Raw genomic sequence first — 144,179 nt, 5'->3', positions numbered from 1 at the left:
ATTAAATACAAAAATTAAAAGAAACAAAAAAAAGAAAATTAAACGTCAAATTTTTACCCTAAATAGCAGCGAATCCCACCACCTTTTTCCCTTCTCTTCACATTTTCCAACAACTATACATACATGCACTGTTGCAGATACTGAGATTTAGATCGAGAAACAAGAAAGCTTCAGAGAAAAGAAAAGAACAAGATTTTCAGTAGAAAAAAGGAAAGTTTCTTTACTGGTAAGTCAGAATATTTCATGCATAGAAAATTCATTATCTATTCTCAGTATAGTTTAAGGATTTTTCTTCCATTTTATTAGACTTTTGGGATGGGGTAAAAATATTAGGGTTTTTGAAATGGCTTTAGAACGGTTTAAGAAAAGCGAGAGAAGGGGGTCCTGTTTCTTATGTTTCACACACTCACATATATATAAAATAGGAAGCTTTGGTATTAGCTACCCAACAAAAGAAAAAAAAAATATTCTTTAACTTATTATATATGTACATATTAGTCTCTTGTAGTTGTATGTTGGTTGGTAATCTTTTTCTGTTGAATTTGCATATTCTAATTCTGCAACGGATGATGTTTGTAGCATTTTCTAATAAGCAAATATAGAGCTACTGTGTGTGTATACGAACTTTCAATAGGAGAAACAGAAACGCTCAAAATGAGGAAAAGAATTACATTTCCACTATATATGGATATAAGTTTTGTACACTGAGATGTGGGTGTATTATGCATATAACTCAAATATTTGTAGTGTTTCCTTTAAAAAGAATTAGATTTCTATACTATTCATTTCCTACTTCTTTTTGTTTTAGTTCTTCTACTATATCGGATTGTTCAGAATTTTTCTTTGGTCAACTTTTGTGCGTTTTCCTATAATATTCTCCTGCAACTTAGTTTTCATGTGTGAATTTGATTGTTAATAACATTAGTATATTTGAAAATATAGGAAGCTTAGACTTTCTAGTGTAGTACCTTCACAGTCAAAAAAGGTACATTTTGCTTTTAGAAACTGTCCAAAGAATCTCTGTATAGACAGCGTGAAGAAGCGTTCCAAAACAATCTAACAAAAATTGAATGTCAGACACTTCAGTGACTCTATATTAAAATTGGATAAATAAGTAAACCATGTGCTAACCTAAGTACTGTGGAGTTAGAATATAATTTTTATGGAAATAAATTTATATACACCAAGGGGTCGTTTGCTAAGATGGATAAGTAAAAATAATTATGGGATAAAAATTTAGTGTCATCTTATATCTCTTGTATTGTTATTAATCTTGGGAATATGTTATACTAGAATTAAAAATAGTATCATGATAACTTATGTCTATAAGAGGGTGGAACAATAATCATAGAATAAAATAGTAAAATTAAAAATCTCATAATTGATACAATATACTAAACAGTTAATAAGAAATAATACTAGGATAACTATATCCCAGTATAACTATATCTCAGCATAATTAATCCAGTATAACTGTATCAAATTGCGTTATTTATTATGGATAGTTACATGTAGGGGTGAATGATTGTGTGAAAAAATATTTATGATGTTAGTGCATATAAAAGTTGAACATAATTATATTTCCCCAATTAAGATTTTAAAAAGTTATTTTCTCGAAGATATTTCTTACTTTATTTATAATTAATGACTTTCCTAAGATTGCATGGGCAGTGTTTTGCAGATAACCTGACCAAAATAGTCTATAGCAGGTCAGCTTTTCATCTGGATATTAGAAATATTATATATAGTTGCTTAATTAACCATATGCTTAACTTAGTTTAATGAAGGGTTAAATTAAACTGTGATGTGGTTAATTATAAATGATACTCTTTGAAATTCTGTTTATTTGACTGAGATTTTAGCCTGTGAGTGGAAGACAAAAAGCACAGAAACAAAGAGACTTCTGTACAGCAGTATAATCTTCTAGTTTGCAGTCGACATGCACTGCAAACACAAATATTTAAATAATTAATTACTAATAAAAGAACAATAAAATATGAAATAACATTTTAATTTATGTTTTTTAATCTTTTGACGAGTGCGATTTCCAATTAGACGGTCAACAGAATTCTACTTGGAAACCCAATCAAAGATCGTTTCATCTCTCTCCAATTAATAGGTTTTCTATTATACTTGTTTAAATTTATTAATAGAGTAAAATTTACTCAATCGCAGTACTTTTATTATTTAATATGTCGGATATTTTCACATTAAGTATTTAATTATCCGTACACATTGCACTAGGGCTTCTATTTCTACTCGGGGATCCACTCCACTGACTGGTTATTTCATGGCTACACATTTAAAGAGAACTCCTATACTATAGTACTATGTTTAGCATAGCATTTAATTGTGCATTTATAAAAATCATATGATATCAAATTTTGCAGCTTGTCATTAAAAATCAATTGAATTTACATTGTTCTATTTCTCCCTAAATCGTATTTGGTTTAATTTCTAAGAATTAACATCCATCCCATTTTGCCCTTCAAAATAGCTTGCTAGTGCAATGTGAAGATCATTCGGTACTTATTGAGCTATGTTTTTGTGACAATATAGTGATATATGTTACACAACTACTGCTATGATGTAACGTGTAGTCATCCCAAAGTAGCAAAATATATGGTATATTGCCCCCTATTTTATCTCCCTTAAAGTCGTCTTTTATGAATTTTGAGTTCAAAATATAGCAGTGGCTTATTTGACACTGTTTCACTGTTCATTCTTGGGCATAACTGTTTTACACTTGACATAGAATGGATTTTGAAATTGAAATATAGATTTATGTATGCGTGCGCGTAGAAGCAGAGCTAGATGGATGGAAGGGTGTTTAGCCGGACTTCCTTCACCAAAAATTATACTATCTATATAAAGTTAATTTTTATATATATATATATATATATATATATTAGATGTTGAATATATTTCTTTAAATTTTTCGTGTTTTTTTTTTTTAATCCCCTTAGTAAAAATTTTAGTTTTACTAAAGTTGATAATAGGTGGAGTCTAATGTCAATTGCTTTCTTGGCTAAGAAAAGAATATGTTTGACTGGTGTGGATGAATATACAAGTGGTTGCACGAGTGAAAGGGAAGAGATCAGAGATGGGTAATTAACTTTATGTAAAACTGTCAAAATTTAGTCTAAAGGAGATGATTTGTGTAGTGTGGGAATGCTGGCCTTTGGGGTGTCATGTTTTACACTCCACGAGGTATTTAAGAGAGTTCCAATAAACCCAACTTGGAAATATTGCTTCAATTAATATTCTGTGTAGGGTTACCCTTTGGTAAAAAAGAATGGATTTTTCCATTTGGAATTGTAGGTTTGTCTTAGTTCAAAGACTGAAAGGACCACCAGCTTTTGTTATAGTAAGACACTCGTGGCCTTTTATTATAAGGTTTTATTTTGTATGTACTTATATTGAAAAGATTTTTACTTTTGATCTTATAGTCGACTCATTTGTTCGAAATTGATACTTAATTATTATTGTAGTCGTTTTATCATATTAGACTTACCATGAATCTATATGTTTGTTGTAGGTAACGTAACCTGATTGTGTAAAATAAATATACATGATCGATACAATAATTATAAATAGATGATTTTGTGTAATACACCTGTGTGTAAATAATATAGACGTTTAAGTTTTTTATTAGATAATTAATAAATCTCTATCATAAATATTACTCTAGTTGATACTTTGATAACCGAGGGTCTATCGGAAATAATCTCTGTGCTCATTGGGGTAGGGGTAAGATCTGCGTAAACTTTATCCTCCTCAAACCTCACTTGTGAGATTTTACTGGATTTATTATTGTTGATATTTTGATAAAATTATAATTATTACATAGTATTAAACTATACTAAAGATGTTTGCATTGTAAATTAAATGTGAATGTCTTAACTCCTGAATTAAATTAAAGCAAACCCACTTCCCCTCTCCAACAATATTCTTAAGTGTTGGAATGTGGTGAACACAGTCAGCTTCATTTGAAAAAATTGACCATTCTTTACAATGGGGTTTGGCAGGAAAAAAAAATCAGTCATTTAAATACCCCATTCTTTCTCAATATTTATTTCTCTTTCCACCTATTCATTCCTTTCTCTCTCTCTCCTCTCTCTCCCTCTACTAAAACCTCATACTTGAGTGAAACAATGAAATAAACCAAAGAGAGGCAAAGGGGGAGAAAGTGAGAGAAAGAGAGAGAGAAAGAGAGTCTCTTCATATACTTTTTAGGGTAATTCATTCTTTTGTCAGTTTCATGCTTCTATTGTATATATGTATGATTATATATGTTACTAATAATGTATTTATGATTTGTTGTTCTTCTGTTTTATTCATTTCTTTTCCCTTTTGAACATGTGCAGGAATTGATCCATTGGTCCAAACACATTAGATTCAAGAAATTATCAAGAAAATCTTTGGCTCAAATGAATTCAAACAACTGGCTATCTTTTCCACTATCTCCCACTCATTCATCTTTACCTCCACATCTACAAACAACTCAATCTCATCACTTTACTTTAGGGTTAGTGAATGAGACCATTGACAATCCCTTCCAAAACCAAGGTATACTATTTTTTTTTTCGTATTTTCTGCATGTTAAAATGTGTGATTAATCTCATCAGTAATTCATAATTTTTTGTAGAATGGAACTTAATGAACACACAAGGAAGCAATGAAGTTCCAAAGGTGGCTGATTTTCTTGGAGTGAACAAATCTGATGAAAACCAATCTGAATTAGTCCATTACAACGAAATCCAATCGAACGATTCAGATTATCTTTTTCAAAACAATAGCCTTATGCCAATGCAAAATGCTTTAGCTCCAACAGGCAACTATGAACTTCAAGAAAATGCTTGTAATATTCAATCTTTGACATTATCAATGGGAAGTGGAAAAGGTTCAACTAGTGAAACAAGTGCTAGTCCAAGTGTTGCCACTACTACAGCAAATGCAAGTGAAAATAGTAATACTAGTATTGTTGAAGCTGTACCTAGAAGGACTTTGGATACTTTTGGCCAAAGAACATCAATTTATAGAGGTGTAACTAGGTAAAGTTTTCTTATCAACTTAGGGTTTGCTTCTCTTATTCTTGTTGATTTCTCATCATTTTATGAGTGGTTATGTTTGTTTTGGACTTGGTCGTGTTTTTTAGGCTGGTCAGACTCGTGCGATGCCTAAATACTTACAAATTTCTTTCTTTTATTCTTGTTGATTTCTCATCATGTTATTCCTATGCCTAAATTAAATTTATAATGGTGGTACTCGTTCTGGACTTGGTCGTGCCTTTTAGGCTGGACAGGCTTATGCGAGCCAGCATATTATGAAATTCCTAGGCCAAAGGAGAAAAAGTTTTGTTTTTATGTATGCTTTTCTTGTTTTGGGAAATGTAGACATAGATGGACAGGAAGATATGAAGCACATCTATGGGATAATAGCTGTAGAAGGGAAGGGCAATCAAGAAAGGGTCGTCAAGGTGAAATTTCAATCTGAATAATATTTTAAAGTTATTTCTTTTTTAAATCAATCTCCTTTTTTCTCCAATTAATTACTGCTAACTATTTTTTTTCTTCATTTTGGGGTGGCTGCTAATTTTTATCACTTGCAGTGTACTTGGGTAAGTAAATTATCAGATTATGAGTTCAACTTCCATGTGTTTAATTTTATTTTTACATAAAATGTTAATCTTCTTTAATTCTTTTTTATTTTTTCGAGCAGGAGGGTATGATAAGGAGGAAAAGGCAGCTAGGGCTTATGATCTTGCTGCATTGAAATACTGGGGAACATCTACCACTACTAATTTCCCAGTAATTAGCCTTACTTAAAACATTAAAATATAAATTATAGAATAGATGAAGTATTAAATAAAAATGCTTGCATTGGTTCTGACATGTTTATTAATTCATTATTTAATGAGAACAGATTAGCAACTATGAGAAGGAACTGGAAGATATGAAGCACATGACAAGGCAAGAATTTGTTGCTGCAATTAGAAGGTCAGAACCTTTTATAATTGTTGTTATTATTCCATCTATTATATTTTTAATTTTCTTTGCTCTAGAAATTCTATTTTAATAGGAAATTAATAGTCTGAGTAAACTAGTATTCTTTTTATTGTAACCAATTATTGGCACCATATATAATAGAACCAGAAAAGCTTGGCAGTGACTGACCATAGCTTCTTTCCACTGACAACTCCTTTTAACCCCTTCATACTCATTTGTATTTACAATTTTGTTTGTTTTTTCTTTTATATTTCTAAAGTTTTGATTTCTATAATCTATAAAAGATTATTTATACTGTCAAATCAACCGAAAGGTAATTACCATAAAAACTGGAATTAGTAACTTAAAAATACATAGTAATGGCTATAATTAACACGTCAAAATACACTGATAATAAAGAAGATCACTGCACTGTAGTAGGTATAAGTTAAATTTGTTTCTTTAAACCCTAATCATTGGATTAATTACTTGAAATTTTTCTTGCTATAATTCCAGGAAGAGTAGTGGGTTCTCCAGGGGTGCATCAATGTATCGTGGTGTAACAAGGTATTCCTAGTCTTGTTTTTTAATTCCCAATTAAAACTTCATATAGATAAAAGGAAAAAATGAAATTTCCTATCTTTATTCTCATCCTTCAATTTTCTTTTTCTGTCTGACATATCTGGGAGCAGGCACCACCAGCATGGAAGATGGCAAGCAAGGATTGGAAGAGTTGCTGGAAACAAAGATCTCTACTTGGGAACTTTCAGTAAGAAATAGTATAAATAATTTTTACAGTATCAGTATAAGTAACTTACTGCATGTAGAAGATGGTTTGCCTTATTTATCATGTTACTATAAATTTCATTTAATATGAACTGCTACATATAGTTATATTTTAGGTGATCATAATAGTGTAAATATTATTTACACGTGTCATGCCAGTGTATAGAAGTATTTAAACTCAGAATAATATTGTACTTAACTCCCTCCGTTTCAAGTTAGATGAGATAGTTTGATTCGGCACAAAGTTTAAGAAAAAAGAACAAGGCTTTTGAAACTTGTGGTCTTAAAAGCTTACAGGCAGGGGCGGATGTAAGGTAAAAGAACCGGGTTCAATTGAAACTATAACTTTTGACGCGGGGTATAAATTTATATGCAAAAATCCTATAAAGTTGGAATAAATAGTAAATCTGAACCCATAACTTTAAAAATATAATGGGTTCAATACTAAAAATCTTAAAGTTGAACCCATAAACTTTGAATCTTGGATCCGCCTCTGCTTACAGGGTAAACGCTTTGCGGAGCCATGACATTTGTGTGATTATAAAAGTTTCTCATTAAGGGTAAAAAATGGGTAAAATGAAGAGTTTAAAGTTAAATTATTTTCAAATTTAGAAATGGGTCATTTATTTTGGAACATATTAAAAAGGGAAGTATCTCATCTAATTTGAACGGAGGGAGTAATAGCTTTTCTTTTTCTTCTTCAATAGGCCGATAGTGTAGAGTAGGAGTAATTTTTATATCCTGCGGTTAGCTCTAAAACAAGTGAGATTAGCAACCTATAAAATAAGGCACGTTAACTTCTCTACAATAACTTATAATATACTGATAGTGTTAAAAAAATTACAGTGTCAATCTATATAAGTAAGTTATATCCCTAGTTCAAAGCAAAAATGGCCATTCTAATTTCTAGTGAATGTTCCATGCAGCTACTGAGGAAGAAGCAGCAGAAGCATATGACATAGCAGCAATAAAATTCAGAGGCTTAAATGCAGTGACAAATTTCGACATGAATCGTTATGATGTGAAAGCTATACTCGAAAGCAACACTCTTCCTATAGGAGGAGGAGCAGCAAAAAGGCTAAAAGAAGCACAAGCTCTTGAATCCTCAAGAAAAAGAGATCAAGAAATGATAGCTCTAAACTCAAGTTTCCAATATGGTAACTCAAGTAATTCTTCAAATAACCCTTTACACGCCTATCCTTTATTGCAACAACAGCCCTTTAGTATTGAATCTCATCAACCCTTAATGACTCTCCAAAATCAAGAATCATCACTTTTTCACCAGAGTTATCTCCAAACACAACTTCAACTTCACCCCGCATCGCAGAATACTCATTACGATTCTACTCATCAATTCTACAACAATTATCTTCAGAGTAATCCGGTTTTCTTGCATGGGTTGATGGAGAATGGTGGAGGAAGTTCGAGTACTGGAAGTTACAGTACTGGAGGATATTTTGGTAATTCAACTGGACTCGGCGGAATAAGTTCAAATTCAACATCAGGTAATGGAGTAGGAGGAGGAAATGGAGAGGAAGTTGCACTTGTGAAAGTTGATTATGATAATATGCCAGTTACTGGAAGTAATTACAATGGTTGGTCAGGAGATTCATCAGTTCAAGGATCAAATCCTGGTGTTTTCTCAATGTGGAATGATTGAGAAATATTAACAAGAGGTGGGTGATATAATTGTTACGTGCATGGTAACGTGAATTTTCTTGAAAATGGCTGACGAAATGTTTTGTGGGATTATGTTTAACATAGATTTATATGCAATGCTAGCAATTAAGTTTAAGTTCGTTTTTGTTTCATGTTTTTATTTTTATGAGAGTTTTGCTCGGACCAACTGACGAATGGATTCTAGTTTCTTCCAATATTTCTCTTCTCTTTTTTTTTTCTTTTTTTTTTCTCTACTGTTTTTTTTTTTTTTGTCTCTTTAAATTTGGTTAAATCTATATTCGCGGCTATTATATTAATTTGCTATTTTCATGCAATTTGAAATTGTTTGTATCAAATCTCCACCTTTTACGCCATTTTGTTTTCCTTCTCATACCTAGTTTTCTTTTAGAGTAGTTTTAGCAGTGTACTTACACGGAAGTATCAGAGGCGGATTCAGGATTAAAACTTTATGGATTTAACTTTTAAGGTTTTTAATATTGAACTCATTCTACTTTTAGAGTTATGAGTTTATATGTACTATTTGTTGCAATTTTAATCGATATTTACATTTAAATTTATACTAGGCCTCGAAAGTTATGACTTCAATTTAACCCGGTACTATTATGTTGTATCCGCCCCTGCCATGTATGCCAAACAAGTCTAATTACGTACTATAGAAGTTCAAAAATAGCCAGATTTACAAGTGGTCATTCAAAAATAGCCACACTTTCAAAGTAATCGAAATTTAGCTATTTTACATATAAAGATAAATCTGAACGAAAACACTGTTCAAAATTTGAAAAATAATTCAAGTTCCAGCATATTATACCGGAGTTCCAGCATAAGTATACTGGAACTCCAGCATAATATAATGGAGTTCTAGCATAAGTATACTTGAACTCCAACATAATATATTGGAGTTCCAGCAAAGTATACCGGTACAGTATAATATGCTGGAAGTTCATACACAGGTGCTCGAATCTCCAGTATATTATGCTGGAACTTTCCGCGTGTTGGAGTTCCAGCCTAATATGCTGGAAGTTCATACACAGGTGCACCGAACCCCAGTATATTATGCTGGACCGGTCTCTATTGCAGCAAAATAGTGGCTATTTTTCAATGACTTGGCAAACGCTGACTATTTTTGAATGACCAGTCCGAAAACTAGCTAGCCCTTGCTATTTTTACCATAGAATAGTCCAATTCTTAACCAAAGTCGAACCCCAAAATTTATACTATAATCACAATATATGTCATAGATTTATATATTATTTTAGTCTCTTGCATCTGATATTGCGCAAACCGTTCTTGTCTGCACGAAGTACGTCAGGTGAATCAAGATTAGCTAACAGTAACAAAGTCAGGATTTTTATTAAAGAAAATCAAAATATAAAGAGGTAAATATGAATTTACGGGGTTGGGTTTAGCATATACATTAAAAAAAAAATTGTACCTAGCTACATAGGTGCAACTTTCGTCCATTCGGGTTATCTAGTTCAACTGAGATTCCTACAATTTTTAGCCGAATCGAACTTAATTATTCCAAATCAAGCCTTGTGTTTTGCTATCATGTCTAATTTTGAGTCAATTCTTTAATGTTCGTTTAAATTGATTGTGTTAAGAAAAATGTAAAAGAATTAAGAGCTGATCAAATTATAGTATTTGAATTCATATGTGTTTACCCGAAAAACGGATAGATCTAGTTGAATTTATACGTAGTTCTAAGGATACGTGGTATAACTTGACACAAATCGAAAAGTAAATAGAAATATATTGAGTATTGACTGTATAAAGTGTGAAATACAAACCAAACTGAGTGAAAAATATTTTATGAACAAATAAGATGAATCAATATACTAAGCCCAAAAAGGGATAATCTTTATATGAATATCAGTATGTTTTTCTCTGTGAATATCAATAATATGAAAGTGTATGAATGCCTTGATGTCCCCCCTCTACAGAAATAATATCTATCCCTCTTATAGTGGAGGGATCCTACTTTGGCTCGATATTGGTCGGTCTCTGGCTCTTAAGCTCGATAACACCGCCTCACATCATAGTTCGATTTGAAATCGAGCTCAGTATTGACTTCGAGCTCGGAACTTAATTGGTCCCCGAAACTCGAGCTTGGTAACCTGGCTTCAGATCTCATTTCGATATTATGAAGACGACATTCAGTCCATTACATTCTAATCTTAACTAATCATTCGAAGGTCGAAAATCGATTTTGACCATATACAAATAGTTCCCTCATTTATCGGGAAGGATATGGCGAGAAACGACACTATTTTCCAATAGCATGACTAGATATACACTGACGTTTGCATCGAACTCGACCATGACGTATGTGATAGTTGTCCCGTCGGTCCAGTTACCAAGGTATTAAATGTGTGTCAGAAGATGATCGGCTGCTGCTAATATTGAACCGTCATTACCAATTCTGTATATAGCTCCTCTCTTCACCATTTTTTACTTTCAGATCCCCAATCACCAAATCTACTAAGTTCTTATTGTATCTTCTGAGTTCTTCATCTGTAAATTTATGATTTTCACTGCAAAACCCCTCTTTAGAACACCAAATCTTGTCATCTTCCTCTATCTTCAATCTTCAAATCCCAGTGGTGAAAACGTCAAAAACCGTTTTTCAAAAAGAAAAAGCTTCTCCTTCGCTGGCGACAAAACACCGGTGGAGCCACGACCTGAGGAGTGTGTTCCCGGGGTGTGTGTTCTGACCTCCGATTTTAAGATCGACAAAGATTCGCCGGTTCCCGGTCGATGCGAGCCAGTATCGAGGTATATGTACTCGAAAACCGAGAGCCATCTTAAACAGTTAAGGAAAGATTGCAATTAGGAGGACAAAGAAGTGATAATTCCGGCTCCCAAAGAAGATATTACTACCCATGTGAAAGGGTTTTTAAGTGTGTATACTTACCCTTTCACATTGGGCCCCCTCGACCCTGTTGTCATCAATTTTTGCCGCCAATACCAAGTAACCCTAGGCCAAATCCATCCTTCTTTTTGGTGGATCGTTATTTTGATCCGCTTCTTCGTGAACAAAGTCGAGGGGATGCCTTTCACCCTCAACCACCTCATTAGGTTGTTCAGCCCCCATCTCTATCGAGATGGGTTAATAAAACTCCAGCGTCGGTCTACCAAAGTGATGTTCTCGAGCATAGACAAGGACAAGGATCGGGGCTGGATGGGTAGGTTCGTTCGAGTGAAGACTTCGAACCTAATCCCGGCCGAGAAGATGCCATTTCCCGAGGAATGGAACATGAAGCATAAGTATAATTCTACTGTTTTCTCCTTTGTTTCTTACCGATATCCTTCTTCATGATGTAGCGGTTGCTTGGATGCCCGGTGCTATTCCTAACCTTAAGAGCTGGGTACGGGACCTGGCTTCGTCCTCCACATATGCCGAGCGCTCGTGGCGCGACTTATCAAAGGGCCGATGGGAGGCTAAAAATCATGGTAAGCCTCTTCCCCATGCCTTCGATGATTCGAACGAAATGACTTTCTTATACTTAAATAATTCTCTTGTGTGTAGACCTGGGCAAAGATGCGGTCATGAGGCCCTCGTCTGGAGAGGAAGAGACTTCGGCCCCGGTTCCAAAACCGGTGAAGGATATAAAAAAAAAGGGCCTCTACCTCCAAGGATCCAACACTTAAAACAAAGACGGCTCGTAAGCCGAGGAAGAAAACCATCCCTTTGACTGAAGAATCAGTTTGATGTCTAAGGGATGAAGACAAAGAGGAAGAAGAAAACAACGGGACCATACTGGTGGCCCGAGTGAAGAATACTATCGATGTCCCAAAGGCAGCGGGGTCGATGGCGTTTGATGAGGCTCCATCTCGAACTGAGGGGATGTCAAAGAAAGACTCGGCCAAAGTCCCCAAGTCGTTGGAGATCGAGGATGCCTCCCACCGAAGTCAACAAACGGTGGGTATATCTGAAGGGGCCAGCCCTGAAGCTCTTCGAACTGAGGAGAATGCCCCAAGCGACTCGCTTGGGGCAATAGTAATCGGAGACTCGCCTACTCTCCCTGATTTTTCCGAAGGGGCGATTCAAGAAGCCCGAGCTTTGGGGACCCTCGAGGTAGACGGGGCCCATGAGGGAGAGGACCCCTTTCGCGATTTGTTTACTAGTATTGAGGATGCTGCCGGCCCGAGTGATGCATCGGGTCTTTTCTTCGAGGTTCAACGAATCCTGAATCATGTAAGTCTTGATTCCCTTTGTTGATGTCATAGTTTTCCATTTTCTACCTAACTTTTTTTCTTTTTCGTATAGGCTTTAGCTCTTCATCAAGAGGATTTTTTCAAGTCTCGAAAGGAACTGAGCCGACATGAGGCCGACTTCCGAGGGCTTTCGGAAGAGACAAATTCCCTCAAACTTCTTAATGAGCAGAAAGAGGAAGAGATCAAAGATCTTCGAGCCGAGTTGGCCAAGGCATACCAAGATCAGACCGACCTGATCGAGCAGGTAATGATAATCTTAAAAACTCATGGGCTTGATTCAGGGAAGGTGGCTAATATTTCGATCTCACAGCTGCAGCAGAAGCTTGAGGTGATTGGGCTGCTTCGCGAGGAGGTTGATACGATAAGGGCGGAGACCTTGGGGTGGAAAGAAGTCATGGACCGCCTCGCTGCAGAAAAAGAGACTGCTCGAGCCCAATTATCATCGGCCGAAAGTCAACTTCAGGGCATGAAGGAGAAGATCTCGGTTCAAGCAAGAAAAATAGAGGAGCTCGAGGCTCGGTTGGCTTCCGAACTTGCCAAGGCCAAATCTGAAGCCAAAAAGCAAAGGCCGAGGCGGATGTATTCTTGGCCGTCTATCATGCCGATGCTGAAGCTGCTCAAGTACAAGCAAAAAAGGCAGCCGAGACCGCTCAAACTCAAGCATATTGGGTTGCTGAACTCGCCAAATGTCAATCTCGGAGGGAAACCCTCGAGGAGATCCATGCTCGAGGTTTTGATCTTACCGAAGAGGTAAAAAAGGCTAAAGAGCTTGAAGCCGATACCGGAGCCTTGGCTTCTAATGATGATGATGATGATGGGAGCAAGAGTGGGTATGAGAGCGGGGAGGAGCCCGATGGAGAAGAGACTTCCCCCGGAGATATCCAGGAAAATTAGGGTTTTTTCCATTTTGATTTTTTGTATAGGGTCGTGATCGGATGTTGTAAATACTCTTATATATATTTAAATATATTTTCCTTTCCTGACTTGTCTCTATTATATTCTCTGCCTTGTGAAGATTTTTTTTCATTCATGCCTTATGAAAGTTTTCATAAGTTCGAGGCCTTAGGCAATTTGATCGAAGTCGGACCTTGTAGCCTTTATAACCGAGCGAACGTTTGCTCGAACTTGAATTAAAAATAGCCCTTAGTCTTAATAGTCAAGTGAGCATTTTCTCGGACTCGATGTAATACAGCCCGTAGGCTTTATGGTCGAGTGAGTGATTGCTCGATCTTGGAATAAGATTAGCCCTTAGGCTTAGTAGTCGAGTGAGTGATTGCTCGAACTCGAAGTGTTGTAGCCCGTAGGCTTTATGGTCGAGTGAGTGATTGTTCAAACTCCAAATAAGATTATCCCTAAGGCTTAGTAGTCGAGTGAGTGATTGCTCGAACTCGAAGTGATGTAGCCCATAGGCTTAATAGTCGAGTGAGCGTTTGCTCGGACTCGAAGTAATGTAGCCCGTAGGCTTAGTAGTCGAGTGAGTGATTGTTCGAACTCAAAATAAGATTATCCTTTAGGCTTAGTAGTCGAGTGAGTGATTGTTCGAACTCGAAATAAGATTAGCCCTTAGGCTTAGTAGTCGAGTGAGTGATTGTTCGAACTCAAAATAAGATTAGCCCTTAGGCTTAGTAGTCGAGTGAGTGATTGCTCGAAATCGAAGTGATGTAGCCCGTAGGCTTAAGTGGGGCTTGATCTTATTGAATTTTCGGTTGGCAGTCCCCAATTTATGGGGTAATGATCGGTCCTTGAGCCTGTTTGCATAATAGATCACGAAATAGAGGATGGATTCTTAGATATGAGATATCGGTAAAGGAGAAATTTCTCTTTATGTCAGTATACATGTGTTCCTGTTTTGTGCCAGGTATCGAGCAAACTACGCGAGCATGGTTCGTTTTGACCATTTGGCTCTTACAATTTTTCCTATCGAAACCCTGTTGTCACGAAGTAACTTTTTTGCATCGAACTTGACAATCGAACTTGATATATTCGATGGTAATGCCCCCCAGTATTCGAGGTTGATTGTAAAGAGGCCTTGGATACTGTTGAATTGTTCTAAGTTAGCACGATCAATGGTTGCCTCATTAAAAACCTTGCCGAAAAACCCATTTGGGATAAAATCGGTCTAAGAGAAAAAGAGTGCAACGCGTGCTTTCAGGCCTAAAGGCTTCGGGTTGGATAATCCATCCTTGTCCCTGGTCGAACTCCTGCAAGGGTTAGTTTCGAAATATAGATGAACATGGGAGGGTTGTACCTTAGCAGTAGTATTGTTTTAGGTGCGACACATTCCGATTGCTTGGTAGTTGTTTGCCGTTTATCACACCAAGCTTGTAAGATCCTTTACCGACGATTTCGAGAACCTGATACGGTCCTTCCCGGTTAGGACCCAGTTTTCCTTCATTTGGATTTCGGGTGTTGAAGGTGACTTTCCTTAGCACTAAGTCCCCTATTTTAAAATATCGAAGATTGGTTCTTCGATTATAATACCTTTCGATCCGCTGTTTTTGAGCGCCTAATCGTACGAGAGCTGCTTCTCATTTTTCGTCCAATAATTCTAGGCTCATATTCATCGTCTTGTTGTTCGACTTGCATATCGAAATCTGATGCTAGGTTCTCCGACCTCAACCAGGATAAGAGTTTCGACTCCATAAACCAACGAGAATGGTGTCACTCCGGTACTAGATTTCGATGTTATGTGGTATGCCCATAGGACTTCGGGTAGTATTTCTCTCCATTTTCTTTTAGCGTTGGTTAATCTTTTCTTAAGATTTTGGATGATGGTTTTGTTGGTCGATTCGGCATGTCCGTTCCCGCTGGGATGATAAGGTATTGATAGGATCCTTTTGATTTTGTGGTCTTTAAAAAATTTGGTTACTTTGCTTTCGATGAATTATTTTCCGTTGTCACATACAATCTCGGATGTCATCCCGAACCGACATATGATGTGGTCCCAAATGAAGTTTATCGCCTCCTTTTCTCTGACTTTCTCAAAAACATGCGCTTCAACCAATTTAGAGAAATAATCATTCATAAACAAAATAAACTGAGCCTTACCTGAGGCCGATGGGAGGGGGCCGACGATGTCCATTCCCCATTTCATGAAAGTCCAAGGAGCTAGGACCGAGTGAAGAAGTTCCCCGGGTTGATGAATCATGGGCGTATGTCTCTGACATTTATCGCATTTTCGAATGAGCTCCCTTGCATCTTTGTCCATATCAATCCAATAATATCCTGCTTTGATTGTTTTGTGGACCAATGAATCGGCAGCAAAATGATTCCCATAAGTGCCCTCGTGAATTTCATGTAGGATGCAATCGGTGTCTCCCGGTCCCAAATATATTGCCAGTGGACTATCGAACGTCCTCCTAAATAGCGTTCCGTCTTCGGACAAGGTGAACCGCGCTGCCTTTGTGCGCAGAGCCCTTGATTCTTTTGGGTCTGATGGCAGCTTCCCGTTCTTGAAGTACTCTATATATTTGTTTCTCCAATCTCAGGTTAGACTTGTGGAGTTTATCTCGGCATGACCTTCTTCGATTACCGATTTCATGAGTTGTATGACAGTCCCCGAGTTGAGTTCGTCATCTTCGACCGACGAACCTAAGTTTGCCAGAGCATCGGCCTCACTGTTCTGCTCCCGAAGTATATGTTGCAAAGTTCATTCCTTAAATCGATGTATCCAAGTACCTCTGCATTCGATCTTCTCGGACTTCAAAAGTCTCGTTGACTTAATTTACCATGAGGAGGGAATCACATTTAGCCTCCACGACCTCGACTCCCAAACTTCTGTCTAGTTCGAGACCTGCAATCACGGCCTCATACTCGGCCTCATTGTTAGTCAATTTTATAGTTTTAATAGACTGTCTAACTACATCACATGTGGGCGATTTTAGTACGATGCCTAGTCTGGACCCCTTTACGTTCGAGGCACCGCCCGTAAAGAGGGTCCAGACTCCCGAAGAGATACCCGATTTTATCAGTAATTCTTTTTCTATCTCGGGTACGAAGGCCGGCGTAAAGTCAGCCACGAAGTTCGCTAAGATTTGAGATTTGATGACGGTTCGAGGTCGATACTCGATGTCGTACCCGCCAATCTCTATGGCCCATTTGGCCAATCGACCTGAAAGCTCAGGATTGTATAAAATATTTCGTAGAGGATAAGTTGTTACAACATGTATTGGATGGCACTGGAAATATGGTCTTAGTTTTCTAGAGGCACTTATTAAAGCAAGCGCTAATTTTTCTAAGTGTGGATATCTAATTTCGGCCTCGCCTAAATTTGACTGACATAATAAATAGGGAATTGCGTACCTCGTTCTTCTCGAATTAGGACTCCACTCATCGCTATCTCTGAGACATCTAGATACAGATAAAGTTGTTCGTCTGCCTTCAGGGTATGAAGCAACGGAGGGCTCGATAGACACCTTTTTAGCTCTTCTAAAGCATGCTGACATTCCGGAGTCCATGCAAAATTGCTTTTCTTTTTAAGCAGAGAGAAAAATTGGTGGCTCCTATCCGAGGATCTCGAAATGAATCGTCCGAGGGCGGCTATCCGTCCCATTAGCCTTTGTACGACCTTTATATTATCTACCACTGTGATGTCCTCGATTGCTTTGATTTTATCGGGGTTAATCTCGATTCCTCGATTGGACACAATGAAACCGAGAAACTTGCCCGAGCCAACCCCGAATGCACATTTTTCGGGATTGAGCTTCATATTGTATTTCCTTAGTATGTCAAAAATTTCTTGCAAATATTTTAAATGGTCCTCTGCTCGCAGGGATTTAACTAACATGTCATCAATATAAACCTCCATTGATTTTCCTATTTGCTTTTCGAACATTCGGTTTACTAGGCGTTGATAAGTTGCACCAATATTTTTTAGACCGAAAGGCATTACATTATGACAATAAGTCCCGTACTTAGTGATGAACGAGGTTTTTTCCTGATCCTCCGTGTTCATCTGTATTTGGTTGTACCCAGAATAGGCATCGAGAAAACTGAGAGTCTCGTGGCCGGTCGTGGCATCGATCATGTTACATCCCGTACTTTTCTATGTTGGATTTGTCATGAGATAATTGACATAAGTTCAATGACAAGACTATTTTTGAGGTTATAAATGCTTATAATATTTATATCAAGTGATAAGTAAGTGTTATCAAGGTCAAGGGTAAACGAATCGAAGAAAGCGAGTTTCGTTGATGTTTGATATTTTGGGATAAAATATGGTCCAAGCTATAATACTCCGTATTTATGGACTAGTTCCATACAAGGTACCACACGATCATGATAGTAAGGTATATAAAGTATATTAGTATTTAAGTGAATCGAGACCTAGAAATTATTGTGTGAATAATTGGTTAATTGTTAGTATAAAGTCATGGAATATGGAATTAGTTATAAGTGGATAAGAGTCATTCGTATAAATCCACGTGGAATCATGAGGATAAGGAGGACTCATGACTAATCAACTTTATAAGGATTAAGGTAGCAGCAAGTAGGGAATTCAATATTGACTAGGCAAGTCTTGGAGCTAGGTGGCAAGATTAGGGAGTTTTGGTGGCTTAGTCATCAAATTATTGGGGTAGATAAGTAATTAAATTTTTTGGATAGGCTTGACTTGACAAGCCTCCCAACGTGGCAGCCAAGAAAAGCCCAATAAATGACTCTTAAGTCATAGAGCAAGATGGCACATTTAGGAAAATTAAAGGTTGTAGTGTAAGACTAGAAATTTATTAGGACTATTGAATAAGTGGTACGTGGACATAATCCATGTGGGATGTGGACAAGTAGAAGTAAGTGTTATATATCCATACATGCAAAATATGTGGTATCGTCATGTAATGAAAGGTTGACCAAGGGATGACACATGTAAAGAGGAACTTTAATGGGCTGCCACATGGCATTAATTTGGCCAAGGGTAGCACTAAGTGTGCATATATGAGTCATAGCACTTAAAGTGTATGGTTTACACGTGTAAAGTCTGGTGATGAGTCATTAGGTGTGTACCTAGAGGATTACACGTGTAGAATGGAAAGGGGGTCTCTAGTGTATGTATTAATTTTATATGGTACCATAATTTATTATTTTAATAGTAGTACTTTTGGATAAGGGGAAGATACTTGGTAAAGGTGCCATATACGTGTATGTATATTAGTATCACTTCCTATGAATCATCCACTCTAAAGAGTTATTAAATTAAGTAGATAAGGATGGTTAAGGGGCTACCACATGGCATTAAGTTAGGCCAAGGGTGGGACCAATGTGCACATGAGTCATAGCACTTGATGTGCTTTGCTTACACGTGAAAGGCAAGCCTTAAGCTTTCATGTTATTCTTTGGCAATTTGAGAGATAGAAAGAAGATTGCAATATTTCCTTCCATTGTTGGAGTGGATAAGCATTTACGTGGCAGCTTTTGCCTTGGAAACATTGTGACTCTTACATTCATTAAAATAGATGGCATGAATCAAAATAAGACTTTGAGAAGGGATAGTTGGCGGTGGCAGTATTTAAAGGAAGGGAACATAGGAGTTAATTCCAATCCCTTCCATTCACTTTAAATTTGAGGAACATCTTTTGAAGAAGGGAGATATTGTATTTTCTTGGGTGATCCACAAAAACTAAGAGCACACTCGTATCTATCTGCGGATTTCAACAACAGCGAGCCATAAATATTGAGATACTATTCGTGATGACGGAGCTAGTAGCTGACGAGTACGTATGAGTATTCAAGGTTAGATGTTTATCAAAAGGATTTACTAGTCATAGTCATCAAAAGAGAGAATTAAGGTATGTTAACGTTATCCCTTCTTTCCTTTTGGCATGATCCCTATGATGAAACGAGCAAACGCACAACTTTCATAAACGACTCTATTCATAAAAGTACTAGGGTTGCCTATGTTCTTAATTCCCCATATGTCCTACTATTATATCGTTTGTTCATGGGTCTCATGACATTCCAAGAGATAGTGTTAACTTAATTCATTATGCATTGTATTCATTTATACATATGCATTTACCCATAACCATATGGCGTTATATATGTGTATATTATATGTATATGGGGTATGAAAAAAGGTTATGATATTATATACGCACCACCACCTGATCAGCTGATATACGATGATGATTTTGCCCACAGTGGCCGAGATGATATGATGAGATGCCCTCAGAGGCTTGATGATGTTATGTACGTACAGACCTATGCATTATATGACATTTATACGTATATGCATGACATTATAAATATTTCATAATTTACAAAGCTATCCAGACTTACAGGTTGGGTCCTTTATTCCATATTTCTTCCATGTCCTTTATATACTGATTTATATGCCTTACATACTCAGTACATTATTCGTACTGACGTCCTATTTCTCGGGGCCTGCGTTTCATGCTCGCAGGTGCAGGTAGACAAGCTGACGGTCCCCCTTCTTAGGATCCTTGATCAGCGAGAGTTGGCGTGCTCCATTTGATCCGGAGCTGCTTTTGATTTTGGTAAGATATGCTTGTATACATATATGGGTATGACGTGGCGCAGTCCCGTCCTTGTACAGTTGTATATTCTAATAGAGGTCTGTAGACAGTATGTATAGTTGGATAGTATGTGGCCTTGCCGGCTTCCAGTTTTGGATATATAGTTGTCTATAGCGGCCTTGTCGGCTCGCCCTACGTATTCTGCACGTAAATGTACATATGTCTTTTGGGCAGATTTCCCTCATGTATGTTATTTTCGTAATTTCAGCAGATGTTATCCATGTTTACATCTTATATGCATGCTCAGAGGTGTTTGACAGGCAGGACTCGGGCACCCGTCGCGGCCCATCGGTTTGGGTCGTGACAAGAGTGGTATTAGAGCAGTTGTATCCTAGGAAGTCTACAAAGCCGTTCCTAGTAGAGTCTCACTTATGGGTGTGTTGCGCGTCACATTTATAATTGAGAGGCTATAGGGTATTTAGGAAATATTACCCTTTTTTGTTTCCAGATCGTGCCATAGATCTAAGTCGTAAGAAGTTAGTATGAAGCTTCCACCGGATTTTATATGCACCAGAGGTGCAGGTATCATAGTAGAGCTTTAAGGCGTAGATGTAATTTCTACCTAAGTGGAAAGGAGGTTATGAAAGTGACAGAAGATACGATGCGAGATTGAAAGGTAAGTAAGGTAAAGGTGAAGAAGATATGACATACTCATGTACAAAAGGTTGTGAATAGTCCAGACTTCAGATAGAGATTGTGTTTTAGATTAGTTTACAGAGGAGACCTTAGCAATAATTTTGTAAATCTCTAAGAGTTAACATTCGAGGACGAATGTTTCTAAAGGGGGGAAGGATGTTACATCCCGTACTTTTCTACGTTGGATTTGTCATGAGATAATTGACATAAGTTCAATGACAAGACTATTTTTGAGGTTATAAGTGCTTATGATATTTATATCAAGTGATAAGTAAGTGTTATCAAGGTCAGGGGGTAAACGAATCGAAGAAAGCGAGTTTCGTTGATGTTTGATATTTTGGGGTAAAATATGGTCCAAGCTATAATACTCTGTATTTATGGACTAGTGCCATACAAGGTACCACACGATCATGATAGTAAGGTATATGAACTATATTAGTATTTAAGTGAATCGAGACCTAGAAATTATTGTGTGAATAATTGGTTAATTGTTGGTATAAAGTCATGGAATATGGAATTAGTTATAAGTGGATAAGAGTCATTCGTATAAATCCACGTGGAATCATGAGGATAAGGAGGACTCATGACTAATCAACTTTATAAGGATTAAGGTAGCAGTAAGTAGGGAATTCAATATTGACTAGGCAAGTCTTGGAGCTAGGTGGCAAGATTAGGGAGTTTTGGTGGCTTAGTCATCAAATTATTGGGGTAGATAAGTAATTAAATTTTTTGGATAGGCTTGACTTGACAAGCCTCCCAACGTGGCAGCCAAGAAAAGCCCAATAAATGACTCTTAAGTAATAGAGCAAGATGGCACATTTAGGAAAATTAAAGGTTGTAGTGTAAGACTAGAAATTTATTAGGACTATTGAATAAGTGGTACGTGGACATAATCCATGTGGGATGTGGACAAGTGGAAGTAAGTGTTATATATCCATACATGCAAAATATGTGGTGTCGTCATGTAATGAAAGGTTGACCAAGGGATGACACATGTAAAGAGGAACTTTAATGGGCTGCCACATGGCATTAATTTGGCCAAGGGTAGCACTAAGTGTGCATATATGAGTCATAGCACTTAAAGTGTATGGTTTACACGTGTAAAGTCTGGTGATGAGTCATTAGGTGTGTACCTAGAGGATTACACGTGTAGAATGGAAAGGGGGTCTCTAGTGTATGTATTAATTTTATATAGTACCATGATTTATTATTTTAATAGTAGTACTTTTGGATAAGGGGAAGATACTTGGTAAAGGTGCCATATACGTGTATGTATATTAGTATCACTTCCTATGAATCATCCACTCAAAAGGGTTATTAAATTAAGTGGATAAGGATGGTTAAGAGGCTGCCACATGGCATTAAGTTAGGCCAAGGGTGGGACCAATGTGCACATGAGTCATAGCACTTGATGTGCTTTGCTTACACGTGAAAGGCAAGCCTTAAGCTTTCATGCTATTCTTTGGCAATTTGAGAGATAGAAAGGAGATTGCAATCTTTCCTTCCATTGTTGGAGTGGATAAGCATTCACGTGGCAGCTTTTGCCTTGGAAACATTGTGACTCTTCTATTCATTAAAATAGGTGGCATGAATCAAAATGAGACTTTGAGAAGGGATAATTGGCGGTGGCAGTATTTAAAGGAAGGGAACATAGGAGTTAATTCCAATCCCTTCCATTCACTTTAAATTTGAGGAACATCTTTTGAAGAAGGGAGATATTGTATTTTCTTGGGTGATCCACAAAAACTAAGAGCAGACTCGTATCTATCTGCGGATTTCAACAATAGTGAGCCATAAATATTGAGATACTATTCGTGATGACGGAGCTAGTAGCTGACAAGTTCGTCTGAGCATTCAAGGTTAGATGTTTATCAAAAGGATTTACTAGTCATAGTCATCAAAAGAGAGAATTAAGGTATGTTAAGGTTATCCCTTCTTTTCTTTTGGCATGATCCCTATGATGAAACGAGCAAACACGCAACTTTCATAAATGACTCTATTCATAGAAGTACTAGGGTTGCCTATGTTCTTAATTCCCTATATGTCCTACTATTATATCGTCTGTTCATGGGTCTCATGACATTCCAAGTGATCTTATTGACTTACTTCATTATGCATTGCATTCATTTATACATATGCATTTACCCACGACCGGATGGCATTATATACGCATATATTATATGTATATGGGGTATGAAAAATGGTTACGGCGTTATATACGCATCACCACCTGATCAGCTGGTATACGATGATGATTTTGCCCACAGTGGCCGAGATGATATGATGGGATGCCCTCAGAGGCTTGATGATGTTATGTACATACAGACTTATGTATTATATGACATTTATACGCATATGCATGACATTATAAATATTTCATAATTTACAAAGCTATCTAGACTTATAGGTTGAGTCCTTTATTCCATGTTTCTTCCATGTCCTTTATATACTGATTTACATGCTTTACATACTCAGTACATTATTCGTACTGACGTCCTTTTGTTGTGGACAATGCACTCGTGCCTGCAGTTATATATAATTAGTTTGACGAGTCCTCATAGTAGACGAGGTTAACATCCAGCGTAGGATCGGTAAGACTCCACTTCATTCGGAGTGCAGCCGAGTCTATAAGTCATCATGTCAGAGTTTTGCTATAGACTTATGGGTAGGTCGGGTCTCTGTCCCGACCATGTTTTGATGTCGAATAATATTAGAAGCTTTGTAGACACACAGAGATTCATTTTGTACAGTATGTCAGAGTCCTTGACAGCCTATATGTATTTACGTCATTGATACAACGTTTGCCCACTTATAGTTATACATTATGAGTCATAGCCATGTTGGCCCATGATAGTTGCAGAAGAAAAAGAAATGAGTTACAGAGTGGTTCGCTCGGGCCAGTATAGCACCGCGTGCTAGCCACCCCTCCCCAGGTTTGGGGCATAACAGATCATACGATCGATATTAGGCAAAGGAAAAGAATTCTTAAGGAATGCTTTATTCAGGTCTTTATAATCTATATATATTCTAAGCTTGTTCCCCTTTTTAGGGACTACCACTACATTTGCTAGCCATTCGGGGCACTTTACTTCCCGAATGGACCCTATTTTAAGAAGTTTTGTTACCTCATCTTTGATGAAGGCGTGTTTGACCTCGGACTAGGGTCTTCTTTTTTTGTTTTATCGGGTGAAATCTTGGGTCCAAGCTTAGCTTATGAGTGGTGATTCCCGATGGGATCCCTATCATGTCAAGATGGGACCAAGCAAAACAGTCTATGTTAGCTATAAGAAATTGAATAAGCTTTTTTCTGAGCTCGGGATCTAACCCCGTGCCCAGGTATACCTTTCGTTCTGGCAGATATTTGATTAGTATGACTTGTTCCAGTTCTTCGATTGTTGATTGGGTGGCGTCGGAATCATCAGGAGCCATGAAAGATCGAGGGATCCCGTGCTCATCATCTTCGTCAGCATTCTAATTCTCTAATTGGGTCGAAGCTGACGTTTTTGGTATTTCGTTCCTCCTTCGAATCCGATCCTTTTCCTGATGATGATATCGGAATTACTTCATCGATGGCAAACATTTCTTTTGCAGCCGGTTGCTCCCTGTAGACCGTTTTGATTCCCTGTGATATTGGGAACTTCAAAACCTAGTGGAGGGTCAAGGGTACAACCCTCATATTGTGGATCCACGGCCTTCCAAACAGGGCATTGTATCTCATATCGCCTTCAATTATGTGGAACTTCGTGTCTTGGATGGTTCCGGACACATTAACTGGTAGGATTATTTTGCCCTTAGTAGTTTCACATGCCATATTGAATCCGTTTAGTACCAAGGTTGCGGGCACGACCTGGTCCTGTAGACTGAGTTGCTCTACGACTCTCGACCGAATGATGTTGGCCGAACTACCTGGATCAATTAACACACGTTTAACTTGAGTTCTATTCATAAGTACAGATATTACTAGTGCATCGTTATGTGGTTGCATGATTACTTTCGCGTCTTCGTTATTAAAGGACAAGGTTCCTTCAGGGGTGTAATCCTGAGTCTGGGATCGCTTTTCTCTTACAATCGACATCTTAGTGCATTTAAGCACCAGTCCCTGGGGGGTATCGATCCCACCTATGATCATGTGGATGATGTGTTTTGGCTCTTCTTGTTCGTTTTGTCTACCAAAATCCCTGTTTTTGAAATGATTTTTGGCCCTGTCACTTAAAAATTCTCGATGATGCCCTTTATTGAATAACCGGGCTACCTCCTCTCTTAGTTGCCTGCAATCTTCCGTTCTGTGACCATGAGTGCCATGATATTCGCACATTTGATTGGGATTCCTCTGGGCAGGATCGATCTGCATAGGTCGAGGCCATTTAGTATCTTTGATGCGTTCGATAGCTGACACGATAGCGGATGCATCGATGTTGAAGTTATACTCCAATAACTGAGGTGCTTCCTTGGGTCCAGTATGCCTGTCAAACCCATTTCTGTTCACCAGCCCCTGAGACCCTTGGCCTCGATCATTTCTCTTTTCACCTCGTACGGGGTTGCGTAAAGGTTCGCTACCCCTAGGATCTCCGTTATATAGCCGATATCGATCCTTGTTTGACCTTGGTTCTCGACTTCGACTTTGTTATACAGCCGATATCGTCTTTGACTCTTATTTTGGATTGATACCAATTGTGCACATCGGCCCAGGTAATATCTGGGTACTCAATCAGGTTATGCTTCAGCTGCTGTGAAGCCATCGAGCTTCGTTCGTTTAGACCTTGAGAGAAAGGTTGAACAACCCAATCGTCTGTGACTGGTGGTAGATCCATTCGTTACATTTGGAAACGAGATACGAATTCTCTTAGCATCTCATTATCCTTTTGTCTTACCTTGAATAGGTCAGACTTCCTGGTCTCAACCTTTATGGCTCCAGCATGTGCTTTTACGAAGAATCTGCAAGCATAGCAAAAGAATCTATATATATAAACAGTAAATTATGATACCATATCATTGCTCCCTTTGACAGGGTTTCACCGATTTTTTTCAATAATACATATTCGATCTCATCGTCCTCTAGATCGTTTCCTTTGATGGCACATGTGTAAGAGGTGACGTTTTCATTGGGATCGATCGTTCCATTATATTTAGGAATCTCAGGCATGCGAAACTTCTTTGGGATTGGTTTAGGAGCCGCGTTGTTACACCCTGTGCGTTCCAAGGTGACCTATAATGAGTATGAGACTTGTTAATCATGATTTGAATGATTTTAAAGTCATATCATGACTATATATAATGTTTGGATAAAACATATAAAGTTTGGAAAAAATCGGATTAAAGTTGCGAAAATATCAACCAAGGATTTGCCCTGTAACAGAGCTTTTTGAGAAATACATTTCGTGTGTTATATGAGATCTTTTTGGGACATATTGTATACCAAATTGAATTTCTTAGAATATAATTTCCAACTCTCTTAACTGTTTTTTAATACTACATCCGGATAAAACGATATAAGCGTCGGAAGATGGGCGAATGAGAGGGTGCCAAGCTAGCACCTCTTTGACTTTTCAAAAGTTGATATATATGTTTTAACTCGTCTCTCTCCCTTCATTTTTACATAGAATCTGACCATAGGACACCATAAAAATGGTCCTTGAGCTTTAAATAATACTAACATCCCGGGTACAAAATCGAGAAGCGATAACATCATAACGATCCCTATGACGTAAGTATCGAAATGTCACTTCTCTTTTTTTTGTAGTTTGAGTTTTGGAATGTATTTAAAAGTTAATAAAATTTCTAATTTCTGTATTTAAGCTTTAAAATATCAAGAAAAGTTGATAAATTCGTTTCCTAATAGTTAGACCTCACGGGACGGTGATCGGAAGCCGTGAGTTCGAGTTATTTGACTGGTAGTGGACTGTTTTGTGGGCTGTTTCGTGTTGCTTTTGGGCTGTCTATTGTGCTGCTGATTTATGGAGTTTGGAAGGATAAAAAGGGCATGGATAAATGCCACATGTGGTAGGGTAGTAGATTGGTCACTCATCATTGTAGTTATAGGCTAATTGATAACTTGTTGATTGGGTGTATTATGGTATATTTGGGGATTTTGTTGTATTGAAGGTCCCGAATTGTAATTAGGTTGGTTTTGAGTTGCTTATTGTATTATGTTTGTATCTCGCCTATAATATGCTTGAGGGAGCAGTAAAATCAGGGGAAATACTGCCCGTTTTATTTTAGAATCGAGTTATCATTTGATATACGTAATATACTACCTCCATCTAAATTGTACACGTATTTATTTGTTATAGGGTTGGCGCGCTAGTTTCCATAAGCTTTTTGTTGATTTGCATTGACAACTTGAGGTATGTTAAGGCTATTCCTTCTTTCCTTTTGGCATGATACATACGATACAAACGAAACGAGTAAACGCACAACTTTCATAAATGACTCTATTCATAGAAATACTAGAGATGCTTATGTTCTTGATTTTCTATGTGAATTATTATTATATTTTCTGTTTATGGGTCTCAGAAAAATACGTAGTTAATAAAGTTTATCCGAAGGACATATTGATTTTATAACATTCCGAGAAATCTTATTAACGTATTTCTTATGCATTTCATTCATTTAGTACATTGACTCATGACTAGATGGCATTATATACGCGTATATTATATGTATATAGGATATGGAAAAAGGTTACGGCGTTATATACGCACCACCACCTGATCAGCTGGTATATGTTAATGATTTTGCCCACAATGGCCGAGATGATATAATGGGATGCCCTTAGAGGCTTGATGATGTTATGTACACATATACCTATGCATGATACGATATTTACATGCACGTGCATGACATTATAAATGTTTCAGGATTCACAAAGTTTTTTAGACTCACGGGTGGAGTTCTTTACCTCATGTTTCATCTATGTCTTTTATGTACTGATTTTCATGCCTTACATACTCAGTACATTATTCATACTGACGTCCCTTTTTCTAGGGGACACTGTGTTTCATGCCCGCAGGTGCAGGTAGACAGGCTGACGGTCCCCCTTCTTAGGATCCTTGATCAACGAGAGTTGGTGTGCTCTATTTGATCTGGAGCTGCTTTGAGTTTCGGTACGATGTGTTTGCATACATATATGGGTACGATGGGGCCCAGTCCCGTCCTTTATATAGTTGTACAGTCTAATAGAGGTTTGTAGAAAGTCATGTATAGTTAGATAGTATGTGGCCTTGTCGGCTCGCCCTACCGTATTCTGTATATATATATATATATATATATATATATATATATATATATCTTTTGGGCATGTTTTCCCACATAGGTTGTTCTTATGAATTAATAGTTTATTTTCAGATGTTATGCATGACCTACACTTATTTCATGTTTATATCTTAGACGAATTCTTAGGGGTGTTCCAAGCTAGCACCTCTTTGACTTTTCAAATAGAATATGTTTTAACTCGTCTCTCTCCCTTTGATATATATGTTTTAACTCGTCTCTCTCCCTTCATTTTTACATAGAATCTGACCAGAGGACACAATAAAAACGGTCTGTGAGCTCTCTAATAGTGCTTCAAATAATACTAACATCCCGGGTACAAAATCGAGAAGCGATAACATCATAACGATCCCTACGACGTAAGTATCGCTATATCACCTCTCTTTTTCTTTGTAGTTTGAGTTTTGGAATGTACTTAATAGTTAATACAATTCCTAATTTCTGTATTTTAAGCTTTAAAATATCAAGAAAAGTTGATAAATTCGTTTCCTAATAGTTAGACCTCACGGGACGGTGATCGAAAGCCGTGAGTTCGAGTTATTTAACTTGTAGTGGACTGTTTTGTGGGCTATTTCGTGTTGTTTTGGGGCTGTTTATTGTGCTGCTGATTTATGGGGTTTGGAAGGATAAAAATGGTGTGGAGAAATACCATATGTGGTAGGGTAGTAGGTTAGTCACTCGTCGTTGTAATTACAGGCTAATTGATAACTTGTTGATTGGGTGTATTATGGTATATTTGGGGGTTTTGTTGTATTGAAGGTCCCGAATTGTAATTAGAATGGTTTTGAGTAGCTGATTGTATTATGTTTGTATCTCGCCTATAGTAGGCTTGAGGGAGCAGTAAAATTAGGGGAAATGCTGCCCGTTTTATTTTAGAATCGAGTTATCGTTTGAGATACGTAATATACTACTGCCATCTAAATTGTACACGTATTTCTTTGTTATAGGGTTGGCGCGCTAGTTGTCATAAGCTTGTTGTTGAGTTGCATTGACGACTTAAGGTATGTTAAGGTTATCCCTTCTTTTTTTTTTGGCATAATACATACGATACAAACGAAATGAGTAAACACACAACTTTCATAAATGACTCTATTCATAGAAATACTAGAGATGCTTATGTTCTTGATTCCCTATGTGAATTATTATTATATCTTCTGTTCATGGGTCTCAGAAAAATACGTAGTTGATAAAGTTTATCCGAAGGGCATATTGATCTTATAATATTCCGAGAAATCTTATTAACGTATTTCTTATGCATTTTATTCATTTATACATGTATATTGACCCATGACCAGATGGCGTTATATACGCATATATTATATGTATATGGGATATGGGAAAATATTACGACGTTATATATGCACCACCACCTGATCAGCTGGTATATGTTGATGATTTTGCCCACAGTGGCCGAGATGTTATGATAGGATGCCCTCAGAGGCTTGATGATGTTATGTACACCTATACCTATGCATGATACGACATTTATACGCAAATGCATGACATTATAAATGTTTCAGGATTCACAAAGTTATTTAGACTCACAGATGAAATTATTTACCCCATGTTTCATCTATGTCTTTTATGTACTAATTTTCATTTCTTACATACTCAGTACATTATTCGTACTGACGTCCCTTTTGCCTGGGGACGCTGCGTTTCATGCCCGTAGGTGCAGGTAGACAGGCTGACGGTCCCCCTTCTTAGAGTTAGTGTGCTCCATTTGATCCGGAGCTGCTTTGAGTTTTGGTACGATGTGTTTGCATACATATATGGGTACGACGGGGCCCAGTCCCGTCCTTTATACAGTTGTACACTCTAATATAGGTCTGTAGACAGTCATGTATAGTTAGATAGTATGTGGCCTTGTCGGCTCGCCCTACCGTATTCTGTGTGTATATATATATATATATATATATATATATATATATATCTTCTGGGCATGTTTTCCCACATAGGTTGTTCTTATGAATTAATAGTTTATTTTCAGATGTTATGCATGACCTATACTTATTTCATGTTTATATCTTAGACGAATTCTTAGGGGTGTTCTATAGGTAGAACTCGAGCACTCGTCACGGCCTATCGGTTTGGGTCGTGACAAAAGTGGTATCAAATCAGTTCTATCCTAGGGTTGTCTACAGACCGTGTCTAGTAGAGTCTTGTTTATGGGTGTGTTGTGCACCACACTTATAGACAGGAGGCTACAAGATATTTAGGATGGTTACTTTTCTTTCTTATCTTAGATCATGCGATATAAGAATTCATTTTCCTAACGATATGTTATGTTTTCAGCGATGCCCAAGAAGGCTATAACCACCCAGAAGGGCAAGTCCGTGGATGATGAGACTACAAGTAGAGCGCCACGAGTTACCAGGTCTCGGGGAGAATCGCATAGTGAGACTCCATCTCAGACATCACATACCCTGCCCTCTCCAGAGGAGATCTGAGGGGCACCAACTCCAGCACCCGCTCCAGTACCCCCAGCTCTTCATCTAGATGCATCGGGTCAGGAGATGAGAGATGTTATTCAGCTATTGACTCGATTAGTGGTCGCACAGGCTCGGTGCCAGGAGGTAGGTATTGGTCATGCAGATAGGGATATTAGTGCGAGGGTTCGTGATTTCATTAATTTGGACCCTACGATATTCACTGGAGCAGATCCAAACAAGGACCCTCAGGTATTTATCGATAGGATGCAGAGGAATTTGAGGGTAATGAAGGCCACTACGATTTAGTCAGTTGAGCTAGCTTCCTATAGACTTCGGTATATTGCAATTAATTGGTACGAGTCGTGGGAGTTATCCAGAGGTGAGGATGCCCTTCCAGCAATATGGCAGGATTTTACAAAGGCTTTTCTTCATCATTATTTGCCACCAAAGCTTAGACGGGCCAGAGTTGATAGGTTCTTGACCCTTCGACAGGGTAATATGAGTATTCGGGAGTATAGCCTTCAGTTTGATTCTTTGGCTAGGTATGCTCCCACTATTGTAGCTAAGATAGAGGATCGGGTTCACCGGTTCGTGATGGGGTTGGAGCCGCACCTGCTCAATGACTGTATGTCGGTCTCACTTCATCCAAGCATTGATATTTCTCATATTCAGGCATACGCTCAGGGTGTAGAGGAGCGTAAGCAGAAGTAGAGGGCCGATCGTGAGCATGATAGGAGCCAGAGTAAGAGAGTGAGATCTTCAGGTCCTTCTGGTGAGTTTCGAGGTGGTCAGAGATAGCAGTACCCGAGGTATTCAGCTCAGCCATCGGCTAGTACACCCCATCAGTTTTTCGGTAGGAGATTTGATCGTTCCATATATTCAGCGCCCAGTCAGAGTTCCAGGGCCTCTCGTTCTCAGTATAGGGGTGAGTCAAGTCAGATGAGGCCATCTTTGCCATGATATGCTCAGTGTGGTAAGCATCATGTCAGGCAGTGCCTTGTGGGGTTGGGTGTTTGTTATACTTGTGGTTATCCATGCCACGTTATGAGAGATTGTCCGATGAGAGGTGGTGCAGGTATAGTTCAGCCAGCGGGATCTATAGCTAGTTTGTCATCATTAGTACGCCCCCCTAGGCAAGGATCACAAGCACCAGTCGGCTGTGGTAGAGGCAGTTCTTAGTCGTTCTACAGTAGCAGACCTGATTGAGCTAGATATGGTAGAATTTGATGTTATAATGGGTATGGATTGGTTGGCTTCTTGTTATGCTAACGTTGATTATAGATCAAAGATGGTTCGGTTCCAGTGTCCAGGGGAGCCAGTTCTAGAGTGGAAAGGTAATACTGCATCGCCAAGAGGTAGGTTTATTTCCTATCTCAAGGCAAAGGAGATGATCAAAAAGGGCTATATTTATCACTTAGTTTGGGTACAGGATGTGAAAGCAGAGTCACCAACCCTTCAATCTATCCCAGTGGTTAATGAGTTTCCCGATGTTTTTCTCGATGAGCTTCCAGGCCTTCCGCAAGAGCGGGAGATTGAGTTTGCTATTGACACATTACCATATACTCAGCTGATATTTATTCCTCCTTATATAGTGGCACCTGCAGATCTGAGAAAGTTGAAAGAACAATTGAGGGATTTGCTTGAAAAAGGCTTTATTAGACCCAGTACATCACCGTGGGGAGCACCTGCGTTATTTGTGAGAAAGAAAGATGGTTCCTTGCGGATGTGTATTGATTATACACAGTTGAATAAGGCGACGATCAAGAATAAGTACCCGCTCCCGAGGATTGATGATTTATTTGATCAGTTACAGTGTGCCAGGTGTTTCTCAAAGATAGACTTGAGGTCGGGGTACCTCAGGTAAGGGTTAGAGAGAAGGATATTCCAAAGACAGCATTCAGGGCCAGATACAGGCACTTTGAGTTTGGTGTTATGTCGTTCGTTTTGACCAATGCCCCAACGATATTCATGGACTTGATGAACCGTGTGTTTAGACCCCTTTCTAGATCTGTTCATGATTGTATTTATAGATGATATTTTGGTTTATTCTTGTTCAGAGGCTGAGCATGCAGATCATTTGCGTATTGTGCTCAGAGATCTACAAGAAAGGAAGTTGTATGCAAAATTCTCTAAATGCGAATTCTGGTTGAATTCTGTAGCTTTCCTTGGTCATATTATTTCGGGTGAGGGTATCCGGGTCGATACACAAAAGATTGAGAAAGTGAAGACTTGGCCTAGACCTACGACACCGACAGAGGTTCATAGCTTCCTGAGTTTAGCAGGTTATTACAAGAGATTTGTAGAGGGGTTTTCTTCCCTCTCAGCATAATTGACAAAGTTGACTCAGAAGGCAACTAAATTTCAGTGGACTGATGCTTGTGAGTAGAGTTTCCAAGCATTGAAGGATAGATTGACGTCAGCACCGGTTCTGACACTTCCAGAAGGGACCGATGGTTATGTTATCTATTGTGACACTTCAGGCATTGGATTGGGTTGTATACTGATGCAGCATGGTAAGGTTGTAGCTTATGCTTCTAGACAACTAAGAAACCACGAGAAGAATTACCCGACCCACGATTTAGAGTTAGCCACGGTGATTCATGCACTAAAGATGTGGAGGCACTATTTGTATGGCATTCATGTTGATATCTATACAGACCATAAGAGCCTTCAGTATATATTCAAGCAAAAGGAATTGAATTTACGATAGAGGCGATGGTTGGAGCTACTAAAAGACTATGATGTTGATATTTTATACCATCCAGGAAAGGCTAATGTAGTAGTCGATGCCCTCAGCCGTAGATCTAGGGGTAGCTTATCATATTTATAGCCAGAGAAGAGTGAGATAGCTTGTGATATTCATCAGCTAGCTAATCTTGGAGTTTGATTACTAGATTCAGGTGGTACCGGAGTTACTATTCAGGACACGGCAACATCCTCTCTAATAACTGAAGTGAAGGAATGTCAGTATGAAGATCTTGTGCCAACTCACTACAGAGATACAACCCCTCAAAAGGAGAAGACATCATTGGATATTACAAGAGATGGAGTCCTCAGATATCGAGGTCGATTATGTGTTCCTAATGTAGCAGGGTTGCGCCAACAGGTTATGGGAGAAGCTCACTATTCTCGTTATTCCATTCATCCAGGAGCGACGAAGATGTATCATGATATCAGGGGAATATACTGGTGGGACGGAATGAAGAAGGATATAGCAGAGTTTGTTGCTCAGTGCCCTAATTGTCAGCAGGTTAAGATTGAGCATCAGAAACCTGGTAGATTATTGCAGGCTATAGAGATTCCGACTTGGAAATGGGAAGTGATTAACATGGATTTCATCATAGGCTTACCTCGTACCCAGCGTAAGTTCGATTCTGTTTGGGTTATTATTGATAGACTTACAAAATCAGCCCATTTTCTGCTTGTCAGGACTACATATTCAGCAGAGAATTATGCAAGGATTTACATTAAGGAGATAGTACGACTTCATGGTGTCCCTATATCTATTATCTCAGATAGAGGTGCTCAGTTTACAGCTAATTTTTGGAGGTCTTTCCAAAAAGGATTGGGGACTCAAGTAATTCTTAGTACAATATTTCATCAACAAACAAACGGTCAGGCTGAGCGTACTATTCAGACACTGGAGGATATGCTACAGGCTTGTGTGATGGACTTCAGGGGTAACTGGGATGATCATCTTCCACTTATTGAGTTCGCATATAATAATAGTTATCATTCCAGTATTCAGATAGCTTCATACGAAGCTCTTTACGGACAGAAGTGTAGGTCACCTATTAGTTGGTTCGAGGTTGGGGAAACTAAGTTAGTAGGACCAGAGTTGGTACAACAGGCAGTTGAGAAGATTAAGCTTATACGGGAAAGGCTATTAGCAGCTCAGAGTCATCAGAAGTCATATGCAGATAATCGACGACGAGACTTGGAGTTTCAGGTAGATGACTAGGTATTCCTAAAGGTATCACCGATGAAAGGCATTATGAGATTCGGTAAGAAAGTAAATCTTATCCCTCGGTACATTGGACCTTATAAGATCATATGCAGAGTAGGCCAGGTAGCATATGAGTTAGACTTGTCTTCCAACTTGGAGTCAGCACATCCAGTTTTTCACGTGTCTATGCTCCGCAAGTGTATTGGAGATATTTCTAGAGTCGTTCCAGTTGATGGTGTTCAGGTCACAGAGCATCTAATCATATGAGGAAGCTCCCATTGCTATACTAGATTAACAGGTTCGGAGATTGAGAACTAAAGACGTATCTTCGGTAAAAGTACTTTGGAGGCACAATAATGTGGAGGAGATGACTTGGGAAGCTGAAGAAGACATGAAGTCTAGGTATCCTCACTTGTTTCCACTTCCGGAGGAGGATCAGACTAAGACATCACAACCTTAGGTACGTATATGGTATTGATTCTTATGTTAGTTATTGTCATTGGTCGTGTGAGACCATTGGTGTTATTGATGATTGTGGCTCTGTGTGGCTTTGTATTGTTGGGTTTTCTGTCTGACAGGTTGATAGTTGTACCATTATAGAGGAGACTCTCCCAAAATTTCTATAAATATCTGGGAGTTTAACATTCGAGGACGAATGTTTCTAAGGAGGGAAGATTGCTACACCCCGTGCGTCCCAAGGTGACGTATAATGAGCATGAGACTTGTTAATCATGATTTAAATGAGTTTAAAGTCATAACATTACTATATATGATTTTTGGATAAAACATATAAAGTTTGGAAAAAATCGGATTAAAGTTGCGGAAAAACCAACTAAGGATTTGCCCTGTAACAGAGGTTTTTGAGAAATAAATTTCATGTGCTATATGAGGTCTTTTGGGACATATTATATACAAAATTGAAGGTATTGGAATGTAGTTTCCAACGCTCTTAATCGTTCGTTCATATGATATCCGGATAAAAAGATATAAGCATCTGAAGATGGGTGAATGAGAGGGTGCCAAGCTAGCACCTCTTTGACTTTTCAAATAGAATATGTTTTAACTCGTCTCTCTCCCTTTGATATATATGTTTTAACTCGTCTATCTCCCTTCATTTTTACATAGAATCTGACCAGAGGACACCATAAAAATGGTCCTTGAGCTCTTTAATGTGCTTTAAATAATACTAACATCCCGGGTACAAAATCGAGAAGCGATAACATCAGAACGATCCCTATGACGTAAGTATTGCTATGTCGCTTCTCTTTTTTTTTTTGTAGTTTGAGTTTTGGAATGTATTTAAAAGTTAATAAAATTTCTAATGTCTGTATTTAAGCTTTAAAATATCAAGAAAAATTGATAAAGTCATTTCCTAATAATTAGACCTCACGGGACGGTGATCGGAAGCCGTGAGTTCGAGTTATTTGACTGGTAGTGGACTGTTTTGTGGGTTGTTTCGTGTTGCTTTTGGGCTGTCTATTGTGCTGCTGATTTATGGAGTTTGGAAGGATAAAAAGGGCGTGGATAAATGCCACATGTGGTAGGGTAGTAGGTTGGTCACTCATCATTGTAGGTACATGCTAATTGATAACTTGTTGATTGGGTGTATTATGGTATATTTGGGGGTTTTGTTGTATTGAAGGTCCCGAATTGTAATTAGGTTGGTTTTGAGTTGCTTATTGTATTATGTTTGTATCTCGCCTATAATAAGCTTGAGGGAGCAGTAAAATCAGGGGAAATGCTGCTCGTTTTATTTTAGAATCGAGTTATCATTTGATATACGTAATATACTACCTCCATCTAAATTGTACACATATTTATTTGTTATAGGGTTGGCGCGCTAGTTGCCATAAGCTTGTTGTTGATTTGCATTGACGATTTGAGGTATGATAAGGCTATTCCTTCTTTCCTTTTGGCATGATACATACGATACAAACGAAACGAGTAAACGCACAACTTTCATAAATGACTCTATTTATAGAAATACTAGAGATGCTTATGTTCTTGATTTCCTATGTGAATTATTATTATATTTTCTGTTTATGGGTCTCAGAAAAATACGTAGTTAATAAAGTTTATCCGAAGGGCATATTGATTTTATAACATTCCGAGAAATCTTATTAACGTATTTCTTATGCATTTCATTCATTTAGTACATTGACCCATGACCAGATGGCGTTATATACGCGTATATTATATGTATATAGGATATGGGAAAAGGTTACGGCGTTATATACGCACCACCACCTGATCAGCTGGTATATGTTGATAATTTTGCCCACAATGGCCGAGATGATATAATGGGATGCCCTTAGAGGCTTGATGAAGTTATGTACACATATACCTATGCATGATACAACATTTACACGCACGTGCATGACATTATAAATGTTTCAGGATTTACAAAGTTTTTTAGACTCACGAGTGAAGTTCTTTACCTCATGTTTCATCTATGTCTTTTATGTACTGATTTTCATGCCTTACATACTCAGTACATTATTCATACTAACGTCCCTTTGCTTGGGGACGCTGTGTTTCATGCCCGCAGGTGCAGGTAGACAGGCTGACGGTCCCCCTTCTTAGGATCCTTGATCAACGAGAGTTGGTGTGCTCTATTTGATCTCGAGCTGCTTTGAGTTTCGGTACGATGTGTTTGCATACATATATGGGTACGATGGGGCCCAGTCCCGTCCTTTATACAGTTGTACACTCTAATAGAGGTCTGTAGAAAGTCATGTATATTTTTCCACGTAGGTTGTTCATATGAATTAAGAGTTTATTTCCAGACGTAATGCATGACCTACACTTATTTCATGTTTATATCCCAGACGAATGCTTATGGGTGTTCGATAGGTAGAACTCGGGCACTCGTCACGACCTATCGGTTTGGGTCGTGACACACGCTTGGGGGGAAAGGCTTTTGTATGAATTTTTTGGAATCTAGACCGTCAGCAGGTAGATAGGCTGACGGTCCCCCTTCTTAGGATCCTTGATCAACGAGAGTTGGTGTGCTCTATTTGATCCGGAGCTGCTTTGAGTTTTGGTACGATGTGTTTGCATACATATATGGGTACGATGGCCCAGTCCCGTCCTTTATACAGTTGTACACTTTAATAGAGGTCTGTAGAAAGTCATGTATATTTAGATAGTATGTGGCCTTGTCGGCTCGCCCTACTATATTCCGTATATATATGTGTGTGTGTATATATATATGTGTGTGTGTGTGTGTGTATATGTGTGTGTGTGTATATATATATATATATATATATATATATATATATATATGTCTTTTGGGCATGTTAACCCGCGAAGGTTTTTCATATGAATTAAGAGTTTATTTCCAAACGTAATGCATGACCTACACTTATTTCATGTTTATATCCCAGACGAATGCTTATGAGTGTTCGATAGGCAAAACTCGGGCACTCGTCACGGCCTATCGGTTTGGGTCATGATACACGCTCAGGGGGAAAGGCTTTTGTATGAATTTTTTGAAATCTAATCCCTTCAATATCGGTGGTGCCCCCGGGATCTGATCAACCCTGGAGTTATATGTTTCCATTTTTTTGTCGTTTGCCTCGATCCTCCTTTCTCCTAACTCTATTCGTTTTGTCAGTTCTTCGAGCATCTTAATAATTTTGGGATTAGTCCCCGATTCTTGCTCATTTGACCTTACTATAGCTGGACCCGTTTTGTGGGTGACTTCTCGGGATGAACTAGGCTCGAGTCTGGTCGGTGCTTGGGTTTGGCTCTACAACTGGGCTATTGCTACTTGTTGAGCTTGCAACATCTCAAAGATCATACGCAAACTGATTCCGTTTTCCTCAGCATTTTGGGTATTTCGAGCTGCAGACCGAGTTCCACCATGAATGCTATTTTTAGGGTCGGAACGTTTGTTCGCCTCGATGGCTGCATGTGAATTGACGTCTATTGGCTCTTCGACCCGAGCTCCAACAGGATAGACGAGTGGCCTTCCACCCCCGGGGGTTAAGTTGTTGTTCTCATCTTGAAGGCCAGCTTCGTTGTCGATAGGTAGGGCCATTAATTGAGAATTCGTCGTTTTCAACCTAAAATCAAATATACTCCCAAGAGCAAGTATAAAATTGTGTATTTTGTAGAGATTCGTACCAAACAGCCACTGTTATCCTTAACCCCACGGTGGGCGCCAAACTGTTTACCCGAAAAATGGATAGAGTTAAATTTATACGTAGTTCTAAGGATACGTGGTATAACTTGGCACAAATCGGAAAGTAAATAGAAATATATTGAGTATTGACTATATAAAGAATGAAATACAAACAAAACTGAGTGAAAAATATTTTATAAACAAGCAAGATGAATCAATATACTAAGCCCCAAAAGGGATAATCTCTATATAAATAACAGTATGTTTTTCTCTGTGCATATCAATAATATGAGAGTATATGAATGCCTTGATGTCCCCCCTCTACAGAAATAATAACTATCCCTCTTATAGTGGAGGGATCCTGCTTTAGATATAATTAAAAATACATAGTGGAGATCCCATGATAGATTAGCTTTTCTCTAATTTTCGTCGAGATTCTCTCCCTTAGTGCGGCTGTAACGGCTCTTGTCTCTTGGCTCGATCTTGATCGGACTTGGTATTGATCGATTTCCAAGTTTAGAGCTCGATATTGGCTCGAGTTCGATATTGGCTCGGGGCCCGGTATTGACTTTGGCTCGATATTGGTCGGTCTCTGGTTCTTAAGCTCGATAACACCGCCTCACATCATAGTTCGATTTGGAATCGAGCTCGGTATTGACTTCGAGCTCGGTACTTAATTGGTCCCCGAAACTTGAGCTTGGTAACCTGCCTACGGATCTCATTTCTATATTATGAAGACGACCTTCGGTCCATTACGTTCCAACCATGACTAATCATTCGAAGGTCGAAAATCGGTTTTGACTGTATACAATATGTGATTGATTTATATAAATGAATTAAAACTTAAATTTGGATATGATTAAACATCAACTATAAAATAGAGTTGAACTTAATAAAGTCAAGGTTTTTAACTAAGATCAGACTAAGCAGATATAAATAAAAATACAAAAGGTTCACCTTATTATAAGCTAGCGTTTGGCCATAGATTCCCAAATTTGTTTTGAAAAATCTGATTTGGGTGAAGTTTGGTTTGAAGATGAAAATGTGTCTGGACATTAGTTTTCAAAACATATTTCCCAAATTTATTTTGGAAAAACATGAAACATGACTTATACCTACAAGTTCTAAAAACTATCACAAATACCCAACAGTAACATTATCAATAACATTCATTATATTATCGCAAACCATAGTCCTGAACATAAATAAATTTGATACAAAATTATCATTTTTATAATGAACTACATGATACACTATCACATGACCGAGAAGACGAAGCAACATTGTTATAAAATAATAAATGGTGAGTTCTTTTATAAAATACAAAAGTTTGGGGCAATTTTTAAAAAATGTAATAGTGATATTTTGGCCCAAAACCAGCTTAATAGGATTTTGCCAAAATGTAGGTAAAATATATGGCCAAACATGTATTTGTCAAATAAAATACAAATTTATTTTGACAAAATCTATGGCCAAACGGTCCTAACTTTGATCAAAGAGTATCATCGTCAATTCAGCCACAAACGCGTGTATGCCACGTTCCTTTCAAGGCCGCGTGCTCCCCCTGACCATTAGAAAAGCCGAAATCATTCATTCTATAAATAAATATAAGAGCAAGTTATATTTTGTATATACGTAATATACTTATTGCCATATATTATAGTTATGGAAATATCATAATATATTTAAAATTATATATTTTAATAATTTTTTTATATGTGCTAAATTATTTTATACAATCACACGAAATCATTAAATCATGATCAAGTTGATATATATTTTCAATTTAGTATAAGAAAAATAACATTGTATAGTTGTTCTGAAAATAATAACTGAAAATATATATATTTTTTGTGTATATATACATTATGTATGTTATATATAAAAATTATACAAATTTTATATACTTTTTTTAGTTACTTAACGTAAATAGTTTCTGGCGCGGTCTAAAAAGTAAAAAAAAGTGATTTAATTTATGATTTGAAAATTAAGTATTTGATTTAATTTAAATATTGATTAAATTTAAGTATGTCAGTAAAAGCGTAGTATATGAACATTGAATTTTTGTACTATCTCTTTCTTAATCTAATTTCTCTATCTCTAATAACCCAACCAAACACGCCTTATCTTTCTCACCCATTCCTCTCTCTCTATTTTCTATTTTCATTTCCATTTCCATTTCGTCAACTCCAATCTTTTCCATTGAGCAAAAAGCTCAAAATCTCTCTCAAACATCATGGCGCAGAAGAGAGAAAAAGAAGAAACTGAGCTGAAGGTTCCACAATCCATACCTCTACCAAATCTACCAGTATCCTCACAACCTCACGCCGATAACCAGAAACCGACATCGCCGTCGACCAGTTCCGTTAGAACGCCGGAGATTTCAGATCTAAAACTCTCTGGAAGCGATGATTCGAGATCTAGCTCCGGAGCTATATCGCCGGAAAAATCGGATCTGGAGGAGATTAGACGGTCGGTGAAGAGACCGAGGGAGGCGAATCGGTGCTCAGGTATAGGATGCCGGAGGAAAGTAGGATTGATCGGATTCCGCTGCCGGTGCGGCGATGTTTTCTGCTCGGAGCATCGGTATTCCGATCGCCATGGCTGTAGCTACGATTATAAAGCAGTTGGTCGTGAAGCGATTGCGAGGGAAAATCCTGTTGTTAGAGCTGCTAAAATTCTTAAGGTCTGAGCGCTGGGGGCGGGGGGTAAATGGGGGTGGGTGGTTGATTTTAGGTAGTTTTTACTTTTCTTTGCTTATTATTCTGGGATGGGGACTGAGGGTATTGTGTTGTAAATTTGATAAGCATACAAGGGTATTGTTGTCATTGGAACTATTACCATAAGTTAGTGAAAAGTCTTTTTTTGTTTTTTTTTTGGTTTTGTGTTTTGGGAATTTTTAGTTGTACTTTTGCTATTATGACGGTAACCCCATGGGGTTGTATGTCACAGTCAGTGGTGGACCTAGTGGTAATGGTCACAACTTATGACTTTAGCCATTGTTTATTTTAAGTAGTATCTAATTATTTAGCTGTCATTTGGACAACATTTGATTGAAGTTAAAAGAAAAAAAGTTTTTGAAGTTGTATTTAGTTTGAATTTTACTTTAAAAAAATTGAAGATTATAATTATTTTATTTGATACATTCCTCAAATAAATGTTTTAAATATTTCACCTGAATTTTGATAATAACATTTCAATATGGAATATTGGTGGTTATCTATTTACAAATTTTGAATTTTAGTATTCAAATGAGTATTATTTGTGGATGATTGTATCATTTTTTACTCCCCCAATTAAGTAGCAAGAGTGGGCATACTAGTTTTAAATTTATGCGAAGATAGCAAAAAACATCTTTAATTGTAGTGGATATTCCTTTATAAAAAGTTATTATTTGTGTTATAGAGTAAGAAAAACATTTATTGGTAGGTGTAAAGTTTTGGAAGGTTGTCTCAACTCTTATGGTGTATGATTCAAAATTAACCTTTTTTTTTTTAAGCAACTATACCACTCGGTAGCACTTGTCTAGTGGCTAATATATAAATAAAATTCTAAAATGGGTCTAAAGCTTACAAGATGCCCAAACCAAAATAAGAGTTGCATGAAGCTACTAGCTATTCAAAATTACCTTTAGATTTTCCCCTCACAAGAATATTTTTTGAAAAGATTTAACCAAACAATTACACTAGAGCTTTTCAATTATTCTTCGAAATACTTCACGGTGGGATACGAAAATAATACAACAACAACAAACTCATGAAATACCACAAAGTGAGATTTGGAGAGGGTAATGTGTACGCAAATCTTATCTCTATCTTGTGCGGATAGAGAGGTTATTTCCGAAAAATTTACGACTCAAATAAGCATAGTTGTAGCAATAAACAAAAAAAATAAAGTAACGAATGCTTGGATAAGTGGTATTATATATATTGATTATTGGTTAAGCTGTGTTCATGAATGTCTTAAAATCTTGTACCTAACTAAAATGGTATTCCCTCCCTAAGTGGTCATTTCATATTTGGCACATCCATTAAGAAAATACGAACTCCTAGATAAAAAGAGATGTATTCACTAAATTAATCTTAATTAATTGTTACATTGACACATTGAAATATGTAAATAAGGGCAAATTTTGAAAAAATAAAATTAATTCCTTCTTGATCTTCAACATATCGCGTTTCACTTTAGCAATATTTTATTTTATATGATACGCTTATTATTTGAAAATCAAGAAATCTTTTTAGGTATGATTTAAATGTTTTTAATTATTATTACGCAATAAAAACATCTTTTATTATAAAACATTATAAATTTTATTGCATTTGTTGTCATTTCTAATTATCTAATATTTATGTTAAAAGGAAAATAAATATATATTTAATTGAGATATCAGAAAAATTTAGCTCAAAAATCATTTTTCAGTATGGAGTTATATTTAACCGCCACACGTGTCCGTATTCTATTGGATAATTCTCTACGGTGTACATACTCCGGTGTCATAAACTGCCCTCCTTTTTCTTTTTCTAAACGGAAAAGGTCTAAATATGCCCTTATATTATACGAATTTGAGCATATTTGCCATTCGTTAATACTTTAGCTCAAATATGCCCTTACCGTCACATAGTCGGTCCATATATGCCCTTAGAGTAACACAGTTGGTCATATATGCCTTTTTCGAAACAGAATCCACCCAAACTAATTAGCTCTTTCGTTAATTGTATTAAATTATATTACAAACACTATTTCCTTTTTATTAGTACTTTTTTTTTCTTTACTTTTCTCTTTTCTTTCTTCTTTTTTCTTTTCTTCTCTTTTTTTTTTTCCTTTTTCTTTCTCCCTTATCCGATTTCCTCCATTACTGATGTCTTCTCCATTTTCATCACCAATTTCACTTGACAAAACTCATAAATTCCAATTACTAAGAAAATTTTCCCATAAGAATATTTTTATAGATCATATGTTTTTTAATTTTTTAATTTTTACTGAATATATATTTAGTTCTAAAAAATTTAACAAAGTAAGATTGAAATAATATTTATGTAATAAAAAATCCGAAAATCCAGCAAAATCGAATAATCCAAACCGATATAATTGGTTTGGTTTGATTTTGATAAAAATCGAACCAACCCGTTCCATGTACACCCCTAATTTATATAGTTAATAAAAAAAAATAGAAAATGTCCAGCTGAAAAAAGACTAACAATTCAAATTTATAACACTACAACTTGAACTCTAGGTTTTTAATCATTAAATTATCTTTTTGGAAACAATTTAAAATTTTTGGTCTTTTGAGTATTGTTAAAGGTTGAGATAATTTTTTTATTTTAAAGTTTAAACCATAATTTTTGGAATAATTTAATTTCATTTATTTAGAGGGCTAGTGAAATTGGAACTTGATTACCTTATAGGAGAATTTTCTTAGTAATTGGAATTCATGAGTTTTGTCAAGTGAAATTGATGACGAAAATGGAGAAGACATCGGTAATGGAGGAAACGGATAAGGGAGAAAGAAAAAGGAAAAAAAAAAGAGAAGAAAAGAAAAAAGAAGAAAGGAAAGAGAAAGGTAAAAAAAAGTACTAATAAAAAGAAAATAGTGTTTGTAATATAATTTAATACAATTAAAGAAAGAGCTAATTAGTTTGGGTGAATTCCGTTTCGAAAAGGCATATATGGGCCAACTGTGTAACTCTAATGGCATATATAGACCAACTATGTGACAGTAAGAGCATATTTGAGCTAAAATATTAACGAAGGGCAAATGTGCTCAATTTTCTATAGTACAAGGGCATATTTGGACCTTTGCCAGCATATTACATATTACAGATATTAATACAGTTATTGGGTACAAGGCGGCTTTACAACTTGTGCAACAAGAAAGTTGATCGGTTAGCCCTTCTTTTTTTTTTAAATAAAATTTAAATTGATTATTTTTTTTGAATTGTCAATTTATGTTTGTATCAATTGTTTGCTTCAGCTGCTGCATTGAAATTGTTGAAAGAATTGATTCGTATTTGTCTCCTTTTGAGGTTTATGTTTGATTCTTTTCAATTGTATGCTTCAGCTGCTGCATTGAAATTCTTGAGAGAATTGGTAAGAAATTACCTTTTTCGTGAGTGGATTAGTAATGGACGTGAAAATTCTTAATGACCCTTTTGAGGTTTATGTTTGATTTTTTTATTTTTTTTTCAAAAATTATCTGCTACAGCTGCTGTATTGGAATTATTGAGAGAAATGGTATAAAGTTGTCTTTTTTGTGAGTGGATGAGTAATGAGTGTGAAAATTCTTAAAGGTCCTTTTGAGGTTTGTGCTTGATTCTTTTAAAAAAAAATTAATTTCTTGAATATCTTTTTTGGTATGGATTTGTGTTGTTGTGATATGGTTTATGGGTAGCTGCTAAATGATTTTCAAGTCTTACGGACATTTGTGGCTAATTTATATTTGAGGTGTTAAGCTGAATGCAGATGAATAATGTTCAAAATTTTAGCTTTTGCAATGAAATTCTTGAAAAATTGGTCTTGAATTAGTGTTTTTCTCTTAATAAATTAATGATGATAAAAAGGGGTAGCTCGGTGCACAAAGTATCCCACGCTCACGCAGGATTCAGGGAAGGGCCGCACCCCAAGGGTGTGACGTAGACAGTCTATCCTAATGCGCTGCTTACACAGTTCAAACCTGTGACCTTAGGTCACACGGAGACAACTTTACCGTTGCTCCAAGGCTCCCCTTCAAATGGATTACTGATGATGCTGTGAATAATTTTGAGGATCGCCCTTATGAGGTGTCTGTTTGAATATGAAATGTGATTGGTGTTATTTCACTTTGATGAGTTATAAAGGTAGCTTCAAAACCTCTAAAAGCATTATTTATATTTGCAAACATGTGGATGGTTCAGCTATAGCTGAGCTTCTTGTGAAAAAATGGATTTTGTGTTGCTATGAATGTTCTGGGTGTGAAGATTCTTGAAGGACCCATTTGGGTTTCTGTGGAAATTTGATCTTTGATTGTTGTTCTGTTAATTCAATTGGTCTATAAGTTGCTCCAAAGCTGTTCTTTGAAGTTTCATTTACCATATTGAATTCATGTTTCTGCGAGTTCATTAGCAATAGCTGTGAAGTTCTTGAAGAAAAGTCAATTTTGAATTTGATCTTGGTTTGTACTCTTGTTATTTTATGAGTCGAAGGTAGCCTTCTTGGTAATTCAAGTTATTGGAACATTTCTTAATTTTCCCTTCTTTTTTTGCATGCTCTTGATCTTACCTAGTAAATTGCTCAAACATCTGTGTGTGTTCTATTGTTCAGCTGTTGTAACAAACGCTCTGAAGTTCTTCCTGAATTTGGTTTTATGTTTCGAATTTGATCTTATTTATGTTATTGCAGTTTGATGGTTCGATAGGTTAGCTTCATTAACCTTTTATAGACCCTTTCGTAATCTAGCATGATTCCGATTTGTTCTGTTTGTGCTGAGAATGATTTAAAAATATCAGTCACGTTTTCCTCAACTGGATTGGCCCTAAATTTGGTTTTTGTGAGCGGATTGGTGATGTGTGTGAAGCTTTTAAAGATCCTTTGGGGTTTCTCTTCAAAATTCATCTTTAATTGCCGTTTGCAATTTGATTGGTCTGTAAGCAACCCTTTTAGGATTCTCGAACCATTAGAACATTTCTAGATTCTCTGTCTTTTATTAGCATCTAATTTAGCTTTTAAACGTTCAAGCATCTGATATTCTCCTCTATCAAACTTAATAGATGTGTCTGATAATGTGTCTCTGGCTCTGCTACCAGTGTGCTCCAATTTTTGGGGAATTAATGTTATATTCTCATAAAACCATACTTCTGTGTGTATATGATTGCTCGTGGAAAGGAAGTCAAAGATGAAGTTGCTAGACAGTATATGCTTCTAAATGGCATGAGATGTGATTTAGAGTGAAACTTTTTTTATATACAAAAGTATATATTGATTAGTTTGCAGCAAACTCGATTCTGCAACAAAATTTTGAATTTACATAACTTGCTGAATGCTTGCTTGTTCAAGTTTCAAACACCAAGAGGAACAAGATGGTCAGAGCATATTCACAAGAGCATATTTACAGGCACCCATGGGAACGAGTGACTTCTGCATCGTGGCGCAAGTTTGCTGATCCTGAGAACAAACGCGCCCTATCCCACATCCTCGAGGTTGATACTTTGAATCACAAGATTGATCCCAGCTCGGGGAAGCTCTACACAACTCGTGCCATCAATATTCATGCACCAGGGCCCTGGTTTATTCGGAAGATCATTGGTCAAGATATCTGCCACTGTGTTGAATCAACTGTTGTCGATGCACAATCTCGGTCAATGCAACTCTCTACTCGCAACATCAGTCTCGAGAACTTCATTGAGGTGGAGGAGAAAATTAGATACGATCCACATCCTGAGAATCCAAAGTTATGGACTGTCTGCAAGCAGGAAACCAGTATTAAGATTAAACCCTTGTCAGCACTGGCTTCTATGGCAGAGAAAATAGAGCAGAAATGTGTGGAGAAGTTCCAGGCAAACAGCGCGAAAGGTAGAGATGTTATGGAACGGATGTGCAAGTACTTAGAAGCTGAATCCAGTGGCATTTCAGTGTGATCAAGTTCTTGAATAGCTTTATGTTAATCTTCTTCAGTGAGTAGCATTTAGGATTTGCTCACTTTAAAGATGAGAGGTGAGTTTTTTTGGTGAAACATTTGTTGGCTGATGAGTTTTGCAAGTTCTTGTTGGCAACACAAGGAGGTTATATTTTGGTTCAATCTGTCGAACCTATTTGTAAACAGCTTTAGATATAATAATATGGCAATTCCCGAACTCGTTGAGAGGAGATTCTATTGGAAACAACCTCTTTACCCTACAAGGATAAGGATAAGGTCTGCATACACACTAACCTCCTCAGACCCCACTAGGTAGGATTATTAGAAATCAACTTGAAGATATACATTTGTTGTATGTCTGGCTTGAAGGTGCAGAGCATAATCATCTTAAATATTGTGAAAGACTCGAGGAGGTATTAAGAATTCATCATAAATTGACGAGTTTTAAGATGAATGTCAGCCAATCGCGTCCTTTCTTACTTATTTGAGGTGATATTATAATGAAAAAATCTACATGCACTCACTCGGTATTTACACCTAACCAATGATCCAAAATATGTATCTTGTTGCAATTTTATCACTTAACCATGGTTACACGAAATGTGCAACTGATCCATTCATTTAAGTTTTAAGTATTGCCCAACGTTGATTATTTCAGCTTTTCACCTATCTTCACAGTAGTCAATCTACTGAACTATCATTCACCAGAATCCAAGAAAGAATCAGCTCATACAACATATATATATATATATATATATATATATATATATATATATATATATATATATATATATTACGGGTTCGTGCTGTGAAATTAGCTACTAGCCGTCAGTTTAAACAACCACCAACTGAAAAGCAAGCTTATTCAAAACTCATGTGCACTCGCGAAACATGATTAGCCCAAAACACATGCACACAAATACTTCAACACCACTATAAGTAAATCCAGTAGCAAAACAGGTCTTTTAGAAAGATAAAAGCGACACAAAACACCAAGAAAGCAAGGTAAGTTAGAGATAACACACTACACACTGGAGCAAGTTAAGCCAGATAGAAGATCCATGCGAATAATTTACAATGCCAAATTACAATTTCCATGGGAACAAGAATGACACATAACAAACCTAATTCATATTGACCAAACCAGTACATACAAAGACTTGAAACTGGAGTCAACAAACAAATTCTACCTATGACAATGAACAGGAGTTCTTCCGCCTGTATATGTTTTTAAATTGCCTGTGATAGGTAGCCAATCAGAGGAAGTCCTCTTTTGAACTAAAAGGAAAGCACGAAATTTGAGACCAATAACCCATTCTAGATCTTGCCAAGTTTTTCAGCCTTCACAACAGGATTGGCCTTCGCTATGGCATCACGACCAGCAGAGCGGTAGTCAAACTGGCAGTCATGTTTGTCTGAGTAGCGGTGTGATCCACAGTAAAGGTTACCACAGCGGCATTTGAATCCAGTCAAACCAACCTTTTTCTTGCAAGAGCTGCACCGACTCGGGCCCACCTTAGCCTTCAATTCAGCAGCCTCACCAGCACTTGAAGATGGAGGTGATGACAAAACGACAACAGATTTTGTTTCCAGCATGGCAGGTTGCACGTCTACAGAGCCAACAACGACTGGCCCCTTCTCACTAGCAATTGATCCATTCACAAGGTTTTCAATTGATGTCGCTGCAAGCTTTGCTTGTTCCTGTTTCAAAATAGTGTCCTTGTAACACTTGGAGCACATATTCATGTTTGCAGCACTTCCAAAGAAACCGCAGTTGTTAATGCATAAGATAGGGCCTTCTGGATGGGATTGGCATCCTGTCTCATCATGCTCCATACCGTCAGCTTTCCTGCAAAAGATTCATCTACAGATAAGCATTAACAGGAAACTACACCTTAATCCTGAATAGTTCGAGAACTTGGAGTTGTTTATATAGATCCTCTATACGAAAAAATTGTATTTCAAGACAAATTCGAGGTTTTCTGAAACCAAATCTTCCTTAATCTCACATGTATCCTAACACGGATATATGAGTTTCTAACTGAAGGAAAAGCGCTCCTAATGAACACTTGATCTAACACTCTAACTTAAGTGTAACAATGATTAAGCCTTAATCCAACTAGTTAGTATTGCTTATATAGATCAGCCTTTGCTTCTGTTGTGCTCTATCCTTAGCTTTTGAGACAGCATCTCTTGAAGTGATTTTCATCACATTGTCACACTTACAGAGCACTGCATATGAAAGGTCTATGTACGACAGGACCAAACCATCTCAGCTGACGGATGAGCTTATCTCACTTTACCCTGTACATGCACTATTTGCACCCTCTGTCGGATGTGATCATCTATAATCTTTTTCGTTTAATCATCCTTGATCTTGTCGAATTTTATATGCTTGTAGATCCATCTAAACTTCCACATTTTGTATGGCATTCATCTTGTAGATATGTGCTGCCTTGGAGACCTAACATTCACACCCATATAATATTACTTGTCTCACAATTGTTGGATAGGACTTGCTTTCACTTTGTTAAGTATCTAATCCCATAACACTCTCATAGCACATCAAATCAACATGTTACATCACTGACAGACTGAACCTAGATTTGCATTGTCTGCATATAGGCACCACGATCCCGTCTAAACTCACTTCACCTCTTCAATAAAACAATTAAGCTTCCTGCACCTTCCTTTCCAGAGAAAAGAATAATATAAAAGAAGGAGAAATCCTCCACTTTGCCAGCTACGAAAACAAGCATAAATCTTACCAAATTTAGGTAACTACAGAAGATTATTCAATTAATCCTCAGCAAAAGCCCTTCTTCACACAACATAAGAACACAAGATAAAGAGAACACAGTCAGCTGCATCAGATACAACCAACAGAAAACTTTGCAAAAATCAAAACAAACTAACTACCAAAATTTAGTAAAAAGTGCAAGATTGGGACAACAGAAGTTGTGAAAGCCAAACATCTGGTTAGCAAATTTGAAACTGGATCAAATTCACAACTATGCTAATGCAAAACAAGCAACATTATCACACTTATACTCAAACGTTCTTTGAACACCGTCTTTTAAAATGTTCAGACTCATCTCACATGTTCAATTTGACAAAAAATATGTTTTAACAGCAAAACCTATCAAAGTAGAAGACCGAAAACAAGAACTTGGCTTTACTTTCAGAGTTAATATGCCTAATTCTAGCTTCCAATACACAACCACAAGCAATTCTCCACCTCCATGGCACGTAAACACAACATTAAACCCAATAAATCAAAAGGCTACTGATAAAACTTCAACATCCTATAAGACAAATGCAAAAGCACCATTTTTTCCATCCCAAAATACATAAAAAAACAAGGTAACACCCAAGTAAACAAAAAGGGGTTTCACAAAACTTCAACATCCTTAAAGATACCTAATTATTATGAAGAAAACAACTCCAAAGACTCAACTTTTTTTCTTTATTGTAACTCCAAAGAGGCAAAGACTCAATTTTTTTGTAGTTGTAATTCCAAAGACTCAATTTTTTTGTAATTATAACTCCAAAGACTCAATTTTCCAATAGTTTATGTGATACCCTTCTCAAAAAACCACAGACAATCATTTTATCCACCATAATATCAAATAATTCTCTATAATGATTCAACAAAGCAAAAAGATATAAATCCCCCAACATAAAATTAACCCAGCAAAGCTGATCTCTAAACAACAAACGAACTCACAAAACAATTAATTCCACAATTATAACAACAGAAAACCAATAATACCTAATTCTCGAAACAATTCATAGATCTATCAAAACAAAGGGAGAAAAATAAACTAAACATCAAAAAGCAGAAAAAAATGAGATCTTTGAAACTGACCTGAAGACAGAGAGATTTTTTCTTCTTGTTGTGATGAATGAAATTTGAAAGATGTTTCCTTTATTTATTATTTTGCCTTTGGCTTTGGACCTTTTTTTTTCTTTCTTTTTTTGGGGTTCTTCTTTTTTGCCCTCTTCTCAAAGCTTTTGGCTTTAGTTTTGGCTCAAAGGAAAAGGAAAGTCTTTTTCTTTGCTTCTCTGCCAACGAACGTTTCTTTGCTGATTTGGTGCGTCGTGTTCGATTCCTATTTGTCTTGCTCCCTTAATTAATTTTACTTATATTCTTTTATTTTTCCACTTTGCCCCTTTATTTTAGAAAATAGTAAAAAAAAAAAAAAGTATATTCAAATGGATTTTTGTCATTTTCTTCCTCAAAAAAATCCCATTAAGGGAAATAGAAAAGTTTGTACTTTTGAGGATGTAAAAAGATTATGCTATAAAAACTTATTTGTATTGAATATATACGTTAAATCATATCAACTTTTCATGAACAAGTGATTTATAAAGTAAAAATATATAAACTATAATTGATTGAGATAATTTTTTGCTCGAGTACGTGTCATGCTACTATAATTTAATATAAACATTCGATATGAGTAAATTTTTATTATGACGGGTTATGCCAACTTTAAATATGATTTTGTCATTGTGTGGTAAAAACAGAAGCAAAGATGAATGTAGAAACTTCATTTAGTTCGTCCAAATATATTACTATATACATATAATTGTTTATTTAAAATAATTATTCAACTCTTTTTTGTTCAACTATATCTACAGCTGAAAATGTGCTATTTTGCCTAATGCAGGATATGTAGCGTAGTACAAAATCTGGAGCACAAGAACAACCAAAGAGTCAAAGAAAAGACAAAGATGAAAAATGAAAGAAGGAAATGATAAGTTATGTGAATTTATATTTTGATAGTTTAACAAACATTATGTGAGAACCAGACAGGGAACTTGTTACACAGCCTCAAAGTGCTCAGAACAACAAGTCATATGTCTGGCATAAGTTCCAATATTATCAGTCAAAAAAATGGCAGAGGGAACAGATGGCTATCAGTTCCTCCGGTCACAGTACAAGTCAACTCCATACAGTTGTTAAAATCGTTGCACTATTGCTCTGCACACGCAACAGTGCAACAGTCACTTTATGGAGCATGCTTGTACCAGCTACTTGCTTACATCATCCCAATGATCTCACTTATATATTACCAACGTGAGCCAAGGGAAAACATACACACTTGCAAACTCTAAATCATTAAGTCTCTTTCAAGTGTGCTACCGCTCTTCATTGACTCCAAGGCTTGAAGAACAAAGTAGCAACATAACAAAGGACTAGATCCCAGCACTGAGTTTATCGTGTGTCCTTAGTATTGTTGTATCTTTGTTAATGTTATTTACTTGTAATTCCTACTCAGCTTAGTTAGAAGCATCTTGTAGGATATCTTCTGTAAAACCATAAATCGTGTGTTTGTGTTTGGCTAGAGTTAGTCAAAGTGGTGAGCTTTGTAATAGAGTTATTACAAAGAGGCTTGCAATAGAGTTATTGCAAAAGGTGAGAGATTAAGAGTTTAATTCCTAGGTTACAATAGGTTGTAATCTAAAGTTTGCTCGGTTAGTGAAGTTGAAATCCTACGAGTGTAGGTCGTGATTTTAATCCCGTGAGTTTTTCCACATGAAATATTGTTGTGTCATTTACTTACTGTTGTGTGTGTTCTGTGGGAACTGATAGAGAACTAGGTTCTCTATACAGTTTGGTGGACTCTTAGTTTACATCAATTGGTATCAAAACGAGTTCTTTCTATAAGGCTAACGCCTGAAAAAGATCCACATGGCTGCTCCACCAAACTTTGAAGAAGGTCAATCAACCTACAGACCACCAAGATTCAATGGACAATACTATAGATGGTGGAAGATAAGGATGTATGATTTTATCATGGCTGAAGATTCAGATTTTTTGGGATGTCATCTGCGATGGTCCTTTCGTCCCTATGAAGACCATTGGCGAGCCAGCAGTGACAGTTCCAAAGACAAGGAAGGAATACAACGATGCCGACCACAAAAGTTATAGAGAAAAACTTTCGAGCAAAGAAGATCCTCGTTTGTGGTATTGGACCAAATGAGTATAACCGAATTTTAGCTTGTCAATCTGCCAAGGAGATATGGGAGGCTCTCCAAACCGCACATGAAGGAACAACTCAAGTCAAGCAGTCAAAGATCGACATGCTCACTACTAAATATGAACTCTTCAGGATGAATGATGATGAGTCCATTCAGGACATGCATACTCGCTTCACTTCCATCATCAATGAGCTTCACTCTCTAGGAGAGATCATTCTAAGGAACAAACTTGTCAGGAAAATACTCAGTGTATTACCTGGTTCTTAGGAAAGTAAAGTAAATGTTATCACAGAGGCAAAAGATCTGCAAAAGCTTACTATTGACGAACTCATTGGAAATCTGAAGACCTACGAAATGAAGAAAAAGAAGAACCATGAAAGAAGAGAACCCAAAAAGGAGAAGAACCTGGTTCTCAAGGCAGTCAACAGTGACTCAAGTGGTGAGGATGTTGACATGGCCTATTTGATAAGGAGGTTTCAGAAAATGGTTCGCAGAAATGGTGGTATTCCGAAAAAGGGAAGCTCCAGTAGACCAAAAGGCTATGATTATTGTCATAAATGTGGGAATCCAGGACATTTCATCAAAGATTGTCCTCTCCACAAGCAAGACCAGCACAAGCACAACACAGACAAAACAGCCAAGAGGAACCCGATTCTTGACAGGAAATTCAAGAGAAAAGATGTCGTTGACAATGTTGTGAAACGAACTCTTGCTGTATGGGGAGATTCCTCCAGTGAATCTGAGGGAGATGATGAATAAGGCGAAACCCCCATGATGGCCGTTGAAAGCGAAGCAACTAAATATGGCTCCATCTTTGCCCTGATAGCAAAATCTGACGAGGATAAAGATGATGATGACACTGAGGTAAACTTTCTAGACGTTCAAAGAAACTTGAAGTCTTACTCTCAAAAGAAGCATGTATCCTTAGCAAATCTTCTGATTGATGCTTATCATAACCTTATCAATGATAAAAAAAAATGTGTTAACTGTAGAACTAGGAGAGGTAGAATGTGAGAGAGATGATTTGGTAGTCGTAGTTGTTGATTTAAAAGAAACCATTGAGGACTTAAAGAAAGAAAAGGATGCTCTAACTGAGAAAATTAAAAAGGTCGAGCATGAGAGAGATGACTTGTTGGTGATAGTTATGGATCTAAAGGAAACAGTAGAAGAATTAGAAAGGGAAAACAGTTCTGGAAACACTTTAAAGGTAAGGAAATAGCGAGTGAGGCACACCTTAAACTTGAAAATGAGCTCAAAATGGTTAAATTTAGTCTGTGTGCTGAACTTGAAAGAAATAGACAACTTCAGAAAGATCTGGGCAGGGTTAAAAATTACCTAGATAAATCTCTAAAGTGGACCTGGTCCTCTGATTCAATCACTTCCATGTATAAAAGCAACGGGGGGGGGGGGGAGGGAGGGAGGGGAGGGAGGGGGGAACATGCAAGGAATTGGGTTCCAAAAAGAAAAAGTCCCTTACAACCCACATAGCAAGTATGTTATTGTCCCTGATAACTGACTTTACACTCATTATGGTAACACTAGGCATTTTAAAGACTCATGTAAAGCTAGATTTCAGTCTTAACAGAAAAATAAAGTTTTTGTTGAAAAATTAACTACTGCTAAGGAACATGATCTCTCCAATAAAAAATGTGTGATGCCTGCTTGGACAATAAGAAGTTTAATTCGCCTCTTTTCTCACTACAAGGGACCCAAACTTGTCCGAGTTCCTAAGTCTAATCTCTGATTTCCATTTGCATGGAGCAGTGAAAGGAAGCAACCAAAGATGGTGTATGGATAACGGTTGCTCTAAGCATATGACTGGAAGCACTGATGATTTTCTTTCACTCAAAGCCCTGCACTGTGGGAGTGTGTCCTTTGGCAATGGCAAAAAGGGATATATTATGGGAGTTGGAAGAGCCGGGAAGATACTCACTCACTCAATTGAGAATGTATATTATGTGAACGGCCTCAAATACAACTTGCTGAGTGTCTCTCAAATCTGCGACAAAGGAAATAAAGTGGAGTTCTTATCAAAGACTTGCACAATCACCAATCTTGTGATTGGTGAAGTGGTTCTGATGGCAAAAAGATTTAAAAACATCTACGTAGCTGACTTTGTGTCCTTAAACAATGGAAATCTTATATGTTTGAGTGTTGTTGATGATGATGCTGAACTGTGGCACAAAAGATTGGGACATACAAGCTTCTCTTTGCTGAACAAGCTAGTTAAGAAGGTTCTGGTCCGTGGGCTGCCAAAGTCAAGATTCAAGGATCACAAAGTGTGTGATGCATGTGTGAAAGGAAAGCAAGTCAAGTCCTCATTCAAGCCAAAAAGGAAGTAAGCATCTCAAGGCCACTGGATCTTCTTCGTATGGATCTGTGTGGACCTATGAGGGTGCCCAATAAAGGAGGAAAGAAATACATTTTTGTCATTGTGGATGACTACTCCAAATTCACATGGACCTTGTTCCTCATAACTAAGGATGAAACTTTTCCTGTCTTTACTGCTTTTGTGAAGCAGATTTAAGTGAAAATGAGCCATAATGTTATAAGCATAAGATCTGATCATTGTACAGAGTTCGACAATGCAAAATTTGATGATTTTTGTGCTAAAAATGGTATAAGTCATAATTTTTCAGCTCTCAGAACACCCCAACAAAATGGTATTGTAGAGAGGAAAAATAGGACTCTTGAAGACATGGCAAAGACAATGCTGATCGACAGTGGTGTACCAAAAAGCTTTTGGGTTGAGGCAGTAAACACTGCTTGCTATTTGATAAACAGGTGCATGATCAGGTCCCTCTTAAATAAGACCCTATATGAATTACTAAACGAGAGGAAACCCAAGATGACTTAATTGAGAACGCTTGGTTGTAAATATTTTGTTCTCAATAACGGTAAGGAAGCGCTGGGAAAATTTGATGCCAAAAGTGATGAAGGGATCTTTCTTGGATATTCTTCACAAAGCAAATCATACAAGGTCTATAACAAAAGGACTCAATGTGTTGAAGAAAGCATACATGTAATCTTTGATGAATCACACCACTTAACTGGGAAAGATTCACATGATAGATGGAAAGCAGTCAAAGGTTCCTAGAGAAGTAATTGATATGGCAAATGGGAAGGAAGATCTGATAAGTCGGGTCAAGGAATCTAATAACGAAGATGTTGCAGAACCTCCAGCTGATTCAGAGGAACCTATTCCCTCTATTATAGCAATTGAAGCAGAAAATAGAGTTGTTGATATCGTGCAAGAAACTCCTGATACTGAGCGGATAAGCGGTACTCACTCTTCCATGGATGCTAACGATAGATCCCACTCAAAGGAACCTGGGTCTTCTCACAATAATATTCAGGTGTCCAACTTGAAGAACAAAAACTCACATCCTCTCAAGAATATGATCACTCCTCTTGATTCAGGGATTCAAACTAGATCAAAGGCAAGAAGCATGTTTGCCTTCTCAGCCTTCCTGTCTCAAATTGAGCCCAAAAGTATCAAGGAAGCATTGAAAGATACTGACCGGATTGCTGCCATACAAGATAAACTTTATCAATTTGAGAGAAATAGTGTGTGGCACCTAGTCCCTCGACCTTCTGACAGAACTATTATTGGAACCATATGGGTGTTCAGAAACAAGCTTAATGAGTTTGGGAATACAACAGGAAACAAGGCTAGCTTGGTGGTTCAAGGTTATAATCAAGAAGAAGGTATTGACTATGATGAGACTTTTGCTCTAGTTGCATGAATAGAAGCCATCAGAATTCTCATTGATTTTGCATCTTATATGAAATTCAAATTGTTCCAAATGGATGTCAAGAGTGCATTTCTGAATGGATATTTAAAAATAAGAAGTTTTTGTCAAACAACCACCTGGTTTTGAATGTCATGAGTATCCTGAACATGTATTCAAGCTCGACAAGGCACTATATGGCTTTAAGCAGGCCCCTCGTGCATGGTATGAAAGGTTGTCCAGATTCCTTCTGGAAAATGACTTTACAAGAGGGAAAATTGACAACACTCTCTTTTTGAAGAAACGAGGGAAGAACCTGCTGATTCTGCAAGTTTATATTGATGACATCATCTTTGGTGCAACAAATGATTCCTTATGTGAGGAGTTTTCCAAGCTTATTGGAAGCGAGTTAGAGATGAGCATGATGGGGGAATTAAAATTCTTCCTGGGTCTGCAAGTTAAGCAAACCTCTAAGGGAACGATGATAAATCAACATAAATATATTAAAGAGCTTCTGAAGAGGTTGATATGGAAAACTCAAAGACCATTGATACTCCCATTGTCACTATCACTCGTCTGGACATGGGCGGACTTGGTTCCCCCATGAATGAAACCATGTATCGGAGTATCATTGGTTCACTCTTGTATCTTACAGTCAGCATACCTGATATTGTGTTCAATGTGGGATTATGTGCTAGATTCTAATCAAGTCCAAAGGAATCTCATCTGAAAGCTGCTAAGAGAATTCTGAGGTATCTCAAAGGAACACAGTACTTGGTCCTCTACTATTCCTCAGGATACAATTTCGACTTAATTGGGTATGCTGATGCTGATTATGCTGGCTATTTGGTGGATAGAAAGAGCATATCTGAGATGACACACTTTCTGGGATCATGTTTGATTTCATGGGGTACAAAGAAACAAAACTATGTGGCTATTTCTACTGCAGAAAGTGAATATGTGGCAGTTGCTTCATGTTGTGCTCAACTGCTGTGGATCAAGCAACAACTGGAAGATTTTGGAGTGTTTTCTAATTGCGTGCCATTACTGTGTGACAACACAAGTGCTCTCAAAATGGCAAAGAAATCAGTTCAGCATAAGAGGATAAAGCACATTGATGTGCAACATCACTTTCTCAGGGACAATGTTGAGAAGGGTCTCATTTGCATGAAGTTTTGATAAATAGAGGACCAGGTAGCTGATATCTTCAACAAAGTATTGATTAGAGAGCATTTTGAAAAGAATCGACTGAAGTTGGGACTAATAAAATTGAACTGAGCATCAGCTCCCTCAATGATTGGCTATGAAGGAATAAAAAGGGTAAACTGCTAAAAAGCATTTTTTGGTAATTTCTAACTCAATACTATACCGTTACAGGTAAACACGCATGTCAACTACAAAGCAACCAAATAGCTAATGATATTATATTTTGGTAGAAGGATGAGGCTCATATTTACAAAACTCAGTCAGGGAACCTGGTTCTCTTGACTCAGGTTAGTAGTTCCTTTTATACTCATATGCATATTAAACGGCTATAAAAATGACACATCATTAAAATGTGTTCGCCTTTTTTCTCATCCTTTTTAAGCTCAAATGTCACACCCGTTACAAACTGACCCGTCTAACCTGTCCGTTGCACCCATTTGTAACCGGTCCCTCATCCCCTCTAAATAACCTAAAAGACATCTTTCTCACAAATGTCTACATCAAAGCTATCAAACTTCTTTCTTCTCTCAAAAACCCTCTCTTTCTCATGTCTTTACTCCAAAAAATCACCATATCTTCCCAGAATCTAGAGTCTTCAAGTGTGCATCTTCGTCTCATGAAGCACTGTAGCATGAGCCTGACTCTAAACTGTCACCCAGTGAAAACCCCAAAAGGTTTGTCGCTACAACCTCTCCTTCTGCTTCGCCAGAAAAAATGGCAGACGACGAAATAATGAACAGAGAAGAGGGACCAGAGGTTTCAAGTCAGCAAGTTGGGGCGGTCTCTATAGCCCAAGGGGATGTTGCTGGTAGTGATGAAGCATCAGAAGTGCCTATCACTCCTTCTGCTCCGTCATTTGATATGAATGTTACCTCTTCGTCAGGTAATGCCTCTCTTGCATCTACTGATTCTACATTGTTGGGTGTGAGTGAGAGAGAAGCTCTAGAAAATATGTTACTTATCGCTACCGATGGAGGGTTGGTTGGGGAGTATGAGCATGGTGATGTGACCGCCGGGTCTCAGGGGGAAGGAGAAGGAAATAGAGTTGGAAGTGGGGAACCGGTGCCTCATGGTAACTTGGTACTAATTAGTACTACAAGGGAAATAACAGAGGGACCTACTCCCTCTGCCCAAGAAGAACACTCTGATCCTACTTAGGATAAAACCCCATGCTTTACAAAGGAGCCCCTAGATAGTACTGACCATGATCCTTCTCCTCACTTTGACGCAGTGCCATAGACTCTGTAATTCCTTAGATGAGACCTTTGTCTGAGGAAGAGAATGATAGCAGTGAGGAAAACTATGATGATGTGACTGTGGCAATTTTTATTGTTGTTAGAAGTGGTAGGGCAATTCTCGAAGAGCCCGTTCTTAAAAGGCCCACTACTAGGCAGCAGAAGAAAGAACTCTTGAGAGTGCTTTGAAGAGAAACAAGAAGAAAAAGAAAAGAAGAAGGTTGGTGAAAGGGGGAAAGTTAGTGAATGAGGAGGATGTGCCTCCGGCAAACATTATGAATGTTGAAGATGAAGAGGTAAATGAGGAACCTGCTTCCTTGGTTCGTAAATCCTCTAAGAAATCTGTGCTTGCAAAGCCCAATAGAGGATCGTCTGTGAAAGGGGTGGAGATTGATAAAGAGAAGAGTGTTGAAGAAAAGGAGTCTGGTGAGAAAACTAAGTCTGAAAAGAAGGAGAAAAGTGTGAAGAAGTCTCAGAAGAGGAAGGCAAGTGATAGAGAAGAACCTGATTCCTCCAAGAAAGTCAAAGTAGAAGTGTCTAAAGTTGAGAGAAGAGAAAACCTGAAGAAGCAAAGGGTACTATGGGGCAAAGCATTTGACGCTGACATTCTTGAAATGTCAGGCATGAGACAACTGTTTATAATCTGTGAGTTTCAGAAGTGGGCTCATCTATTTACCATTCAGAGTCCCAAGGTTTATGAAGAGGATGTTCACAGTTTCTACACAGATCTGTTTACTGTGGAAGACGATAATATCTACCCGAAGGTTAATGGAGTGGATTTTGTGATAGATGAAGCTGTTTTAGGAAGTATCTTGGGTGTGCCCACTGAGGGGCTCTCATCTATCAAAGGGAACTGTTCCCCTGACTTTAGAAAGATCATTCTAAAAGCGTAGGCTGTTCAGAAAGGGGAACGGATGCACAAGAAGGCCCTCCTTCCAGAGCATCAACTTATGTTTGAGATGGTGAACAAGGTCCTGCTCCCACGCACAGAGAGGCGTTCTATTATTTCAAAAGCGGGCATGTTCCTCATGGAAGCAATGGATGCATACACTACCATCAACATTCCTAGTATAATGATTGAACATATAAAAAAAGTGGCAGACTTCAAGGGCGGGAACCATGGTTTGCCTTATGGGTTCTTGCTCACTAGAGTGTTTGAATACTTCAAAGTCCCTTTGGGAAGAGCAGTAGTGGAAAATCGAAAGCAAACTTTCTCAATAACAACCTTGGAGGAATGCGAGTGTATAGACAAGAAGGGGGTGTTGGCAGCAATTCTACTATTTCTCAGTTAATTGATGCTCAGACTACTGCTAACGAGGAAATAAGGAGGCTGAAGGCTAGAAATGTCATTCTTGAAGGACAACTCAGTCAAGCAAAGGAGGAACCTGGTTCTAGCAGTACACAAGGTGCAGAGGTTACCCGCTTGACTATTGAAAATGCACACTTGAGGAAACATGTTGAGTACTTAAAAGAGCAGCAGTCTGAAAATGCTCGAGTGGATATTCTTCTTAAAGCCCTTGCCTCTTCATCCTTCCCTCCCTCTTCCAGTACCCCTTAAACAGTTCCCTTTCTCAGTGTATAGTTTAATGATGTTTGCCTTAACCCCAATGTCCTTTTTTTTGTCTTATTGTTGTTATGACTGTGGTACTTTAAATTTGTTTTTTGTATGGATGTTTTGTAAACAATGGTACTACTACCTCTGTTTTCTCCTCAAATTAATCAATGAGCATATCAGTCTTTTGCTATGCATGTTATACTTTTGTGCTATATTTTTAGCTATGTTGTATGCACACAAGTGGCATGAGTTAACTGTGCTGGACTTTTTTTTGTGTTTACTTGCATATATTCTTTTTATGATGCCAAAAGGGGAAAGAAAATTGAAGGGGAGGGGGGGAGGGGGAGGGGTAGAAAGGGAAACAAGTTCTTAGGGGGAATCAAACTAATCTGCAGGGTGAATTGTATAGAGATCTGATTCTCAGGGGGAACTTCAATTCTAAGTTTGTCATCATCAAAAAGGGAAAACTAATAAGTTATGTGCCTGTGTATTTTGATGATTTAACAAACTTCATATGAGAACCAGATCGGAAACTTGTTACACAACCTCAAAGTACTCAAAACAACAAATCACATGTCTGGCACAAGTTTCAATATTATTAGTCAAAGAAATGACAGAAGAAACAGATGGCTATCAGTTCCTCCGGTCACAGTACAAGTCAACTCTTTACAACTGTTAAAGTCATTGTACTGTTGCATTGCACAGCAATAGTGCATCAGTCACTTTGTGGAGCATGCCTTGTACCGGGTACTTGCTTACATCATCCCAATGACCTCACTTATATATTACCAACATGAGGCAAGGAAAACACACACTTGAAAAATCATTAAGTCTCTCTCAAGTGTGATGTCGCCCTTCATTGACTCCAAGGCTTGAAGAACAAAGTAGCAACAGAATAAAGGGCCCGATTCCAGCACTGAGTTTATCGTGTGTCCTTAGTATTATTGTATCTTTGTTAATATTGTTTACTTGTAATTCCTACTCAGCTTAGTTAGAATCATCTTGTAGGATATCTTCTGTAAAATCATAAACAGTGTGTTTGTGTTTGGCTAGAGTTAGTCAAAGTGGTAAGCTTTATAATAGAGTTATTACAAAGAGGCTTGCAATATAGTTATTGCAAGTAGGTGAGGGATTAAGAGTTTAATTCCTAGGTTACAATAGGTTGTAATCTAAAGTTTGCTCGGTTAGTGAAGTTGAAATCTTACGAGTGTAGGTTGTGGTTTTTAATTCCGTGAGTTGAGAGTTTTTCACGTAAAATACTGTTGCGTCATTTACTTAGTGCTGTGTGTGTGTTCTGTGTGAACTGATAGAAAACCAGGTTCTCTATACAGTTTGGTGGACTCTTAGTTTACATCAGGAAAGCTTCACTGATATTTTAAGCCTAATTCCCATTTTAATTGTCACAAATTCTAAAATGAGTACAAACTCACGAAGTTTACTTGCAAGTAGTAATGTTTGTCCTCAATTTGAGCACGTTTTCATGAAAATATAGTTATCTAGCTAGAGATCCATGAAGGGGAGTTTCAGAGCAATGGTAGAATTATCTTTGTGTAATTTATAGGTTACATGTTCGAGCTGTTAAAGCAATCACTAATACTTGTATTAGAGTAGATTGTCTACATAATACCCATTAGAGTACGGGCCTTCCCCGAACCCTGTGTGAATACGAAATTCTTTGTGCATCTTTATATTGATTGTCTTTGTGCGAAGAGTATATGATAGATTGATGATCTTTTTTGGTTTATTCAAAAATATTTCGGGTAAGGAATCATTTTAGGATTTTTTATGTAATAATAGAAATTTTTCTTTATTATCTTTATTTTTCAGAGCTCGAATTAAAGATCTTTAATTAAGAGTGGATGAATTATATTTATCCCGCCACAACGATTGATGGTCCATTAAAGATCTTTGGTTGTCATATCAAAGAGCTTAGAAGAAAATATATTAAGACCAACTGTTAATAGATATTGTTTTGCACTACCGTATTCTTCACATTTTAATCAAGTTTTGATTGATGTTAATAATTGCAATATTATGGTATTAATAAAATCACATCAGTCTACCAAACCTACTTTAGTCAATTATGTCTCGTTTATCATATTAGACCCTTTAGCTAATAGCTACAAACTTTTCAATCTTTATAGCGAGGCCAAACGCCTTCCACCAAGATTGCAATCTAGTATCACTAATTCTAGCAATTTTGCATCGTATGGCCTTTTCTGAGGCTACTTTTTAAATTATGTCCATGTTTGTACAATAGGCCAAATTTTGCCTTTAAAACTAATTGGAAATTGGGATGAATATTTTATTCATTGACAAATTTATCCCACTAGCAAACACTAAGGGGTCGTTTGGTAGGGTGTATAAGAATAATGCGGAATAAGGTGCATTAGTAATGCATGGATTAGTAATGCATGTGTTATTAATGCAAGCATTAGTTATGCAGATATTATTTCTTATCTACTGTTTGGTGTGGTGTATTAAAATTATAATGCATTGCATAATTTTTAAGAAAAATAGTTGTTTACAAAAATGCCCTCCACATTCTCAAGCTTTAAGGGACTTTAAGAATAATTTTATCTTTAACCAACCTAATGCATGCATTAGTAGCCTTGGTATTACTAATGCCATGGTTTTCTATGCATTACTTATATATAGGATAATACCAAGTATGATGTATAACTAATACAAGTATTAGTTATACACAAACATGGGGACTTGGGGGGAAGGGAGGTGAAGAGAGTAGCATAAAAATTATTTTATGCTCTCTAATCAAACACTAGAAAATATTTTCCGGAAAAAGTTTTCCACTCACCAACCAAACAAGGAAAAATAAGTGATAAACCACTCATTTTTTAGGAAAATAGAAAATATTTTCCTTCGTAACAAGCACACCTTAAAGCCAATTGATACAGTGATAGGCCCAATACATATGAGGATACAATCTTTTAGGTCTTTTAGGTAAATGAGAATGACAAACCAAATATTCATTGTCAGAACTTACAAGAAATGAATGAAGAACAGTTCGGTGCACAAACTATTTTGTATTTACACATGATTTAGGGAAGAACCACACCGCAAGGGTTATAATGTATTACAGACAGCTTACTCACCACTTGAACCCGTGACCTATAGGTCACATACAAAAAATTTTACCATTACTCCAAGAGTCCCTTCTTATAAGAAATGAATAAATTAAGAAACAATGAAACCAACCAATTATAGGATAATCATAGATTAATTAATTCTCCATGTAGTATATATTAACCAAGAATTAAGCAAGTGGATCTTCTTTTGTTAAGAGGTCAAGTGCATGTTTAAGATATTCTGATAAAGGAGACTGACCTTCCAACCACATGCTATGGTAATAATGATTATAAGTTTCCCAAAAATCAGAAAACATAAGCAAAAGCAAAAGCAAAGGTTGCTCCTTCTCTTTCAACTTTTTTCTTTATTCAAATATTTGGTATTCGAAATTCATAATTGTTTCGACTAATTCAAATTCATAGTGATAAGTTCACTTAAGAAATAAAACACTTCTTATCATGAAATTTTTTATTCCCGAGACTCGAACTCGAAATCGGATTAAGGGCGAAGAGATCTCATCTATTTTGTCACATTAATTGGTGGTCCTTCTCTTTCAAATAAAATTTAGCTGAAGAGCTTTTTGCATATCTGTCCCAACAATTCTTGCACACTTTGCTTTTGCCTCAAATCTTCCCTCCTTTTTCTCAATTAAAATTCACATACACACATGCGTGGCTCCTTTTCTTAATTCCCATCATGATTTCCTTGAGCTTTTTTGATGAATTTAATAAGAAACTTCTTTTCTCAGCTTTCCTATATAGTAATTTTTTTAGAATTTGACTTATAGTTAATATATATAATTTCGCTTTTTAGTGAATGGATAATTTTAAATTTGTAATGAGTTCAATAATAAGAACAAAAATATGAATTCATTAAATTTAAATTCTGAATTTTTCTTTGTTGTGGACAATTAGTTTTAATATCTTTAGGTGAATTGATTGTACAAAAATTCTTTTACACCATATGCGTACATAAGTTAAACTAATTTTTTAATAGAAAATACTCAATTGTTGGATCTACCACACATTTAATGTAATACGGGAAGAAATAAGTACTCTACATAGCTCAAGGATACAGGACAAGGTCTGATATTTAATTGTTAAGTGACTCAAATAAATTACTTTCACTAGTATTTCCTCCTGTCCATTTTAATTGATATTTTGATTACTTTCAAACATATTAAGGAATTTATTAGCATTAATTAATAATAAAATTGATCATATTAACCTTAATTTGTTCATTGAAAATATAACAAATACTTCTAGGCTCTTTACTCCAAGGACAACTTTTAAAAAAAGAAGATAATTCCTTCTTGATATCTGAAAAAATCAAATATTATGGAATACAAAAAAAAGACAAAAAAATCAAATAACGTGGACAGGAGGGAGTAATTAGTATCCTGTCTTTCATGTTCTAAATAGGAGAGCTAGAGAGACGGAACAGGTTTATCTTAATCCTTCTCCGAAAAAGTGTATATGCAAGATCTAATTTTATATATATATATATATATATTAAATATTGGATCCTCCTAATTTATTTGCGTGTTTATTTATTTATTTTTTAAAACTCCTCTATAAAAATACTACATCTTTTCAAAGCACTAATCTTCTAGTTCCACAAATACAAGAACCAAAACCTTGTTGGTTTATTGGCAATCTTTTTAACAACTAAAAATCTAATGTGTATGTACTACTAGTGTATTGAATACTCTTCATTTGGTCATGTTTCATTCATGATTTCTTGATTTATTTATTGTCCCTCTTCTACTCCCAGCCCCTACTTCCTCCTAATTCCAATTTTTTTTTTCTGATCTTATTCTGGCTCCAAACCTGAGTTTTACTGTGATTTCATTTCCTTCTGTTGATATTTCTGAAACAGCCATAAATTCCATTCAATGATCTTGTGATATGTAAAGGATTTCATTGGCTAAGTGAAAAAAATTGACCATTTAAATATGGTGTAAATAACATCTATTTTTTTCTCAGACTAAAGCTGAGGTCCAAAAATAAGAAAAGCAAAAATGGAGGTGAGAAATAATGAAGTTGAATATTCAAAGATGGAAGATTATGAAGTGATAGAACACATTGGTAGAGGAGCTTTTGGAGCTGCATTTCTTGTTCATCACAAGTTTGAGAAAAGAAAGTAATGTTTCTTTTTCTTCTTCTTCATCTAATAATAGTTCAAGGTTTCTGCTTCGATCTTCTTCATTTTCCCTTCTTGTATGGAACCGATTAGATTGCTATTACTACCTAGAGTTTAACTGCTTTGTCGGGTTTTTGTCTTTCTTTTATGTTGTTGTTATTCTTACTTGTTGTAATTACTTTTTCACCCGTTCTCCGGCCGAGGGTTCATCAGAAATAGTCTCTTTACCCTTTCAGAGTAGGGGTAAGGTTGTATATATCATACCCTCCTCATATATCACTTCTGGAAAATTATTCAATTTGTTGTTGTTATATGAAACTGACTATACTGCTATAAAGAACATACTTTTATTTTATTTAATTATGTCTCAACACGCTCTCTCTCACATACAGAGCTGATTCTTTTTATGGGCTAAATACGTACATTTTTTCTAGATATTGGGTGCCGGTATGTGATCACCCTGTCTAAAAATTTAAGCTGTCACATAGAATATACTTTTTTCTTAGTTATGTCTTAACAATTGCTATATCATTAACCAAATAGAATAATCACATGATTTCCAGCAATGCTCATTAGTAGTAAAGATTTTCTTTGTGTCTTTTTTTTTTTTTTTGGTTTTTGATTTGTGGTTTATTCAACAAAAAAAAAATCAATTATGTTCAACTGTAGGTATGTAATGAAGAAGATCCGTTTGGCTAAACAGACAGAAAAGTTCAAGCGTACTGCCCATCAAGAGGTTAGTCACTTTAATTAAAACAATTCTTTCATTCCTCTAAATTAACACTAACCTTAAGAGAAAATGTTAGTATTACATTTAAATGAATCAGGTTCCGAAATGTAGAGAAAATTGCCTTTTTAAACTATTAATCTTATTGCTAATTAATACTTATTATAATGATTTAGTTATAATTATCTTATAATATGTAAAGAGAAAAGAACCTAACATCAGGGGCATAGGCGCGCCCTTGCTTGAAGCGGTGTCACGTGACACTGCTTTGTCAAAAATTTTCCAATATGTATGTATAAGTAATAAATAAAATTAAAATATCAGGTATAAATATAAAAAATAATATCGTTTGTTATTACAGTAATTTATTTATTTGTTCACTACTTTAAATATTGACACCGCTTATGAAAATTCCGACGTAAGCATATTCCTAACATGTTCACTTTCTTTTTCCTCACACGAAAGTGGTAGATGGCTGTGATAAATTAACTTTCCTATTATTGCTACCAAGGAATGTTTCATTTTTTAGGCACACCTAACTTGACCTGCTTTGACCAAATGCATTCTGGTGTAACAACCTCCCTGTCAAATATATAAAAACAAACAATGAGAAATAAAAAAAAGTAAGATGTAAAATGTTTGGTAGAGAATATAAATGTAAGAAATAACTTCCAACTTCTTTTCCTTACTGTCAAGTAATTATTCTTTCTGTCATAGCTTTCAATGCTATTAAATGAGAAATGTTCATGTCCTTGCACTTATTTTCTAACGGAGAAAAGATTTCGTATACCCGCTCTTAAAATAATAGCCGATATATATATATATATATTATATACATTTTATACACTTTTTCGATTATCAAATATAAATAATTTCTAGCGACATGCTAAAAGTGATAATACCTCTTTACCAGCATGGTCAAAGGCAAAATGGAAAAACCATCACAAGAACCTTAGCACTCGTTTGGTTGGTGGGGTAAAGGATAATAATATTGGGATTAGATGCAAGATTATTTTATCTCGCGTTTGGTTGAATTTTTGAACCCGAAATTAGCAATCTCGGGATTAATTTATACTACAATTGTGGTATTATTCTATCCTACATCGAGGATATGATAGTAATTCGGGGATTACTTAATTCCGGGATAAAACACTATAACGACAAAAATGCCCTTTTTCAAGGCTCTTCCCCAAAGTCCTTAAAAAAAATTAAGGTTAAAATCGGAATAAAAATTTATCTTATTTAGTATACACAAAACACATATTTTATATTACTAGTCTAGAGGTACACGCGTGTATCTAAGTGAATATAAGTTTTTAATATCATATAAATATTGTATTAATAGTCGTGTTTGAGTTATAAAATAAAAAAATTAAGAAAAAACTGTAACTTAAATGACGAATATTGATCCTATTTAGTTAAATGAATAGCGATTTAACTCTTAATACTACTTATATCACAATCGATTTTCCTCTATTTTTGTTCTTTCAACGTTGATTCCTTCTTAAGGGTGCAAATTTATGTAAATCATTGTGTCAATTTGAAAGATGATTTACTTATATGATGAATTTATAATAGAATTGGATTGAATTCTTTTGCTAATCAAGTAATGCAAACAACTCGAATTCTTAATGTTAGCACATTCCAACTTTTAAATGTTTAACTGTGATGTGGATGGTGTATAGTCACTTGCCCTTTCTATCCTTAACTTGATATATACCTTATCAACATTTTATTTTTGGATCTTTGTGTTTGAAGAACTATCAACGTTCTTGACTTTTATCAACCACTCTTCTCTCTCTCTCTCTTTAAATTACATGCCAGTTTCGAATACAATACCTATCGGTTGCGCTTAGTGGTAAGTTACCGTTTTGCTGGAATAGCATCATCTCTTTCGTATTCTTAACTATTTTCTTAGTTATTTTTTTTAATGTTGAGCGTAGCTTTTAAATATTATTCAAATATCGATAAGGAAAAAAATATTGATTGAGGAAAGGAGTTCAAATTAATATGAAAATTAATTATAGTTCATATACATAATGGTACAAGTATTTTAAACTCCAGATGAACAAAATTATTTAAGACTTTAAATTTTACCACAGTATACATTTTCACTTTGACTTTCATAGAATTTTTTTACCTTATCAACAAAACACAAGAACTCTATCTCCTTTTCAAAATAAATCATTTTGGAGTTAAATATTGCCAACGCAATTTAATTCTTCGAAAGGTAGAAGTTAAAGGTTGTTCATTTAATTTTTGTGATGGAAAAGATAAAGTATTTTTAATAGATTTCCTATGTTTGTTGTAGATTAAGCCTCATAAACGTATTTGTTCTAGTTGTATGCACGTTATTGTTAAAAGGTAATCCAAGATAATAATGATTGATTGCGTTAAAAATACTTTATACAATATAAATAAGGAAACATTAGTTGATTTTAGAATCCTAAATATTAGGAAAACAATTAAATGATTGTTCCTAAATATGAGAAAAATAATTGAAATGACTATTTTGTCTAGTATGAAATATATTTTAAAGGGTAAAAAAGACGAACAACATTTCGCTAAGGGTCTTCGTGCTTTTAATATAGTACTAGTTTTAGGATACGCGCGTTACGCTTGCATCATGTCTTAATAAATATATATTTTTTGAAAAATTACATAAATACTATATTAACAAAATACGTTTGAGTTATAAAATGAAAGTTAAACAAAAAAATGTGGGTTCCTAAAAATGATGATTATTTATCTAACTCGGCAAATAAAAAAAACGGTGATAATAGAAGTCATCAATCATCTTAGTCAATATTTTCAACTTAAGTTTTATTACAGCTTTATAATTTCATTACTATAATTTCACAAGTTGTCGTTTTTTTTCCCACTTTCACTAAGAAAATATAAACTCTGGAAGATTTAAGAGGTTTTTTCTGAATTTTTTAAAAAGCATATACTCTTAAATTTATTTTAGAAAACACAAACAGATTCAGTTAACTAACAAAGTAGTTTTTGTCACAAGCAAAATGTAAATATCTATTTCTTTGATCAATAAAAAGTACTATAGGAATTATAAAATAATTCAAGAAAAAGAAATGAATTTTGAGGATTTGGCCAAACAGGCTCTATGTTGGCGAGATAAGGGTTGCGGAACATTATTAAGGAGATTAAAGTCTTATATTCAGTTGGAAAAATCTATTATATAGCAATTATTACTGACATCCATATTCCAAGATTATAAATTTTTAGTGACATTCATATTCCTAGCATAATGAGGTCAATTTCATCTTTTCTATAGTTTTTCCATGCACTCTATCAATTGTACCTTGTAATATCTTTATATATGATTGATTTTTAGTAAATATTTAAGTCTTATGTTTCTAATTTTATGTAATTTTTCGTCATTTGGATTTTTTTTTTTTTTTTTTTTTTTGCAAAACAATATATTGCATGTTCACACAAAATAGATATTTCTCATGTACTATACATAAAAAAGTTTATAATAAAAATATAATACTTATAAAAAAGCTACAAGAATATCGTTCAACTTGACTTGTAATTCCGCATTTGAATCGAAAGCTATGTAGATCTTGAAGTCGTTTATTATCACAAAAATACTCGAACAATCTAAGAGTTAAAAAGTTTACCTCAAATATTTTTTTCCTTTTTTAACTACGGTAACAGACTAAAAATTTGGTGTTGCACTCTTTGTTAGTATTAACCATTAAGGATACTAATTAAAGAAGGAGTTTCTTACTTCTTCTCTTCTTGTTAATTATTTTCTTTATGCTACGGCTTTATTTAGTTTATTTATATTTACTATTTTATCCAGTATAAAGTGCATTAACAGAGGGTAAACAAGGCGAACGACATTTCGCTAAGGACCTTCGTGCTTTTAATATAAGTATAGATAGATACTCCGTATATCCCATTTTTAGTCAATAAATCAAACGTATTCCAATAACGTGACTGTGTAATTCCCGTATTATTATCCCAGGTATTATAAAAGGAAATTATTCCATACATGCAACACTTTTTGTATAAACAATTATCCAATAGAGTAAGTAATTATTCTTATCTGACCTTCAACTTTAATTATTGCAGATGAATTTGATAGCCAAGCTAGATAATCCTTATATTGTAGAATACAAGGATGCATGGGTAGAGAAGGTACATAAAACATAATTAATAAACATTGTGAATCTTTCCAGGGACTGAATGTTGCAGTAAATTTAATTTCTTGTAGTAAACTTTTTTTTAAAAATTTTTTTGGTTATGAATTAGGACTCTTTTGTCTGCATTGTGACAAGTTACTGTGAAGGTGGAGACATGTAAGTCTACCAAACATGGCTTTGTAAATTAGAATATTTTTTTTTTCTTAATATGCTTTTGTTGATAGATCTTATTGTACTTATTTTCAGGGCTGAAATTATTAGAAAAGCCAGAGGAATTTTTTTCCCTGAAGAGGTAATTGAAAAATGAGAATTTACTATTATAGTAGGTAAAAATTAGTTGTTTTAATATGTCAAAATAATTGTGACACTACTATTACCATAGATAAAATTCACTAATCACACTTAAATTAACCCTTGAAATTAACTCAAGCTCACCTTTGTTCTTCCCACAGAGACTTTGCAAATGGTTGACTCAGTTGTTGCTGGCTCTTGATTACCTTCACTCCAATCGTGTTCTTCACAGAGATCTTAAAGTATGAATTTTATTATTATTACTTTTTTTTTGTAAATTTTGGTACCTATATTGTTCGTCCCAACTTTTTTGGAACTGAGACACAGTTATTGTTGTTGTTGTTTATGTTGTCATTGATCATTACATTAGAATTAACAGTTTGATTTGTTTGCTTTGCTCCAGTGCTCTAACATTTTCCTTACCAAAGACGACGAAATCAGACTCGGTAAAAAGAATTAAACAGTCCTTTTTGGTATCTATTTTATGTTAGAATTCTGCAAATTTTCTGTTTCTTATGAGATTTATGTTTTGCAGGTGATTTTGGATTAGCCAAATTGCTGAATAAAGATGACCTTGCCTCTTCGGTAATGAACCCTCCCTCTCTTTCTCTAGTAGGGCAACCCGGTGCACTAAACCCCGCTATACGCGGGGTCCGGGGACGGGCCGGACCATAAGGGTTTATTGTACGCAACCTTACCTTGCATTTCTGCAAGAGGCTGTTTCCACGGCTCAAACCCATGACCTCTCGTTCTTTAGTAATAATGCTATTTTCTTCGGTGGTTCCATTGTTTCCAAATTAGTATAATTTTTATCATCTGTTGGTCTTTATATATATACCACTGTAATATATAGAAAGCTTCTAGTATATTTTATCTTTGTTTTTATTGTGTATAATATTGATATGACATAAGCTTAAATGGAGTGATAAGATCAGTGAGAATTCATATAGTCGATCCGGACTTGTTCAGTGAGATTCATATAGTTCTTGTTGATGTATTGGCGTTTTAAAATGTACCACATTTCAACTTTTCTACGGTTAGTGTATTTTCAAAAAAATATGGTAGCCCGATTCATGAAGCATTCTGCATGGGCTAGGAAAGAGCCGCACCCCAGACGGTGTAATGTAGGCATCCTATCTTGATGCAGATATCTGTGGCTGGTTTCAGGGTTCGAACGCGTGACGTATATGTCACACAGAGACAATAATATTGTTGCTCCGGAACTCCCCTTATGATGAGTGACCAATATAACAGATGAACCAGATAAATAGAGGGATGCAAGAAAACTTAAATTTCATCTAACAAAGCTAATAGAGAACTGGAGCATCTTGAGTAGTACTAATCTTATTATGATTCTTGAATTTGGTATAGATTGTGGGAACTCCAACATATATGTGCCCTGAGCTCCTAGCAGATATACCCTATGGATACAAATCAGACATATGGTCTCTAGGTAAATAATCATCACGCTATACCTATATTGCTCGGACTCTTCAAAAATACCGTTGGGTGCGTGTCAGATCCTCTAAAAGTAATGCATATTTGAAGGATCCGACACAAGTACGGCATCATTTTTTGGAGTGTTTGAGCAACATAGCATTATACTGCTTTAACTTCTTTTTTACCCTGAATTGCTTGCAATGATATAATGATTTGCTTGTCCAGGTTGTTGTATGTTTGAAATTGCTGCTCATATGCTTGCATTTCGAGCTCTGGTAAGTTACATAAGAACCTATATATCTTCTGCAATTTCCCTTCTACTCATTGAAAGAACAGGATTTAATTTGAAGTTAACCAATTAGGATATGCCTGGACTGATCAACAAAATAAACAGATCCACTGTCTCTCCACTTCCAACCATATATTCCTCCACATTGTAAGACAATACACACCGATAGATTTCTCATTTCCATGATACGTTAAGCTTTAGACTAATTCATCAGCTTCTTGTACTGATTTGTTCGTTCCAGGAAACGATTGATCAAAAGCATGCTAAGAAAAAGCCCCGAGCACAGACCTACGGTCAGTTTAACACACTCGCATTTTGTTGTATCCCATAATAACGTTGCATATACATATATAACTGATTTAATACTTTTTATGCCGAATAAATTCAGGCTGCAGAGTTGTTGAGGCATCCACATTTACAACCATACCTTGCTAAATGCCGGAATTTGCCACCAGCGTTTGTATCAGTAGTTTCTAACAAAGAAGCAAAACATAGTAATGAGTCAACTTCCAAGCCTACATTAGGAAAAGACCAAAGGCTTCTGAAGGAAATTAGACAAGCCAAAAAACAAGACAAGGTTGCTGCAGTTGATGGAAATGTTCATGAACTCAAAGGCGAATCGCCTAATACATGTAAAATCAAAAAAATTAACCTTCAGAGCATGAAAGTAGAAAATCCGGAGAATGAAAGATTCCAAAGCATATCCGTCAAGAAAAGTGGAAGTACTAATTCAAGAAGCTCCACAAGAAGTACTTTGACTGATCAACATGAAGCTGATACGAAAGAATTCTTAGCGGAGACTTATAACATAATTGAGGGAACAGATCAAGAAAAGCATAAACCAACCGATCATAGGCCTATTGAGAGCAAGAAAGACGCAAAATCTCAACCAGAAGAGCAAAAAAAATGCACATTGAAGAAACCAGGAATACCAAAACCATATAATGAAGTTGCAGCAAAAGCCATTGATCATCTAAGTACTAATCGGGATACAGAAAAACACGATGGTCATAAACGTGCAGCGAGTGAGACGTCAGTAATGGCTACACTGAATTTGTTACAAGGGAAGAACAATGTGGGAATTAGTATGAGCAATGAAAGGGCAGAAGCACTAGAGTCATTACTTGAATTTTGTGCAGAGTTACTTAAGCATGAAAAGATAGAAGAATTAGCTGGTGTGCTGAAACCATTTGGGGAAGAAGCTGTTTCTTCTAGAGAAACAGCAATTTGGTTGACTAAAGGACTAATGAATCTTCAAAACCAAGGTGAGGAAACTGAGAGTGCATAGGTTTGTTGAAAAAATTCTAGTAAAATGTAAGCATTTGATTCTTGTTTTTGAATTGATCTTGAATTAATGCTTGACTAAACTTTTAAAAACTGCTTTTAATTGTATTTTTTTCAAAAAGGAAGAAATTACTTTTTTTCTATTTCTACTTAAAAGTACTTTTTTTTCTACCTCTCAAGAATAAAGAAAAATGTTATAATCATGTGGCACTTAGCATGTCATGTCATTGTACAAGAATAATTTTACATTATATGGAACGGGTCTGTTTTGACGTGTAAAATTAGCTCTTCCTGTCCTTGTCCTCCACTTGGTCGTCTCCTTTCCTTTTCAAAGACAGCTATTGCAGAAATAGAAAAAAAGAAGAAAATGTTAGACATTGAGAATAAGACAAGACGTGTAGACCTAAATCCATGTAGAAACTTTTTTGAGCTTTTAGGACATTTTCTGAACCTTTTTTGCACCCTTTATCTCTATATATATAAGGTTGTAGTACCGAAAAATATCCGAAGCTTGAAAGATACTATGTATGATAAGATTGAGAGTCCGTTTGGATTGACTTTAAAAAAGTGGCTTTTCAAAAGAAATAGCTTTTAAGCCAAAAAACAATAAGTTGAGGTTGCCCAGCTTATTGCTTTTAGCTTGTTTTAAACAGTTTTTAACTTATTTTAAGCACTTTTTGACTTTGACAAACACTGAAAAAGCTAAAAAGAGCTTAAAAACTGATTTCACTAGCTTAAAAGCCAATCCAAACACCCTCTCAAACCGGCCGCGAAGTCTAGGGATCTCTATACCAGTGGCCGATATTGATGCTGCGAAGTAGAACTGATCTATTTCCATCTCGGTTGCGAGCTTATTTTGCTGATTCAGAAGCCAATCAAATCAGGCTTCAGGCAACGGATATGGGCGAAAGCAGTCCAAGATTTGAATTTTACGGCTTCGAGTTTAGAATTATATCACAGCTCATTAGACGGATCAAGAAATTTGAGTTTATGAGTTCTGAATTTTAGAAAAGGCCGTTTTCTGAATAAATTATTTGTATATATTAGGTGGATTTTGGCTAAAGTTACAGGTTTTACTGAAGCTGTAACTAGAATCTCGCTCCGCTCGTGTATAAGATTGACAAGTTATTGTTTTTCTTTGTATCTCAAAGACAGCAGAGAATAGCATCAAAAACAAGGAGTGGACAGGGGAAAAAAAGTGAAGCAGAAGATGGAAAGAGATCTTAATTGCTGCTAGGAATTAATGTTGTTAATACCATGTGGAACAATCTTAAGAATACAAGAGATACATACTTAGTAATACTATCTTAGGACATCTAATACCAGTATAACAATTACAACCCCATAGTACGTAAACCACTTGACTCAAAAAAACTTGTCATCATCCGGTGGAAAAAAAAAACTCTGGTGAATACTAAATATTGGAAACACGGCAGAGGCGGATCCATGATTTGAACTTTATGCATTCGAGTTGGGAATTCTATCACATTCTATTTGATTTACTAAGTTTATCTTCATTGTAGTTATGCCCTTATTTTTTAAGATGTGCATTCCGTGATGTAAATCTAAATCGCAAGTGATCAGAATCCAATCTTTATCTTCATCTTCGTACATGATAGAAAAACTTCCAATTTGTATTCCAAATCTTGTCTCAACTTCTGCTTCCAAATCATTTTTCCCTGATGAAAGAATGAGTGGAAACCTCACATTCACACCATTGTAAGACACCTTTAAGCTCATGGTGTTGTCACTCTGAAATGTAGCCATACTTTCCACCACCCTTTGAGTTAAGGTAGGAGTTGTATGTGGCTGCACTTTCAATTTACATGACCACTTGGCTAGGCCATTGGCTCTACAGCAGCGCTTAAATGTACTTGGACTAACTGCAAGAAATAAAAGATTAACAAAACAATTGGAGGAGGGTAGTGTGTACAGTATAACGAAACAATATTGTAAGTGATAGGGCCGGCTTCTTACCTCCTAAACTTTCTGCAGCATCATTACGTTTCTTTCCAAATTGTTGTTGTAAATCACCAAGACTAATTCTGCAATAATCTTTTTCTTTACTCTTGCCTCTCGGCCGTAAATAATTCTGGTGTAGTACTGTAGTTTCATTGACATGCACAATTTGCATTTGTTTGTCCTGCAGTGGTTCATCTGGCGGTTCTGTAGTAATTTCTCCTCTGTTCTCTAAATGTAGTAAGACAGGTGAAGTCAAAGGAACGTCAATACCAAGTAGCAGTATTTGATCATCCGAGGAAACAATTCATGTTTTAGAAACTGGAGGTGCTAGCTTTCAGAAATCTTCTTTGATTTGGATTATGTTCATAGAGTATAGAAAGGAAAATAAGCTACTTATAAGCAGTTATAACTCTTAATGGTATGAGCTCTTTTAGGGAAAACTATGTGAGCTTGGTCCAAAGTGAACAATATCACACCATGTTAAGCGAACAATATCACACCATGACAAGAGTGAGTTGCTCTAGTGGTGAGCACCCTCCACTTCTAACGAAGAGGTTGTGAGTTCGAGTCACCCCAAGAGCAAGGTGGGCAGTTCTTGGAAGGAGGGAGCCGGGGGTCTATCGGAAACAGCCTCTCTACCCCAGGGTAGGGGTAAGGTTTGCGTACACACTACCCTTCCCAAATCCCACTAGTGGGATTATACTGAGTTGTTGATGTTGCTAAGATTATCTTTTGATCGTTTTAGCCCAATAGTATAACGAAACAACAACAACAACAACAAAAAACCCAGTGAAATCCCACATGTGGGATCTGGGGAGAGTAATGTATACGCAAACCTTAAACCTACCTTACGAAGGAAGAACGGCTATTTGCGATAGATATTCGACTCAAGAAAAGTGAAAAAGACACAATAAACAAACAATAACAACAGCAAGGAAATAAGACAACGGAAGCAAATGGCATAACGTGTAATAACAAAGATTTAGTGGATAAGAATAGTGCGAAAACTACCGGTAATAGTAACACAAACAAGTAGCTAGTTATCCGGTAATAGTAACACAAACAAGTAACTAGTTATAGGAGAATACTAAGACTAGTACTAGTACTGCTAGTACTACCTACTGGTATGACCAACAGTATAACGAAACAATATTGTAAGTGATAGGGCCGGTTGGCTTACCTCCTAAACTTTCTGCAGCATCATTACGTTTCTTTCCAAATTGTTGTTGTAAATCACCAAGACTAATTCTGCAATAATCTTTTTCTTTACTCTTGTCTCTCGGCTGTGAATAATTCTAGTGTAGTACTGTAATTTCATTGACATGCACAGATTGCATTTGTTTGTCCTGCAGTGGTTCATCTGTAGTAATTTCTCCTCTGTTCTCTGAATGTAGTAAGACAGATGAAGTCAAAGGAACGTCAATACCAAATAGTATTTGATTATTCAGGCCCATTTCGGAGGGAAAACAATCTTCTTGAAGAGAAGTATTAATAATATCTGCAAACAAGTTTTGATCTGAATCATCAGCAAAAGCTGCAAATGAGTCTGGATCGGGATTGGCAAATAAACTATCGGTGAGATAGAGGTAACATAAGATCAGACAAAACAAAAGAAAGGCCCCGGACTGGGTTAGTTGAAACCCAGCTCCAGCGTCCATTCCCACCGCCGGTACCGGTGCCGGTGACGGAGAAAAATCACTCTCTTCAGCTGTGATTTTGGCGGCTGCTACATACACCACTGTTAACATGGTGAAAATACTCAAGTTTACCAGTACTGTTCCCATTTCCTAATCCCTATGAGTTGTTTTTTTCTTGATACAGAGGAAAAATATAAAAGGGAACCACTCAACCACACCTTTGATTGCTACAGAAACATTCAAATGTATTTATACAATCTAACAAAGAAATCAACGGAGTCAATGTATAATATATGTAATTTTATGACGAAAGGGGTGTCAATTGACTCCCCTCGCCAATGATTGGCTCCGCCGGTGAGTCTAAACTTATCTATAACAGTATCGTTTGTTCTTGATATTTTTTTATTTTTATAGTGAATAATTATTATATACCTATAATAACATTTGATGTTTAAATATTTTTTGGTTGTTATAGATAAAAATTATTCAAATATCAATTATTTTTTCTTTTTCTAATAAGAAAATTATTCAAATTTAAAATCTTAAAAGATATGCATATTTCACTAGTTAAATATTGAAAAAAGGTAATATATTATTAATAAATTCATAACTAAATGATAAATATTTAAACTCTAAGGCGCACATTTAAAGCTACTTAGAAAAATAAATTCTTTTAAGATTAATAGAAGAACTTTTGTAATTGTAGCTAGTTTCGTAGATTTCATTATTTTATTAGCGATATAACCCTTGAATTGGCGAAAATTCGTATCCAAATTTTCAGCAAAAAGGTATCCAATAGCTTTCACTTGAAGACAATCTAAGAATTTTAGAGTTAAAACTTGTATCTAAATATTTTTTTTGGCATTTTGTCCAATAGAATAGATATCATGTGCAAATTTTCAAATCTTATGTCTTATGCAAAATAGAAACTTTGCGCAATGAAAAAGATTGTGTGCATATTTTTAGAATTATTATTAGCAACCTCGATTCTATATGGTTGTTATAGAGGGTAATTTTACAAAGAGCACTCTGCTATAAACATGGTTGTTGATGTTACATGTATAAAGCTGTTATAGAGAGGTAAACTATAACTTAAAAAATCGATTCCGAGGAAAGCTTGACTTTTATAGTGAATAATTGTTATAAAGGGACGCTATTATAAAGAGGTCTGACTGTATAAGAAAACTTCCTATGTTTCAATTTATGTGAACTTATTTGACTGGGCACAGAGTTTAAGAAAATAAGAAGACTTTTGATCTTGTGGTGGTGTAAAATGAGGCACATATATTTTGTGTAGCTATAAATTATTACATAAAGGTAAATTGTTTTCAAATATGAATATGCGTCATTTTATTTTTTGGCACAAACTAAAAAGGAAATATAGTCACATAAATTGAAACAGAGAGAGTAATAAGAACTTAACCAAGTTCCATTGACGAAGGATCAAATCCCCAACAATAGACTTTTTCTCCTCTTACATTCCATTAATGCCGATTTTGCCTTTTTTAAAAAATAAAAATAAATTATCAATCCCCGCGACGTAATTGTTTAATATTGTAATATTTTAATTATTAGATATTTCATGTGGATATATTAAAGTGGGGCCTATATATTCCTAATTGTAGAAATGAAGCATTATTATTTATATATATAATTACTCAATGACAATATTTGTAAAGGTTTCTTATTTAAATTGGTTTAAGATTAATTATTGATCTAGGCTTTTAGTTAACTAAGAGTCTCTTTGGCCAAGCTTTTGGGATGTCAAAAGTTTTTTTTTTTTGTCAGAAAAAAAAAATACTTTTTTAGAAATTTAACGGGTTTGGCCAAGATGGAGAAGAGCAACACAATCAGTTTTCCTGCTTTTGGGAAGAAGCTACAAATTCTAGCTTCTTTCAAAAAGTAGAATTAGAACCAGAAAATTAATTATTTTAAGACAAAAACATACTTACTATAAATTTATATTTTTCAAATTATCCTTTAGTAATTTTATTTTGTCTTTTTTTTTTATTTTTTTTATATCTATCATATTTTTATTCTCCTTCTACTATTCTTCTTTGAAATAATCTCTCCACTATAAATAAATCTCTTCTTTTATATAGGATTAATGAAATAATTTTTAATTTAAACTTAATGATTATATTTTGATATATTTAAATCATCATATAAATAATAAGTAATATTGGATGCCTAATTCTATTGCTTTGGATAACTATTATATTGATTAAATTTTTTATATATATTTTTACTTTATATTTTATATTCCAATTAAATGAAAGAAAAATTAATTAATTTTTTTTTTGCAATAAATATTTAAATTCATTTCTCTTTTACATAATATATTACTTATAAGTTGTACTGTCTTTTTTCGTAATTTGATACTCAAAGGTACTTATTGAAAAGATTGTACAAACATAATTTGATTACTAAAGTACTTCTCAAATGAATTGGCCTAACACAAACTATAATTTTTCAAAATTACTTATTAAAAAAATACTTATAAGCAAAAACACTTATTAAAATAAGTAATTTTTGGCCGCTTGACTAAATGGACTCTAATACTTTGATTGGAATGGTTATAAGACAAATTGATCGTGAGGTTTCTTTCGACCGCCACGTTACAGCCTTGAAAATAATTATAAAATTTAATTTTTATGTGTTTTTATCTACGATATTTTTTGCAATTAATTATCATGGTGGAAATAATTTTAGATTGCATTATGTTTCACTCGTATATTTAAAGATTATAACATATGTGTTTTTTATTTAAGATTTTACATTGTGGTATCAGAGACACAACTTATGCTATTTTAATTGGAGCAGACTAATAGCATAAAATTATTTACACTTATTTATTGCTAAAAGAGAAACCTCTTTTGTCGAAGTAACGAAACTTATGGCTAAAACAATTTGAGATGTGCACAAATTAGTTTGAGCATCGTCAATAAACAACAATGACCATTACGTTCCGATGTAACATAGGTGTTACGGCTTCACCCAACTCATTACTTTTAACACAAACCATATATATATATATATTTTAATTAATTAGTTTAATTAGTGATAATACGTTGCTCTGATGAAGAACATAAGGCTAAACACATTGACTTTAAATATTCAGGCGCATGGGTGTATGTAATATTAAGGTGACATGTTCAACTGAACCCATAACTTTTTATGCGAAACATAAATTAATGTGCAAAAATCTATTAATTATTGCAACAAATAGTAAATATGAACTCATAACTTTAAAAATAAAATAAGCTCAATATTAAAAATCTTAAATATTTAACTTATAAACTTTAAATTTTGGATATGATGCTGTTGCGGATTAGCATGTGTGATGTAAGAAGAAAAAAGAATAAAAAAGAATTGTAGTGCTATAAGCATGAAAGAATTCGCAGACTGTTGAATAACGTTGGCTTCTTCTTCATTTTCGTCGTTTCCTTTCATCCAAGCGTTAACAAAGAAAACTACAGCTTTTGGACCCCAAGCTATTCGACCTTTGATCCCTTTTTATTATATATATATATTTATTTATTTTTATTTTTTTTATTTTTTCTTACCTCAATTTGAATCATTCCTGAACTGCGATCAGGTTAACGTTCTCATTTCTCAATTCTCATTCGAATTTTCTCATACAGCGCTGAAACTTTTTCATGTTTTGTGTGATCTTTTTTGCATCATATTTATGTATAAAGTTCGATCTTACGATTTTGAACAGTCGATGGCTTAAACTTTGTTGCTCCAGCCACTGCAAAAGAAACTGTAATTAGCTACGATCTTTGTCGTTAATCAATCGCGAAATCGCTCGAAACTAATAAATTTTTTTAATAATCTGTTGCTAATCCATCGCTAAATAGGATTAGCTACGAATTTTTTTATTTAGCTACAAAATTTCTCCGTCGCTATTTTCAATTTTATTTTAGTAGTGAGCGTTTCTTTGAGCTGTTGTTAATTTTTTTTAATTTTGGTTATCTTTTTTCTTGGGTGAGTTAGGAAGTGGCATTTAAATGGTGAGTTTGTTGCTTAGTATGGAGATTGATTCTAGTTTGTGTATAATTGCTTGGCTTTATTCCGTAATAATGAAACAATATAGTTTTAAAGGGAATTTTATTTTGGGAAAATTTCTGAAAATTTAAAGTAAGAAAACATGGGGTGGGTGGGGGTTGGGGACAGTGTTTTAAAAGGCGTGGGGCATAAGGCGGACGTTTTATATATGCCTCAGCGAGGCGTAAGCCCCATAGGTATTTAATTTTTAATATTTTATAAAATAATATAATGATAGTAAATAATTATAAATATGTAAAATTGCATAAAAATTAAAGAAAACTATAAATATGTGAAATATATATATATATATATATATATATATATATATATATATATATATATATCTAGCATGATTCTTAAGTATTAACTAATGCATACAAATCACGTATAACATCCTTAATTTTTAAATAATTAAAAACTTACAATTTCTTTTAAAAAATTGATCAAACTCCACATTTTACCTTCCTAAAAGTAAATAATTAATAAAATCTTATTAGTACGATAATTAAAATATTACTCCTTCATGAACAAATGAACTAAGACACGACTAATAACAAGTGAAGATATAAATTCGCAATACTATGTCTCATTATTAGAGCTATGCTCCATCTTCATATTTCTATCGATAAATAGAACTTTTATCATTAATTTGTTAAAGAATTTTGAAGGTCATCGATATTAATTAGGAAATTCGACACGTGATTTGCATTAGAACTGTTAGGCGAGCCCCGAGCGTTGGGCGTGTTTAGGGCGCACGGTCGGGCGCTTGGGGCGTAAGCCTCACAGAACTAAGCCCCATACATGAGCCCCGAGGCGTTTTGCAAGTGCCCCGCCCAGGGGCGAGCCCTGGGCGAGTCCCAGAAATAACTTTTAAAACACTGGCTTGGGGGTGATGTTGGTTGCTGCCACTTGAAACTCCCTATTTCTGCCACCGTAACGTGGTGAGTTTACATCTCTTATGTTGTACGTAGGGGTGACAAAATGGTTAAAAGAAAACATTAACCACTCATATTATTCATTAAAAAATAGATTGGATAATGAACTACTCAAAAACGGGTCAAATATGGATAAGAACCATATTGTTCATTTAGAAAATGGATAATCATTGTGTTTAAACTTTTATATTTGTAAAGCTCAAATTGGGGGTTCCTCAAGTTTGGAAGACTAGGAATTCTCTCAAAAGTGATCATATTCAAGAAGTCATATTATCCGCTGGTTAACCGGTTTTTTATATGTATTAAATATGGGTCAGGTCAGATAATTTATTCGTTTTATTACCCGTTTTTGACCCGTACCATATCCGACACACCCGACCCGACTCGACCCACCCGTTTGCCAATCATAGTTGTATGCCTCCCAAAATTTGAGTTATTTACCTGCATTAAGTTTTACTATTCATGACTCAGTTCATGATGTAACTGCTCATAAACTCAAAGGGATGAAAAGCAAATGTATTGTATCACGTACATACCTAACATGTTACGCCAAGTTTCTAAAATTAGCTTATTTTGAAAAGTATTTTTTTTAAAAGTGTTTTTCAAATAAAATACTTTTGGCAAGAAGTAATTTGTATTTGACTAATTAATTTTAAAAAAGTACTTTTGAGCGGCAATTAGTGTTTGACCAAATTTCTTAGAAATGCTTAAGTATATTTTCTCAAAAATGTAACAAAACAGAATACTAGTTACACATTAGCTTATGTACTACCGCTTTTCAAAAATTAATTTTTTCTACTTCTTAAAAACTATTTCTACTTTTACTCAAAAGTATATTTTTTCATTTTAGAAGCTTGGTCAAATATCTTAATTTTGTAAAAAAAAATACTTTTAATCCCAAAAAAAACATTTTTGATTAAAAAAAAAAGGTGGGGCAAACAGGAAAGTGGAAGTACTAATTCAAGAAGCTCCACAAGAAGTACTTTGACTGATCAACATGAAGCTGAAACAAGAGAATTTACACCTGAGGGTGCTGATAATACAATAGAAGTAACAGATGAAGAAGAGCATGAATCAAAGATTGATAGGCCTATTGATCAGGGAAAGGAAGTGGCAAAATCTCAAGGAGAAGAGCAAACCAAATGCTTATCATGCTTCCGTTTTCTTTTTCTAGACCTCAAAATTCTTATTTGAATCAATGTTTTAAAAGGCGTAAGGTGAGGCGTTTTACATATGCCTCAACAAGGCGTAAGCCCCGAGGCACGTGGCGTAAGCCCCATGGTATTTAATTTTTAATATTTTATAAAATAATATAATGATAGTAAATATTTATGAACAGATAAAATTACATAAAAATTATATATATATATATATATATATATATACCCACAAAAAACTAGTCAAAACAATCTATTATACGCTACTTACAAGCACAAGTAACTTGAGTCTAAAAGAATAAAGTTTTCTACATGGAGGAACAAAAAAAATGATTAACCTGCAATTTGAACTTTGAACTTGCTGCTATAAAGGAGAATGGAGTTCTCTTTGTATTTGTAAAAAAATAAATATATATTCGTTACTTTTGGGAGATATTAGCAGACTAGCGGACAAGATAAAGAATTGGGAAAGACCATGAATTAGGGCTTCAATTAATAAAAATGTCTTGACTTTTAAATTTAATACTTTTGAGTAATTACCAAACTGACTTTTGAGAATTTGGGTATTATATGAATAACTTATTCAACAAATTTTGTTTTAATTTGAAAAAGTCTCTTCCTCACTAAAAAAACGCACCTCAAACGCGCGGGCGTATGCCTCTTGAGACTTTCGCCCCGGGGCTCGCCCCAAAAATATCTTTTAAAACACTAATTTGAATATGACTTTAATAATATTTCTTTTTTATCATCTAATGTTAGTTTCCATTAATTTCAAATAAAGAAACAAACATCTTCAATTTGGTTATCGTGTTAAATATTGTGATTGTGATGACCCGATTGGTCATTTTGAGTTTTAGCCTTTATTTATGTGTTCTGAGACCTCAATTAATTCCGTTTAGCATCTTCGATTTACGTGCACAGTCCATATCTTGTTCCGAAAAGTCTTTAAGTGAAAATTTTAAGAAAATGTGAATATTTATCTTTAAAATGATTTGAGTTGACTACGATCAATATTTTATGTAAATAGACCCGTTTCAGTATTTTGACGGTCACGGTGAGTCCATATCGTGATTTTGGACTTTGGCGTATGCCTGGAATTGAAATCGGAAGTCCCTAACTTGATGTAACATGATTTGATGAAAACTAGTAATTTGAAGATTTAAAGAATTCCTAAGTTTGACCGTAGATTGACTTTATTGCTACCGGATTCGGATTCCGATTCCGAGACTTGGTATAGGTTCATTTTGCTATTTATAACTTGTCAGCAAATTTTGGTGTAAAACGGAGTTGATTTGACTTTATTGGAATTCTCGGTTGTAAATTTGAAAGTTCTTGAGTTTCATTGAAAATTTCATACATTTCGATGTCCTATTCGTGGTTCTAGGTGTTATTTCGGTGTTTTGATCGTGCGTGCGATTTCTCATATTGTTATTACAGTTGTGTGCATATTTGGTTTGGAGCCCGAGGGGCTCGAGTGAGTTTCAGATAGGTTACAGATTGATTTTAGACTTGAAGTTGTTGGTTTCAACTATCTACTGATGTCTGGTGCTTTATGTTTCGCGACCGCGAAGGGGAAATGGGGATGGGGAGGAATTTCCTCCACGCGAACGTGGGGACATGGTCGTGAACGTGGTCTTTCCCTCACGAACGCTATGAGTTATGGGATCTGGGGGCAGGCTAGGCGGTGACTCTACGTGAACGCGGGCTTGGGCTCGCAAACGCGAAGGCAAGGGGGGCTAAGCCTTCGCGAATGCAAAGGGTTGATCGCGATGGACATTTGGCCAGTGCTCTTCGAGAACGCGTCAGGATCTTCGCGAGCGCGAAGAACACCTGGCGCCCAGGTATTAAACAGTTCCAAGGTCGGGACTTTCTTCATTTTTCATTATTTCTAAGATTTAGCTCGACCTAGAGGCGATTTTGTAACAACCCAACCGGTCATTTTGAGCAATTGCACTTCCGTTCAGCTATTTGAAATGTTGAGTAGCTTCATTATGTCATTTATGACTTATGTGCAAAATTTGAGGTTAATTAGAATTTATTTGATAGGTTTCATCGTCGTTTCTTTAAGCATAAGTGGTACCACATTAAGCAAATGAGCTCTAGAATTAGTTTTGATTGAAGCATTAGATCCGTATTGAAATTACGGAACCATAGCAAAAGGAATCGTCGAATTCGGATATTGTATGAGAGAGTTATGCCCATTTTCGTGTCGCAAAAGATTGTTGTTTTTCTGGGACAGAGTCAAATCGCTATCAAATGCGATTTATAAGTCTCAGGTGTCAAATGCAACTTGCTTGGACAGATTCTAAATTGGGAGTTTCAGGCATTTTTAACACATTTGGAGTCGAGCTCGGATTGAAGCGATTTTTGAGATGATTTTTATCATATGGATTGAGGTACGTGATTCTAACTTAGTTTTGGTTAAATTACATGAATCTATTGTTGTTTTTATCAATAAATTAGTGTTTTGGGTTGAAAATGGTAGAAAATTTTATAGACTTTAATTGAGGATTTGAAGGCCGAGTTGTGGTCGGATTTGAGTAATTTTGGTATGGTTGGACTCATGGTTGAATAGGGGTTCGAATTTTATAATTTTATCGGATTTCGAGACGTAGGCCCACCGTTGACTTTTGGTTGACTTTTCGAGCGGAGTGAATTTTTTTTATAAATTATTAAATTGTAAGCATTGGAGTGTATTTTGATTAATTTGCATGTTGTTTGACTAGTTTCAGATCGTTTGGCTTGGAATGGAGGATATAGGAAGTCGTTCGGAGGTTGATACGCGCGGAATAGAATTTTCGGAGTATTCTTTAGCTTGCTCGGCATTGGATACGGCTTGTTTGAGGTAAGTATTTTGCCTAACTTTGTTGAGGAAATTTTTTCTACTAACTGCCATTGTTTGCCACATATGGGGGTGATACATATATGAGGTGACGAGCATATATGCATGTACCAGGGTTAAACATGCTCGGGGGTAAATTATATGATTAATTGTGCTTAGTAGAATTATGTGATATTCCTGTTTCATGTCTTCTTTGATTTCTAGATTTCTATGGATACGAAATTAAATGCTAGAAACCATGATTTGGCTTATTATAATTTGATTAAAAAATTGATGAACTTTTTATGAAACTATTGATGTGTTAAATCCGGTCGTTATCATACTTAATCACAAATACATCGCTACGACTATTATTCTTGAGAATTTGAATTCTATACTTGAGTTGAAGATCATTTTTGAGACTTGTTGAAATACTTGAATAATAAAGTACTTGAGGTTTATTGAATTGTTATTGGCTTGAAAGCCGTGATTGATGCTTAATTGGAACATTCGCTTAAACACTCTTCTTGATATTATTTATGCTTCCTACCTTACTTGTTAATGATATACATGTGCTTGGTAAGAAAGATTGTAAAGTACGAAAGGTGATGTTGTGCCATTTCATATTTATTATTATGTGAGAAAGAGTGTAAAGCACGAAGGGTGATGCCGCTATTTCAATTATATTATTATGCCATCATGCACATTATCATGTGAGGATGAGAGTAAAAGCACGGAGGGTGATGCTGTGCCATTTCAGATATATTATCATGTTTTATATTATATATTTTCATGGCATGAATGGCGTTTTAGTGCAGGCGAGGACGAGAGACATACATTATATTGTGATATCATTTCGTTGTGTATATATTCATGCCTTTATCTCGAGCTGTTATTGTACACCTATGTTTTCTATGTGACTCGTAGTCGTTCTATCTGTGTCCTCTACCCCAATTGTTGTTGTGCTATCCATGTCTTCTATCTGTTTAACTTGCAAATATTATGATTTTCTTCTTCTTTGTTATATTTGCATTTAAGCCTTCTACCATGCTAGTTAGTGAAATTTATATTCTTCTTTCCTAATTGCTGTCATAATTTCTATGCATTTCACATAGTCTGTTACCGTTGTCCATATGTACTGTCTTGTTCGTTATTGCTACATGTGTGTTTTTTACTTTATTGTTATTGTTAAAGGTATTTCTCCCACCTAATTAGTATTGTTATATGTATGCTCGGTGAGAAATAGATAAATGCACGAAGGGTATTGTCGTTCCAATTGATTTGATCTACAAACATATACTGGATGAGAATGAGATAAGTGCACGAAAGTATTACTGTGCCATTCGATTTGGCATCTTGAATATATTACTCACACTAGAAAAATTATGAATTTACTACTGCGATTTCTCCTACTAATCATTTACTGCCACACAAAGTTATTTTATTGCACCCTTATTTGTCATGTTCTATAGGTAGTCTACTGCACAGGTTGTAACGGTGAATATCTTTTTAACTAAAAATCCTCGTCACTAATTCGACGAGGTTAGACAAAACATTTACCGAGTACTTGGGGTCGGTTGTACTCATACTAAACTTCTACATCTTGCGTGCAGATTTTGGATGCTGATGTTGTGTATATAGCGGGAGCTGACATTGAAAATGTATTTGCGATGCGGTTACAACTGCCTCTTGTCCTAGGTAGCTTTGGAAATTTTTAATCTGTTCGCGTTTATTTCAAAAAATATATTTTATTTTATGCTAGTTTTAAAAATTCTAAATCTTGGAAGCTCATGATTTGTACTACCAGTTCGTGAAAAGTTGAAAGCTTCAGTTATTTTATCATTTATTTTTTTCGATAAATCTAATTAAATTGGATTGTAGTAAATTGGCTTACCTAGCGGGTTGGGTTAGGTGCCATCTTAACTAGTTGAATTTTGGGTCGTGACAGATTTTGAAGAAAACTTTCATCCCAACTTCATATGTTAGTAGATTTTAACTTGTTTTCTTCCATTTCCATAAACATCCATTGATTTCTAACATTTAATCTATGCTTTTTCATGATAGAAATTAGGGAGTAAGATAGAAATTGGGGATATTGATAAATTGAGATTTAGACCTCAAATTGAGGTTGGATTTCGAAACTTATCATATAATCGGGCTCGGGGGGGGGGGGGGGGTGAATGAGTAATTGGACTTTGATTCGAAATTCAGATTTTGACCAAGTGGGCTCGGGATTGACTTTTGTTGACTTTTTTCAAAATCATTAAAGATTGTATCTTTTTCACTCGTGGGTAATTTCTAAAGCTTATTTTGAATTGTTTGAACTATATTTTGTTAGATTCGATTGAAGGCAAATTTTAGAGGAAATGCCCCGATTGAGCTTTGATTTGATTGCGGAGCGAGGTAAGTGTTGAATCTAATCTTGACTTGAGAGAATTAGGAATTTGTGAAATATGTGTTATGTGGATTATTTGATAAGACGTCGTATATGAGAGCTGATGAGTGTATATACGCCATCATGATATTTGTTTCCATGTTTTCTCGTTATTTCATGAATTAGCTCATGTCGTGCCTTAATTGTTACATGCCTTATTTGACCTCTATGCCGTAATTTGTTATTTGTCATTTAGTTATTCTTGTTTTGAATTGTTCGTCCTTTCGATGACTCCGTGCCTATTTGCTACTTGCCTCGACTGTTTTACTCACACACCTTAATTGTTACGTACTTTACTTGTCCTGTTAATTTTTTTGTAATATTTGTTGTATTCCTTTGATTATTACATGATTCCTTTATTGCCTAGCACTCATACTCTTTGATTGTAGAAATCCTTGTAAATTGAGTTATTGGATTGTTTATGTTATCTGAAATTGATTGGGGGATCAGGTTACATGTTGCAACGGAAATTGAAAGATGATGAATTGAAACAGTGGAATAAGGGAGGATACTTGATATTGAAAAATGATGATATGGTGGTACCGAGTTGACGCCGCAACGGATTGTATATGTGATACTTGATGTTGATTAATGATACCATGGTGGAATAAGGGAGGATACTTGATATTGATAAATAATGATAAGGTGGGATCGGGTTGCGCGCCGCAACAGATTGTAAACGTGATACTAGATATTGATAAAGGATGTTACAGTGGGATCAGGTTGCGCGCCGCAACAGATTGTGTGTATTGTACTTGTTGTTGTTGTTGTGTTAGTTTCAGTATCTTTATATGAGATTACAAGGTTGCTATCCTAACTTTCTGATAGTGAGGTTTGAATTCATTTTCATAATCTAACTGTTTTACTTTCATTTCCTATTTTCTTTTCCTGTTATTATTATTATTCTTACTTCGTACATGTTATTGTAAGTGATCCGCTTTAGCCTTGTCACTACTTCGTCGAGGTTAGACTCGGCACTTACAGAGTACATGCGGTCGGTTGTACTAATACTACACTCTGCACTTCTTGTGCAGATACTGGAGTTGGTCCTAGTGGCGTTCGGTAGTTTTTGCTCGGATCCAGTTGTTGACGGAGACTTGAGGTACAGTTGCACATCGTTCGCAGCCCTGAAGTCCCCTTCCCTCCTATCTTAAAATAGTGTATTTTATTCAGACCATGTTTGTAGCACTCTAGATGTTCATGTACTCGTGACACCAGTTTTGGGGTTATGTTTAGACTCGTTGTTAAGTATTATTATACTATATGTCAGACTTATGTTGTTTTCATTGCTAATATCTTGTCATAAATTGTTAAAACCAGTAATTTTCTATTCACGTCGACTTGCCTAGCAAATAGATGTTAGGCGCCATCATGACTCCGATGCTGGAATTTCGGGTCATGACAAATATGCATCAAAAATCTTGTGGAATAAAAAAATAATTTAAAATGGACCCGAATTGAATTAATTGAAGAAAGAGCGAATCGGCCAAATTTATATATTCTAATTCAATTTTCTTCGTTAGTGATAGATTTGCATCAAATATAGTGGCGTTCGTAGCCATCAAATCCTAAATCCGCTTCTGAGCGAGAAAGACTTCAGTAATGATTACACTGAATTTGTTACAAGGGAAGAACAATGTGGGAATTAGTATGAGCAATGAAAGGGCAGAAGCACCAGAGTCGTTGCTTGAACTTTGTGCATAGTTACTTAAGCATGAAAAGATAAGAGGAATTAGCTGGTGTGCTAAAACCATTTAGAGAAGAAGTTGTTTCTTCTAGAGAAACAACAATTTGGTTGACTAAAAGGATTAATGAATCTCCAAAATCAAGGAGAGGAAACTTAGAGTGCATAGGTTTTTTGAAATATTTCTTGTAAAATGTAAGCATTTGATTCTTGTTTTTGAACTGATCTTGAATTAATGCTCGTAGATAACAATAACAATAACAAACTTACAAGTGGGGTTTGGGGAGGGTAATATATACGCAGACCTTATATTTATCTTATAAAGATGAAGATACTTGTACTTAAAAACAGATGAAGAGAGCAAGATAGCTGTGTGCTTACAAGCTTCAAAAGTGTTTGTCAAAAAACAAGACTTGAAAATTTTAGGCAGAGAAAGTAATTATCGAGCATAATCTAACATTGTGATTGAAAAATAGGACTACTGCTTCCTTTTCCTCTCTCTTATCTTATATGGTAATGTTTGAATGAACATGAAATTTAAAAAAGAAAGTATAGCATTTGACATATAATAAGATATACTATAATGAACTAAAGATGCTCAACAACAACGATAATTCAGTAAAATTTCACAAGTGAGGTTTGAGGAGAGTAGTGTGTACGCAGACCTTACCTCTACCCCGATGGGACATAGAGACTGTTTCCGACTATAGATCCTCGGCTCAAGAAGACGAAAAGACGAGAAGAGACTATATATCAGTACCGTCAAACGAAACCATAGAAATAATAACAGTATCATAAGAACCAGAAAATAGATGGCATGCAATAACAATAACCAACAATTAATGCCCGATGCTATAAAAAATAACAGGATAGTATGAACACAACATTAACCACTAGCCGTCTAAGATCAACCCTATCAAACTAGCCTTACCCCCGATTCGAAGTAGAAAAAAGCTCGACTAACTCATAGCCTACAACCCTAATGCTCGACCATGTCCTGCCTGATCACCTCTCCCCAATACTTCTTCCTCCCTCTACCTCTTCTCGTGCCTGTCAAAGCCAACCGCTCACACCTCATCACCGGAGCATCAGGACTTCTCCTTAGTATGTGCCCGAACCATCTGAGCCTCGCTTCCTGCATCTTGTCATCCACAGGAGTCACGCCCACCTTCTCTCGAATATCTTATCCATCCTAGTGTGCCCGCACATCCACCTCAACATCCTCATTTCTACTACTTTCATCTTTTGGATATGAGAGTTCTTAACCGGCCAATATTGTCTACAATATACCACATAATTTTTGTAAGAAAAATAATACTCTTTTCTGCTTCTTTTATAGTTCTTGAGCCGAATATATATCAGAAACAACCTCTCTTCCTTCCTAAGGTAAGGGTAAAATATGCATCCTCCCTGGACCCCACGTGTGAGATCTCGTTAGGTTGTTGTTGTTGTTGTCTTTTTTTTTTTGTACTAGTGTTTGAGTTGGAATTTAAGAAAGAAAAATCGACTATTGACATATAAGGAAAAGATGTATAACATACAAAAATACTTTTGCACGTGCTGTACTACAAGAACACGTTATTAAAGGTAAAATGAAAATGTTAAACTTCAAGAGTTCCCTAGACCCTAATGTGAATGAAATAACTCACAACTATTGATCTCTCAACTCCAGTTAAAGCTGAGCAAGTCAAAGGAAGACTTTATAAACAGTAAATAAAGAGGAATACTAATAGATTATTAGCACGACTTTTCGTTTCTCTTTTAGTCGTCTCCTTTTCTTTAATCAATTATATACTTTAATTTAAGAGCACACAAGAATACAGCCTAACTGATTAGACCCCAATCTATACGACCTTTTGAACCTTTATATATATAATTATATACTTAAACTTAAGAGCGCACACAAAAATACAACTTAACTGATTAGACCCCAACTTATACGACCTTTTGAACCTTTTTATATGTATATATATACCTCTGTTACCTCAGTTTGATACATTCCTGGAACTGCAATCAGGTAATAAATCCTAATTTCTCCACCAGTTATGTATAGATATTCTGAATTTACATAAAACATAGTTGTGGTAGTAATTTGTAAAGATGCAAAATTTAACTGCAGGTTGTAATAAATAGGCTTTTTTTGGTTACATTTTCCAGGTGAGTTAGTTGTTTTACTAGTTCTACTTTGTGAATTTTTATTTCCTGGTTTTATTGTCTGATGAAAGAGGAGCTGTGTTTGAAGAGGAATGAATTGGAACCTTTACCAGCATAAGCTTAGTGTGGTTTTGAAGGTTTTTTTTTTTTTTGGGGGGGGGGGGTAGGGATTTCTGAATTTAGAGAATAAAATATGAGTGTGGAGAGGGTTGTTTGTATGCATACCTTACTCTCCTTGTGCAGGTGGAGATATTGTTTTCGAAAGATACCGGCTCAGGCTGAATGTATAGAATGAAATTTAAAATAGGTAAAGGGGAACACTCCCTGGTTCCACCACTGTGTATTAATTTCTTTTTGATGGTAATGATATAATGTCTATTTTCGCTTCTTTTTCCAGCCGAGCGTCTATCGAAAACAACCTCTTAGGTAAGGTCTGCGTATACACTACCCTCCCCAGACCTCATTAGTGAGATTTTACTGTGTTGTTGCTGTTCTTGTTGTTTCGTACTAGAGGAAATGCAATTCAAAGGTATGGTACAATCTTCTTGTATGTCGATTTAGCAAACCAATGGCCTTGAATGATATGAAAAAGTTGTTCAGGAGCACCCAATTTATACAATGGGTTTGTGTTTGAAAGCCGGCCTTACTCAATAATCCCCTAACTTAGAAATGTTGCTTGTTTCAGTATTGTGTGAGGCTAACTATTAGTGATGATAAGCATTTGAGTTATTGTTTTGAAAATGGTGCAACTGGTGGAGTTTGGAAGTGAATATTTTGCATTCGCCTTTTGTTATCTTTGTTTGTGGTGTTGGCTTGGATGTTGCGATGAAGGAATGGGGGCTTCATTTTATTACTGCCAGATTTGACTTTTGCAATTTTGTGTAGTCTGAACAAGATGGACAATCCAAATAATATTGAGCTGGAGGGTGGAAAGTTTCTGCTTAAGCTTATTCAAGAGTCTAAAGACGAGCCGACAAAAATGGCTACAAAGCTTTATGTGGTGTGTTTACATCTCTTATGTTGTATTGCCTTCCAAAATTTGAGTAATTTACCCGTATTAAGTTGTACTACTCATGACTCAGATTTTACAACATATGAGATCCAGCGGGAAGGAAGACTCAATGCCCTTTAAAGTAATAGCAAGGTAATTTGCTTTAAACTCCATTCATATATTTAGAGCATTACAGAATTTCTTGCATATTTCCCTCCTTATTTGGTCCCGACCCCCTCTCTTCAATAACCTTCATCTAATCATTCTCATGTTGTGCTTTCCCTTTACGATGAATAATGTAATTTTCACAGTATAACTCTAGCTTCCCCGTGTGATTATGCCTCCTGTACAAATGCATTCTTGAGCAGTGGTTCGATGGTTGAAACTAGAAAAACTGCTAAAAAAAGAGCCTGCATACAGTTTGGGGCTCTTGATACACTTGTGTGACTTGCCTGTGACAGTTTTGCTTAACTTCCCTAACTTCTGTTTTTGTTGGTTCAAGGGCTATGGAGACTATTGTCAAGCAACATGGTCTGGATATTGAAGCTTTAACATCATCACGTCATCCTGTGACCGTGGGAGCACAAGTAGGAGAAGTTGCACTATCACAAGTAGCTGGTAAAATGATACTTGTTGCAATTTAACTTACTTTCTTAATTTTAGCATTTCAAGTTCGTAACCTGCTGGCTGTATTTTCGTATTTCACGAGTGATGAGTGTTAGTGCAGGGTCTTTACAGAGGGTTGAGGTCACAAGAAACATGACAGTAAATTTTCTGGGAAATGAGATGGTTAAAGCAGATGTATATGCTTCTAACGGTGCAGTTAGTGGTTCCAGTGGCAGCGGACATGGTATTTATCGAGCATCTGGAATCCACATAAGTGGTAAGTATTAAAAGGCTTGTGCTAACTTGCAACTAGCATGTCACATCATGCATATTATGTGGTTAGAATCTGACATGTTCCCTATACATTGATAACATATTTGGAGGGGCAATAGGGGGTGATAGAGCAACATGTGATGGTGATTCAGCCAACAAGGCAACCTCTTTTTGCTCCTCCGTTTGCTCTGGTATCATCACAGAACTCTATTAACATTGTGCTTACCCTAAACCGGGTAGGAGTTTTGTATTTATACAAAATCCTATTTACAAGCTTATGAGCATATAATACAAACCCTTATGAGCATATAATACAAACCCTTAATGCACCACTATACACGGGTACAGCATAAGAGTACAACTCCCTGTTCTGACAATCTATACATTAAGCACGGAAACATGTCGCCATTGCCCGTTTTGAGATTGAGGGAGTAACAGCCTATTTTGTCTTCTGATTGCTAGCAAACAACAATTTTATAGTAGAAGCTCAATAGGGATCCAAAGAGATACTCGGATACACTAGTATCCAGTAGCCACAATAAAAGAGCAATTTCCAGGTTTCTTGATTAGTTCAGGATGAGAGCTGGGGAAGAGCTTGTTTGTTGAAGTTATTTAAAATTTCTCCACTTGATATACTTGATCTTTTTGAATTAGGTCATCCTCGATCAGCTACAGAGGCTACACAGGATAGAGGAGATGCAATGCAATCTGGTATCCTATTTGACATGCCCAATTCTTTTGAAATAGGCCAATATCAACCAGCCGCAGTGGCTACACTGGATAATGGAGATACAATGCAACTTGATGCATTTTTTGACGTGCGTGACTTTATTGAGTTTGGCCAACCTCTATCAGCTACAAAGGATAAAGGAGATGCAAATCTTGTAGACTCGAATCAAACAACTACAACCGGTATTGCTGATAACAGAAGACATTCTCCTACTTTAGACGATGATGTTGCTAGATCTCCACCCGGATTGGAATTGGGGATAGGGACACAGATTGTGCAGCTAGGTTCAGAACATCATCAAGTAGATGATGTAGAAGTTGATGCGAGGGACCTCCAAAGGAATGTAGTACATGCTGATTTGGAGAAGCAAAACAAAACGAAGAGGATAAAAAGAGAATACGGAATAACTCTGGAGGTTCTAAAGCAACATTTTGGGAAGAAGCTTACTGATGCTGCTAACAGCTTGGGGGGTAAACTTATGCACTACACTTAAGAGTAACTTGAACCTTATGCTTTACTTAATTTAATGATTTTAACATTCGCCTTTTTCACTTTACTTCTTTGGTAACTCGAGCTGCTAAACTTATGTTCTCATTGCAGTTGCACGAAGTACATTGAAGCGCATATGTAGAGACTATGAGATTTACCGGTGGCCACGTGTTAAATCAAGAAAGCATAATTGCTCCCTCTCTCAAGAGGAGTTACTACAAGTTGATAGACAACCTTCAGATTCTGGTGTGAGACACCAACAATATGTTGATTTTTCTCCTAGAAGTGGCCCAAAATCCGCAACAAATTCAAAGGAATTGCATGTTACCATGCAAAGTGAGAATTTCATAAGCGTTAAGGTAACTTATGGAAATCGAACAGTGAGGTTCCCACTCTCATTTTCATCAGGGAAAAGGGATTTGGAAGAAGAAGTAGAAAAGAGAATAAAGTTAGTTGGAAATTCGTCGATCAGGTATGAAGATGAAGAGAAAGATTTGATACTGATAACTTGTGATTCGGACTTGCACTATGCAATGCACACATTAAGATCATTAGGTAGGACCATCATAAAGATGTTGGTGGAGATTGAACCTGGGACTACAATCACATAATTGACTCCTGTTAAAGTCTCATCTCCTCCCATTAACAAAAACAACTTCCACGTGTTTGTCTCATAAAAAAAAAAGGAATCAAGTCCGCACGTGAAGTGACATGTTTGAATACAAAGCATATCTGTCAAGACAAGTGGAAGTACTAATTCAAGAAGCTCCACAATAAGTACTTTGACTGACCAACAAGATGCTGATACAAAAGAATTTACCACTAATACTTATAACACAATTGAAGGAACAAATCAGGAAAAGCATAAACCATCAGATCATAGGCCTATTGAGGGCAAGAGAGATGCAAAATCTCAACCAGAAGAGCAAAATAAATGCACATTGAAGAAACCAGGAATACCAAAACCATATAATGAAGTTGCAGCAAAAGACATTGATCATCTAAGTACTAATTGGGATACAGAAAAACACGATGGTCACAAACGTGCAGCGAGTGAGACTTCAGTAATGGCCACACTGAATTTGTTACAAGGGAAGAACAACGTGGGAATTAGTATGAGCAATGAAAGGGCAGAAACACTAGAGTCATTACTTGAACTTTGTGCAGAGTTACTTAAGCATGAAAAGATAGAGGAATTAGCTGGTGTGCTAAAACCATTTGGAGAAGAAGCTATTTCTTCTAGAGAAACTGCAATTTGGTTGACAAAAGGATTAATGAATCTTCAAAACCAAGGTGAGGAAACTCAGAGTGCATGGGTTCCTTGACAAATTTCTTGTCAAATGTAAGCATTTGATTCTTGTTTTTGAATTGATCTTGAATTAATGCTTGTAGATAAAAGCTTAAAAACAGATGAAAAGGTCAAAGGAAATACTCTTAAAGAGGCAAGCACTTCACAAGAAAACAAAAATTCTAAAACATTTTCAAATCAACCATGCATGAAAATGTATTCGAAGGAATTTTCCAAAAAAAAAAAAGAGGAGAGCCTCACAAATAAAAAGGCCATGTCAATACCTTTTTTGAAATATCCAAAAAGAGAAGTGGTACAAAAGTCAGCTTATTGGTACTGAACTTCTTTACCAAGTAAAAGATGAGTAAGTTATATATATATATATATATATATATATATATATTTCAAAAAGGCAATTTCTAACTCAAGTGTCAAAAAATATTCAAAAAGAATTTGCTTATCAAACATCAAAAAAGAAAAAAATTCCTATCCTGTTGAAATAAGATGCAAATAGAAGTGATAAAAGTATACAAAGATAAAAATTTCTTAATAATTCTTGCGTTATTCCAGACAATATGTCTTTCTTTTTATTTTTAACGATCATATGAAACATTATATTTCGGCTATGATATTAAAGTTGTCAGATACATACATTTAAAAATGAGTTTATAAAGAACTTGATAAGATTGGATCTTTAAGCTTTAAAAACTTGAACTTTAAATAAGAAATGTTTAAAACTTCTTACACAAACTACCTCATATTAGGCACGTGCTCAACAGTAGAGGCGAAATCAGAATTTAAAGTTTATAGGTTTAAATTTGCCACTGAACTCATAGCTTCTTTTAATTAACGGGTGCACGATTAAATATTTATATTAATAAATTTCCTAATACAAATACAAAATCTAAGCAAAATTTATTAAATTCATTCAAGCCTGTACCGGATGCTCTAGCTCCAACCTTGCTCACCAATGTAGGTGTGTTCATGAAAAATCAAAAAATCAGAAAGTTCAACCAAATCTGAAAAAATCAATTATTTTTTATTTGATTTAGTTTTAGTTTTGAATTTTAAAAATTGATTTAATTGATTTAGTTCGATTTAAGATTTGAAAATCCGTCTTAATTCTTTTAGTTTCTTTTTAGGTGAATCTACTCAAATCAAACCACGAATAAGTGTGCAAGCAATCTTAGAAGAGGTTGGTGAAAGAAATATAGTGCTCCTAATATTCTCTTTTGCATCCGCTAAGGAAAATTGAACCAGAAAATGACAAACATTCCTAGTCACTGAGAAAGTGATAATATAAATACTCCTTTGCATCCACTAGCAGCTGAGCCACGTGATGCCCTCCTTTTCTATATAAAAAAGAGTACAAGTTATGTACATCATTACCATAAATTATTTTTAATTATTAAATTATTTAAAAAATATATACAATAAAATTTATTATACATCTTCAACCTTTTGACAAAAGTGAGTTGCTCTATTGGTAAATATCCTCTACTTCCGATTAAGAGGTTGTGGGTTCGAGTCATCCCAAGAGCAAGGTGGGTAGTTGTTGGAGGGAGGGAGCCAATGGTCTATCGGAAACAGCCTTTCTACCCCAGGGTAGGGGTAAGGTTTGCGTACACACTACCCTCCCCACACCTCACTAATGAGATTATACTGGATTGTTGTTGTATACATCTTCAACGTGTAAAAATTCCTTACAGTGTGATATTATTTCGCTTTCAAATTTCTTACATCTCTATTATTACTTGTTGTTTGTTTCGATTTTATTAATTTTGAGCAAAATTCATTTATAGCCACTCGGGCCAAACTTATAACATCCGATAGCCAAAAATTACAATATATATTTTATAGCCTAAAAATAATTCTAGAGGCTAGCCACCGAAATTGTCAAACTGGAGTTTGTTGAAATGGACAACTGCCCACCGATATTGACAAATAGAGAATTTAACTATGTCTATTCTCTTTCCCCTGTTTTCTCATCAATTGGAGTAAGGAAAATTTATAAGAAAAAATATGTTTTTCTTCAACAATTTTTCTATTTTTTCCCAAAAATTTCAAACATCTCACAAAATAAGAATGATCAACAAGAAGATCGGAGCAGAAGGGGTAGAAGATGTAGTTTTATTTGAGGATTATAAAGATGTTTGCTTTGTTGGTTAAAGGTAAAATCTTGCAGAAAAATATCTTGGGGTTTTATGAATTTTCTGGTGAAATCTCGAGGCTTGTTCTGCTTTTCAGTGAAACAAATAGCTGGGGAGTTCTGTTTTTCAGAATTTTGCTCTTTTTATTTGTTTGTTTAATCGTGAAGCACGATAATTAGCCAGAGTACACGTATAACCATTTACATTATTTTTCATTTGCAAGAATTTTGAATTTTAGTGTCAATAAATAATACTCCCACTAAAAACATTGGAACTATGAATTAAGGAGAATTACATCAATCACCAATGTTGCCAACTGGCAAATTTTGTGAGGGATCACACAATTATTTCCATTATTTTCTTGACGAGCTATAATCTTTTTTGGCTTACATGGTTTCATCAAATTAGAAAGAAAAGGAAATTTATGAAAAGAAGAATACAATTCTGGTTATAACTTTTAAATTCATATATGCAATTGGTCATTTAATTTTCCAATTATGTCTTGGTAAGTGGTAGTGTACAAGGCAAGAATGTACTGGAAGGTATATACAAAATAGACTGTCAACAACAACAACAACAATAACAAGCCCAATTTGATCTCATAAATAGGATCTGGAAAAGGTAGTGCGTACGTAGACCTTACCCCTACCTCATAGAGATAGAGAGTCTGTTTCCGATAGACCCTCTGCGTGCCAGCTTGTTCGAAACTAATTTTTAAACCAAATGCTCCTCGTGTCTTTGGAACTGAATTCTTCTTATCAAATTCGAAGTACCAATGGCGTTCTATCGTGTTTTAGAAGCATTAGTCGGCAATTAGCTTTAGAAAAGAGAGCTATTTCCCAGCTCACAACCACATAGCAAAGAGCAATACATGTGCAAAAATCAGCAATAATGATTATATGAGCAGTATACTTCCTATACTTCTCCAATCTTACACCACGAGTGCAATCAAAGTCTGGACTGTCACTATAAAAAAAATAATATATAAAATAGGCTATCACTGTATAATTTATATACAATATATTGTCACTATACAAAATATATACGAAAAATATACTAAATAGACTACCACTATACAAAATATATACAAAATAGACTGTCACTACACAAAATATATACTAAATAGACTGACACTATACAATTTATATACAATAGACCGTGACTATACACAATAGACTGTCACTATACAAAAAATATGCTAAATAGACTGTCACTATACAAAAAATATACTAAATAGACTGTCACTATACAAAATAGACTGTCACTATACAAAAAATATACAAAATAAATATTTCGAGCTATTAGATGTAATATGTTTGGGACGGAGGGACATTTCGTGTCAATGGGGAAAACCATGGGCTATTAAAATTTTGAGGGGTTATAGAGGGTCATTTTCTCATTAATTTTCTGGCTGCCGTTACTGTTTTCCTTTCCGTAGTTCTTCGTCATTACTCATTACTGCTTTGATTATACTTTCCTTGAGCCGGGGATTTACCGAAATATTTTCTCTACCTTCACAGGGTAGGAATAAGGTCTGCTTACATACTATCCTCCTCAGACCACACTTATAAAAATACACTCGGTATGTTGTTGTTATTGTTGATATGTATATTGGTTAAACTTTTCTAAATATAATAGTTTTATACTCGTGAAAATGACACCAGGTAGCCACTTTTAAGCATGTTGTTTAAGATATATCAACAGTTTATAATGTATTTAAAGATCAGCCAATTTCGTTCAAACTTAAGGATACGGCGTCCTAGAGTTTAAACCTCAAAATTGTTCGAAAATTATATTTAAAGTTCAAATCTTATGTTCTGAATTTTAAATTAATAGTTCAGAAATTCAGAAAATTTAGTCCTGAAGTTTGGGTGAATTGGCTAATCTTTAAATACAGTAAATATATTTTAAATAGAGTGCTTAAAAGTGATTATTGTTTCACTTCACCCAGTAAGAGCCATGTCAGAGTACCTTCCTTTTTGGTGTATAATCTCTGATTGGATATGGACCTTTTGGATTGTTTGAGTAAGAGAAGTAAAAATGAAAATTTATACAGACTAGCCTATGTGGCCTAGACAAAGAACTACGTACAAAATTTATGTGCTTTCATAAGTTCTTCTCTCTCTTTTTTATTGGTTGATTATATTCTAAGTTGGCATATTTAAATGGATTGTGTTCATTTTCACAACTTAGAATGAGAGAGAGGAAAGTAATTAGGAGGACTGTGATTCTTGATTTGTTATAATAAATTCTTTAATCATGCCTATTGAACTGAAATTTTCTTACAGAAAACGAGGTGATGGCATTAATCGGTGGGTTTTTTGGACTCAGCATAATGGTGATGAGTTGAACCAAGTTAAATCCCTCTTTCCAGTTCTCAGTAAGTTCTTCTATTTCTTTGTTTGTGTTTGTGGCCTTGGTCTTTTTTTCCTTTTTTTTTTTGAAATTGCATTTTTTTTTGTTGTATAATATTGGTCTGAGCTGAGATTAAATGGAGTGAAATGATTTGTGAGAATTCATATTGCCGATTCAACTTGCTCGACATTGAGTTGTAATTGTTGTTTGTAATGAATTGGGAAAGGAGCTGTTAAGAAAGCAAAATTAGTTAGTGGACAGTTACTGAAATAATTGAGAATCATTTTAAGCCTACATAGCCTGTAAATAATATGAGTCATAACAGTGATGTCTTGTAATTTTTCTTGAGAAATATCCGGAATTTTATCCATTTTTAGTATCAATGAAATTCATGTATCTTTTAATTTCTGTTGAGTATTAGAGATCACTAAGTTGAAGGGGAGCTTTGGTGTAACTGGTAATATTGTTGTCATGTGACCAGGAGGTTATGAGTTCGAGCCGTGGAAACAACCTCCTGTAGAAATGCAAGGTAAGGTTGCGTACAATAGACCCTTGTGGTACGGCCTTTCCCCGGACCTCGCGCATAGCGGGAGCTTAGTGCACCGGGCTGCCCTTATTAGAGATCATTAAGTTGTTTTGTTTCGAAATTCTCTAACGTCAATCTTGCTCGATTTTTCATTGAAAAGGAGATTCTACTCAACCTGATACAAATGGTGACAGTCAATTGAACAGATTGACAATCAAGAATCTAGTCGAGCTTCTTGATGTTCAAGGTACTTGTTTGATTCAATTTTGGGCACCTATAAGGATTAACAGTGGGAAGACTTTCTTAACAACAGCAGACCAGCCTTTTGCTTTTAATGGCAAGATTCACGAGGGTCTGTGGGCGTACAGGCGCGTATCTCTTCTCACAATAGCGTCCGTGGACTCCACAGAGATCGATGAAACTAAACGCGTCCATGTTCATGGCCGTCCAGCGCGCGTCTTCAGAAGTGGAATGCCTGAATTCAGCCCTCATGTCAGATACTATTACATGGATGAATACCCTTTGCGCAATTTCGCAATGTGTTTGGGAGTAGGTAGCTATTGGACTTTGCCAGTGTTTGAGAGTTCAGGTGACCGTTGCATTGGCGTACTGGAATATGCTTTCGAAGCAAATGTAGGTCTTGATCTTTACTCTACCTTAGACTGTCTCATCAACAATCACAGAATACTTAAGGTATATCCTATATGCCCCCTACTTTTTGTAGAGTTTAACTTCTATATATTGTCAATATAAAAGATACTTTTACACTATAAAGTCGCCTAAGAGATAGCTACAACCGACTACACCATCAGCTTTTATGAGCTAGATTATATATCCTCATAAGCATGACCACAAGAAATGCAATGTTCTCAAGTAATTTTGTGACTGAAAAACCTTGATAAACAGAAGTCACACGACATGCATGTTGGAGTTAATTCCACTCAGGTTTCAATTAAATAAGTGGAAGTTTTCAAGTTCACTACATCAAGTAACTTGGGCAAATGAAACTTTTGATAGTCTTGAGAATTTTGCTTACAACTCGAAAGTGAAACATTTCAAGAATTTGTGGATTAGGAGTCCTCAGGATAACCACTTTTGATGGTTACTCCTTCTGTACCATTGCTATTTTCCATGTTGGCTTTGGTGGAAACTTAGAAAATAATGATTGTTGTTGGGATTCTCATAACATTAGAGTTCTTAGTCTTCTGTCCTCATTGGATTGCTCATTGTCATCAACGACAATAACGACTACTACTACTACGACTTAGTCGCGAATAAGTTGGGTAAATTCCCCACATGATTGAATATCAAAATTGAATATCAATTGCAATTAGGCTTCCTCTAAATGCTCGAGTACAGCCTAGTTCGCTTTTAGTTGTATTTCATTCTACCCTGAACCTTATATTATTTGCAGACAATGGGTCTAGCTCTCATTCCTTCATGGTTAGCATGCTCGCAAGAGGTAAACTCTCCTCATTATGCATTTCTCTATAAGCAAGTGAAAAGTTGAACATTTATCTTGAACAATACATTAAAAAAAAAGGCTGCTCAGTGTACTAAGCTCCCGCTATGTGCGGGTTCCGGGGAAGGACGGACAACAAGGGTCTATTGTACGCAGCCTTACCCTGCATTTCTGCAAGAGGTTGTTTCTACGGCTCGAACACAACCCATGACCTCCTGGTCATATGGCGGCAACTTTTACCAGTTACGCCAAGGCTCCCCTTCTATCTTGAACAATACATGAAGTCTCTCTCTTTCCCACCTCCACTCTATTTATGTAATTTAATTTGCTCAAAGCAGATACAAGAAGTATGGGAGCAAGAACTTGCTAAAGTAAAGGAGGCCTTGGAAGTAACATGTAAGACTCACAGGTTACTCTTTGCTCAAACTTGGATTTCTGTGCTTGATTCAAGTAGAACACAAATGTTGATCACCTCGCCCCCAACCAAATATTGGAGTGAAGAGATAACGTCTCTTGAATTTTTGGCTGTTAGTGACCTACATCATGTACGGATTGGTCAAGGATTGGTTGGAAAAGTGCTTTCATCAAAGGGTTCATGTTTTTGCAGAGATATAACTCAATTGAGCATAGATTTTTACCCCTTCGTACCAATTGCACGCTGTGCTGGATTTACCGCCTGTTTTGCAATTTTTGTGAGACTGAATAGTGCATGCCACATGGTACTAGAATTCTTTTTACCTAATGATGAGACGCTCGATAGAAATCCACAAAGTTTCTTGAGCAAGCTATTAGCCACAATTCGAGAGCAACTTCCGAGCTTTTTCCTTGATTCAGGACCAAGCCTGTTTGTTGAGGTTATCAGAACTGCTCCTGTTGATGAGCTTGATTCCTTTGAGATAAGCCAACTACAACAAGGGGTTCGATCAAAGGGAAACGAAAAGATGGTGCTTTTTGATTCGTTGAATCAAGATTCCGCTGATTTAGGACCTTCGAGTTCAACTGACATAGGAGCTCATCACATGGAAATTGCAAAGGATACTCCTGATAACGGAGAAGAAACTGTGCTGCCAGATTCAGCACACAAACAAGGAGTTGAGGAAGCTGATGCAATGGACAAAGAAAAGAGTTCTGTAGATTTCATACTTGCAACATCATTTGCTGTTTCAGAGAAAAAATTGCAGCAAAACTTGTCTACTGATAAAGCTTCGCTTGATGAAAAACTTGATTCCTTCGAAATAGGCCATCGTCAACTTCCCTCGATGGTACAATATGACACCATCAATCAAATATTTGGTTTTGATCCTTCAAGTTCATCTGATTTAGAAGAAATTATAACTGCGGATTATGGACGTGATACTCAATTGAATCTTCAGTCAAAGAAGAGAGGAGAAAGTACACAGCCAGATTTGGCACATCAGCAGAGAGTGGAGGAAGCTGATGTAGGCGACAAACGAAGGCATTCTGTGCACGTCGAAGAGAATGCAAATTCCCATAATTGTCCAGAGAAACATAAAAGGATAAAGAGGATAGAAAAGGAGTATGGTATTAGTCGTAGTGTTCTAGAAGAACAATTTGGAAAGAAACTTTCTGATGCTGCAAAGAGTTTAGGAGGTAAGCATATCTTTTCAATATAGGCATTTCGCAACTTCATAAACATTCACCAAGCTTGATGCTAACTTTTTTTCTTGCAGTTGCTCGAAGTACCTTGAAGCGGATGTGCAGAGACTACGATATATACAGGTGGCCACGTAGTAAGTCTGCAAATGATGTATGCTCGCTTTCTGAAAACAAACCAGTAAAAAGAGTTGAAAACCAGACGGGGAATTCCAGTCGAGAAGACCTGCAGCTACCACATGCTGGTCTGTCTAATGGAATGGATACAACTACGACGTTGACTCAGAGGAAGAAACCTACGGCTACATTTCAGAGTGACAACGCCATGAGCGTAAAGGTAACTTACAAAGATGTGACTATAAGGTTTCCGTTCTCTCTTTCATCGGGGAAAATTGATTTGGAAACAGAAGTTGAAAAGAGATTGAAATTAGTACTTATTGGAAGTTATTCTATCAAGTATGAAGATGAAGATAACGATTGGATTGCAATAACTTGCGATTCAGATTTAGAGTATGGAATGCACACTTTAAGATCATTAGGAAGAACTACAATGAAGATGTTGGTTGAGCCCTTGAATTGATTTTACTGATTATGTACACGATATATGTCCCTTATTTTTAGTGTACACAACTTGTGTTACATTCTAGAGGTTTTCAACACTCTAAGAATGATATTCCTTGTTTTTCCATCATCTGATTCTGGTTTAATATTTCTATCTATTTTCCAAGAAAGAAACAAATGTTAGACAAAGTAAGCCATTAATACTTGTATTAGAATAGACTATCTATATCATACCCCTTGGGGTGCGGCCCTTTTCCGGACCCTGCGGGAATACGGGATGCCTTGTTCATCGGGCCACCCTCTTTTTTTAATAGCAGAAACCGAGAAGTTCTTATCAACCTTACAATAAGAAAAAAAGTTAGTGTAAAAAATTTATCTTTAGAGGACAAATGTTCCACTGTCCCTTAACCACAATTATTTTCTTTCTAATTTAGTTAGGTATAAATACTCGGTGCAGGTAAGTATTTGCCCATGAAATTAGTCCGCGTGTTCTAGAAGAACAATTTGAAAAGGAAATTCCTGCAGAAAATTGAGACCACTGGTAATCATAAGACCTAAATTAGAATCTGACACTCAAGTTTCTTCTAATGATATCTTTCAGCTCAAATCTTTGCTCGTTTAGAGAAATAATAGAGCTTTAATATAATCTATGAGAAATTAGGAGAGTTTATGTCTAATAAGAGTGCATGAAGGTTCTAACAGCAGCTGAAATATTGGACCCTTGTCCATTGAAAGGCGCATTGGGAAAGTTGCATACCGGGTGGATACCCCAGCTTGGTGGAAAATCCATCCTGTTTTCCATGTCAGTCTCCTGAAACCTTTTCGGGAAGATGTGGAGGATCCTTCACGAAGCCAACTCACAATACCAAGTATTCGAGGCCCCAATTCAACCGGAAAAAGGCGTGCTGAAGCTATTCTTGATGATCGAGTGATTCACGCCTCAAGAAAAGATCACCAGGAGTTCTTGGTGAAATGGCAGGGATGTGATGCAGAGGAGAATACTTGGGAGAGGGGAACAAACCTCAAAGCCTACAAGAGCCTGATTGATGATTACCTTGCAAGGAAGGCGCCGAGGACGTCGCCAACTCAGGTGGGGGAGAATGTCATGGGCGGCTTTCCAGCCATGCCCCATGATCCCTTGGACGCGCCCCGTGGCGTCCTGGCCAGCCTCCCAACGCCCGTCGCCACGGTCGGCCCCGTGGTCTCGGCAGCTCCAAGTGACAAGCGCGCATGTGCCTCTGTCGCCCCACCGATAGCCATCGCCAGCGCCCAGCCACAGGCAAAAGCCAACAGCGCCGCGCGCGCAGACAATGCCGCGCGCGCAGACCCTGATGCTAAAGACAAAGTTGCTGCCAACGGACTTGCTGCTGCTTTGTAGAAGACTAAGTCCTTTTCATTGTAAATATAGAGTAGTTTTGCTGCATTTTCTTTAAGTGTGATTTTCCAGCTTTCATAGGTCTAGTCATGTAACTTTGGTTTATTTTTTTAAGCATTATTAAGGGGGACCAAGCAATCAAAACTTTCAAGCAAGCAAACAATTCTCTGTACTGGTGTCTCTCCCCCCCGACACCGTCTTGTTTTCTGTAATAGTTTTCATTCAATGCAATCAAGCTTTCTTTCATTCTCAATTCTCTTTTCTGCTCTCTTTCAATTGCTCATGACATTGGTTTTCCCGTACGGCACTGACAATCTAGTCTAGCGTACGGAGGGGACCTCAGTTGGCGGACAGCAACCGTACTGACATCGGTTGCCTAGCCTTACGTCGCCCTTCCAAGGAACTTCAGGAAGGCGCCGCGTAACAGTTGGTATCAGAGCCTAGGCTCGACATCGGACGAGGGATCACATTGCAATTACCACCATTTCTGACCATGGTGAATTATGGGGATCGCATCGCGACCCTTGAGGGAACGGTTGACGCATTACGGCCCATCGTGGAAATGGTGCCCGATCTAAAAACCAGCCTAGTGCAAAGGTTGGACGACCTGGACCGCAGACTCACCCAGGCCGAAGTTGACATAGAAAACATCAGCCGCGACTCTGAAGGAGACCGGCAAACAGCAGCCACAGAGGCAGCTGAAATTTTTGGTAAATTTGAGGTCCTCCAGCAGGAGCGTGCCGAGGATTTAGCCAACAGGGAACAAGAGGCAGACAGGGTGACTGCCATGCAACAAACCATTGACAACTTGACAGGCCAGCTCAATGTTGTCAATGCTGCTTTACAAGGCCTACTTCGAGGAGGCGGAAACCAATTTGGGGGTGGTGTGAACCTCGCCCCCATGGCACAAAAGCTGAAAATTCCTGAGCCAAAGCCATACAGTGGAGCTCGGAATGCCAAAGAAGTGGAAAATTTCATTTTCGACATCGAGCAATACTTCGATGCCGTGGGAAGCCTGGAAGAAGCTAAGAAGGTAGCAACTGCTGCCATGTATCTTCAGGGTGATGCCAAACTATGGTGGCGGGTGAAGTACGAAGCCATCAAGGCAGGTGAAGATGCCCTCGACACATGGGCGGAACTGAAGGCAGCCATACGCCTACAGTTCTTCCCCGAAAATGTTGAGTACAATGCCAGGAGAAAGTTGCGGGAGCTCCGCCAGACCAAATCAGTGCGAGATTACGTGCGGGAATTCTCCGCGCTCATGCTGAACATCCGTGACATGGGGGACAAAGACAAACTCTTCACCTTCCTGGAAGGGTTGAAACCTTATGCCCGGATGGAGTTGCAGAGACAAAGGGTAGACACGTTGCCTAAGGCAATCCAAGCAGCAGAGTGCCTTGGGGATTACCAAGTGGAAGCCCGGAAGGATAGGCCTCAACAGCCTGTCCGAGGAGGATACAAAGGGGGCCAACCAAACACTAGTGGCCCTAGCAGAAGTGGAGGAGACCGGAGTGCACCCAAATCCAAGACTCCCTCTTCCGGCAGTACTAGTGCTGCATCTAACAACAATGATCGGGGGAGGAAGCCCCCCTCAGGATGTCGCCATTGCGGCGGACCACATTGGAATAATGAATGTCCACATGCACAGATGAATGCCCATCAAGCTTTTGAGGATGGGACGGATGACGACGCCGATGATGCGGACCAGACCGAGCCAGTAGGTGCATTCAATGCAATTGTTGGCTCCATTTCTGAGCCCTTAGCGGGTACCAGTGCCGGTATCCGCAAGAAGAAGGACCCCTGTCCAATTGCCAGGAAAGGAAATAAGAAGGCGAATTTGAGGACTCCTCCTCATCAAGAGAGGACCCTAATGTTCGTTGACATGAAGGTAAATGGCAAGCCCATTCGGGCAATGATAGACACAGGTGCCACCCACAACTACTTAGCCTCGACTCAGGTGGAGCGTCTTGGACTAGTCGTAGGAAAGGGCAAAGGTCGTGTGAAGGCTATCAACTCACCACCTCAACCAGTGGGTGGAATAGCCAAAGAAGTACCAGTGAAGCTTGGCCCTTATGAAGGAAAGTTCAACCTGCGCGTAGTGATCATAGATGACTTTGAGTTAATCGTGGGGTTGGAATTCCTGAGACAGACCAATACCATGCCCGCACCGTATGCAGACATGCTGCTGATGATGGGGGCAAATGGGGCCAAGCCCTGCATTATTCCGTGCATTCCCATGAAGATGGCAGCCGAGAACATCTCGGCCTTGCAGTTGAAGAAGGGGGTAAAAAGACATGAACCCACGTTCCTGGCTACCCTCTGCATGGAAGATATAGAACGCTCCTCGGGTCCCATTCCTGCACCCGTGAAGGAGTTACTTCTGGAATTTGAAGACATCATGCCACAAGACATGCCAAAGCGTCTTCCGCCTAGGCGAACTGTGGACCATGAGATTGAGTTGGTGCCGGGTGCGAAGCCACCTGCCCGGGCGCCATACAGAATGTCACAACCCGAACTCGCCGAGCTTCGGAGACAATTGACGGAAATGCTAGACACAGGGATCATTGTGCCCTCTAAGTCCCCATACGGGTCCCCTGTGCTATTCCAAAAGAAACATGATGGTAGTTTGCGACTCTGCGTGGATTACCGGGCTCTAAACAAAATCACCGTGAAAAACAAGTACCCTATTCCGCTAATGGCAGACTTGTTTGATAGACTGGGTGGTGCGACGGTATTCACCAAAATAGACCTGAGGACAGGTTATTGGCAAGTTCGGATTGCCGATGGTGATGAGCACAAGACGACCTGTGTGACAAGATATGGGTCGTACGACTTCCTGGTTATGCCCTTTGGCTTGACTAACGCACCATGGCATTGCTTCGCCGTGTATATTATTGGCCTCAAATGGTCGATGACGTCGCTCAGTATGTGAAGACTTGTCTAGTATGCCAGAAAGATAAGTCAGACCGCTTGACGCAGGCAGGGCTCTTGGAACCACTAGCTGTACCAAAAAGACCTTGGGAAAGCGTTTCCCTGGACTTCATCACCGGATTGCCCAAGGTCGGAGATCTCACAACTATCTTGGTTGTGGTGGATCGGTTTTCCAAGTATGCTACCTTTATAGCAGCCCCACAATATATATCAGCAGAAGATACAGCTCGACTATTCTTCTCTCATGTCGTCAAGTATTGGGGCTTACCTAAAGACATTGTTAGTGATCGCGACTCACGCTTCACTAGCAATTTTTGGACCCAACTCTTTAAGTGCCTCGGGTCAAAATTGAGTCATAGCTCAAGTTTTCATCCGCAATCTGATGGCCAGACGGAGCGATTCAATGGCATGCTAGAGGAATATCTCTGGCACTTTGTGACCGGATCGCAGAAGAATTGGGTAAAGCTTCTGGATGCTGCTCAACTGTGTTTCAATTCACAAAAGAGCTCAAGTACCAACAAAAGCGCTTTTGAAATTGTTACCGGACAGCAACCGCTACTCCCACACACAGTGAACGCACCAAACATGTCAAAATCTCCTCGGGCTGCCAGCTTCTCAAAAGAATGGAAGCAAAATTTGGAGATAGTGCGGAGCTATCTTGTCAAAGCCCAAAAGCGGATGAAGAGGCATGCTGATCAGAATCGCCGCTTTGTGGAATACCAGGTGGGAGACAAAGTGATGGTCAAAATCCCAAAGCGGTACTTGTTTGCAGGGGTCCATGACCCTCGCCTATTGCAAAAATATATTGGACCCTTGTCCATTGAAAGGCGCATTGGGAAAGTTGCATACCGGGTGGATACCCCAGCTTGGTGGAAAATCCATCCTGTTTTCCATGTCAGTCTCCTGAAACCTTTTCGGGAAGATGTGGAGGATCCTTCACGAAGCCAACTCACAATACCAAGTATTCGAGGCCCCAATTCAACCGGAAAAAGGCGTGCTGAAGCTATTCTTGATGATCGAGTGATTCACGCCTCAAGAAAAGATCACCAGGAGTTCTTGGTGAAATGGCAGGGATGTGATGTAGAGGAGAATACTTGGGAGAGGGGAACAAACCTCAAAGCCTACAAGAGCCTGATTGATGATTACCTTGCAAGGAAGGCGCCGAGGACGTCGCCAACTCAGGTGGGGGAGAATGTCATGGGCGGCTTTCCAGCCATGCCCCATGATCCCTTGGACGCGCCCCGTGGCGTCCTGGCCAGCCTCCCAACGCCCGTCGCCACGGTCGGCCCCGTGGTCTCGGCAGCTCCAAGTGACAAGCGCGCATGTGCCTCTGTCGCCCCACCGATAGCCATCGCCAGCGCCCAGCCACAGGCAAAAGCCAACAGCGCCGCGCGCGCAGACAATGCCGCGCGCGCAGACCCTGATGCTAAAGACAAAGTTGCTGCCAACGGACTTGCTGCTGCTTTGTAGAAGACTAAGTCCTTTTCATTGTAAATATAGAGTAGTTTTGCTGCATTTTCTTTAAGTGTGATTTTCCAGCTTTCATAGGTCTAGTCATGTAACTTTGGTTTATTTTTTTTAAGCATTATTAAGGGGGACCAAGCAATCAAAACTTTCAAGCAAGCAAACAATTCTCTGTACTGGTGTCTCTCCCCCCCGACACCGTCTTGTTTTCTGTAATAGTTTTCATTCAATGCAATCAAGCTTTCTTTCATTCTCAATTCTCTTTTCTGCTCTCTTTCAATTGCTCATGACATTGGTTTTCCCGTACGGCACTGACAATCTAGTCTAGCGTACGGAGGGGACCTCAGTTGGCGGACAGCAACCGTACTGACATCGGTTGCCTAGCCTTACGTCGCCCTTCCAAGGAACTTCAGGAAGGCGCCGCGTAACAGTTGGTATCAGAGCCTAGGCTCGACATCGGACGAGCAAATTAGTAAAGACAGACGGTGAATTCCGTCCATTAAAATGGCAACAACTGATGATACTTTGAATCAAAGGAATGAATTCAAGGCTACAGACCAACAGTTTAAACTGACAACAACAAGAATTTTGAATAATCATGAAAATGGTGAGAGATTGACAGAAAGGAAGCTGAAATAATTTATGACAAATAGCTCTGATTTTGAAGACAACAGAATAATCATGATGGTTTAATTTTTGCCTCAATGTACTCAATGAGTTAAGTTGCAAGGAAGAAACGAGCAAATTAAGACTCAATGTACTATCAATGAAAATGAATCAAACTACACCTCAACCACAATCTATTAGGAATCAGCAGATGATTCCTCTGTATGGTCCATTTTATTTGTGCCATTGGCCATTTCATTCAATTATGAATCATTTATATTAAATTGCAGGTTCAATCTAGACGCAAGTTCAGAATTTACAGTCATTATTCAGAATAAGTGTAATCTCTGTGAAACAACAATAACAACATACCCAGTAAAGTCTCACAAATGAGGTCTGGGGAAAGTAAAGATGTTTCTGATAGACTCTCTGCTAAAGAAACGCATAATTACCGCAATTAAGATAAGGAAATGCGACAAAGGAAAATCCAGGTAAAGATAAACAGTAATCACGGTCAGAAAAAGATAACCGAAGCAAAAGCAATACAGGTCCGAAATCTAAAAATAGGGAATACGAGAATACACTAGTACTACAGGAATAACAAGCAATACAGGTATGAAAAAGAATTACACTTGACGCCTTTCTAACCTTCTACCTTAATCCTGGATCTCCACACCCTCCTATCAAGGGTCATGTCCTTGACAAGCTGAAGATGTGTCATGTCCTGCCTAATCACCACTCTCAATACTTCTTCGACCTACCTCTACCTCTCCTTGGCCCCACCATAGCCATCCTCTCACACCTGCTCACCGGGATCTGTGCATCTCATCTTCACATGCCCAAAACTTCTCGTATTAATATGCAAGGTAATGGGAAGATTGATGATGATGTCACCTATCGTATTGCAACGGAGTAGATGAAATGGAGACTCGCATCTGGCGTCTTGTATGATAAAAAGGTGCCACTGAGACTTGAAGATAAATTTTACAGAGTGGTTGTTAGACCGCCTATGTTGTATGAGGCGGAGTATTGGCCAGTCAAGACCTCTCATGTTCAGAAAATGAAAGTAACGGTAATGAAGATATCGAGATGGATGTATGGACATAGTAAGAGAAATATGATTTGGAATGAAGAGATATTCGGGACAAGGTAGGAGTGGCCACAGTGGCGGATAAGATGCAGGAAGCACAATTGAGAAGGTTTGGGCATGTGAAGATGAGATGCACAGATCCCGATGAGTAGGTGTGAGAGGTTGGCTATGGTGGGGCCAAGGAGAGGTAGAGGTAGGCCGAAGAAGTATTACGAGTGGTGATTAGGCAGGACATGACACATCTTCAGCTTGTCAAGGACATGACCCTTGATAGGAGGGTGTGGAGATCCAGGATTAAGGTAGTAGGTTAGAAAGACATCAAGTGTAATTCTTTTTCGTACATGTATTGCTTGTTATTCCTGTAGTACTAGAGTATTCTCGTGTTCCCTATTTTTATATTTCAGACCTGTATTGCTTTTGCTTCGATTATCTTTTTCTGACTGTGATTACTGTTTATCTTTACATGGATTTTCCTTTGTCGCATTTTCTTATCTTATTTGCGGTAATTATGCATTTCTTTAGAAGATAGTCTATCGGAAACACCATCTCTTCTTTGCCCATACCTCATTTGTGAGACTTTACTGGGTATATTGTTATTGTTGTTTCATAAAAATTACACTTATTCTGAATAATGACCGTAAATTTTGAACTTGCGTCTGGATTGAACCAGCAATTTAATATAAATGATTCATAATTGAATGAAATGGCCAATGGCACAAATAAAATGGACCATATAGAGGAATCATCTGCTGATCCCTAATAGTTTGTGGTTGAGGTGTAGTTTGATTCATTTTAATTGATAGTACATTGAGTTTTATTTTGCTCATTTCTTCCTTGCAACTTAACTCATTAAGTACATTGAGGCAAAAATTAAACCATCATGATTATTCTGTTGTCTTCAAAATCAGAGCTATTTGTCATAGATTATTTCAGCTTCCTTTCTGTCAATCTCTCACCAATTTCATGATTATTCAAAATTCTGTCACGCCCCGACCTTGGGGAGCGCGACCGGCGCTCAACAGAGTTACCCTGGTCGAGCAAGCCTGCACAATGTCGTCTACCCAACTCACCCATGAATAAAGAAAAGAATACATTTCATTAATTAGACGGTAAGGGGCCATGTGTACAACACATGTTCATTTTCACAAGTTACATCATTAACAAATTCCTAAAATAGTACACTATACAATCATAGTTCAAGTGGAACAGATGATACAATTACAATATTTTTATTTCAACCTTCCCAAAATAAGATACAACTCACACTATGTCTACGGAGCCTCTAACAGAAACAAAAATGTGCTAAGATAGTGTCGGCAACAAGGCCCCGGCTATACCTCAAAATGCTATGTACAAAGGATAAGAGATACAGGACCCCGAAATGAAGTGGGGTTCACCAAGTCATTTGAGGAGAGGGTGTATTGTTGTCACTGATCAATACCACCTGTATCTATTAAATATGTAGTGCCCTCGACAAAAGGGACGTTAGTACATATGGAATAGTGCTAATATGTAAAACTAAACACCCTCTCATTAGAACAAATAACGGTAAACGGAGAAGGGAACATGAAATCATTAAGAGACTCAAACCACATCAAGGTGTCAAGTTAGGGGAAAGATAATTTCAAGTAAGTTTCAATCTTTTTAAGTTGGGAGATCTTTAGTACCAATACACCATCGTATTTTTAGCACGGAGTCCGATCTCAGCCCAACCAGCTAAGCCATCTCACCTCAAGACATCCACTCACAATACCACCATGTGCGTGGCATGTCGTCCGATCTCAACCCGATCGACTAAGCCGTCTCACCACAATGCCGTGTGGATCGACATCACATCACATTTCGCTAGAAATAATCTCATCCCATTCAAGGGGAAACATCTCAACACATCATTTTCATACCATATAAGGGGAAACAATCTCATCACATTAACACGGGTATTTACCTCTCAATCACTACTACACCGACATGTGTAGTTTCAGGGTTAGGTTATTTTGACCTACCCTTCCTCAGTGACTAAACGATACTCCCAAAGCATTTATTATTAAAAAGATTCACAACTCATTTTAACATCTTGTTCATGCCTCTTTGTTTTATTGGAACTAATGGCCTCGAATGTAATATCATTTTTGGCACGTTGGACGTATTTCATATTCCATACTTACTGTTTCACTTTCAAACATCATCGCGGATCGTCAACAACAAACATTTTTATTCAAGACTTTAAGTACCCATCTGAGCAATTAAGGGTCTTAGGGACATGTGATTTCTTACACAATTCGACATGATAGCTTTCATTAGAAATACGTTTTCAAGTCATAACATATTAACACACAACCCATACCTAAATCACATTCTCAAATAGTAATTCAACATAGCAAAAATATTTGGAATACATATTGAACGCATATATCTTTTGACACGAGGCTTATTCAGAATAATCAATTTATAATGAGCAACACGGGACTTACAAGGCCATTGTGGGGTTCAATTCTAAAAGAGGAGTTTTGACAACATACCTCACTTTGAGCTTTTCTTAATTCACTACACAGTTCCGAAAATCCTAGCAACTTTGATCTATCTAGAGATATAGCAAAATTGAACACAAATTAGGAAGGAGTTCATGTTTCCAGCTCATTTGAGCATTTTATCAAACACTAGGTGGGTATTATAATTTCAAGGTCCTCATATGGTGGATTCCTTCATTCCACTATCCAAAGTCTATCCAGTTTAGCTCAACAATCTTTTCCCAAACCTTGATAGTACATGCATGCATAATGGACAACTCCCACACTCAAGAATGGCTTTTCTCATTACTTATTTTTTGTTAAATCCCGAAATTGAGGGCTAGAGGGTAGAATCTTACCTTTAGGATGAAAACCTAGTGAGGTTTTCCTTGCTAATTCCCCAAGCCTTGAGCAAGAATTGAGAAACAATGAGTTTAGGAATCCCTTTTCACTCTAGAGCACTTCCCCACTCTCAAAATATCACGTTTTTACCTTACAAATAGTCTTCAACGACTGTATATCGAAATAGGGTTGGGTTAAAAAAATTAGAAAAATGAAGCCCCGTTGCAGATCTGCGGTCGCATAAATGAAGCCTCGTTGCAGATCTGCGGTCGCATATGCGACCGCATAATGCTTCTGTGGTCCGCAAAATAGACTGCATAATGGACCTCCGAAACTAGGCATTTCGGCTTCACTCTGCGACAGGTCTGCGGTCCGCAGACCAATTCTTCAGTCGCATAATGTATCGCAGAACGCCCCTCCGAATGTTTTATGTTAGATCTGTGATAGATTGTGCGGCCCGCAAAATGATTATGCAGTCACATAATAGACAACATAATGGTCCTAAAATTAGCTCAAGTTTCTGCTTCATTTCGCGGCAGATCTACGGTCCGCAGATCAGTTCTGTGATCGCAGAACGGACCGTAGAAATGCCTTGCGCTGCCAAAAATTTTCTTCAACTCCCCAACACACTGTTCAACCCAAAAGGTTTGTATCTTCTATAATCATCAATACATAAATCTATCTCGGCACCACGAAACCCCGGGTTTTAGGTAAAATTTTATCGGGCCTTACATCCTCCCCCACTTAGGATCATTCATCCTCGAATGAGGGACAAAATCCGCCATTAGCATCCACTGTGATTCAACTATTACTTAACACACCAACAATCCCCAAATTATTTACTAACTCCCTAAATTTCCAAATATTTCGGCAGAGCTTCCCCTGTAATTGGGCCTATCCACCTGTCATAGAATCCCATAAACCAATTCTAACAACATAACCATAACACAACGATGTAAAACAATATGGAAATAATACCGGAAACAACGCCATAAACATTGTATTACCAAGAGGGATTATCCTGAGCATAAGTTGTACAGGGGGAACATAATTTGTGGAAAGTTAGCTCTTTAACAACATGGATACAATTACATAGCTATTCAAATAAATTAGGGTACTTGTTCTTTATCTCTTCCTCGTCTTCACATGTGGCCTCTTCAACCTGTTGGTTTCGCCATAGCACTTTCACGGAGGCAATCTCTTTATTTCTCAACTTCTGGACTTGCCTATCAAGAATGGTAATTGGAATTTCTTCATAAGTCAGTCCTTCATTAACCTCTATAGTCTCAACCGGAACAATAAGCGACGGATCTCTAACCACCTTCTTCAACATGGATATATGAAATACCGGGTACACTAAAGACATCTCTGTAGGTAGTTCTAGCCTGTAAGCCACCTGACCGATCCTCTGAATGATTCTGTACGGTCCTACATACCTTGGACTCAATTTCCCCTTCTTACCAAACCGCATTACCCCCTTCATTGGGGGGGGGGACCTTCAAGAATACCCAATCATCCTCTTAGAACTCCAAATTCCTACGACGTATATCCGAATAGGACTTCTGATGACTCTGGGAAGTTTTCAACTGTTCCTTAATGATCTTAACCTTCTCCATAGCCTGATGCGCAAGGTATGGTCCTATCAACTCTGCTTCCCCAATCTCTAACCATCTAATGGGAGATCTACATCTCCTACCATATAGAGCCTCGAATGATTCCATTTGAATGCTAGCATGATAACTATTATTGTAGGAAAATTCTATGAGCGGCAAATGATCATCTCAGCTACCTTTGAAGTCAAGAATGCAAACGCGCAATATATCCTCGAGCGTCTGAATAGTCCTCTATGCTTGACCGTCGGTATGTGGATGGAAAGTTGTACTAAGATTTACCTGAGTACCCAACCCTTGTTGAAATTTTTTCCAAAAGTTAGCTGTGAACTGTACCCCCCCGATCAGAAATGATGGAAGCTGGAGTGCAATGCAACCTGACTATTTCCTTGATATACAACTGAGCATACTGTTCCGCTGTGTCGGTAGCCTTAACATGTAATAAGTATGCTTATTTCGTGAATCGATCCACAATCACCCAAATCGAGTCGAACTTGTGAGGAGTGCAAGGTAGTTCTACCACAAAGTCCATATTGATCATCTCCCATTTTCACATCGGAATTTCTATGTTCTGTGCCAACCCACCGGGCCTTTGGTGTTTGGCCTTCACTTGCTGACAATTTGGACATCTTGCCACAAAGTCCACTACATCTTTGTAGAGCTTGAGTGAACGGAATACCTAAAAGTGTGAGTCTCTGCCATGATTCTTTCCCGGAGACTATCCACATTTGGAACACATAGTCGCCCTTGGTACCTTAGGGTACCATCATCCATGCCAAGAGAAAAGGCTATGGTCTTATATATATGAATCCCCTCCTTAAATTGTACCAACAATTGGTCGTTGTATTGCTTTTTCTTGACTTTCACAACAAGCGATGATTCGGCCCTATTTTGCACAATCACTCCTCTTTCACTAGAATCCGCAAGACGAACTCCCAAACTAGCCAACCGATGAACCTCCTTGGCCAACAACCTTTGATATTCCTCCAAGTGAGCCAAACTACCCGTAGATTTACGGCTAAGAGCATCTGCTACTACATTAGCCTTCCTCGGGTGATACAGAATATCGATGTCATAATTCTTGAGTAACTCAAGCCATCTTCTATGCCTCAAATTCAATTCCTTATGTTTGAAAATGTATTGAAGGCTCTTATGGTCCGTGAATATATCCACATGGACCCCATACAGATAATGACGCCAAATATTCAATGCAAATACCACCGCCGCAAGCTTTAAGTCATGTGTTGGATAGTTCTTTTCATGATTCTTGTGTTGCCTAGAATCATAAGCTATCATCTTGCCATGTTGCATTAACACACACCCAAGTCCGATTCTTGAAGCATCACAATATACCACAAACCCATTTGTACCCTCTGGTAGGGTCAACACCGGTGCCGTAGTCAATCTTGATTTCAACTCTTGGAAGCTCCTTTCACAAGCATCTGACCATTGGAACTTCTGCGTCAATTTAGTCAACGGGGAGGCAAGGGTAGAGAACCCCTTCACAAACTTCCTATAATATCCAGCTAAGCCTAAGAAACTGCGAATCTCTGTTGGGGTAGCAGGCCTAGGCTAATTCTTCACCGCTGAAATCTTCTGAGGATCAACCTTAATTCCTTCTCTAGAGACAACATGACCAAAGAACGTGATAAATTCAAGCCAAAAGGACATTACCAGAAATTCAAAGTGCCCAAACCTGGTCCTGAAAGCTGTTTTCGAAATATCCTACTCCCTGATCTTCAATTGGTGATACCCGGATCTTAAATCAATCTTGGAGAAGTACTTAGCACCCTGCAATTGGTCAAACAAGTCATCTATCCTTGGCAGTGGGTACTTATTCTTGATCGTGACTTTGTTGAGTTGCCGATAGTCAATACACTTTCTTCCTTACAAAAAGGACCGGTGCGCCCCAAGGCGACACACTCTGCCGGATGAAACCCTTCTCTAATAAATCCTTTAATTGTTCCTATAGCTCTTTCAACTCTGATGGTGCCATTCTATAAGGTGTAATAGATATAGGTTGCGTGCCTGGCATCACCTCAATCCCAAAATCAATCTCCCTGTCTGGCGGGATTCCAGGGAGCTCGTCCTGAAAGACCTCCGAAAATTCATTCATAATTAGCACAAACTCAAGTGTAGGTGCCTCAGCGTCAGTGTCCGTAACTCGGACCAAATGGTAAATACACCCCATATTTTAGGTACCTCAGCACCACGAAACCCCGGGTTTTAGGTAAAATTTTACAGGGCCTTACATTCTTGTTGTTGTCAGTTTAAACTATTGGTCTGTAGCCTTGAATTCATTCCTTTGATTCAAAGTATCATCAGTTGTTGCCATTTCAATGGATGGAATTCACCGTTTGTCTTTACTAATTTTCTATCAAAAAAATACATAACACAATATATCTTTTGTAAGACTTACTAACATACGTACAGATGCGCTTCAATGTACTTGGACTAACTGCAAAAAGAATATACAATGAGATAATCAACATTCTTGCTATCGTCACACGTCAACTTTATGTTGAAGTATGACAAACTCATCCAAAAGTTTATGTTGGGTCCATCCCATGGCCCATGTGAAAGAAGAGAAGTTTTCTTTGGCTTTGAAAACTTCAAGCCAACCAAATCAATACTAGAAAAGATTTGGGCAGCAATTGTTCTTTGATTTCACATGTACAAGCTGACTTTTGCAGTAGATATTGATGTCATTACATACATCTCATGAGCAATCTGCAAGTATAAATAGGTGCCTCTACTTTCATTTTGTAAAACATACCAACAAAGAGATAAAGAAAGAGCGAGGCATCACAGACAAGGTATAAAAAAATAGTCCGTGAGAAAGATAGAGAGTGTGAACAATATTGTTGTAAGGTTAGAATATCAAAAGAGTGTTATTTCTTTTGAGTATTGCAGTGGTATTTGGAGTATTTTACTCGGACCTACAAAGTGTAAAAGTCCTTGCTATAGTGATATCAGTTGCTCCTCTCGGGCCGTAGTTTTTCTCTTATTCAAAAGGGTTTTCCACGTAAAATGCTTGGTATCGTTGTCACTCTTTTATTCTTATTAATTACCATATCTCGGTGCTATATTATTATTACACTTTTATTATCATAAATATTATTTATGTGGGGGTTTATTTCCAACAACTGGTATCAGAGCACAGGTTCTGCTCGTTCGCAGAAGTACTATTCACTGCCGGTAATACTATACTCGGTGAAAATAAATGTCTGAAGTAAAGTACGAGGTAGTAAAAATTCAACGGAGATGATGTTGTAAATAACATCATTTATGAACACACCGCATGTGGTATTTGGATAAGGTTAGAAAGCCTATACATGTCCAAAATACTGACAAATAATGCGTACCTGAAGAAGCAGTTATACGCCCTACACATGAGTGAAGGTATGAATTTTTTGTCACATTTAAATGTGTTTAACGGACTAATCACACAACTCGCCAACCTCAGAGTGAAAATTGAGGAAGAAGATAAAGCCATCTTGCTATTGAACTCATTTCCATCTTCGTACGATAATTTAGCAACAACCATCTTGCATGGTAAGACTACCATTCAGTTGAAAGATGTCACATCGGCTCTTCTACTCAATGAGAAGATGAGAAAGAAGCCTGAAAATCAAGGACAAGCTCTCATCACAGAAGGTAGAGGTAGGAGTTATCGAAGGAGTTCGAGCAACTATGGTAGATCCGGAGCTCGTGGGAAGTCTAAGAACCGATCCAAATCAAGATCTAGAAATTGCTACAATTGTGATCAACCAGGTCACTTCAAAAGATATTGCCCAAATCTAAGAAAGGGCAAAGGTGAAACCAGTGGCCAGAAGAATGACGACAACATAACTGCCATGGTGCAAAATAATGATAATGTTGTTCTTTTCATTAATGAGGAAGAAAAATGCATGCACTTGGCAGATCCAGAGTCGGAATGAGTGGTTGACACAGTGGCATCTTACTATGCCATACCGGTAAGAGATTTTTTTTGCAAATATGTAGCAGGTGATTTGGCACTGTGAGAATGGGTAACACAAGTTACTTAAAGATTGCGGGGATTGGTGACATTGTATCAAGATAAATGTCGGATGCATATTGTTTCTAAAGGACGTGCGGCATGTACCTGATTTGCGGATGAACTTGATCTCGAGAATTGCTTTAGACCGAGATGGATACGAGAACTATTTGTCAAATCAAAGTGGATACTCACCAAGGGATCATTAGTGATTGCAATGGGAGTTGCTCGTGGCACGTTGTACAGGAAAAATGCAGAAATATGCCGAGGTAAGTTGAACGCGACACAAAATGAGATTTCTATAGATTTGTGGCACAAAAGAACAGGTCATATGAGCGAGAAGGGATTGCAGATTCTTTCCAGAAAATCACTCATCTCTTTTGACAAAGGTACAACGATAAAACCTTGTGACTATTGTTTATTTGGTAAGCAACTTAGAGTCTCATTTCAAACAGCGTCTGAAAGAAAATTGAATATACTTGATTTGGTATATTCTGATGTTTGTGGTTCAATGAAAATTGAATCGATGGGCGGTAACAAATATTTAGTTACTTCCATAAGTTTCATGCTCTGGTGGAAAGGGAGACGGGTCGAAAGCTAAAGCGTCTCCGAAGTGACAATAGAGGTGAGTACACTTCAAGGGAATTTGAAGAGTATTGTTCAAGTCATAGGATCAGACATGAAAAGACAGTTCCTGGAACCCCACAACACAATGGCGTAGCCGAGAGGATGAAGCGAACCATTGTTGAGAAGTTGAGAAGCATGCTCAGAATGGCTAAACTGCCTAAGTCATTCTGGGGTGAAGCAGTTCAGACAACTTGTTACCTAATCAATAGGAGTCCATCAGTTCCATTGGAGTTTAACATCCCAGAGAGAGTTTGGACCAACAAGGAAGTGTCCGACTCACATCTAAAGGTGTTCGGTTGCACAGCTTTTGCACATGTACCAAAGGAGCAGAGAATAAAGCTGGATGATAAATACGTTCCCTGCATATTCATCAGATATGGATATGAAGAGTTCGGGTACAGATTGTGGGATCCTGTAAAGAAGAAGGTCATCAATAGCAGAGATGTAGTCTTCCAAAAAGGTGAAGTTGGAACTATAGATGACCAGTGAGAGAAGACAAAGAATGGTATAATCCCTAACCTATTACCATTCCTTCTACTTCTAACAATCCCACAAATGCAGAAAGTAGGACCGACGAGATTGCCGAATAAGGGAGCAACCTGATGAGGTTATTGAGCAGGGGGAGTAACTTAATGATGATGTCGAGCAAGTGCAGTACCCTACTCAGGAAGAAGAACAACCTCAACCTCTGAGGAGATCAGAAAGGCCAAGGGTAGAGTCATGCAGGTACCCTTCAACAGAATATGTCTTCATCAGTGATGAGGGGTAGCCAGAAAGTCTTAAAGAGGTGTTGTCCCATCCAGAAAAGAACCAGTGGATGAAAGCCATGCAAGAAGATATGGAATCTCTACATAAAAATTGCACGTACAAGCTGGTTGAACTTCCAACTAGTAAAATACCACTCAAATGTAAGTGGGTCTTTAAACTCAAGAAAGATGGAAATGACAAGTTGGTCAGATACAAAGCTCGATTGGTGGTTAAAGGCTTCAAACAGAAGAAATGTATCGATTTTGATGAAATTTTTGCACCTGTTGTCAAAATGACTTCTATTCGAATAGTCTTGAGCTTAACAACTAGCCTAAATCTTGAAGTAGGGTAGCTGGATGTGAAAACTGCATTTCTTCACGGAGATTTGGAAGAGGAGATTTATGTGGAGAAGCCAGAAGGATTTGAAGTAGCTGGAAAGAAACACATCGTGTGCAAATTGAATAAAAGTCTTTATGGGTTGATGTAAGGCCCCATAATTGTTCTTTACTAGAACCCGTGGTTTCATGGTGCCGAGGGAGGTTAATGTGTATAGACTTTTTGGGTTTTGTAGTGTGTCGGGGAGTTGAAGAAATGATTTTGAAGAACATGGTGTTTCTGCGGTCCACTATGCGACCGCAGAACCATTTTGTGGGCCGCAGATCGGCCGTGAAGTGAAGCAAAAATTGAACCAATTTTGAGGACCATTATGCGGTCCATTATGCGCCCGCATAACCATTTCACGGGCCGCACCATCCGTCGCAGACTCAGCATGAAAATTTCTGAGGGGGACTTTTGCGGTGCATTATGCAATCGCATAACTGGTCTGCGGACCGCAGACCTGTCGCAGACCCAACCCGAGCAACCCAGTTTTGGTTGCATAGTCATTTTGCTGTCTGGTCTGCAATCGCAAACCCGATTTCGTAAGCTTAAGTTTGGAAAAATTTCAACCGATCTCATTTTTATAAAATGCCCTTGGGGTTATTTCAGAGGGTTCCAATTGCTACTTTTAGAGAGAAGAAGTGCTCTAAAGTGAGAAGAGAAATTCCTAAGCTAATTGTTTATCAATCCTTACTCAAGAATTGGAGAATTCACAAGGAAAACTCACAATAGAAGAACCTTGAAATCAAGATGCACACCTAGTGTTTGATAAAATGCTTAAATGAGCTGAACCCACGTATATCTTCCTAATTATAGTTCAATTTTGTTATGTCTCTAAATAGATTGATGTTTCTAGGATTTACGGAATATTGTAATAACTTAAGGAAAGCTCAATACGAGGTATGTTGGCTAAACTTCTCTCTTAGAATTAAATCCCGTGATGTTCTCGTAAGCCTCAAGTTTGATAGGCCAAGTTCTTATTTCTCATGTTCCAAGTCATTCCTTATAAATTTGACTATTCCGAATAAGCTTTGTGTCAAAATATATATGCTCAATATGTGCTCCAAATGCTCCTATCACATTATGTTATCCTTCGGGAATGTGTTCAAGTATGGTTTGTGTATTACAATGTTATAACTTAAATTCGTATTTCAAATAAAAGTTGTTATGCCAAATGATGGAATAAAACTCAATGTGCTTACGACTCTTACTGCTTATATATGAACTTAAAGACATAATTTGAAATTCTCTTATTGATGATAATACATGTCGCGAAAGTTACAGGGATGAGTATGAAATATGAAATACGGACGACGTGCCGAGAATGATATTAAAATTGTGGCCACTAGTGCCAATAAAATGGAAAGATGTGCGAAAGATTATGAAATGAGCTAAGAATACTTTGAATAATAAATTCTTTGGGAGTATCGTTTAATCACCGAGGAAGGATAGGTCAAAATAATTTAGCCACAAAACTACACGTGCTGGTGTAGGAGTAATCGGGGGGTAAATCCCCGTATTGATGTGATGAGATTATTCTCTTTAATTGGGATGAGATTGATTTGATGAGATTATTTCCCTTATTTGGGATGAGATGATTGCTAGCGGCATTGTGGTGAGACGGCTTAGCCGATCGGGCTGAGATCGGACACCATGTCGCGCACATGGTGGTGTTGTGATTGGATATCTCTGATGAGACGACTTAACTGATCAGGCCGAGATTAGACTCCGTGCTAAAAACATAGTGGTATATCGGTACTAAAGATCTCCCAATCTAAAATAAGGTAATTTACTTGAAATCTTATCTTGCTCCTAACTTGATGTTATGGTATTGTTTGAGGCTCCTATTGATTTAATGATTGTTCTCCCTTGTATTATTATTCGTTCTATTGAGATGGTGTTTAGTCATTCATAATAGTGCTATTTCATATGTACTAACTGTTGATGTTTTATTTTTAAGATGTAATATTCTTAAAATGAGGATGAATGGGAAATGGAGGGAAAATAAAATTTTGAGTAAAATTTTAAGTTTCCCCTCTTAACAATGAGACATTGTCCCATATTGGAAGTGGAAGACATTTTTGGTGGGTATATATATAATTGCTCTTCTTGTAGCTCTTAAAGAGTTAAGAAGAAAGCAAGCCTCGCGCCGTCGTCGTCGCTCGCTCGCTCGGCTCGGCTTCGGCTACGGCTACGGCTACGGCTTCGGCTTCGGCTTCGGCTTCGGCTTCGGCTTCGGATTTGGATTTGGATTTGGATTTGGATTTGGATTTGGTCAAATGATCGATTGATTGATTAATTTTTTGGACCAAATTTATTTGTTAATAGTAAATATTAACGTAAGATTATCCGTATTTGTAACGGATATTTTCCAATCCGTGTATTGATAATTTGGCAGCCGGATAATGGTCTTCCCACCATGAAGTGCTTGCTCCACAAACATGTAATGCTTGCTCCACCATGAAGGGTGGACGTTTGGTCTTGCACTCCTTCTTGGCTGCTATATATATGAGCAGCAAATGTTGAAGAAAGATACTCAACTCAACATACAATTCGCTCAACAAATTGGCTATACATTGCACTCCTTCCTCTCAGAACTTCCATACGTTTTTCTGCGTATATACTCCTTCGTTCTGCATTGTTTTTTAACTTCAAACAAAGCAACTGTAAGTGTGATTTGCTACCGAACTTTGTGTTCGCCGAAACACTGGAGTTTGAAGTACCGCTACACCAGTGTGTTATTCGTTCTATCCTGGGAGGAAATAATCCATTACCTTGGGTACTAGGAGGGGATTAAATTCCTTAAGGAAACACTGTGAATTCAGTAGGCTCGAATTTATTATTATTGTTTCATTACGTTAACTTATATTTTGCAGAATTAATATTTATAAATACAGCAATATTGACCGGGAATAACAATCTTAAGGAATTTAATATTTATTTCTGTACTTGTGTTATTCTTATTATTCTGCAAACTAAAACCTTTGTGGTTTGTGTACTCCCGTTTTGGAGAGTTAAGCCTTCGTGGCGTTTTGTTGGATATTAAAATCTACGTGATTTTTACTCCAGTTTGAAAACGTGTATTAAACGTTTGTTTGTGTCATTCTTTTACAGAAAAGATGATGACTGAAAACGAAAACCAAGCTGTTCCGATGGCGACTGCCAATGCAACGACAAGCCGAACACCGGCGTTGGCACCGGCAGAAAAACCCGAAAAATTTTCCGGGATTGATTTCAAACGCTGGCAGCAGAAGATGTTCTTCTACTTAACTACGTTATGTCTACAGAAGTTCATCAAGGAAGATGTTCCTGATCTGCCGGATAAAACTCCAGATAATGAACGCTTTCTCGTGATTGAAGCGTGGAAGCATTCTGATTTTTTATGCAAGAATTATATTCTTAGCGGACTGGATGATAATCTGTATAATGTATACAGTAGCATGGAGACATCCAAAGAATTGTGGAATGCGCTTGAAAAGAAATATAAGACTGAAGATGCCGGGATGAAGAAATTCGTTGCCGCAAAATTTTTGGACTACAAAATGATAGATAGCAAGTCTGTTATTACTCAAGTCCAGGAATTGCAAGTGATTATTCATGATCTACTTGCTGAAGGTCTTGTAATCAACGAAGCATTCCAAGTAGCAGCAATGATTGAGAAGTTGCCTCCGTTGTGGAAGGACTTCAAAAATTATTTGAAACACAAACGAAAGGAAATGTCCCTTGAAGATCTCATTATTCGGTTGAGAATCGAAGAGGACAATAAAGCTGCTGAAAGGAGAGGCCGTGGAAATTCAACAATAATGGGAGCAAATATTGTTGAAGCTAACAAAAAGAGGAAGAAGGCTTCTGGTCCGAAATACAACCCAAGCAAGAAGCGGTTCAGTGGAAACTGCTACAACTGTGGGAAAACCGGACACAAATCTACGGAGTGTCGTGCTCCGAAGAAAGACAAAAAAAGGGGTCAAGCAAACATGGTAGTAAACCATGATGATGTTGATAACTTGTGTGCCATGCTCTCTGAATGTAACTTGGTGGGAAATCCTAAACTGTGGTGGTTTGATTCAGGAGCCACTCGCCATGTTTGTGCAGTTAGAGAGGCTTTTGCTACCTATGCTCTTGCTGAACCCGGAGAGACAGTTTATATGGGAAATGCTTCAACAGCAAAAGTTGAAGGATATGGGAAGGTATTTCTAAAAATGACTTCTGGCAAGGTCATGACTTTGAACTTGTTAAGCACGGTTTTAAGTGCGTTTTTGTATCCAACAAGTTTGTAATTAGTAAGAATGGAATATTTGTGGGAAAAGGTTACCTCACCGAGGGCCTTTTCAATCTAAATGTAATGGTTGTTGAAAATAATAATAATATTTCAGCTTCTTCTTACTTACTTGAGTCAAATGATTTATGGCATGTACGTTTGGGTCATGTCAATTATAAAACCTTGCGGAAAATGATTAACTTGGAAGTACTGCCCAAGTTTGAATGCGAAAAATCAAAATGTCAAATATGTGTGGAATCTAAGTATGTTAAACATCCTTATAAGTCAGTTGAAAGGAATTCAAATCCTTTAGACTTAATTCACACAGATATTTGTGACATGAAGTCAATACCATCTCGCGGTGGAAAGAAGTATTTCATAACTTTTATTGACGATGGTACTCGATATTGCTATGTTTACTTACTGAATAGTAAAGATGAAGCAATAAACGCATTCAGGCAATACAAAAATGAAGTTGAAACGCAACTTAACAAGAAAGTAAAAATGATAAGAAGTGATAGGGGTGGTGAATATGAATCTCCTTTTGAAGAAATATGTTTAGAATATGGAATTATTCATCAAACAACAGCCCTTACACGCCCCAATCTAATGGGATTGCGGAAAGAAAGAATCGCACATTAAAGGAGATGATGAATGCGTTGTTGATAAGTTCTGGTTTGCCACAGAACTTGTGGGGGGAAGCCATTCTTACGGCTAATCGAATATTAAATCGAGTGCCCCATAGCAAAACACAATCCATTCCTTATGAACAATGGAAAGGAAGGAAGCCCAACTTGAATTATTTTAAAGTGTGGGGGTGTTTGGCAAAAGTGCAAGTTCCTAAACCCAAAAGGGTAAAGATAGGACCGAAAACCGTTGATTGTGTTTTCATAGGATATGCGACAAATAGTAAAGCATATCGATTTCTGGTTCATAAATCAGAAAATCCTGACATTCATAATAATACGGTTATAGAATCAGATAATGCTGAGTTTTTTGAAAATATATATCCGTATAAAAAGGAATGTGAGTCGTTTGGTGAAGGATCTAAACGACCTCGGGAAGAAACAAAAGAAAGTACATGTAATCAGGAGAATCCAAGACGTAGTAAACGTCAAAGAACGTCTACTTCATTTGGACCAGATTTTGTGACTTTCTTATTGGAGAATGAGCCTCAAACATTTAAAGAAGCTATGACTTCTTCGGAATCATTGTTTTGGAAAGAGGCAGTCAATAGTGAAATAGAATCCATATTGAACAACCATACATGGGAATTGGTTGATCTTCCTCCTGGAAATAAACCTTTGGGTTCTAAATGGATTTTTAAGAGAAAAATCAAAGATGATGGCACTATTGATAAATTCAAGGCAAGGCTTGTAGTCAAAGGGTATAGACAACGAGAAGGTCTAGACTACTTTGATACATACTCTCCAGTTACAAGAATTACGTCCATACGGATGTTAGTAGCATTAGCTGCAGTGTATGGTCTTGAAATTCATCAAATGGATGTTAAGACAGCCTTCTTAAATGGAGAGTTGGAGGAAGAAATTTACATGGAACAACCTGAAGGTTTTGTGGTTCCAGGTAAAGAAAAGAAGGTATGTAGACTTGTTAAGTCTCTTTACGGACTAAAACAAGCACCCAAACAATGGCATGCGAAATTTGACCAAACAATGTTGTCAAATGGTTTTAAGATAAATGAATGTGATAAATGCGTGTACATTAAAAATGTTCCAAATCACATAGTCATTGTTTGCCTATATGTGAATGATATGTTGATAATGAGTAATGACATTGCCAACATAAATGCTACTAAGCGTATGCTCAATAGCAAGTTTGATATGAAAGACTTGGGAGTTGCTGATTTAATTCTGGGAATTAAGATCAATAAGACTCCTCAAGGTCTGGCATTGTCACAATCTCATTATATTAAGACAGTACTTGAAAAATTCAAGCACTTGGGCTTTAAAGTTGCAAAGACTCCAATTGACGTGAATCTTGCATTAGCAAAGAACAAAGGCCAAAGCATATCACAATTGGATTATGCTCGTGTATTGGGATGCTTAATGTATATCATGAATTGTACACGACCAGACATAGCTTGTGCTATAAGTAAACTGAGTCGATATACGAGCAATCCAGGCCAATCTCATTGGATGGCAATGAAACGAGTTTTGGGATATTTAGAACATACCCAGAACTTTGAATTGCACTATAGTAATTTCCTTGCGGTGATTGAGGGATACTGTGATGCAAATTGGATCACCGGTTCAACTGATTCTAAGTCCACGAGTGGATATGTATTCACTATTGGTGGAGGAGCGGTATCTTGGAAGTCGTCCAAACAAACATGTATTGCCCGCTCTACAATGGAGGCTGAATTCATAGCCTTAGATAAAGCCGGTGAAGAAGCTGAATGGCTCCGGAATTTCTTGGAAGACATTCCATTTTGGCCCAAACCGTTGGCACCAATATGCATACATTGTGATAGTCAAGCGGCAATTGGAAGGGCTGGGAGCATCATGTATAACGGTAAATCTCGTCATATACGACGAAGACATAAAACCGTTAGGCAATTACTCTCTAGAGGAATTATCACAATTGACTATGTAAAGTCAAGTGATAATGTGTCGGATCCACTTACAAAAGGCCTAACTAGAGAGGTAGTTGAGAAATCATCAAGGGGAATGGGGCTATGGCCGAGAACAAGTCATTGTGGCGGTAACTCTACCTAGAAGACTGGAGATCCCAAGATCTAGGTTCAAAGAGATCAAACAAAGTCATTAATGACGGTTCAACATTGTCAAATAAAATTTTAGTCCATTCTCGTGATGAGACAATGTTCAGTACCAAGGATAAAGCATTAAGGCTTTTTAATGATTTCTAAATTTGATACGGGGTATATCAAATAGTGTATCTACAGGATGACACGTTTAGGAATCACCTATTTAAGTGTGAAGTGTGAGCCGCTTCAAGGAGAACTTTGTAAGGCCAGTTCTCTACGCACTTATGAAACCAGGCGGTGTTCATGGCTGAAACGAACACAACAATGAGAACCAAAGACGGTTAAGGGTTGATTGTGTGACTTATGGTTGTCTAGGTATACACCAAAGATTGACGGTTCAAAGATATCAAATCTACCGATTGACCGAATATATCCGACATAAGTTTACTACGGAAAGTTCAAAGGGAAACCTACTTATCCAGATGCAATTAATCCTTGCTTGTAAATCACACAGTTTTTCATGCATACTTCCGTGATATAGCCATTCCCCATTCATGTGGGGGATTGTTGAGGTTTTATTTTTAAGATGTAATATTCTTAAAATGAGGATGAATGGGAAATGGAGGGAAAATGAAATTTTGAGTAAAATTTTAAGTTTCCCCTCTTAACAATGAGACATTGTCCCATATTGGAAGTGGAAGACATTTTTGGTGGGTATATATATAATTGCTCTTCTTGTAGCTCTTAAAGAGTTAAGAAGAAAGCAAGCCTCGCGCCGTCGTCGTCGCTCGCTCGCTCGGCTCGGCTTCGGCTACGGCTACGGCTACGGCTTCGGCTTCGGCTTCGGCTTCGGATTTGGATTTGGATTTGGATTTGGATTTGGATTTGGTCAAATGATCGATTGATTGATTAATTTTTTGGACCAAATTTATTTGTTAATAGTAAATATTAACGTAAGATTATCCGTATTTGTAACGGATATTTTCCAATCCGTGTATTGATAATTTGGCAGCCGGATAATGGTCTTCCCACCATGAAGTGCTTGCTCCACAAACATGTAATGCTTGCTCCACCATGAAGGGTGGACGTTTGGTCTTGCACTCCTTCTTGGCTGCTATATATATGAGCAGCAAATGTTGAAGAAAGATACTCAACTCAACATACAATTCGCTCAACAAATTGGCTATACATTGCACTCCTTCCTCTCAGAACTTCCATACGTTTTTCTGAGTATATACTCCTTCGTTCTGCATTGTTTTTTAACTTCAAACAAAGCAACTGTAAGTGTGATTTGCTACCGAACTTTGTGTTCGCCGAAACACTGGGGTTTGAAGTACCGCTACACCAGTGTGTTATTCGTTCTATCCTGGGAGGAAATAATCCATTACCTTGGGTACTAGGAGGGGATTAAATTCCTTAAGGAAACACTGTGAATTCAGTGGGCTCGAATTTATTATTATTGTTTCATTACGTTAACATATATTTTGCAGAATTAATATTTACAAATACAGCAATATTGACCGGGAATAACACTAACTTCGATTTTGCCGGGGGCGCTGCATCTTTAATAGATGCTGGTGGTTCCACAACAGGCGGCATTGATCAGTGATAGTGGTACACCCTTTTCCCAACTGACTTGGTGAGCCCCACTTCATCTCGGGGGCATGTGTCTTTTATTCCGTGTGTATTATGTTTTGAGGTATAGCCGGGGCCTTGTTGCCGACATTATCATAGTACTCTTGTGTATCTATTAGAGGCTCTGTAGATATAGTGTGGGTTGTATATTGGTGTTGGGAAAGTCAAACTAGTAATGTTGTATTTGCATCTCATGTCCCACTTCAAACTATGAAAGTGTATGTATTTTGAGATTATAAATGACATAACTATTGGTAATGAATTGGTGTTGTCCACATGATTTTCTCATTGTCTAGTTAATGAAATATATCATCTCTTTGTTCATGGGTAAGTTCGGGTAGAAGGCGATCTAGTAGGCTTGCTCAGCCGGGTTATCTCGGTTGAGCGCGAGTCACGCTCCCCGAGGTCAGGGCGTGACAAACTTGGTATCATAGCCTAAGATTTTAAAGTTTCCTAGGACGTCTAGGAGCCATGTCTAGTAGAGTCATTCTTATCGGTGTGTTGTCGACCATATCTATAATTAGGAGACTACTTGGGCATTTAGGAATAATACCCTTCTTTGATGTTCTAGATCGTGCGATAGAGCTGATTATAAGATTGTTCCTCCTCTAACTCGTGCATTAATCTAATTTTCAGTATATGGCGCCTAAGAAGAAGACAAAAACTGGCCAGAGAGCCAATGTCACCCCAGGAGTAGCAGTTGATTCTATACTTAATGATGCAGTTGAGCACCTGAGGGGTGAGAATATTCCCCATACTACTAAACTGCATGATTCTACTACTCCTACTTTAACTGCACCAATCCCTACTTCTACTGAGGGCACAGCTATTTCACCTCCAGTCCCATCTTCCAATCCCAATGTTTCTGATGGGGATCTTAGGGGAGCCATACAGATGTTGGCTCAGATAGTGGCTTCCCAGGCCTAGATATCGAATGTTGCACCTACTTCCTCCATCCAGCAAGGGGATTCTGCTAGTTCCAGGGTGAAAAAGTTTCTTCAATTGGATCCTCCAGTGTTCACAGGTACCAATCTTGAGGAGGACCCCCGGACTTTATTGATGAGATACACAAGACCCTCCAAGTTATGCGTGCTACTGAGATGGAGGGAGTGGAGTTGGCCTCTTACCGCCTGAAGAGGGTGGCCTATTCTTGGTTTGAGATGTGGGAGGATCCCGTGAGGAGGGGAGCCCGCCGGCAAGGTGGGGTGAGTTTGCCGACGCCTTCATGGATCATTTCTTGCCTGGAGAGACTAAGGATGCCCGTGCCGCGGAGTTTGAGAGCCTGAAACAAGGTAGCATAAGTGTGTGAGTGTATCATATAAGATTCGTGCGCATGTCAAAGTATGCCATTCACACGTTGCCCACTATGGAGGCTAGAGTGCGCCGGTTTGTGCAGGGCCTCAGCCTATTGGTCATTAATGAGGCCGCTACGGCTGCCTTAAATTCTAATATAAACTATGGGAAGATGGTGATATTTGCTCACGCCACAGAGACCCACAAATTAAAGAATAGAATGGAGTGAGAGGGTAGCAATAAGGCCCGATCCGCGTGCAACTTTGGTGGTTCTTCTGGTGGTGGTGGTAGTGGCAGGTCAACATTCAGGAGAGGGTCATCAGGTCCATCCCAATACTTTGCTCAATCTTTGATTAGTGCAATGCCATCAGGTCCCAGTCAGCAGTAGTGGAGCCGTTATAGGCCCAGTCAGGGCAACAAGGGATCCTATCAGCAGGGTCGGCCTGGAGGGAGATTCCAGCAGCAGTGCCCTAGGTGTGGGAAGATGCATTTTGGGGTCTGCTTCATGGACTAAACCATATGCTACGGGTGTGGTATTAGGGGTCATATTCAGAGGGATTGTCGTTCGTCCTACCAGAGTATGGGCGGGGGTACGGCGCAACTTGCTAGTTCTGCAACTACTTCATCCGCAACACCTCCTCCAGCTCGAGGCACTCCGAAACTCACAGGGTGTGGTGCAGCTAGGGGTGGTGCACAGAGTTCGGGAGGACCCATCCGTTTATATGCTATGACAGGTAGCCAGAGTTCAGAGGCTTCTCCAGATGTTGTCACAAGTATATTGACTGTCCAATATCATGATGTATATGCTCTTATTGATCCCGGTTTGACTTTATCATATGTCACTCCTTATGTAGCTACGGAATTTGGGATAGAACCGGAACAACTTCATGAGTCGTTCTCTATATCTACTCCGGTTAGAGAGTCTATTGTGGCCGCGTGGGTTTATAGGGATTGTGTTATCACGGTGCGTGATCGGGACATAATGGTTGACCTCATTGAATTAGGGATGGTTGATTTTGATGTAATAATGGGGATGGACTGACTTTATTCGTGTTTTGCTAAGCTTGACTGCCGAACCGGAACCGTTAGGTTTGAATTTCCAAATAAACCAGTTATTGATTGGAAGGGGAATATTGTAGTGCCGAAGGGTAGATTTATTTCCTATCTTAAGGACACGAAGATGATCAACAAGGGGTGTATTTACCATTTGCTCCAGGTTACGGACACTGATGCTGAGGCACCTACTCTTGAGTCCGTGCCAGTTATAAATGAATTTCCATAGGTCTTTCCTGATGAGCTCCCTAGGTTTCCACCAGATAGGGAGATTGATTTTGGGATTGATGTGATGCTAGGCACGCAGCCTATATCTATTCCACCCTAAAGAATGGCACCGACGGAATTGAAAGAACTAAAGGAACAATTGAAGGATTTGTTAGAGAAGGGTTTCATCCGACCGAGTGTGTCACCTTGGGGCGCACCTGTTCTCTTTGTAAGGAAGAAAGATGGGTTACTGAGGATGTTTATCAACTATCGGTAGCTCAACAAGGTCAAAATCAAGAATAAGTACCCGCTGCCAAGGATAAATGACTTGTTTGATCAATTACAGGGTGCTAAGTATTTCTCTAAGATTGACATAAGGTCAGAGTATCACCAATTGAAGATCAGGGAGAAGGATATTCCGAAAATAGCTTTCAGGACCCGGTATGGACACTTTAAATTTTTGGTAATGCCTTTTGGGCTAACGAATGCCCCGACAACTTTCATGAATCTTATGAATCGAGTCGTCAAGCCTTTCCTCGACTCCTTTGTAATAGTGTTCATTGATGACATTCTTGTATTTTCACGGAGTCGATAGGACCATGACGATCATCTTAGGGCAGTTCTGTAGACCCTATATCAGCACAAGTTATATGCGAAGTTTTCAAAGTGTGAATTTTGGCTTGAATCTGTCATATTCTTGGGTCATGTCGTCTCTAGTGAAGGAATCAAAGTTGATCCTCAGAAGATAGTAGCTATGAAGAATTGTCCTAGACCTACAACTCCAATAGAGATTCGCAGTTTCTTGGGCTTAGCGGGGTATTACAGGAAATTTGTGGAGAGGTTCTCTACTATTGCCTCTCGATTGACTAAACTGACGCAGAAGGAGGTTAAATTCCAATGGTCAGATGCTTGCGAAAAGAGCTTCCAAGAGTTGAAATCAAGATTGATTACGGCGCCGGTGTTGAGCTTACCAGAGGGTACATATAGGTTTGTGGTGTATTGTGATGCTTCAAAGATCGGACTTGGGTGTGTATTTATGCAACATGCCAAGGTGATCGCTTATGATTCTAAGCAACTCAAGAATCATGAGAAAAACTATCAAACACACGACTTAGAACTTGCGGTGGTGGTTTTTGCATTGAAGATTTGGCGTCATTATTTCTATAGGGTCCATGTAGATATATTCACGGACTATAAGAGCCTTCAATATATCTTCAAGAAGAAGGAATTGAATCTGAGGCAGAGAAGGTGGCTTGAGTTACTCAAGGACTACGACATCGATATTCTATATCATCCGGGGAAGGCTAATGTTGTGGCGGATGCTCTTAGCTGGAAATCCATGGGTAGTTTGGGTCACTTGGGGACACATCAAAGGCCGTTGGCCAAGGAGGTTCATCGATTGGCTAGTTTGGGAGTTCGTCTTCCGCACTTTAGTGAAGTAGGGGTGATTATGCAAAATAGGGCTGAATCATCACTTGTTGTGGAAGTCAAAGAGAAGTAATACAATGACCCATTGGTGGTACATATGAAGGAGGGTATTCAGAAACACAAGACCACAACTTTTTCTCTTGGCATGGATGATGGTACATTAAGGTACCAAGGGCGATTATGTGTTCCAAATGTAGATGGTCTCCGGGAATGAATCATGGTCGAGGCTCACAGTTCCAGGTATTCCAGGCTCTACAAAGATGTATCATGATCTTAAGGAAGTCTACTGGTGGAATGATATGAAGAGTAATGTAGCGGACTTTGTGGCGAGATGTCTAAATTGTCAGCAAGTGAAGGCCGAACACCAAAGGCCCGGTGGGTTGGCACAGAACATAGAAATTCCGATGTGTAAATGGGAGATGATCAATATGGACTTTGTGGTAGGACTACCTCGCAGTCCTCTCAAATTTGACTCGATTTGGGTAATTGTGGATCGACTCTTGAAATCAGCACACTTCTTACCGGTTAAGGCTACCGACATAGCAGAACAATATGTTCAGTTGTATATAAAGGAAATAGTCAGGTTGCATGGCACTCTGGTTTCTATCATCTCATATCGAGGGGCACAGTTCACAGCTAATTTTTGGAAGAAATTTCAGTAAGGTTTGGGTACTCAGGTGAATCTTAGTACAGTCTTTCACCCACAGACCAACGGGCAGGTAGAGCAGACTATTCAAACGGTTGAGTATATGTGTTGCTCTTGTGTTCTTGACTTTAATGGTAGATGGGATGATCATTTTCCACTCATAGAATTTTCCTACAATAATAGTTACCATGCTAGCATTCAGATGGTACTGTTTGAGGCTCTATATGGTAGGATATGTAGATCTCCCATTGGGTGGTTCGAGATTGGGGAAGCAGAGTTGATAGGGCCAGACCTCGTTCATCAGGCTACGGAGAAGGTTAAGATCATTAAGGAACTGTTAAAAACCGCTCAGAGTCGTTAGAACTCCTATTCGGATGTGCATCGTAGGGATTTGGTGTTCAAAGAGGATGATTGGGTATTTTTGAAGGTTTTCTCGATGAATGGTATAATGTGGTTTGGGAAGAAGGGGAAATTGAGTCCCAGCTATGTCGGGCCGTATAGAATCATTCAGCGGATTAGTCATGTGGTTTCTAGGCTTGAGCTACCTCCAGAAATGTCTTTAGTGCACCCGGTATTTCATGTGACTATGATGAAGAAAGTGGTTGGAGACTCATCGCTTATTGTCCTGGTAGAGACTATTGAGGTTAATGAAGAATTGACTTATGAGGAGATTTCGGTTGCCATTCTTGATAGACAGGTTCAAAAACTGAGAAATAAAGAGATTGCCTTCGTGAAAGTGCTATGGCAAAACCAGCAGGTTGAAGAGGCCACTTGGGAGGCTGAGGAAGAAATGAAGAAGAAGTATCTTTATTTGTTTGAATAGCTATGTAATCATTTATATGAAATTATTCCATATGAATTATGTATCACTTGTACAGTTTATGTTAATAGTGTTCCTTTCTGGTAATATATTGCTTATGAGGCTACAGTTGGTATTATTTTCATGTTATGTTACGTTGTTGGTTTATTTATATGTTGGTAGGATTGGTTTCTGGGATTGTCTAGTAGGTGGATAGGCCAAGTTACAGGGGAGACTCTGGCAAACTTTTTGGAAATTTAGGGAGTTAGTCAAAATTTGGAATTGTTGGTGTATGAAGTAATAGTTAGACCACAGTGGATGCTAATTGTGGATTTGACCCTCATTCGAGGATAAATAATCTTAAGTGGGGGAGGATATAAAGCCCCGTAAAAATATTTTACTAGAACCTGTGGTTTCATGGTGCCGGGGGAGGTTAATGTGTACGGACTTTTTGGGTTGTGTCGTGCGTCGGGGAGTTGAAGAAATGATTTTGCAGAACATGGCATTTCTGCAGTCCACTATGCGACTGCAGGACCATTTTGTGGACCGCAGATCGACCGCTAAGTTAATCAGAAATTGAACTAATTTTGAGGACTATTATGCGGCCGCATAACCATTTCGCGGGTCACACAATCCGTCGCATACTCAGCACGAAAATTCCGGAGGGAGACTTTTGTGGCGCATTATGCAACCACATAACTGGTCTGCGGAACGCAAGCCTGTTGCAGACCCAACCCGAACAACCCAGTTTTTGGGACCATTTCTGCGGTCCTCTTTGCGGACTGCATAGTTATTTTGCAGTCCGGTCTGCGACCGCAGACCCGACTTCTTAAGCTTAAGTTTGGGAAAATTTCAACCGATCTCATTTTTATAAAATGCCCTTGGGGGTTATTTCAGAGGGTTCCAACTGCTACTTTTAGAGAGAGGGGGTGCTCTAGAGTGAGAAGAGAAATCCCTAAGCTAATTATTCATCAATCCTTGCTCAAGAATTGGAACATTCACAAGGAAAACTCACAAGGTCTTCATCTAAGAGGTAAGGTTCCATACCCTAGTGTTTAATTTCGAATTTGGGGTAGAAGATGGGTAATGGGGAGTGTGATTATTGGGTGTGAGAATATTATTTATACAAGCATGTACAAATAAGGTTTGGGGGAAGGTCGTTGAGCACTAATAGGTAAAGACTGGATTGTGGGATGAGGGAATCCACCATAGAAGAACCTTGAAATCAAGATGCACACCTAGTGTTTGATAAAATGCTTAAATGACCTGAACCCACGGATATCTTCCTAATTATGGTTCAATTTTGTTATATCTCTAAGTAGATTGAACTTGCTAGGATTTTCGGAACATTGTAGTAACTTAAGGAAAGCTCAAAACAAGGTATGTTGGCTAAACTTCTCTCTTAGAATAAAATTGCATGATGTTCTCATACGCCTCAAGTTTGATGGGCCAAGTTCTTATTTCTCAAGTTCCGAGTCATTCCTTATAAATTTGACTATTCTGAATAAGCTTTGTGTCGAAAGATATATGCTCAATATGTGTTCCAAATGCCCCTATCACATTATGTTATTCTTCGGAAATGTGTTCAAGTATAGTTTGTGTATTAAAATGTTATGACTTAAATTCGTGTTTCAAATGAAAGTTGTTATGCCAAATGGTGGAATAAAACTCAATGTGCTTACAACTCTTACTGCTCATATATGAACTTAAAGACTTGATTTGAAATTCTCTTATTGATGATAATCCATGGTAACACGTGAAAGTTATAGGGGTGAGTATGAAATATGAAATATGGCCGACGTGCCAAGAATGATATTAAAATTGTGGCCACTAGTGCCAATGAAATGGAAAGATGTGCGAAAGATTATGAAATGAGCTGAGAATCCATTAAATAATAAATTCTTTGGGAGTAGCGTTTAGTCACCGAGGAAGGGTAAGTCGAAATAACCTAACCCCGAAACTACACGTGTCGGTGTAGGAGTAATCTTGGGGTAAATCCCTGTATTAATGTGATGAGATTATTCCCCTTAATTGGGATGAGATTGATGTGATGAGATTATTCCCCTTATTTAGGATGAGATGATTGCTTGCGGAATGTGATGTCGACCCACACAACATTGTGATGAGATGGCTTAGTCGATCGGGCTGAGATCGAACGCCATGTCATGCACATGGTGGTGTTGTAATTGGATGTCTCCGATGAGACGACTTAGCCGATCGGGCCGAAATCGGACTCCGTGCTAAAAACACGGTGGTATCTCGGTACTAAAGATCTCCCAACCTAAAATATGGAAATTTACTTGAAATCTTATCTTGCTCCTAACTTGATGTTCTGGTATTGTTTGAGGCTCCCATTGATTCTATTATTGTTCTTCCTCGTATTATTACCTTTTCTATTGAGAGGGTGTTTAGTCATTCATACTAGTACTATTTCATATGTACTAATGCACTTTTTGTCGGGGGTGCTGCATCTTTAATGGATGCAAGTGATTCTACAACAGGTGGCATTGATCAGTGATAGCGGTACACCATCTTCCCAGTTGACTTGGTGAGCCTCACTTTATTTCGGGGTCGTGTGTCTTTTGTTCCTTGTGTATTATGTTTTGAGGTATAGCCGTGTCCTTATTGCCGGCACTATCATAGTACTCTTGAGTATCTATTAGAGGCTCCGTAGACATGGCGTGGGTTGTATTTTGGTGTTGGAAAAGTCAAACTAGTAATGTTGTATTTGCATCTCATGTCCCACTTCAAAATATGAAAGTGTATGTATTTTGAGAATTATAAATGACGTAACTAATGGTAATGAATTGGTGTTGTCCACATGATCTTCTCATTATCTAGTTAATAAAATATATCATCTCTTTGTTCAAGGGTAAGTTCGGGTAGAAGGTGATCTAGCAGGCTTGCTCGGCCCAGTTATCTCGGTTGAGCACCGGTCGCGCTCCCCGAGGTCGGGGCGTGACAGTTGAAGCAGGCACCAAGGCAGTGGTACATGAAGTTTGAATCATTCATGAAAAATCAAACCTACACAAAGACTTATTCTTATCCATGTGTATACTTTAAAAGATTTTCTGATAACAATTTTATTATATTGTTGTTGTATGTGGATGACATGTTGATTGTAGGACAAGATAATGAGCTGATTGCAAAGTTGAAAAGAGATTTGTCTAAGTAATTTGATATGAAGGACTTCCCAATACAACAAATTATGGGGATGAAGATAGTTCGAGAGCAAACAAGCAGAAAGTTGTGGCTATCTCAGGAGAGGTGCATTGAACATGTACTGGAACGCTTCAACATGAAAAGTGCTAAGCCAGTCAGCACACCTCTTGTTGGTCATTTAAGTTGAGCAAGAAGATGTGTCCTACAACAATGGAGGAGAAAGAGAACATGGCTAGAGTTCCTTATTCTTCAGCAGTCGGAAGCTTGATGTATGCAATGGTATGCACCAGACCTGATATTGCTCATGCAGTTGGTGTTGTTAGCAGGTTCCTTTAAAATCCTAGAAAAGAACATTGGGAAACAGTCAAGTGGATATTGAGGTACCTGAGAGGTACTACTGGAGATTGCTTGTGTTTTGGAGGATCTGGTCTAATCTTAAAGGGCTACACAGATGCTGATATGACATGTGATCTTGATAAATCGTAAATCTACTACTGGATACTTGTTCACATTTTCAAGGGGAGCTATATCATGGCAGTCGAAGTTGCAAAAGTGTGTTGCACTCTCTACAACTGAAGTAGAGTATATTGCCGCTACTGAATTATATGGATAAAACAGTTTCTTCAAGAATTTGGATTGCACCGGAAGGAATATATAGTCTATTGCGACAGTCAAAGTGCAATAGACTTGAGCAAAAATACTATGTATCATGCAAGGACGAAGCATATCGACGTGAGATGTCACTGGATTTGAGAAAAGATAGAGGGTGGATCTATGTAGGTCAAGAAGATCCATACAAGTGAGAATCCTTCAGATAGGCTGACCAAGGTGGTACCAAGAGACATGTTCGAACTATGCAAAAAACTTGTCGACATGAACTCTATATGAAAAACTAGAGTTACCTCCTTCAGGTGCATGGGACTGGAGGGGGAGATTTGTTGGGTCCATCCCATGGCCCATATGAAAGAAGAGAAGTTTTCTTTGGCTTTGCAAAATTTCAAGCCAACCAAATCAATACTAGAAAAGATTTGGGCACCAATTGTTCTTTGATTTTACATGTACAAGCTGACTTTTACAGTAGATGTTGATGTCATTACATATATCATCATGGGCATTCTGCAACTATAAATAGGTGCCTCTACTTTTATTTGTAAAACACACCAACAAAGAGAGAAAGAAAGAGTGAGGCATCACAAACAAGGTATAAGAAAATAGTTTGTGAGAAAAATAGAGAGTGTGATCAATATTGTTATAAGGTCAGAATATCAAAAGAGGGTTATTTCTTTTGAGTGTTGTAGTGGTCTTTGGCGTATTTTACTCGGACTTATAAAGTGTAAAAGTCATTGCTATAGTGATATCAGTTGCTCCTCTCGGGCTGTGATTTTTCCCTTATTCAAAAGGATTTTCACGTAAAAACCTTGGTGCCGTTGTCACTCTTTTAATCTTGTTAATTACCCTATCTCGGTGTTACGTTATTATTCCGCTTTTATTACCGTGAATATTATTTCTGTGGGGGTTTATTCCCAACAGTTTAAGCCGTTAGAGATGAAACATTTTAATTTATATAATTATATCTTCAACATGCCCCTGTCACATCCGAGTTTGGTTCTTTTTCAATAGTCATACACATAGAAATTCTCTTTAATATATATTGGATTGCACCAGGACTTGAATCTCGACTTCTGCATGTTTTAATACCATGTTAAATTATGCAACTTGTTTAAAAGCTTATGCTGTTGGAAAAAGCGCACTTTACATACATAATTATTCTGCATTACTTCAGCTGCTGTTAGAACCTTCCTGCACTCTTATTAGACATCAACTCTCCTAATTTCTCATAGATTATATTAAAGCTCTATTATTTCTCTAAATGAGTAAAGATCTAAACTGAAATATATCATTAGAAGAAACTTGAGTATCAGATTCTAATTTAGGTCTTATGATTACTAGTGGTCTCCGTTTTTTGCAGGAATTTCCTTTTCAAATTGTTCTTCTAGAACACGCCAACTAATTTCACGGGCAAATACTTACCTGCACCGAGTATTTATACCTAACTAAATTAGAAAGAAAAAATTGTGGTTAAGAGACAGTGGAACATTTGTCCTCTAAAGATAAATGTTTTACACTAACTTTTTTTTCTTATTGTAAGGTTGATAGGAAGATCTTCTCGGTTTCTGCTATTAAAAAAAGAGGGTGGCTCGGTACACAAGGCATCCCGTATTCACGCAGGGTCCGAGGAAGGGCCGCACCCAAGGGGTATGATGTAGACAGTCTATTCTAATACAAGTATTAATGGCTTACTTTGTCTAACATTTGTTTCTTTCTTGGAAAATAGCTAGAAATATTAAACCAGAATCAGATGATGGAAAAACAAGGAATATCATTCTTAGAGTGTTGAAAACCTCTACAATGTAACACAAGTTGTGTACACTAAAAATAGGGGACATATATCATGTACATAATCAGTGAAATCAATTCAAGGGCTCAACCAACATCTCCATTGTAGTTCTTCCTAATGATCTTAAAGTGTGTATTCCATACTCTAAATCTGAATCACAAGTTATTGCAATCCAATCGTTATCTTCATCTTCATACTTCATAGAATAACTTCCAATAAGTACTAATTTCAATCTCTTTTCAACTTCTGTTTCCAAATCAATTTTCCCCGATGAAAGAGAGAGCGGAAACCTTATGGTCACATCATTGTAAATTACCTTTACGCTCATGGCGTTGTCACTCTGAAATGTAGCCGTAGGTTTCTTCCTCTGATCAGTCAATGTAGCATGTGGCTGCAGGTCTTCTTGACTGGAATTCACTGACTGTTTTTCAACTCCTTTTACTGGTTTGCTTTCAGAAACAGAACATATGTCATTTGCAGACTTACAACGTGGCCACCTGTATATGTCGTAGTCTCTACACATGCGCTTCAAGGTAGTTCGAGCAACTGCAAGAAAAAATTACAACAACAGGAAGATCTTACTCATGTTGCATCAAACGTGGTGAATGTACATGGAGTTGCGAAATGCCTATATTGA

The 144,179-nt window shown here is 37.3% G+C and overlaps 12 protein-coding genes and 2 long non-coding RNA genes across 19 annotated transcripts in view; 9 read left to right on the top strand and 5 right to left on the bottom strand.

The window, feature by feature from the left end:
* Positions 1–4,073: 4,073 nt before the first annotated feature.
* On the top strand, positions 4,074–8,722 carry LOC104111404 (AP2-like ethylene-responsive transcription factor PLT2). The gene is made up of 10 exons (XM_009621093.4): positions 4,074–4,237; positions 4,368–4,569; positions 4,649–5,054; positions 5,397–5,479; positions 5,612–5,620; positions 5,722–5,810; positions 5,926–5,999; positions 6,504–6,554; positions 6,680–6,756; positions 7,700–8,722. The coding sequence occupies exons 2-10, from the start codon at positions 4,431–4,433 to the stop codon at positions 8,431–8,433; spliced, it is 1,662 nt and encodes a 553-aa protein (XP_009619388.1). The 5' UTR covers positions 4,074–4,237; positions 4,368–4,430; the 3' UTR covers positions 8,434–8,722.
* A 23,199-nt stretch (positions 8,723–31,921) lies between these two features.
* LOC138902111 (uncharacterized) lies at positions 31,922–35,063 on the top strand. Its single transcript, XM_070189924.1, has 5 exons — positions 31,922–32,198; positions 32,592–32,702; positions 33,429–33,696; positions 33,964–34,214; positions 35,059–35,063. Exons 1-5 carry the CDS (start codon positions 31,922–31,924, stop codon positions 35,061–35,063), a joined length of 912 nt encoding a protein of 303 aa, XP_070046025.1.
* Positions 35,064–40,842: 5,779 nt separating this feature from the next.
* Positions 40,843–41,596, top strand: LOC104086672 (zinc finger A20 and AN1 domain-containing stress-associated protein 5-like). The gene is made up of 2 exons (XM_009590993.4): positions 40,843–41,292; positions 41,510–41,596. The coding sequence occupies exons 1-2, from the start codon at positions 40,843–40,845 to the stop codon at positions 41,594–41,596; spliced, it is 537 nt and encodes a 178-aa protein (XP_009589288.2).
* A 2,817-nt stretch (positions 41,597–44,413) lies between these two features.
* On the top strand, positions 44,414–47,447 carry LOC104086671 (uncharacterized). Its single transcript, XM_009590992.4, has 2 exons — positions 44,414–44,491; positions 46,638–47,447. The coding sequence occupies exon 2, from the start codon at positions 46,661–46,663 to the stop codon at positions 47,216–47,218; it is 558 nt and encodes a 185-aa protein (XP_009589287.1). The 5' UTR covers positions 44,414–44,491; positions 46,638–46,660; the 3' UTR covers positions 47,219–47,447.
* A 780-nt stretch (positions 47,448–48,227) lies between these two features.
* Positions 48,228–51,335, bottom strand: LOC104086670 (zinc finger A20 and AN1 domain-containing stress-associated protein 8-like). 3 transcript variants are annotated; one of them, XM_033653524.2, is made up of 3 exons: positions 51,086–51,233; positions 49,986–50,038; positions 48,228–49,066 (listed from the first exon to the last, which is right to left on the bottom strand). In XM_033653524.2, the coding sequence occupies exon 3, from the start codon at positions 49,051–49,053 to the stop codon at positions 48,535–48,537; it is 519 nt and encodes a 172-aa protein (XP_033509415.1). In that variant the 5' UTR covers positions 49,054–49,066; positions 49,986–50,038; positions 51,086–51,233; the 3' UTR covers positions 48,228–48,534. The 3 variants fall into 3 exon arrangements, with proteins under 3 accessions (XP_033509415.1, XP_070044066.1, XP_009589284.1); XM_070187965.1 differs by having other exon boundaries at positions 49,986–50,035; positions 51,086–51,225; XM_009590989.4 differs by lacking the exon at positions 49,986–50,038 and having other exon boundaries at positions 51,086–51,335.
* A 1,798-nt stretch (positions 51,336–53,133) lies between these two features.
* On the top strand, positions 53,134–53,472 carry LOC138902110 (uncharacterized). Its single transcript, XM_070189923.1, has one exon. The coding sequence runs from the start codon at positions 53,134–53,136 to the stop codon at positions 53,470–53,472; it is 339 nt and encodes a 112-aa protein (XP_070046024.1).
* Positions 53,473–65,559: 12,087 nt separating this feature from the next.
* LOC104086669 (serine/threonine-protein kinase Nek6) lies at positions 65,560–74,504 on the top strand. Of its 2 annotated transcripts, XM_009590988.4 has the most exons (14): positions 65,560–65,701; positions 66,005–66,161; positions 66,831–66,897; positions 70,987–71,052; positions 71,167–71,213; positions 71,304–71,349; positions 71,510–71,590; positions 71,752–71,794; positions 71,884–71,933; positions 72,720–72,801; positions 73,014–73,063; positions 73,151–73,224; positions 73,319–73,370; positions 73,466–74,504. In XM_009590988.4, the coding sequence occupies exons 2-14, from the start codon at positions 66,040–66,042 to the stop codon at positions 74,363–74,365; spliced, it is 1,680 nt and encodes a 559-aa protein (XP_009589283.1). In that variant the 5' UTR covers positions 65,560–65,701; positions 66,005–66,039; the 3' UTR covers positions 74,366–74,504. The 2 variants fall into 2 exon arrangements, with proteins under 2 accessions (XP_009589283.1, XP_070044656.1); XM_070188555.1 differs by lacking the exon at positions 65,560–65,701 and having other exon boundaries at positions 65,723–66,161.
* Positions 73,834–97,704, bottom strand: LOC138900896 (uncharacterized). Its single transcript, XR_011412230.1, has 2 exons — positions 97,111–97,704; positions 73,834–73,866 (listed from the first exon to the last, which is right to left on the bottom strand). It is a non-coding gene; the product is annotated as an uncharacterized lncRNA (long non-coding RNA).
* LOC104086668 (uncharacterized) lies at positions 75,561–78,208 on the bottom strand. The gene is made up of 3 exons (XR_011412229.1): positions 77,504–78,208; positions 76,339–76,551; positions 75,561–76,244 (listed from the first exon to the last, which is right to left on the bottom strand). It is a non-coding gene; the product is annotated as an uncharacterized lncRNA (long non-coding RNA).
* LOC104086579 (uncharacterized) lies at positions 93,383–97,555 on the top strand. 2 transcript variants are annotated; one of them, XM_070188556.1, is made up of 6 exons: positions 93,383–94,198; positions 94,281–94,342; positions 94,692–94,807; positions 94,917–95,072; positions 95,723–96,293; positions 96,399–96,487. In XM_070188556.1, the coding sequence occupies exons 1-5, from the start codon at positions 94,094–94,096 to the stop codon at positions 96,289–96,291; spliced, it is 1,008 nt and encodes a 335-aa protein (XP_070044657.1). In that variant the 5' UTR covers positions 93,383–94,093; the 3' UTR covers positions 96,292–96,293; positions 96,399–96,487. The 2 variants fall into 2 exon arrangements, with proteins under 2 accessions (XP_070044657.1, XP_033509396.1); XM_033653505.2 differs by having other exon boundaries at positions 93,662–94,198; positions 95,723–96,268; positions 96,399–97,555.
* Positions 97,705–101,704: 4,000 nt separating the features above from the next.
* LOC104086578 (protein NLP7-like) lies at positions 101,705–106,370 on the top strand. Of its 2 annotated transcripts, XM_070188343.1 has the most exons (6): positions 101,705–102,105; positions 102,562–102,609; positions 102,767–103,299; positions 104,021–104,068; positions 104,407–105,679; positions 105,760–106,370. In XM_070188343.1, exons 1-6 carry the CDS (start codon positions 101,985–101,987, stop codon positions 106,260–106,262), a joined length of 2,526 nt encoding a protein of 841 aa, XP_070044444.1. In that variant the 5' UTR covers positions 101,705–101,984; the 3' UTR covers positions 106,263–106,370. The 2 variants fall into 2 exon arrangements, with proteins under 2 accessions (XP_070044444.1, XP_070044445.1); XM_070188344.1 differs by lacking the exon at positions 102,562–102,609.
* An 11,284-nt stretch (positions 106,371–117,654) lies between these two features.
* LOC138902109 (uncharacterized) lies at positions 117,655–118,029 on the bottom strand. Its single transcript, XM_070189922.1, has one exon. It carries the CDS (start codon positions 118,027–118,029, stop codon positions 117,655–117,657), a length of 375 nt encoding a protein of 124 aa, XP_070046023.1.
* Positions 118,030–137,631: 19,602 nt separating this feature from the next.
* Positions 137,632–138,006, top strand: LOC138902108 (uncharacterized). The gene has a single exon (XM_070189921.1). The coding sequence runs from the start codon at positions 137,632–137,634 to the stop codon at positions 138,004–138,006; it is 375 nt and encodes a 124-aa protein (XP_070046022.1).
* A 5,501-nt stretch (positions 138,007–143,507) lies between these two features.
* The window catches only part of LOC104101142 (protein NLP3-like), a 5,253-nt gene continuing 4,581 nt past the window's right edge, over positions 143,508–144,179 (bottom strand). Inside the window, exon 5 of the mRNA XM_009608563.4 lies at positions 143,508–144,088. The gene's annotated coding sequence lies outside the window, so the exon portion shown is untranslated. The remainder of the gene's footprint in view (positions 144,089–144,179) is intronic.

This window comes from Nicotiana tomentosiformis, chromosome 11 (assembly GCF_000390325.3).
Source record: "Nicotiana tomentosiformis chromosome 11, ASM39032v3, whole genome shotgun sequence".
Lineage (NCBI taxonomy): Eukaryota > Viridiplantae > Streptophyta > Magnoliopsida > Solanales > Solanaceae > Nicotiana > Nicotiana tomentosiformis.
This window is presented reverse-complemented; position numbering and strand designations above follow the sequence as displayed.

What these genes read in the sequence shown, in the direction of transcription:
- LOC104111404 (XM_009621093.4), top strand. Translation starts at nt 4,431, where the DNA reads ATGAATTCAAACAACTGGCTATCTTTTCCACTATCTCCCACTCATTCA. An exon ending in ATGTATCGTGGTGTAACAAG is followed by an intron (nt 6,555 to 6,679) that starts GTATTCCTAGTC and finishes ATCTGGGAGCAG; the next exon opens with GCACCACCAGCATGGAAGAT. An exon ending in TCTCTACTTGGGAACTTTCA is followed by an intron (nt 6,757 to 7,699) that starts GTAAGAAATAGT and finishes TGTTCCATGCAG; the next exon opens with CTACTGAGGAAGAAGCAGCA.
- LOC138902111 (XM_070189924.1), top strand. Translation starts at nt 31,922, where the DNA reads ATGATCAAAAAGGGCTATATTTATCACTTAGTTTGGGTACAGGATGTG. An exon ending in AAAAGGCTTTATTAGACCCA is followed by an intron (nt 32,199 to 32,591) that starts GTACATCACCGT and finishes ATTCTTGTTCAG; the next exon opens with AGGCTGAGCATGCAGATCAT. An exon ending in CATCCAGGAGCGACGAAGAT is followed by an intron (nt 33,697 to 33,963) that starts GTATCATGATAT and finishes TCTGCTTGTCAG; the next exon opens with GACTACATATTCAGCAGAGA.
- LOC104086672 (XM_009590993.4), top strand. Translation starts at nt 40,843, where the DNA reads ATGGCGCAGAAGAGAGAAAAAGAAGAAACTGAGCTGAAGGTTCCACAA. An exon ending in GAGCTGCTAAAATTCTTAAG is followed by an intron (nt 41,293 to 41,509) that starts GTCTGAGCGCTG and finishes GGGAATTTTTAG; the next exon opens with TTGTACTTTTGCTATTATGA.
- LOC104086671 (XM_009590992.4), top strand. Translation starts at nt 46,661, where the DNA reads ATGGTCAGAGCATATTCACAAGAGCATATTTACAGGCACCCATGGGAA.
- LOC104086670 (XM_009590989.4), bottom strand. Translation starts at nt 49,053, where the DNA reads ATGGAGCATGATGAGACAGGATGCCAATCCCATCCAGAAGGCCCTATC.
- LOC138902110 (XM_070189923.1), top strand. Translation starts at nt 53,134, where the DNA reads ATGCCGACCACAAAAGTTATAGAGAAAAACTTTCGAGCAAAGAAGATC.
- LOC104086669 (XM_009590988.4), top strand. Translation starts at nt 66,040, where the DNA reads ATGGAGGTGAGAAATAATGAAGTTGAATATTCAAAGATGGAAGATTAT. An exon ending in CACAAGTTTGAGAAAAGAAA is followed by an intron (nt 66,162 to 66,830) that starts GTAATGTTTCTT and finishes GTTCAACTGTAG; the next exon opens with GTATGTAATGAAGAAGATCC. An exon ending in AAGATGACCTTGCCTCTTCG is followed by an intron (nt 71,934 to 72,719) that starts GTAATGAACCCT and finishes AATTTGGTATAG; the next exon opens with ATTGTGGGAACTCCAACATA.
- LOC104086579 (XM_033653505.2), top strand. Translation starts at nt 94,094, where the DNA reads ATGGACAATCCAAATAATATTGAGCTGGAGGGTGGAAAGTTTCTGCTT. An exon ending in CCCTTTAAAGTAATAGCAAG is followed by an intron (nt 94,343 to 94,691) that starts GTAATTTGCTTT and finishes TGTTGGTTCAAG; the next exon opens with GGCTATGGAGACTATTGTCA. An exon ending in TGCTGCTAACAGCTTGGGGG is followed by an intron (nt 96,269 to 96,398) that starts GTAAACTTATGC and finishes TTCTCATTGCAG; the next exon opens with TTGCACGAAGTACATTGAAG.
- LOC104086578 (XM_070188343.1), top strand. Translation starts at nt 101,985, where the DNA reads ATGCCTATTGAACTGAAATTTTCTTACAGAAAACGAGGTGATGGCATT. An exon ending in ATCCCTCTTTCCAGTTCTCA is followed by an intron (nt 102,106 to 102,561) that starts GTAAGTTCTTCT and finishes TCATGTGACCAG; the next exon opens with GAGGTTATGAGTTCGAGCCG. An exon ending in ACCTCCTGTAGAAATGCAAG is followed by an intron (nt 102,610 to 102,766) that starts GTAAGGTTGCGT and finishes TTCATTGAAAAG; the next exon opens with GAGATTCTACTCAACCTGAT.
- LOC138902109 (XM_070189922.1), bottom strand. Translation starts at nt 118,029, where the DNA reads ATGCGGTTTGGTAAGAAGGGGAAATTGAGTCCAAGGTATGTAGGACCG.
- LOC138902108 (XM_070189921.1), top strand. Translation starts at nt 137,632, where the DNA reads ATGTGGTTTGGGAAGAAGGGGAAATTGAGTCCCAGCTATGTCGGGCCG.